Raw genomic sequence first — 144,179 nt, 5'->3', positions numbered from 1 at the left:
CCCTTCGATAAGCAGTTCCGGCATAACTCTGCTGCTTCTAGGTAGGAGAGGGAGTATAGGCTTAGGTAGGGGACCCTCTCATCATGAGCCGATCCAAGCACAAACACGCAATTTATATATTTATGTGTACATTTTTTTAATTTTTTTTATAATATTGCTTTTTTCATAATTGCTTTTATACATCATATTAATAAAAATAAAATCTGCGTACAACCAGGTGAGGAGTGCCTGTCTATATTGATATACCACATTTTACCTTGGGTGAATCAAATAGACATTGAGCACCCAACACATGGTAACAATCAGGTGAGCCACCATACAGTGGGGGAAATAATTATTTGACCCCTCACTGATTTTGTAAGTTTGTCCAATGACAAAGAAATGAAAAGTCTCAGAACAGTATCATTTCAATGGTAGGTTTATTGTAACAGTGGCAGATAGCACATCAAAAGGAAAATCGAAAAAATAACTTTAAATAAAAGATAGCAACTGATTTGCATTTCATTGAGTGAAATAAGTATTTGAACCCTCTAACAAAAAAAGACTTAATACTTGGTGGAAAAACCCTGGTTTGCAAGCACAGAGGTCAAACGTTTCTTGTAATTGATGACCAAGTTTGCGCACATTTTAGGAGGAATGTTGGTCCACTCCTCTTTGCAGATCATCTCTAAATCCCTAAGGTTTCGAGGCTGTCTCTGTGCAACTCTGAGCTTGAGCTCCCTCCATAGGTTTTCGATTGGATTAAGGTCCGGAGACTGACTAGGCCACTCCATGACCTTAATGTGCTTCTTCTTGAGCCACTCCTTTGTTGCCTTTGCTGTATGTTTTGGGTCATTGTCGTGCTGGAACACCCATCCACGACCCATTTTCAGTTTCCTGGCAGAGGGAAGGAGGTTGTCGCTCAGGATTTCACGATACATGGCTCCGTCCATTTTCCCGTTTATGCGAATAAGTTGTCCTGTGCCCTTAGCAGAAAAACACCCCCAAAGCAAAATGTTTCCACCCCCATGCTTGACGGTGGGGACGGTGTTTTGGGGGTCATAGGCAGCATTTTTCTTCCTCCAAACACAGCGAGTTGAGTTAATGCCAAAGAGCTCTATTTTGGTCTCATCAGACCACAGCACCTTCTCCCAGTCACTCTCTGAATCATTCAGGTGTTCATTGGCAAACTTCAGACGGGCCTGCACATGTGCCTTCCTGAGCAGGGGGACCTTGCGAGCCCTGCAGGATTTTAATCCATTGCGGTGTAATGTGTTTCCAATGGTTTTCTTGGTGACTGTGGTCCCTGCTAATTTGAGGTCATTAACTAACTCCTCCCGTGTAGTTCTAGGATGCTTTTTCACCTTTCTCAGAACCATTGACACCCCACGAGGTGAGATCTTGCGTGGAGCCCCAGAGCGAGGTCGATTGATGGTCTTTTTGTGCTCCTTCCATTTTCGAACAATCGCACCAACAGTTGTCACCTTCTCTCCCAGCTTCTTGCTAATGGTTTTGTAGCCCATTCCAGCCTTGTGCAGGTCTACAATTTTGTCTCTGACATCCTTGGACAGCTCTTTGGTCTTTCCCATGTTGGAGAGTTTGGAGTCTGCTTGATTGATTGATTCTGTGGACAGGTGTCTTTTATACAGGTGACTAGTTAAGACAGGTGTCCTTAATGAGGGTGACTAATTGAGTAGAAGTGTCTAACCACTCTGTGGGAGCCAGAACTCTTAATGGTTGGTAGGGGTTCAAATACTTATTTCACTCAATGAAATGCAAATCAGTTGCTATCTTTTATTTAAAGTTATTTTTTCGATTTTCCTTTTGATGTGCTATCTGCCACTGTTACAATAAACCTACCATTGAAATGATACTGTTCTGAGACTTTTCATTTCTTTGTCATTGGACAAACTTACAAAATCAGTGAGGGGTCAAATAATTATTTCCCCCACTGTAACAAGTTTTTGTATAAAATGAAACACCCTAATGTATGTATTCTTTATTTCAAAAATAAAAATAAAAACTCAATGTCTTTAAATCCTTTTAAAAATTGGGCTTCCCTCCAAATACCTCTTTCAGAATAGTAGTTGAATGCACAGTGGTGTTTTCTTGATTTTTGTGCTCTTGACCCGGCTGTGTCTGCTGGTTAACGGGTTAATGTGTCGCTGCAAATCTGTTATTTGACTTCATTGGAAGCTGATTGGTCGACATCAGTACGGCAAAATTTGTGCTATTGTAGATTACATTCTGAGAGAAGCCGCTCTTGGAGGACGACTTTCATTTCATTGATGCTTATTACTAAATGATCCCATGTAAAATCTAGAGCTGGACATACGTCAGTGGGGGTGAGTAGTCATCTCAATATCTGGCCATCAAAAGTTGTCGGTATAACACAATGAAAGTTGTCAATGTGTTGGAAAATCTTTTCCCCGATTCTTTTTGGGCTCCAAAAAGCCAGGTTCAGAAAATATCGAGAGCTGGCCATACACTTCAGATAGCTGTCGGCCAAACCCACAATCAGCCGACAGCTATTATTCCCTACCATCCCCCAAAACACATGCATGCTTGGTGGAGAGGCAAATAAGTGGATGACAGATACCTCTGGTGATGGCTTATTTCCTTTCAGAACAACTGGATTCAACATGCCTGACCCTTGTTTGTATTCAACATCTACCATCGGGCTACAGTTGGGACACCATCTTACATGTTAGAAGGTCATCCGGTCCCATCAAACTCAATGGGTTGGAGCTGGGTGTGCATGTGTATGGTCAGAAAGAACAGAACATTTGACCAACAACTATTGTAAATAGTGTGGGTGGCTTCATTATAAGGTCCTATGTCAAGAAGATCTCTAAGGTTCTGTTGGTGAATGCTCATTCAGCTGAAAGAAATGCCTCCCAAATCACCAAAAATATGCACACTCATCTCATCAAAACATATGTTTTTTCAACAGGCAGATTGGAATAATCTCATGAGGGAACAAGAGATTGGGCATGTTGAAATCCAAGAGATGGGAGACCCCATACACATTAGATAGGTGATCCTGCTGAAATGGGCAGGTTTGAAAGACAATTATCTAATATTTACTTCTCCCAAAGAAAGAATGTGACGGTAACGTACACTACACACAGGGGGAGGATAGTGACCACTGCGCTCCACCCTCACCCCTGGCCCTGCTTACTTGCCTCGCAAGTCCTAATGACAGGGGACAACTAGACGGCAGTCCCTAACTTAGGATACGTGCTGGGAAGACAGACAAGATAAATAACGGAACGTGAACGGACCGGATCAATACGTAGAGAGCTACGTAATACTAAGGAATGAGCAGAGAATAGTCAGGAAAAGCCGAGGTCAAATACCAGGGGAGAAACGAAGTACAACAGGAGTCCGCAAAGAATCGTCAGGTGGAAGCCGGGGTCAGGATACCAGGAGAGATGCGCAGTACAGGAGGAGCAGGCAGAGAATCGTCAGGGAACACAGGATCAGGTAAGTATGCAGGAACAAAACAATCACCAGATACCTAAAATTAACAGGCAACCTGTGGCCAGCAGGCTGTCTGTATTTATAGTGGGGAGTGAGGGTCAAGTGACGTGGCCAGCATCACATGACCGACAGACCGACCAGTCGAGCACCGAGTGATCAGCTCGGCGCTCAAGGCAGACCTAGGAGCAGGGAGCCTCCCAGCTAGCAAAGCTGCCCTGGGAACAAGGTCAAACACAGATCCTCGCTCCCGAAGCTAAGCAGCAGGTCTGCGGCTGATGGAAGACCGAGTGCGCCTTCGGCACCCCGTTACAAAGAAATTGTGATGTCTTCACACCTTATCATCTGAAGATGCCTTCATAGTAATGATGATGGTAAGAGGCAACCCAACGTATCAGTTGAGGAAATGAATAGTAATGCAACCAGAAGTCCCACTTAGTTTTCTGAATTTGGCCCCTTGGTCAATTCCATCCTGGGCATTGACGGTGGACCCCTCCGGGACTATGAAAGTAGCCATAAGCACAGGTGCTATCAACCTCTGTAGTCACTTAGCCTTCAGAATGTGAGATATTCAGCGAGATCAATGGCCGACGGACAGAGGTCAAGCATCACATTGCTCACGTGCCTCTTAGGACAATGCCCGATATGAGGGGACAGTACACAGCACGGATGTGCGTGATACATTCCCTAGCCTGAGCCAAATGTCATGGCGGGTCATCAATCACATGTATGTGCCTGTTTACTGTCTAAATACTGTTCCTGTTCCCCTCCAGAATAGATGAACTTTACACACTCGCCAATCATCCAGGGACATGGCTGTCTTTAAAGGGACCTCCGCAGGGACTCACCCTTTGACCTATATGGACACATAGCTGTGGTGTAAATTGAAACTTCTGGTAAAATGTAGCACAGGACCCCCCCTTCCCCCATTTACCCTCCATCCATACTCACCTTCTCCCCACCACTTGGTACTGGGATCTCCTCACAGGTCTTCCGATCTCTGTATATCAACTTTCACATCATGTCTGGCTTCAGCGGTGGCGTGTCCGCAAGTGGCATGTGGCATAGCAATGACATGCTGCCTGCAGACATGTCACTGCTGAGGCCATTCATTGGCTGCAGCAGCTCACATGACCCTGTCCATGTGGAAGTTGATGGATGGGTCACAGAGCAGGAATGGAGCAGCAGGGAGCAGGTGAGTGTATGGATTTTTCCACAGGTACTGCTGGCTGGGGGACAAATTGAAAACAAAAACCCCAAAACCTGGGCAACACCTTTAAGGGTACGTCCACTGGGGATGTATTTGCTCTGCATTTCTGCTGTCAAAAACTGCGTCAAGAATATGTTCAGCCGTTTTTGAGATACAAGGGTTAAAAAAAATCAGTCTATTTGAAGAATATCTCTTCTCAGTCCCGTCAACTGACAGCTCATGTGAACCATATCTCATCTCCTGACCTCATAAAAACTCATTTAAAGCCATATTCTTATCAGCTTGTTTATGAGGTTAGGAGATAAGGCTTCACACGAGCAAACAGACTGATTTTTTAACACTTGTAACTCATAAATGGCTGAATATTTTTTATGAAGATCAAATGAAAAAAAATATTTTTAACCCAAAATGAGTCAATATATCCCATCTCAATATTTACAGCATATCGCTAGGGCCCAGAAAGTGAAGGCGAGTATACCGTGCACGCGTGACGTCCTCCCATTCACTGCTTTGGTCCTTCCAGAATTCCCATAGCAGTGAATTGAGGTTGGCTATGCATTTGGGACTGCTCTTGTTTAACTTCAGGGGGCCGTTCTGGAGATAGGAGCGGGTACTAGAGGTGGCATATCCTAGCCATATGACGACAGCCCCTTTTAAATAATGGTGATCTATACTCATGATAGGTCATCAATATCTGATCACGAGGGATCCAACTCCTGCCACCATGGCCAATCTTCTGACTCGACCAATGACGTTACGTCTATTGGTCACATGGCGTTTGTCCCGATGGCTTTCCAGGACGTCTGCCAGAGATTTCAAAGTGACTGTATGTAGATTAGATTGGACTCAAATAAACTCTCTTAAAGGGATTGTTCAGGATTTCCAAAAAAATTAATTAAAAAAAATCTAACTGATTAAAGGGGGTCTTCCAAGATTTGAAAAAACATGTCTGCTTTTTACTTTCCTTACCTGAAACAGCACCACTCCTGTCCACTGGTTGTGTGTGGTATTGCAGCTCAGCCCCAATCAGTTCAATGGAGTTAAAGGGGTTGTCTATAGCTGCTTTCTGCCCAAAACGGCACCACAACTGTCCATTGGTTGTGTGTGTTATTGCAGCTCTGCCCTATTAACTCCAATGGGGCTGAGCTGCGATACCAGACACTACCCACGGACAGGGGTAGTGCTGTTTTTGGAAGAAAACTGACATGTTTTTCTAATGCTGGACAACCCCCTTAATCCCCCACTACTCCAGCCCCACCGTTCCTGTGGTCCGCACCAGTCTATGTTCATTTGTCCTGTAGTGATGACGTCATGTGACTGCTGCAGCCAATTGCTTAGGCAGGCACAGCCACTGAGGGCAGTGATTGGCTGCAGTTGTTACATGCACGTACGACACAGCAAAGCCTACACAGACCAACAGGGATGACTGGAGCTGTGGTGCTGGACACTGGACAACCCCTTTAACATCTGACAGCCAGTTGTCACTTTTCAGATGTTGGTCTGGAGGTGTGAGACCCGATGACCTGAGCAATTGGTGCCATTAGTTTTGTTTCCCGATACACTAATGAGGGCATGCTCTGCCGAGGGGCGTTCGCCAACGCTCATTTCTCATATGGGCGTGAACCTTAGTTATGAGTGGTTCTTGCAACGTGCGGGCTGGGGTACATCTTTACATTTATTATACGGGGTGAACACGAACAGAAGGTACCGCAGAGGACACCACCCCACTGTTGGCCTGGAGGGTTGATGCTGCCCCCCCCCCCCCTGTGGACAAGAACATGGGCCTGAATGGGCGGAAATATCATAACCGCCCAATGTGGCTTCCAGAAAGTGGCGCACGTGTGTGTGAATGTGTGTAACATGATCCTGTCCTCCCCATGGAACAAGAGGTGCTCTTCTTGTTACTCGGCGGACATCTTATCTCTTCTATTTGTGGTAATTAACTTTACTTAGCAAATGAAAGTGTCACTCTACAAGGCGCACACTGACGGCAGCCTGGCGTACTGCCGAGCACACACTTAGCGGCTGGCAGTCATGGCACCTGACCCCCTCATAGACACGTATGCCTGGATCCCATATCCACTATGTAGGGGTCTCTGGGACCTGCATCTATCTCCCTAAAGTGAAGGAGAGTGCAGTGCGCATGCGCAGTATTGTCTCCATTCACTTCTATGGAAGTTCGGAAAAGAGCTCTCCCTTTTTAAGGCACTCCCATAGAAGTGAATAGAGGGAGGCCGTGCTTGTTCACTTTGGGGGCCCCAATCTAGAGACAGATGCAGGTCGCTGGATCCAGGATATGCCGGACAGTGCTGGTGGCTGACGGATCCCACTGACTATGAAAGGATTCATCGGGTCCCTGGCATGGATACTGACGTTCTGCCAGCAAAATAGCACTGCATGCACTGGTACTGTGTCCTTTTTTTTGGGGGGGGGGGGGGGGAGGGGATAGAATCTGCGGCAGCGACTCCTGCTGGATCCTCCGCTGCAAACGTGACCCTTGACGGACAGTAGATTACAGTCACAGTGTATAGTGCATGTATGTTATTACACATACACATTATCCCTGTACTGTGACATCACTGTGTTTATTACCCCTGTACTGTGACATCACTGTGTTTATTACCCCTGTACTGTGACATCACTGTGTTTATTATCCCTGTACTGTGACATCACAGTGTTTATTATCCCTGTACTGTGACATCACTGTGTTTATTATCCCTGTACTGTGACATCACAGTGTTTATTATCCCTGTACTGTGACATCACAGTGTGTATTATCCCTGTACTGTGACATCACTGTGTTTATTACCCCTGTACTGTGACATCACAGTATTTATTATCCCTGTACTGTGACATCACTGTGTTTATTACCCCTGTACTGTGACATCACTGTGTTTATTACCCCTGTACTGTGACATCACTGTGTTTATTACCCCTGTACTGTGACATCACTGTGTTTATTATCCCTGTACTGTGACATCACTGTGTTTATTACCCCTGTACTGTGACATCACAGTGTTTATTATCCCTGTACTGTGACATCACTGTGTTTATTACCCCTGTACTGTGACATCACTGTGTTTATTACCCCTGTACTGTGACATCACTGTGTTTATTACCCCTGTACTGTGACATCACTGTGTTTATTACCCCTGTACTGTGACATCACTGTGTTTATTACCCCTGCACTGTGACATCACTGTGTTTATTATACCTGTACTGTGACATCACTGTGTTTATTACCCCTGCACTGTGACATCACTGTGTTTATTATACCTGTACTGTGACATCACAGTGTTTATTACCCCTGCACTGTGACATCACTGTGTTTATTACCCCTGTACTGTGACATCACTGTGTTTATTATCCCTGTACTGTGACATCACAGTGTTTATTATCCCTGTACTGTGACATCACTGTGTTTATTATCCCTGTACTGTGACATCACAGTGTTTATTATCCCTGTACTGTGACATCACAGTGTGTATTATCCCTGTACTGTGACATCACTGTGTTTATTACCCCTGTACTGTGACATCACAGTGTTTATTATCCCTGTACTGTGACATCACTGTGTTTATTACCCCTGTACTGTGACATCACTGTGTTTATTATCTCTGTACTGTGACATCACTGTGTTTATTATCTCTGTACTGTGACATCACTGTGTTTATTATCCCTGTACTGTGACATCACAGTGTTTATTATCCCTGTACTGTGACATCACAGTGTGTATTATCCCTGTACTGTGACATCACTGTGTTATTACCCCTGTACTGTGACATCACAGTATTTATTATCCCTGTACTGTGACATCACTGTGTTTATTACCCCTGTACTGTGACATCACTGTGTTTATTACCCCTGTACTGTGACATCACTGTGTTTATTACCCCTGTACTGTGACATCACTGTGTTTATTACCCCTGCACTGTGACATCACTGTGTTTATTATACCTGTACTGTGACATCACTGTGTTTATTACCCCTGCACTGTGACATCACTGTGTTTATTATACCTGTACTGTGACATCACTGTGTTTATTATCCCTGTACTGTGACATCACAGTGTTTATTATCCCTGTACTGTGACATCACTGTGTTTATTACCCCTGCACTGTGACATCACTGTGTTTATTATCCCTGTACTGTGACATCACTGTGTTTATTATACCTGTACTGTGACATCACAGTGTTTATTATCCCTGTACTGTGACATCACTGTGTTTATTATCCCTGTACTGTGACATCACAGTGTGTATTATCCCTGTACTGTGACATCACTGTGTTTATTACCCCTGTACTGTGACATCACAGTGTTTATTATCCCTGTACTGTGACATCACTGTGTTTATTACCCCTGTACTGTGACATCACTGTGTTTATTATCTCTGTACTGTGACATCACTGTGTTTATTGTCCCTGTACTGTGACATCACTGTGTTTATTATCCCTGTACTGTGACATCACTGTGTTTATTATCTCTGTACTGTGACATCACTGTGTGTATTATCCCTGTACTGTGACATCACTGTATTTATTATCCCTGTACTGTGACATCACTGTGTTTATTATCCCTGTACTGTGACATCACTGTGTGTATTATCCCTGTACTGTGACATCACTGTGTTTATTACCCCTGTACTGTGACATCACTGTGTTTATTATCTCTGTACTGTGACATCACTGTGTTTATTATCCCTGTACTGTGACATCACTGTGTTTATTATCCCTGTACTGTGACATCACTGTGTTTATTATCCCTGTACTGTGACATCACTGTGTTTATTATCCCTGTACTGTGACATCACTGTGCACATTATCTCTGTGCTGTGACATCACTGTGTTTATTATCTCTGTACTGTGACATCACTGTGTACATTATCTCTGTGCTGTGACATCGCTGTGTGCATTATCCCTGTACTGTGACATCACTGTGTTTATTATCCCTGTACTGTGACATCACTGTGTGCATTATCTCTGTAGAAGAGTAGAAGCCGGGCAGCCTTCTCTTAGCTTGCACATTGGGCGGTCTAAGGCTGGTGTCCACGTGTGATCATATCTGCACAATTAGATATTCTAAGGGCATCAGCATGGAAATAGAGGCCAATGAATGCCAACTTGGGCTCTAATGAGCCTGTATGTATTAGGACACAGATAAAGCAAAATGAAGGACCTCCATAGTAAACCAGCTATTCCATACAACCATATGCAGTAAATCCACACTAATGTGATTTTGGTAGATGTTGGGAAATCCTGCAAAGTAAGAATTATTTCAAATATAGAAATGTTAATAGTTTATTTTTATCAAGCAACAAAATGCAAAGAGAATGAAGAAAAGAGAAATCTAAATCCAATCAATATATATTGTGACCACCCTTTGCCATCAGAACAGCATCTGTTCTAAGTACACACACATAGTGTTTGAAGGAACTCTGTACGGAGGAGAACTAACCACAGATCTTCTGTAGATGTAGGCTTACCCAAATCCTTCTGCCTCTTCATATTATCCTGGATAGACTTGCTGACAGTGGTGGGCCAAGAGGTTGGGGGGGAAGGGTTTGCCCTGGGTGTCAGCTTAGGTGGGGGTGTCTGGTGGGCCACCAGACTGTGGAGGTGGCAAGAGTTCACAGCGTGGCACGGGAGCCTGTGGCTCCTGTGCCCGCAGTTCAGTCTCGTACAGAGGGGGGTTATTGTATATTATAATAATACAGCGGGCCATTATATATTATAATAATACAGAGGGGGGGCTATTGTATATTATAATAATACAGGGGGGCATTATATATAATAATTATACAGAGGGGGCCATTATATATTATAATTAGAGATGAGCAAAGTTTTCAAAAATTTGATTCGGACACTTTGCCAAATTTTCAACAAAATTTGCTTTGTTCCAAATTAATTTGTCGCAAAGTGCGTTACATCCGCAATATACCGGCCTGCAGGGAGAGGTGTACATCACTGTGTATTGCAGTAACATACATATCTAGTCCTTTTTGGTAGTGAAACAGTTACCGTGCGTCAGTCTGACAGGCAGGTGACAGGAGTAAAAATTAGGCTCAGTTCACACTTCACTTATTTGGTCATTTAAGGGTCAAAAACACAGAACAGGTGCAAATCTTTTCATGATACCTTATCTGAGAGTAGGATCACCATACAGTAACTGCTGGAATAAACTGACCAAATAACTGAAATGTGAACTCAGCTTTACAGGTCAGTATTAGCCTCATGTGTAATGTACTTAACCGTGCAGTGGCCCAAGATTCTACTGTAGAGTGAAAGAGCCGTCTCATTTTACACCCATCTGATTCCACGTAGATTGCTAGAGAACAGTCCTGTTACATGCTGAAAAAATACTGGCCCCATGAGAGAGTGGAGAGGGGGTCAGCAGTAAGTTTGTGTTGATGTCACGGTTTATTTTTCAGTTTTTCTGATCCGTCAGAACAATAACCTCCAAAAAAACAGATCCTGTCTTTTGAGCAACCGCCTTCACATGTGCAACGCGCCTCCCCCCCAGGGCCCTATCGCGTCCTAAGTTTAGTGGAATGCCGAGGGGTGTGGTGCGGCATATATGTCTCTTTATGTGTCACGGAGCTCCTATTTGGATACAGTGGGACCCCAGGCTTTAGCTCCGTAGCATTAAAAAAGGGGAATAATTGAGAGATGAAGGGACAATAACTTGAGGACCACTCAGAAATGTGCCTACAGTGGAGGCTGAGCCCATGGTGGAGGACGAGGAGGCAGAGGAGGACATTGGTACCGGAATCACAGCATGAGAATGCGGAGGCAGCATTGCCAAGTTGCTGGTGCACATATTTACCCAGTGGGTAATAAAGGACATACAGTACAGACCAAAAGTTTGGACACACCTTCTCATTCAAAGAGTTTTCTTTATTTTCATGACTAGAAACAACTGAAAAATATGTCATATTCTAGGTTCTTCAAAGTAGCCACCTTTTGCTTTGATTACTGCTTTGCACACTCTTGGCATTCTCTTGATGAGCTTCAAGAGGTAGTCCCCTGAAATGGTTTTCACTTCACAGGTGTGCCCTGTCAGGTTTAAGAAGTGGGATTTCTTGCCTTATAAATGGGGTTGGGACCATCAGTTGCGTTGAGGAGAAGTCAGGTGGATACACAGCTGATAGTCCTACTAAATAGACTGTTAGAATTTGTATTATGGCAAGAAAAAAGCAGCTAAGTAAAGAAAAACGAGTGGCCATCATTACTTTAAGAAATGGAGGTCAGTCAGTCAGCCGAAAAATTGGGAAAACTTTGAAAGTAAGGGCTATTTGACCATGAAGGAGAGTGATGGGGTGCTGCGCCAGATGACCTGGCCTCCACAGTCACCGGACCTGAACCCAATCGAGATGGTTTGGGGTGAGCTGGACCGCAGAGTGAAGGCAAAAGGGCCAACAAGTGCTAAGCATCTCTGGGAACTCCTTCAAGACTGTTGGAAGACCATTTCAGGGGACTACCTCTTGAAGCTCATCAAGAGAATGCCAAGAGTGTGCAAAGCAGTAATCAAAGCAAAAGGTGGCTACTTTGAAGAACCTAGAATATGACATATTTTCAGTTGTTTCACACTTGTTTGTTATGTATATAATTCCACATGTGTTAATTCATAGTTTTGATGCCTTCATAGTCATTAAAATAAAGAAAACTCTTTGAATGAGAAGGTGTGTCTAAACTTTTGGTCTGTACTGTATATTGTCCTTGACCATAGTTATAGCTCCACATGTCAGCGCTGTCATGAACTGTACCAGACACCGACAGGCTCAAGGACTGGCCCACCTTCTGCTGTACGCATGTATGCAGGGCTGGTACAGCTTTTGTAGAGAAGCTTATTCACCCCAATTTGAGAATCAAGGCCTAATAGAATTGCTTATCTATTAACCACTTCACATCCGGGCCATTTACCCCCTTCCTGACCAGGCTTAATTTTGCAAATCTGACATGTGTCACTTTATGTGGTGATAACTTTGGAGCGCTTTTACTTATCCAAGCCATTCTGAGAATGTTTTCTCGTGACAAATTGTACTTCATGACAGCGGTAAATTTGATGAAGTAAAAAGACCAGCACTCACAGAAGTAGATGCGATGCATGTTTTTTATTGCCGAATAGAGGAAGCAAATGTGACGCGTTTCAACTCAACAATCGAGTCTTTGTCAAACAAGTAAGTGTACAACTAACGGGATCTAAATAGCCCGCCGGACCTGACATCACCAGCCGTGACGTCAGGTTGTCAAGGAAACATATAAACAAAGGAAGTAACTATACGGGCTACGATTACATGCGGGAATACACAAGGTTACATGCAGCTAACAACAAATATAAACCAAACAGGGTATAATGTACATAAGAATTACAAACGTCTAATATAAAGGCACAAGACGTAATTAACTGTTAGTAATATAGTATATAATCATAAAGACCTGAGGAAAAACGTAAGGGATTTCAATGTCCATCACATATTCTGTGAAAATGAAAGCAAAAATATTATAGACTAAAATAAATTATAATAAGTGAACAATTCGCAAAAAACAATTAAGCTCATATTCACAATTCAAGCCCTTTGGATCCAGAGTCTGCAGTCTGTGGATAGAGAAGGCTTCACGTTTTTTAACATCTGAATCGTGTCGCCCTCCGTGGTGGTAACACTTGTTCAGATATCTGAAAACGCAATTGGGAGACATTGTGGCGACATTGATCGAAATAAAAGGGAACTGGCAATTATTTTTCCGTATCGTTGACTTATGTTTACAAAATCTGTCTTTCATCTGAGTTGATGTTTCTCCAACATATAGTAGGCCACACGGACACTTCAAAATATAGATGACAAAATTGCTGTTGCAAGTAAAAAAAAAAACATTAATAGGAAATTTCACTCCTGTATGTGGATGGAAAAAATATTCTCCCTTTATGATGCTGGAACAATGAATACACTGCAAACAGGGGAATGTGCCCCTTTTGGGTGTAGACATTGTCATTTGTTGTGGTAGGATTTTGTTACTACCTATATCAGCCCTAACTATAGTATCTCTGATATTTCTGAATCTCTTATAGCATACCATTGGTAAATTCTGGAATTCTTGTATTGTTGGGTATTTCTTCTTCATAATGCCCCAATGTTTGTTAATGACACTTCTGAATATATTAATCCAAGGGTGATACTTCACCACAAAAGGGATTTGCTTCATTTTCAGTTGTGCTGACATGGGAGTTACACTGTCTAACCAGTAAAGGACCACGGCGTACATGTACGGCGCAGATGTCCATGACTTAAGGACCAGCGCAGTACATGTACGGCGCTGTGATCGGGCGGGTGCAGGAGCTGTGCCCGCCCGATCCGCGGCAGGAGTCCGTCAGTCAGTGATAGCCGGACCCCTGCTGCATGTGCCGGAATTGGTGAAATCACTGATGCCGGCGCATTAACCCTTTATGTGCCGCGGTCAGTGCTGACCGCGGCACATGCAATGTCCTCATGGGAATCGGCGCTGCCATTGGGTCCCCGTGCTGCTGTGACAGGGACCCAATGGCATGGAAGGCAGCCCGATGCCTTCCTTAGGCATCGGGGCTGTCTTTTGGTGGAGAGCCTGTGAGATCCAGCCCCCTGGATGTCACAGGCAGGAAGCTGTATGAGTAATACACACTGTATTACTCATACAGCCAATGCATTCTAATACAGAAGTATTGGAATGCATTGTAAAGGGGATCAGACCCACAAAAGTTGAAGTCCCAAAGTGGGACAAAAAATAAAGTGAAAAATAGTTGAAAAAATTAAGTTTTCCCCCCCAAAAATTACAAGTGTCAAATAAAAAAAAGACGTCATTTTCCCCAAATCAAGTAAAAAAAATTAGACCTATTAGGTATCGCCGCGTCCGTATCGACCGGCTCTATAAACATATCACATGACCTAACCCCTCAGATGAACACCATCATGCCTCCGCTACAGAGGGTAGTACCCATGGAAGTTTAATTTCATCTGTTCAGCGTCGGTGGGCAGAAAAGGATGAGGAGATTGAGAGTGATCCTCCTGATGACGACAGCGACGTCTTGCCTGTTGGTACTCTGGCACACATGGCTGACTTCATGTTAGGCTGCCTTTCTCGCGACCCGCGCGTTATACGCATTTTAGACAACACGGATTACTGGTTGTTCAACCTTCTAGACCCCCGCTACAAAGAGAACTTCTCATCTCTCATTCCTTTGGTGGAGAGGATGAGCAAAACGGTGCAATATCAGAAGATACTTGTTGAAAAATTGCTCCAAAAATTTCCATCTGACAACGCTGGCGGCAGAGTTCGTAGTTCCTTGGCCAACCGAGGAGGGGAGACAAGGGGAACACACAGAAGTTCCAACAGAGGCAGGGCAACACTCTCCAAAGCCTGAGACAGTTTCATGACACCCCACCAGCACCCTCACCCTGATGCGCGGCCTAGTGTCACAAGGAGGGAAACATTTTGGAAGATAGTAAAGGAGTACATAGCAGACCGTGTCAGCGTCCTCAATGATCCCTCAGTGCCTTACAAGTACTGGGTGTCCAAGCTGGACACATGGCACGAACTGGCGCACTACACCTTGGAGGTGCTGGCCTGCCCTGCCGCCAGCGTTTTGTCAGAGCGGGTATTTAGTGCTGCTGGTGGCATTATAACAGATAAGCGTATCCGCCTGTCAACTGAAAATGCTGAGAGGTTGACTCTTATAAAAATGAACAAGGCCTGGATTGACCATGACTTGTCGACTCCACCAGAGGAAAACTGATGAACATAAAGGCACTTTAAATGTGTTGTTTATAATGTACTGAATACACTGTATTCCCATGCACCCCTTCCACCACAAACAAGGGTATATGGTTAAATCTTCCTTTTCTCATCTTCCTTCTCCTCTTCCATCATATCAACTGATGCTTATTCGTCGCATATATGCCCTTTGCATATAATGTTTTACATGGTCAGCTCACCTGCAGGCCCTCGCATATAATTTTTTAGAGGGTCAGCTCACCAGCAGGCCCTCGCATATAATGTTTTACAGGGTCAACTCACAGGCAGGCCCTCGCATATAATGTTTTACAAGGTCAGCTCACCAGCAGGCCTTCACCTACAATATTTTACAGGGTCAGCTCATCTGCAGGCCCTCACCTACAAACTTTTAGAGGGTCAGCTCACCAGCAGGCCCGCACCTAAAATCTTTTACAGGGTCAGCTCACCAGCAGGCCCACACCTCAAATCTTTTACAGGGTCAGCTCCCCTGAAGGCCCTCGCATATAATGTTTTAGATGGTCAGCTCATCTGCAGGCCCTCACCAACAACCTTTTAGAGGGTCAGCTCACTAGCAGGCCAGCACCTAAAATCTTTTACAGGGTCAGCTCACCAGCAGGCCCGCACCTAAAAATTTTTGCAGGGTCAGCTCACCAGCCGGCCCTCACATATAAATCTTTTACAGAGTGAGCTCACCAGCAGGCCTGCACCTAAAATCTTTTACAGGGTCAGATCACCTGCAGACCCTCACCTAATTATACCTACCTAATAGGTAATTTGCGTGCATGCTGCCTTGCTTGGATGTGGTAGCCGTAGCTGTTTCTCAGGCTCCCTCTCCGGAATCGAGCCCTGATTCCCCGTTACCCATAGTCACCATGGTTTGCGCTGACAATAACATCAAAAGTTGATAGGCCAGACATCCGAATGGATCGTCACCGTCACGGGGATGTGCAATCGACCCTAGGCTATCTAGAGTCACCAAAGCGGCAGCAGGCCCTCGCCCCTAATGTTTGAGATGGTCAGATCAGCAGGCCCCTATCTACAATAGTTTTTGATGGTCACCAGCAGGCCATCAATCATAATTTTTCAAGGGTGTGTAGGATGCCCTCCTTTATGTGTAATTAAGGGTGTATTGTAGTGCTGGCTCCTTGCCATTTTTGGCAGCCCTTTCATATAGTGCATAGGCTTTATGAGTGTAGGAGTCCCACTACCTAAACAATTGTACCACAATGTGAATGAGGCCCTCCTTTATGTGATATACAGGTTGTATCGGAGTGCCTCTTCCTTGTAATTTTTGGCAGCACTTGCACTTTATATACAAGTAAATATACAGGAAAGAATGTTTCCTAACAATTTTTCCTCTAAAATCTATTTTATCTTCGGTTTTGTGCGTATTATTGTCAGTCTGTAAAAGTGGAGTACTACTCGGACAACATCATTCCCAGCATCGACCTGGGAGTCCAAGATGCATCCAGACATCCTCCCCATGCTGTTCCCGAACCATTTCGGTGGTGTTTCCATCAATTTCTGACCTTTTCCTGTGAACCAGACACCCCTCTTCAGAGCAGGGGGTGCCTGGTTTAATGCTCGGGTTCTCCCATTGACTTCCATTGTGCTTGGGGGCTCGGTAGAGCACCCGAGTATCCCGAGGTGTTCTACTCAAGCACCAGAGCACTTTGGTGCTCGATCGACACTAATGATGAGTACTTTGGGTGTGCTTCTGCCATCCAGCATGAAATCCCCACCTAAAATGTACCAGGAGGTGAAGGACATGGTGGCCAGCATGTTGGAAAACAGGGTGATCCAGGAGAGTCAAAGTCCTTGGGCTGCTCCAGTAGTCTTGGTGCGGAAGAAAGATGGGATTCTCCGGTTCTGCGTGGATTATCGGAAGCTGAATGCCCGGACCGTCATGCAAAGGTCGACTCTTGACCTAGCCAGTGGGTATTGGTAGGTACCGGTGGCCAAGAAGGACAAATCGAAGACAGCATTCATCCTACCTATGGGACTCTACGAGTTCAACCGGATGCCGGAAACATTCCAGCGGTTGATGGAGCACTGTCTGGGGGATCTCAGCTTTGAGTCAGTATTGATATACCTGGACGACATAGTAGTGTTTGGGGCCTCCTTTGAGGATCACCTCCAGAAGCTGCAACAGGTCCTAGGATGGCTGCAAGACCATGGGCTCAAGATCAAGCCCAATAAGTGCCAACTGCTTAGACAGCAGATAGAGTATTTGGGACATTTACAGTAGTTACCCAGGAGGGAGTAAAGCTGGCCCCCAGCAAGGTGGAGGCCGTCCAGAAGTGGCCCCAGCCGAATACACTACAAGAGGTGTATTCGTGAGACTGGTTGGCTACTACAGGAGGTTTATACCCAAATTTGCTCATTCGGTAAGCTCGTTAAACCAGTTATCAAGGGGCACTGCAGGGGGGCCCGAAGAATCGTCCCATTGAGTGGGGACCCCAGCAACAAGAGGCCTTTGAAGCAGTGAAGGAGGCGCTGACCAGTGCCCCGATTCTGGCTTATGCGCGGTTCGACACCCCATTCCTGCTGTACACTGACGGAAGTCTACATGGTCTGGGGGCCGTGTTATCCCAAGTCCTGGATGCCTATGGCAGCTGGTCTCTGTGGGAGTCAGAGCACAACACTGACAACTATAGCTCCTTTAAATTGGAACTACTGGCACTGGTGTGGGCCATGACTGAAAGGTTCACGGAGTACCTGACAGGTGCAAAGGTGACCATGATGACAGACAACAACCCGCCTTTAAAAGTACCAATACCGCATCAAGTTCCGGTCAGGTAGGGAGATCGGCAACACCGATGCACTCTCCCGAGTCCTTGTAGGGTTTTCGACTTAGTGCCAATGAGGAGCTAGGAGATACTGAAACTCCTGACCTTGGTCAATTACCCATGTTCCAGGACGTGGCACATTCAAGTGGGGTGGTGTCCGGGATGCCCATAGTGCTGGAAAAGATGTTGGCTGATTGGGAGAGAGTCCAGAATGGTCGCCCGGACCTGTGGAAAGTAAAAGAATGGGTCCAGGCCAAGATATGGCCTCGGCCAGAAGAGCGGGCCGGTCTTACTCCAGAGGGCCAAAAGTTGTTGATGCAGTGGGATAAGCTGACTGTTACCCAGGGCCTCCTGTGTCGGACCATATAGTCAGAGCTGCAGTACCGGCAGCAGATTGTCAACCCCATGTAATTGGGACCAGAGGCAGCCCAGGAAGCCCATGAGAGGGGTGCCAATTTCAGGAGCGACAAAACGCTCAAGTGGCTCCAACGGCTGGTATACTGTCCAGATCTGGCAGACATGGTGGCTGAGGCATGTCTTAAAGGGGTATTCCCATCACAATGATCACTGTTAAATCTGTTAATGATCTAAATACATTTTATTACCCAATTCCCACCCTTTTTGAGAAAATAAGTCCCCTCTTACCTGATTGTTTTCTTTCATCTCCCCTGGTTACGGCCACCTCTCCTGTCGAATCCCGTCGGGCCACGCTTGCGCAGAAGCTTGAAGATTCTCTCCTGGCCGGGCCGCGCAATGTCCTGAACGTGCACCCCGCCGAGCATGCGCCATGATGACTTCTTCCTGGCCAGTATAATACAGAGCCGCGAACTCGCACGCCGACTCTGTACTATACAGGCCAGGAATAAGTCACCATGGCGCATGCGCAGCGGCGTGCTCATTCAGGACATTGCACGGCCCGGCTGGGAGAGAATGTTAAAGCTTCTGCGCAAGCGCGGCCCGGCCGGGAGAAGACGTCAATCAAGCCCAGCCGAATCCAGGAAATGAACGTCGCGCTGGATGAAGGTAAGTATTAAAACTGAAGATGGGAATACCCCTTTAAGTGTTGATCCTGCGGGCTGAGTAAGACTACTGAACAGCAGGCTCCTGTCCAGGCCATCCAGACCTAAGCCCCCCTAGAGCTTCTTATGATCGATTATGTATAGATTGGGTACTTTACCTCAGGACACTCCTACTGTCTAGTCATGACAGATAATTTTACAAAGTATGCGGTGGCTGTACCCACCAGAGACCAAACAGCAGAGTCGGCCGCTGAAGCGGTCTGCAAAAACTTTATACAGGTGTTCGGATGTCCACGGAGGATACATTCAGACAAGGGGGCATGTTTTCAGGGTACTCTAATGAATGAGCTGTACCAACTGTATGGGATCGAACATTCACGCACCACCCCTTATCACCCCCAGGGAAATGGGGCGTGCGAGAGGTTCAACCGCACGTTGCTCCAGATGCTGCAGACTCTGGAGGAAAGCCAAAAGGCTCGGTGGCTCGAGTACCTACTTGAACTGATGTGGGCCTATAACAGCAGGGTACCTAGTACCACCCGATACTCCCCACATATGCTCATGTTTGGGAGAGCCACCCCTGAGAAGTACCACCACATGGGTGCAACAGCACCGCCACCGGCTGAGAGAGATCCACAAGGTTGTGGGGGAGCGCCTGGGACAAGTTGTACACCATAACCCAAGACCAATGCAGAGGGATGGGTATGCCCCGGGTGAATAAGTGATGGTCAAAGCCAAGTGACCGTCTGGGAAGTTGGATGGGCAGTGGGAGGCTGTCCCATACACTGTGAAGAGGAGGGTAGACCCTGCCATTCCGGTATATGAGGTAGAGCCAATAGGGACTGGGGGGCCCTCACGAAACTTGCACCGTAACATGTTGAGGTGTTGTAATTTTGATGAGCCAGTGTGCGTGGGGGAAATGCCTCTGTAACGGGGCGCCGAAGACCTGCTGCTTAGCTTCGGGAGCGAGGATCTGTGTTTGGCCTCGTTCTCAGCTGGGAGGCTCCCTGCTCCTAGGTCTGCCTTGAGCACCAAGCTGATCACTCAGTGCTCGACTTGTCTGTCTGTCGGTCATGTGATGCTGGCCACGTCCCATGACCCTCACTCCCCACTATAAAATTCTGTTGACCTCTTTTTCCAAGCCCTAGGGGTCCTTTACGATGAGCCTGACCGAGCGTCTGTGGCTGAGTCTAATTAAAAGGCCCTTACCCAGGGGGATCGTCTGGGGAGGAGGATTATTGTACCCAGTTCCGCAAGTGGTGGTTCCTTCACGTTGGAACGAACCAGCCCTTAAATGCCAGTTTAGGGCTGGGTTGACAGAGAGGTTAAAGGATATGCTGGTCTGTTACCCTAGTCCTGACTCCTTAGAGGAAACCATGACATTAGCCATCAGACTAGACAGACGGATTAGAGAGAGACAGCGGGAGCATTTGTTTTCTCCTCATAGCCTTCAGAGGTCTGAGGTTTCTCCTATCGACCCCAAGGTGGAGACTCAGATGGATGAACCAATGCAGCTCGGGATGACACGAAGAGAACTACGCTGTCGCCGGGGCTCTTGTTTTTATTGTGGCGATTCCGACCACTGGGTCCATCAGTGTCCCATCTTCCAAGTCAGAGGGATTCAAGGACAAGGTACTCCCGGATGTGGTAAGAAGCAAACTATTGCTGCCTGTCTCAATTGCCTTTGGGGTCTTAAAGGGGTCAGGAAATGCTTTTGTGGATTCAGGGTCAGCATTTAGTTTTATTGATCTCAAATTTGTTGAACGGGTAGGGATCCCAATACTAAAATTGTCCACCCCGATTCAGGTGGTCGCCATCGACTCTACCCCCCTGCTCGGGGGCACGGTAAAGCTCCGTACTCCCGAGATAATCCTGTCTGTTGGGGTCTGCCACTCAGAGAAATGTTCCTTTTTTGTTCTAGAGAATCTTTCTGTTCAGGTAGTACTAGGCATGCCCTGGCTTCAGCAACATAACCCGGTCATCAACTGTAGTTCGGGCGAGTTAGAGAAATGGGGTTCCAACTGTAGTTCTTGCTTAACTGTAATTCAAGCTGGGGTTTCTTTAGATGTCATTCCTCACTTTATTGCTGACTTTCATGATGTTTTTTCCACTGCTGAGACAGATATTCTCCCTCCCCATAGGTCTTATGACTGCGCCATTGAGTTGGTTCCTGAGTCCAAATTTCCTAAGGGGCGGATTTACAATCTTTCTGGCCCTGAACACAGTGCCATGAGAGATTATATCCAGGAAAGTCTTAAAAAGGGGCATATTAGGCCCTCCACCTCTCCTCTGGGAGCAGGGTTCTTTTTCGTTAAGAAGAAGGATGGTGGTCTCAGACCCTGCATTGATTATAGAAACTTGAATAAAATCACTATTAGGAATCAATATTCCATCCCGTTGATTCCTGATTCATTCAACCAGGCCTTGGGTGCTTCTTGGTTTTCTAAACTCGATCTGAGGGGGGCTTATAACCTGATTCGTATTAAGGAGGGTGATGAATTGAAGACTGCCTTTAACACTCCAGAGGGACAATTTGAGTATCTTGTTATGCCATTTGGTCTCTGCAATGCCCCAGCTGTGTTTCAGAACTTTATGAACAACATTTTCAGAGAGCTTATCAGCAAGGTTTTGATTGTTTATCTTGATGATATTCTTGTCTTTTCATCGGATTGGAAGACCCATGTTTCGCATGTCAGATTGGTTCTTAAAATCCTCAGAGAGAATCATCTACCATATTTTTCGCCTTATAAGACGCACCGGCCCATAAGACGCACCTAGGTTTTTGAGGAGGAAAATAAGAAAAAAAATATTTTGAACCAAAAGGTGTGCTTTTGGTGGGTTTTGAACTAATTGTGGTCTGTGGATGGCGCACTGTTATGGGGGATCTGTGGGTGACGCACTGTTATGGGGGATCTGTGGGTGACGCACTGTTATGGGGGATCTATGGGTGACGCACTGTTATGGGGGATCTGTGGGTGACGCACTGTTATGGGGGATCTGTGGGTGACGCACTGTTATGGGGGATCTGTGGGTGACGCACTGTTATGGGGGATCTGTGGGTGACGCACTGTTATGGGGGATCTGTGGGTGACGCACTGTTATGGGGGATCTGTGGGTGACACTGTTATGGGGGATCTCTGGATGGCTCTTATTGGGGTCTCTGGATGGCACTGTTATAGGGATCTGTGGATGACACTGTTATGGGGGGGATCTGTGGATGGCACATATATAGCATCTTATGCTATGTGTCATCCACAGAGCCCCTCCATAACAGTGTCCCTGTAGTGTGAATGACCCTCAATACAGGGGGTGGGGGTCGCATTTGCTTTTATAAAGACAGCGGGTCCCGTGCAGTGACTGTATTCTACTACACGGGCCCCGCTCACTGTATATAATCGTATCTGTAATAGTTAATTGTTATGTATATAATAGGGTAATCAGCGCCTGTATACTTACAACTACAAGCGCTCGTCATGCGCCCACGCCGCCTGCTTTATTCATAAAGTGGGTGGCGCAGGCGCGTGACGTAGTGACTCACGCTGCCAGCGCCTGCCCTCCCGACCTGCCTCTTCCCTCCTCTCTGCTACCGAGCGCTTGTAGTTGTAAGTATACAGGCGCTGATTACCCGATTATATACATAACAATTAACTATTACAGATACGATTATACAGTGAGAGGGGCCCGTGTAGTAGAATACAGTCACTGCACGGGCCCCGCTGTCATTATGAAAGCAGATGCCGGCCCCCAGCCCCTCCTCCCTCTCAGCTGATACACCCACCGCACGGCATCGCGGCGGGTGTATCATTGAAAATTCGGCAAAATGCAGCATTCGCCCTATAAGACGCACTGCTATTTTTGCCCCACTTTTGGGAGGGAAAAAGTGCGTCTTATAGGGCGAAAAATACGGTATCTGTTAAATTGGAAAAATGTGTATTTGGAGTTCCAGAGATTCCCTATCTCGGGTATATTCTTACTCCTCATTCATTTAAAATGGATCCCAGTAAAGTTCAGGCTATCCAAGACTGGGTAAGACCATCCTCCTTAAAGGCACTTCAATGCTTTTTAGGATTCTCCAACTTTTATCGTAAATTCAGAAAAAAAAATTTGGTCATTGCCAAACCCCTTACTGATTTGACTAAGAAAGGGTCTGACCTTGTCAACTGGTCGTTGGAGGCCTGCCAGGCCTTTGAGACTCCAAAAATTTGTTTTCAAAAGGCCCCAGTCTTGGTTCAGCCTAATCCAGAGGAACCTTTTGTGGTGGAGGTGGATGCCTCGGAGGATGGCGTGGGGGCCATCCTCTCCCAGTGGTCTTCCAACTTCACAAATTTAAGACTGTGTGCCTTCTTTTCTTGCAAGTTCTCTCCCTCGGAGAGAAATTACGATATTGGAAACCGTGAGTTACTGGCCATTAAGTGGGCATTCGAGTAATGGAGACATTTTTTAGAAGGGGCTAAACACTGTGTTACTGTTCTCACAGATCATAAGAATTTAGTGTTTCTTGAGGCGGCCAAACGCCTTAATCCTAGACAAGCTAGGTGGGCCCTGTTTTTTACTCGTTTTAACTTTTCTGTTACTTTCAGACCAGGAAGTAAAAATATTAAAGCAGATGCCTTGTCCCGAAGTTTTAATGCTGTCCAACCTCCTGACACACCTCCTGAACCCATCTTGCCGGCAAGCATCTTTGTGGTATCGATTTCTTCGGATCTTTCCTCGGAGATTCAACGGGCTCAGCAACTTGCTCCTCCACAAACACCTTCAGATAAGTTGTTCGTTCCCGAGCATTTTCGTTTTCGACTATTGGGTGAGCGTCATGACTCCGTTCTGTGTGGTCATCCAGGCATCGCTGCCACTAAAGAATTACTGTTGAGGTCTTTCTGGTGGCCCACTTTATCTAAGGATGTGCGATCTTATGTTTTGGCTTGTGAGGTATGTGCCAGATCTAAAACCCCGAGGTCACATCCCGCTGGTGAACTACAACCACTACCCAATCCCTGCAGGCCATGGTCACACATTTCCATGGATTTTATCTCTGACCTGCCCCCCTCTGAGGTGAGGTCAGTGGTTTGGGTGGTGGTTGACCGTTTTAGCAAGATGGTGCACTTTGTTCCCTTAAGTAAGCTCCCTGATGCGAAAACCTTAGCATCCTTGTTTATTGAAAACGTGGTACGCCTGCATGGTGTTCCTGAAAATATCGCCTCTGATAGGGGCTTTCAGTTTGTCTCTGGATTTTTGAGAGCCTTTTGCCAAAGATGCGACATCACTTTATCCTTTTCGTTCGCCTTCCATCCAGAGACTAATGGGCAGACGGAATGGTTAAACCAGGCAGTGGAGCTTTTTCTAAGGTGTTATGTATCGCACAATCAGCTCTTGTGGGTGAGATACCTCCCGTTGGCAGAATTTGCCATCAACAATCAGGTTAATTTATCCACGGGGGTATCTCCTTTTTTTTGTAATGGTGGTTTTCATCCTCGTTTTTGCTCAAATTCTTCTGTGTTCTCACTCAACCTGCAGGCAGATTCTTTTACCTCTAGACTGTGCACATTCTGGGCACAGGTTCAAGCGAACCTGGAAAAGGCCCAGGAGATTCAGCGTACACAGGCCAATAAGAAACGCTCTAAGAGAGTATATTTTGTACTCGGCGATGTCGGGGGGTAATAATACAATTAAGAATTATTAATTATGGTCATAAAAATAATTAACCATAAAAAAATTAAATTTATTAAATTTGTCATAAATTTTTAAAATCATGACCTGGTGAATTGTAGACAACCTAATTGATACAATTCACATCTGAGTCCGACTATTTCCTCAGATAAATAAGTTCTTTTTGACGTGAGATGATGTTAATGATAAACATGTAGTTCTGCATTATACAATAATACGCATGTATTATAAAAATATGCAGATTTATTGGTTACAAGGTTATAAACATATATAGGTAAATAAATACAATGATACATGCAAATGAATATATATAGTGTTAATATAAAGCATTACAAGCTTAACAATACATGTGAGTGGAAATAACTTGTCACATTATAACCAAGCTATTATTAGGTTAGGATATCAAAGTAGGAACATAAGTTATATACATCACTTCTGTTCAGAGAAAACCTCATGATATGAAGATGGGCATGTCTAATCCTAGACATCAATATAGAATGCTAAATACATTCTGCCCCCCCCCCCCTAACCAACTACACATCACATGACTTCAAGATGGGCACTTCCATCCAAGGATATAACTTAGAAGAGATATCTGTATCCTTCCGCCCCATCCTGGACTATTTTCACATACAGTACAGACCAAAAGTTTGGACACACCTTCTCATTCAAAGAGTTTTCTTTATTTTCATGACTATGAAGGCATCAAAACTATGAATTAACACATGTGGAATTATATACATAACAAACAAGTGTGAAACAACTGAAAATATGTCATATTCTAGGTTCTTCAAAGTAGCCACCTTTTGCTTTGATTACTGCTTTGTACACTCTTGGCATTCTCTTGATGAGCTTCAAGAGGTAGTCCCCTGAAATGGTCTTCCAACAGTCTTGAAGGAGTTCCCAGAGATGCTTAGCACTTGTTGGCCCTTTTGCCTTCACTCTGCGGTCCAGCTCACCCCAAACCATCTCAATTGGGTTCAGGTCCGGTGACTGTGGAGCCCAGGTCATCTGGCGCAGCACCCCATCACTCTCCTTCATGGTCAAATAGCCCTTACTTTCAACGTTTTCCCAATTTTTCGGCTGACTAACTGACCTTCATTTCTTAAAGTAATGATGGCCACTCTTCTTTCTTTACTTAGCTGCTTTTTTCTTGCCATAATACAAATTCTAACAGTCTATTTAGTAGGACTATCAGCTGTGTATCCACCTGACTTCTCCTCAACGCAACTGATGGTCCCAACCCCATTTATAAGGCAAGAAATCCCACTTATTAAACCTGACAGGGCACACCTGTGAAGTGAAAACCAGCCAAGAGTGTGTAAAGCAGTAATCAAAGCAAAAGGTGGCTACTTTGAAGAACCTAGAATATGACATATTTTAAGTTGTTTCACACTTGTTTGTTATGCATATAATTCCACATGTGTTAATTCATAGTTTTGATGCCTTCAGTGTGAATCTACAATTTTCATAGTCATGAAAATAAAGAAAACTCTTTGGATGCGAAGGTGTGTCTAAACTTTTGGTCTGTACTGTATAGGACTTTGGTAAGGCTATTAAGATAAATAACAGGGATCTAGGATCTTAAATGGGAAGGACTTGAAATAAGTCTTTCCTGTGGGAATCCATCACTTAGCTTGGCGAAGAATGTTCTATCAATATATATATACACTGCTCAAAAAAATAAAGGGAACACTTAAACAACACAATGTAACTCCAAGTCAATCACACTTCTGTGAAATCAAACTGTCCACTTAGGAAGCAACACTGAGTGACAATCAATTTCACATGCTGTTGTGCAAATGGGATAGACAACAGGTGGAAATTATAGGCAATTAGCAAGACACCCCCAATAAAGGAGTGGTTCTGCAGGTGGTGACAACAGACCACTTCTCAGTTCCTATGCTTCCTGGCTGATGTTTTGGTCACTTTTGAATGCTGGCGGTGCTTTCACTCTAGTGGTAGCATGAGACGGAGTCTACAACCCACACAAGTGGCTCAGGTAGTGCAGCTTATCCAGGATTGCACATCAATGCGAGCTGTGGCAAGAAGGTTTGCTGTGTCTGACAGCGTAGTGTCCAGAGCATGGAGGCGCTACCAGGAGACAGGCCAGTACATCAGGAGACGTGGGGGAGGCCGTAGGAGGGCAAAAACCCAGCAGCAGGACCGCTACCTCCGCCTTTGTGCAAGGAGGAACAGGAGGAGCACTGCCAGAGCCCTGCAAAATGACCTCCAGCAGGCCACAAATGTGCAAGTGTCTGCTCAGATGGTCAGAAACAGACTCCATGAGGGTGATATGAGGGCCTGACATCCACAGGTGGGGGTTGAGCTTACAGCCCAACACCGTGCAGGACGTTTGGCATTTGCCAGAGAACACCAAGATTGGCAAATTCACCACTGGCGCCCTGTGCTCTTCACAGATGAAAGCAGGTTCACACTGAGCACATGTGACAGACGTGACAGAGTCTGGAGACGCCATGGAGAACGTTCTGCTGCCTGCAACATCCTCCAGCATGACCGGTTTGGCATTGGGTCAGTAATGGTGTGGGGTGGCATTTCTTTGGAGGGCCGCAGAGCCCTCCATGTGCTCGCCAGAGGTAGCCTGACTGCCATTAGGTACCGAGATGAGATCCTCAGACCCCTTGTGAGACCATATGCTGGTGCGGTTGGCCCTGGGTTCCTCCTAATTCAAGACAATGGTAGACCTCATGTGGCTGGAGTGTGTCAGCAGTTCCTGCAAGACGAAGGCATTGATGCTATGGACTGGCCCGCCCGTTCCCCAGACCTGAATCCAATTGAGCACATCTGGGACATCATGTCTCGCTCTATCCACCAACGTCACGTTGCACCACAGACTGTCCAGGAGTTGGCACATGCTTTAGTCCAGGTCTGGGATGAGATCCCTCAGGAGACCGTCTGCCACCTCATCAGGAGCATGCACAGGCGTTGTAGGGAGGTCATACAGGCACGTGGAGGACACACACACTACTGAGCCTCATTTTGACTTGTTTTAGGGACATTACATCAAAGTTGGATCAGCCTGTAGTGTGTTTTTCCACTTTAATTTTGAGTGTGACTCCAAATCCAGACCTCCATGGGTTGAAAAATTTGATTTCCATTTTTTTATTTTTGTGTGATTTTGTTGTCAGCACATTCAACTATGTAAAGAACAAAGTATTTCAGAAGAATATTTAATTAACTCAGATCTAGGATGTGTTATTTTTGTGTTCCCTTTATTTTTTTGAGCAGTGTATATAAGCAATCATTTAATGCTTTGCTAGATTATGAGTCTAGATTCTTCTGCAGGTAGAATGAAGCCTCACAATATCCTAAGACTACATCTCAATATGGAGATGATCAATTAATTTAATTATTTATTTATTCGCCAATCTAGATGGTATAATTTCACCCACACTATCAAATTAGTCTTAATAAAATGAAATATCATTTTCTGTGTCTCTTACCAAGTCCTAGTAGGAATCTCACTTCTGCTCCTAGGAAAGCTGGGTGGTCCATCATAGCGCATCTCACCATGGCTTTCATCTTGATAGACCCCTCTAGAGAGCTCAACTTCTCTTCTTCTCTCTCCTCCTTTTTTCTCCTCCTTTTATGGCTTATGATCACAAACTTATCAGTTAGACACACCTTCCTAGTTTGGAACTTTCCAATCATTGTCGGATGGGCGTGACCATTGATAAAAAATGTGACATCATAACCTTACCCAGAATGCACTTTTGCTACTGTTGTAATGTCACCTACTGATACCTAGGTGGCACTGCTATGTAAGCTATTTGCATCATAGTATAAAGGGTTAACGTATGTAAGTCTGAATAAAACGTATTCTATACATTTTGACCTTAAAAGCTTTAATTTTAAAGCTATAGGGATTAATTCTGACACTTGTAGCAATTAGAGACAGACCTCTAGGCGTCTCTCTGAATGTTTCTCACACTGTTGATTTATTGATATGAATGGCCTTGTTTTCTCACAGAGATATCAGTACCTCCTGTCATACCAAAGATGTGAATAATTGTTACAAAACAAACATCTTCACAGACACTCTTTTAGAGACGAATATTCTCCTAATGAGAAATATATATAATATACTGGATACATGTTTTCTTCGTAACATATAACAATATAATATAAACAAATATATATATGTTCTACTGATTGTCTTATGCTAAGGCTCATTAAATGAATACATACATATTATATATTTAGCTTCATTGATAATTATCTAATTGTATAGGTAATTATCACCAGCTGCATAGAGCTTATCTTTATCTCCCGTCATAAATTTAAAAGTAGACAAGGAGGCCTCTTCTCAGACTGGTACATTCATGAGAAGAATAACACTAAAAAAGTAGAAATCTTTGTACGACCTTACTTTGGCCTACTCAAGACATACAAAATTATAAATATAATCGAGCATGGCTCTTAAAGGCAATGAACATCCATCTTGACAATAATGAATTGGATATGAATGTATTTACCTATGAAAAGGCACAACAGCGATAAAGTGTGGTTGTCGACTAAAAATCTTTCTTTGAAACATTGTTCTAGGAAATTCTCTCCGCGTTTCATAGGACCGTATAATATTATTGAGATTATTAATCCGGTGTCTTTTAGAGTGAAACTACCCGACTCCCTTCGTATGCATAATGTGTTCCATAAATCTTTACTCAAGAAATATGCTTCACCAGTGGCTCCTTCCAAAAAACCTCCCCCACCTGTGGAGGTTGAAGGTCAGGAGGAATTCATCATCTCTAGAATTATTGATGTTAGTAAGGTTAGGAACTCCTTTCAATACCTGGTCCACTGGAAAGGTTTTGGACCTGAAGAGAGGTCCTGGGTTCCTGTGTCTAGGATGCATGCCTCCAAGTTAATTGCTAAATTTCACCGGGAACACCCTGAGAAGCCCTCTCCGAGATTGTTGGGTCCAGAGGCCCCTCATGGAAGGGGGGGTACTGTAACAGGGTGCCGAAGGTGCACTCGGTCTCCCATCAGCCGCAGACCTGCTGCTTAGCTTCAGGAGTGAGGATCTGTGTTTGGCCTTGTTCCCAGGGCGGCTTTGCTAGCTGGGAGGCTCCCTGCTTCTAGGTCTGCCTTGAGCGCTGAGCTGATCACTCGGTGCTCGACTTGTCTGTCTGGCGGTCATGTGACGCTGGCCACGTCACATGACCCTCACTCCCCACTATAAATACAGGCGGCCTGCTGGCTACAGGTTGCCTGTGATTTTAGTCTCTTAAGCTGTGTGTATTGTTAGCTACTCTATTGATTGACCTCTGGAATTTGACCTTGACCCTTTCCTGACCTCCCTTTGCCTGCTCCCTTGGTTTTGACGCTACATCTCGGATTCTGACCTTGGCTCGTTCTCAGATTTGCCACCTGCCTCTTCCCTTTGCATTGACGTGACCTCCCAGACTGACCTCGGCTAGCTGACCCGCCTTTGCCTTCTCCTTCAGAGGGTACCTCTCTCTTGTCCACTTCCTTGTCCATTTGTCTGCCTGCATCTCGCGTACCGTTCTCTGCCTACCTGTCCGGTACCCTCTCTGTTCCTTCCTCCCCTACCCGGCACTTACGGAGGTTAGGGACCATCGCCCAGTTGCGCCCCGTCTCCTAGGGCGGGTGGTGCAAGTAGGCAGGGACAGGGTTGAGGGTGGCATTATAGGGGGTGCACTTCCTTCTACCTTCCCTTCCCGTGACAGCTTTCTCCTACTCAGAGTACAGAGGAAATCCCCTTAGAAGAGGAGGAGGAGGAATGGTGGGTTGTCCTTGCCCCAGTGCCCACAGAGGCTCTGTCCGTGGCAAGTTTGCCACCCAGGAAAAGTGTTTCGCAGTGAGCAGCTCCTCTCCCATTAGATGTGCAAGACGTCCCTGGTGCTTCTGAGCCTATCACTCTGTGAAGGTCAACCAGGCCCAATGCTGGTGTGCTCCCACAGCACTATGCCCAGGATGAGTTTGTATGGGGAAGGTTGCTGAGGATTTCAACCTCTAGTGGGGTGGCATGTAAGATGGGTAAACAGCTCTCCTTGTCTGAACACTGTGTAGTTAAAATTAAATGATCTGGACTGACATTCTGCTGTTTGGCAGAAGATGCCGCTGTTTTTATAAACACAGCTTCAGACGCCTATATTTCCATATTCATGAGAGGTGGAGTTACACAGAGCCTGGAGAGGAAGACAAAGGAAGCAGCCATCTTAGAGGGAGCTGAGACTGAGGAACTGTGTGAGCAGAGGATCTGACGGCATCCAGGTGTGGGAGCATACCTCAGTGACCAAAGTTGCAGCTAAGTGAAGCTGATCGTGTCCAAGACCCTGATCCTGTCCAGAGGAACCAGGATTGCTTTCAGGAAAGCTGAGGAGAGCTGAGGAGCAAAGCAACATACATTGTGGTACTGCATGCTTGTTGGAGAGGCATTTGTTCAGTTCAGAGTCACCAGCGGATACAGAGAAGACCTGGGTCAGTAAGATTGTGCACGCACCTCATTACAATGTTGGCGCCTAGAGACTGAGACAAGGCCTGTAGTTAGTTATTTAGGGTCTCTGTTTGTGTCAGGCCACAAGTGTTACTACTGTTCATTACAAGGACTCCATAACTTAAAGTGACATTTCACATTGGAGAGCTGATAAGCCTCCGCACAAACTCAAGCCAGGCTGGAATTTTGTCTCAGAAGGAATACTTAGGCACGTTCTACAATACCAGTTATGGGAGGGGGAATTCTGTAGAGCACTGTAAGATTGTAAGCTGCACCACACCCCATACAGTTATTCTTGTTTTTTTAGGGTAATAACAGGTAAGGTTTGGCTGTTTAGTTGGGCCTGACAGTAGGTAAATTAGCACGCTTTCCTCCTGCATCCATCGGAGGGAGCCACACTGTGCAGCACAAGGATCTCAGCCTTCGGGCTGAGTGTATGTAAATTTATTGTATGTTCCCAGCATTTGTGGTTGTGTTCATTACCACTGTGGTGATGTGTACAGTAAAAATCCTTGAAGGGGTGTATATCTCAATCAGGTTCCTCAACTGGATGAGATAAGTAAAGTCCAGGAAGATGGCTCTGGCTTCAGCAAACATAGTTGCTGGAGCTATTTGTTTATTAAAGTACAAGGGCTGGATTTTATTTGGACTGGGAGGTAGGTTTGGTAATGGGACTTCCCCAGTCCATCCACATTCCAGGGCATGTTTTCCCCTATCCTGAGGTCATCGTAGGTGAGGCCTGCTGTAATCAAGGAGGGATAAAACCAACCCTCTGTGTGTCAGTCGGTGAAGAGAGAGGACTTGGAATCAGAGGCCTACAGAGGCTCTGGTTGGTCTCAGCCAGGAGGGCTGAGGGTCCATGAGGCTGTGTAAAGCCGGATCTCTTCCCTGTGCTTAGAAGCGAGTCAGGGAAAAGGACTGTGTATTAGTTAGAGCCCAGACGGGCAGGAATTTATTCCATTCTGTTTTTGTTTTTGCTGGTGCAAAAATAAAGCTTCATATAGACTTTAACTCCATTGTCTGACGAGACGTCTGTGATTGCACCCCCTGAGAGAGAGAGCGATCCCTTACACCACGTTTAAGTAAAATTTTGTTTTGGCAAAAGCTAGTGGAGTTGTTTTCCTCGTTTGTGACTTCGCTGTATCCTGGGGAGCCCACCCCAGTACACAGCTTACAAGTGAGTTCCTCACATATAGTCTTTTGAGTAGCAGACGGTGTACCCCTCCCGCTTTTGGCTACAGATATCCCGCTGTTTCCACCCTGCTGTCTCAGAGGCACGCTTCATCCTGTTGTCTTATAGGAACACTGCCACCCTGCTGTCTCATGGGCATGCTTCAACCCTGCTGTCTCATTGGTACAATGCCACCTCTTCCCCTGATGATGATGCCTCCTCTTCACCTTATTCATCTACATTGATTTGTTCCTCACTAATGTCACCATCACCTGTCTCTTGCACATGTCCCTTAACTCCTACCCGACTTTCATCATCAGTGACCCCCTGACAAAGGCACGCCGAAACACACGTTGGGGTAGCGCCATCCTGGGTCGCTTCACACATGGTCTCTTTGGGTGAGTTTTGGTTGCAGTTTTAGGCTACTTTCACACTAGCGTTCGGGGCTCCGCTTGTGAGTTCCGTTTGAAGGCTCTCACAAGCAGCCCCGAACGGATCCGTACTGCCCCAATGCATTCTGAGTGGATGCGGATCCGCTCAGAATGCATCAGTTTGGCACCGTTTGGCCTCCGCTCCGCTCAGCAGGCGGACACCCGAACGCAGCTTGCAGCGTTTTCCTGTCCGCCTGGCCGTGCGGAGCCAAACGGATCCGTCCAGACTTACAATGCAAGTCAATGGGGACGGATCCGTTTGACATTGACACAATATGGTGCAATTTCAAACGGATCCGTCCCCCATTGACTTTCAATGTAAAGTCAGGATTATACCATCAGATCGGAGTTTTCTCCAATCCGATGGTATATTTTAACTTGAAGCGTCCCCATCACCATGGGAACGCCTCTATGTTAGAATATACCATCGGATTTGAGTTACATCGTGAAACTCAAATCCGACAGTATATTCTAACACAGAGGCGTTCCCATGGTGATGGGGACGCTTCAAGTTAGAATATACTGAGAACTGTGTACATGACTGCCCCCTGCTGCCTGGCAGGTGCTGCCAGGCAGCGGGGGCAGACCCCCCCCCCCTCCTGTATTTATCTTATTGGTGGCCAGTGGGGCCCCCCCTCCCTCCCCAGTATTAATTGTAAGCAGTGCGGCCCCCCTCCCTCTATATTCATCGGTGGCCAGTGCGGATATTAAATATGAGCAGTGCGGTCTCCCCCTCCCTCCCCAGTATGAAATATGAGCAGTGCGGTCTCCCCCTCCCTCCCTCCCCAGTATTAAATATGAGCAGTGCGGCCTCCCCCTCCCTCTATTCATTGGTGGCCAGTGCGGATTCAAAGTATTGTGATCAGTGCGGCCTCTCCTCTCCCCCCCCCCCCCATCATTGGTGGCAGCGGAGAGTACCGATCGGAGTCCCAGTTTAAATCGCTGGGGCTCCGATCGGTTACCATGGCAGCCAAGACGCTATTGCAGTCTTGGCTGCCATGGTTACTTAGCAACAAATAGCAGCATTATACTTACCTGAAGAGCTGCGATCTATGTGACCGGCCGGGAGCTCCTCCTACTGGTAAGTGACAGGTCTATAGGCAATGCGCCGCACAGACCTGTCACTTTACCAGTAGGAGGAGCTCCCGGCCGGTCACATAGATCGCAGCTCTTCAGGTAAGTATAATGCTGCTATTTGTTGCTAAGTAACCATGGCAGCCAAGACTGCAATAGCGTCTTGGCTGCCATGGTAACCGATCGGAGCCCCAGCGATTTAAACTGGGACTCCGATCGGTACTCTCCGCTGCCACCAATGATGGGGGGGGGGGGGAGAGGAGAGGCCGCACTGATCACAATACTTTGAATCCGCACTGGCCACCAATGAATAGAGGGAGGGGGAGGCCGCACTGCTCATATTTAATACTGGGGAGGGAGGGAGGGGGAGACCGCACTGCTCATATTTAATACTGGGGAGGGAGGGAGGGGGAGACCGCACTGCTCATATTTAATATCCGCACTGGCCACCGATGAATATAGAGGGAGGGGGGCCGCACTGCTTACAATTAATACTGGGGAGGGAGGGGGGGCCCGCACTGGCCACCAATAAGTTAAATACAGGAGGGGGGGGGGGGTCTGCCCCCTGCTGCCTGGCAGCACCTGCCAGGCAGCAGGGGGCAGTCATGTACACAGTTCTCAGTATATTCTAACTTGAAGCGTCCCCATCACCATGGGAACGCTTCTGTGTTTAGAATATACTGTCGGATCTGAGTTTTCCGAAGTGAAAAATCAGATCTGAAATAAACTGTTATGCAAACGGATCCGTTCTGAACGGATGCAAGCGTTTGCATTATAGGAGCGGATCCGTCTGATGAAACATCAGACGGATCCGCTCCGAACGCTAGTGTGAAAGTAGCCTTACTTCCACGATTCTTGGATTTTGGTGTTTTACTTTACACTTGTCTGTCATTGATCCTGGCATGTTGTTTATTTTTTATTTCTTATGTTCTTAGCTTTTTGCTCAACACGCCACGCTTTACTACCAAGGTTGTTCTTCGGCTGACCATTTACTCACCCTGTACTATTGTATGCAATAGGTTTATAAGTTGGCCATTGTGCCGATACTCTCCTATGACCCCCGTATTCATATATTTTTGACCGGTGTGTCCTCCCAGGGTGGCGCCCTTTTCCATTACTCTGTTCCTGTTCACCTTGTTTTTGGCATCACATATATGTAATTTTTAATCATGCTTTGACATCATGTAATACAATAAATTATTTTTTGGTACTTTGAGCTCCATTTCTCTTGTCTTTTCACTATTGTACTCTGGAGCTTGTACCGAGTTATTCCCTACGGGTGTCTCTTGTGATTACACTGGGTGGGCACTGTCCTTCCCCTTCTCTCGGACACCCGGGGTCCCCCCCCCCTTTTCTTCCGACTTTCATCATCAGTAGTTGAAAGTGTAATGCCCCACAGCGGCATTACCACCTTTATTTGGCTCCACTATTTTCAATGGTGCATCCTGCGTCATCTCATATATATTTATTACCATGTCCTGCATAATGTGTATGTGTGGCGAAACCAACCTCGCCACTGGGTTTTGGAGGGGCCTGGGTACTAGCCTCTTGCCCCAGGATTATGGGCCCTCTCATCAGCCAGGCCTCATTTGTTCACAAAGGACTTGGACTAACTTGAACCCTGGTCTAATTCGTACCATTTTGGGATGTTAAATGTCTATGTGTATTGAAAAGGGTGGGACATTGTATACGTTGAGTAGGGAGGTCTGTTCAATTGTCTCTCTGTGTGTATTGGCGATGTCCTTTGTCCTGAGAGATAATTGAATTACTTCTTGGTTGTCTCCAGGACAGAGGATATTGTGTATTCGTCTGCCTGTGATGATTGCATCAACCCAGTGTGAGGTAATTCTATCACGGACAGAGGGGATTTTGTGTGGGAGTGTCTGAGTGTATTGTACGTGGTGGTTATTGGCTGTTTTTACAAAACCCTGGGGTGGTAACTTTGTTGGAAGATGTGTATAAAATGCTTGTGTGTTAAAATAAAGAGAGTTCCTGTTTTTATACCTTCATGAAGTCTTGGCTCATGTTTGGCTCATGGGATAACTACACTCTTGGGGATTGCTATATCACAATACTCCCCTGAGTATAAGCTCTTGTAAGAGCTTGTTCCTGGTTCCTGTCTCTGGATTTAGGAGAGGTTCACCCACTGGAGCCTGGAGCCTTGTCGTAGGTCCAGGGTGGGTAGGAGACGGCGAGACCTCCACCAAGCTTCGGCGGTTCGTGGGGTCTGCAGTGCTGACGGTGTCAAGTGGAGTGCTTGGAGTCCTCTGGAAGCACTAGGAGCACCTATCGACGGAGGTACCCGGTCGGGGTGCTAGGCGTTCCGTTACATTGGTGGCAAGCAGTGGGATGGCGTCCTAGTGTGAGGAGAAGCAGCTCGGAGACACCGTTCGTGGAGTATATTGAGGGCAACGCTAGTATCCGTACAGCGCCCCTGGCTACAGCAATATGGATGCCATTGGTTCCTGCACAGCATTCCATGAGGAAGATCACCCGGATTACAGGGATGCAGAGCGGAAAGGCGTATGGCACCAGGCCCTGGAGGACGTGCAGCGTCGGAGGGGTGAGAGTCTTCCCAGCAAGGAGCAGAGATTGCAAATGCGATTGGAGCTGCGACTACCTCTACTGGGAGAGCAACCATTGACGGAGTGGGTGTCAGAGCTTGAGACACTGGTATGGCAGGAAACCTGGCTGGATGACGCTTACCAAGCACTATGGTGGGACACAGTACGACAGTCTCCATGGATGGAGGAGTACGCCAAGCCCGAAGGTGAGGAATATAATTGCCCTGGGTTATTGTGGGAGTCTTTTGAAGACATTAACTTTGGGAGCACAGAAGAGTCTAGATTTTGGGACATTACTGATTACAGGTGGGACTTGCACAATTGGCCTACAACTAGTGGGGTGAGGGCAGATCTGACCTTTCTGGTCCAAAGGGAGTGGGAGCTGGAGCAAGATTATCAACAGTTGTTTCGCTCCATTCAAGCCCAGTGAAAGATACAAGACAGTTGGATACCAGACCCAGACCTGCAGCCCTACCCCTGGCAAGTCACAGCTGAGGTATCCCCTACTTCCTCACCAACTGTTGAAGTAGGGGACTTCATAGACTGGTACTGGGAGGAACCCCAGTCGGCAGGTGGAGATGGGACCGTAGTCACTCCACCGTCCCAACAGGGTGGCTGGGCAGGCGGCCCAGATCCCCAACAGTCACTGGGAGTACAGGGAGAGGAGATTATCGGTCCCTCATCTCTGCAACAACCAGAATCACTGGTAGTGGAGACAGCCGGTCTCACTACCCAGCGGCAGTATACTCTACAGGGAGAGAAGACAGTTGGTCTCTCTCCCCAGTGGCAGATGGGGTATCCAGAGGAGGGGGTAAGTGATAGCCCCCCTCCACAGCTCTCTCCCAGCCCAATACTGAGTGTAGTGGGTAAGGCTTTAAACCCCACTGACCCCTCTCCAGCAGAAGAGCTGGCATCAGAGCAGAGCGCCGCTGGCCTCTGCCCTAACCATTCATTTACTACCCAGCAGGAGTTGGCACCATGCACCCCAGCTGAAGCGCTGGCATCAGGGCAGAGCGCCGCTGGCCTCTGCCCTCCCCTATCCTCTTCTCCAGAGCCGGACTTCCCACAGTCTACCCCAGCGGAAGAGCTGGCATCTGGGCACAGCGCAGTCGGCCTCTGCCCTCCCCTATCCTCTTCTCCAGAGCCGGACTTCACACAGGCTACCCCAGCAGAAGAGCTGGCATCTGGGCAGAGCGCAGTCGGCCTCTGCCCACCAAGTACCTACAGCTCCAAGCTAGAGAACCACAAGGGAGCAAGGAGTCGCAGATGCCCACTCAACAGCTGGGGACATACAAAATTCAACAGGTCCAGTATTGGGTTGTGGTTGGACTGCCAGACTAACTCAGGTACTGACCGTGAGGTCAGGTATCTGGTTAGTCTTCCCTGGGAGGGGGAGATGTGTGGCGAAACCAACCTCACCACTGGGTTTTTGAGTGGCCTAGGTACTAGCCTCTTGCCCCAGGATTATGGGCCCTCTCATCAGCCAGGCCTCATTTGTTCACAAAGGACTTGGACTAACTTGAACCCTGGTCTAATTCGTGCCATTTTGGGATGTTAAATGTCTATGTGTATTGAAAAGGGTGGGACATTGTATACGTTGAGTAGGGAGGTCTGTTCCATTGTCTCTCTGTGTGTATTGGCGATGTCCTTTGTCCTGAGAGATAATTGAATTACTTCTCGGTTGTCTCCAGGACAGAGGATATTGTGTATTCGTCTGCCTGTGATGATTGCATCAACCCAGTGTGAGGTAATTCTATCACGGACAGAGGGGAGGATTTTGTGTGGGAGTGTCTGAGTGTATTGTACGTGGTTATTGGCTGTTTTTACAAAACCCTGGGGTGGTAACTTTGGAAGATGTGTATAAAATGCTTGTGTGTTAAAATAAAGAGAGTTCCTGTTTTTATACCTTCATGAAGTCTTGGCTCATGTTTGGCTCATGGGATAACTACACTCTTGGGGATTGCTATTTCACAATACTCCCCTGAGTATAAGCTCTTGTAAGAGCTTGTTCCTGGTTCCTGTCTCTGGATTTAGGAGAGGTTCACCCACTGGAGCCTGGAGCCTTGTCGTAGGTCCAGGGTGGGTAGGAGACGGCGAGACCTCCACCAAGCTTCGGCGGTTCGTGGGGTCTGCAGTGCTGACGGTGGAGTGCTTGGAGTCCTCTGGAAGCACTAGGAGCATCTATCGACGGAGGTACCCGGTCGGGGTGCTAGGCGTTCCGTTACAGTATGCATTTCCTGATTTTGTAACTGTTAACATGTAATGTGCCTGGTTCACCAGCAGATGGCGGCAACATTGGCAGAGTTAGTTTCCTTGGAGAGGAACCTCCTAGTTCCATTCCAGCCCTCTCTAGAGAGGGAGGAGTTAGTTCAGTCCAGATAGTGAGAGTCAGTTCCAGCCTACCCCATGTCCTGCATAATTTGTATGCATTTCCTGATTTTGTAACTGTTAACATGTAATGTGCCTGGTTCACCAGCAGATGGCAGCATTGGCAGAGTTAGTTTTCTTGGAGAGGAACCTCCTAGTTCCATTCCAGCCCTCTCTAGAGAGGGAGGAGTTAGTTCAGTCTAGCTAGTGAGAGTCAGTTCCAGCCTACCCCCCGTGGGGAGAGGTTGAGGTCCAGCTTGTTCCCTGCTGGGGAAGGAAGCAGACCTTGTCCTGTCCTGTAAGTTCTAGAGGTTGCATGTCCCCTACTGGGCTTGCATTGCCTAAAGCCAAGCTAAGGGTACTTTCACACTTGCGGCAGAGGATTCCGACAGGCAGTTCCGTCGCAATCTGGACGCAAACGGATGGCATTTGTCAGATGGATCCGATGCGGATCCGTCTGACAAATGCATTGAAATACCGGATCCGTCTCTCCAGTGTCATCCGGAAAAACGGATCCGGTATTTATTTTTTTCAAAGATTTAAAGGTCTGAGCATGCGCAGACCGGAAGAACGGATAATTCAATGCGGCAATTTTAATGCCGGATCTGCCACTAATACATTTCAATGGAAATTAATGACGGCAAATGTTCAGGATTTTTGGCCGGAGAGAAAAATACAGCATGCTGCGGTATTTTCTCCATCCAAAAAATGTAGGGACTGAACTGATGCAGCAAGATGCATACTGAACGGAATGCCTTCCATTCAGAATGCATTAGGATAAAACTGATCCGTTTTTTTCCGGTATTGAGTTCCGTCACAGGGAAAAAGGCTAGTGTGAAAGTACCCTAAGTGAGCTTGAAATCAGGAAGAAAGATTCCCTGAAACAGAAATAAAGACAGATGAAGAGAAAGATGCAGATCAAGATAATGACAGAGTCAGACTACATAAAGCTAAGTTACAGTCTACAGCAGAAAAGGAAAAGTTTTTATTTAATCCAGCCAACCTAGCAGAGCTGAGAGAGTACAGACATAGCAGAGATGATTGCGTTTGCCAGCCAAAAGCTAAAGCCAAAGTCTGCTGATGACCAAGATAAAGTTTGGAAGATTGTTTCCTGATGCAAGTTTATTCAAGTGAAGCTGCCTTGAACCTTATACAAAGTCTGGACTCAATTATTCCTTCATCATCCAAGTTAATCACCCCTTTTGCACTGCAATGGACGACCACGTCTGGGATCCAGGATATTCAGGTAGGAGCACCGTGACACTTGCTTAAAAAATCTACAGGAACATTGTAGGCCCACCTACACCACTCTGGCATTCCTACCCTGGGTATCAACACCTCTATACTTAATGGGGACTCTATGTCCTCATTGCTTCAATGCAACTGGCGTCACAAAAACTTGCTCTATCAGAGGGACACATATCATAAAAACCTCTTAAAGGGTAAGGGATACCCCAGAAGCGGCAACCAACCCGCTGCACAAGCCTAGAGAAGTCCGCTGCAGACCTCTCCTCCAAGTTTGCGCTGGCCGGGAACTGCTGACTATCTTCAAAAAGCTCATCTTTGTTGAAAAGTGGAGCAGACCTGGCGGCATAGCTTACTTAGTGGGCAAAAGGAGCAGCAAAAGCAAGAGGCAGGTTCAGGACAGGTGAAGGCACAGAGGCAGTACCTGGGCCATGCCAACTAACAGTGGTGTCAGAGGAACCTATTGATTCCTGGCTGTGTGTATCTGTTGTCAATAAAGACGTTAAAGAGCTAGTCCACCATTCCAGTAGAGTTGTATTGTTGGTCAAAACACGAACAGCTCTGGCCTGTTGCTTTGGCTGCAGGTACCTCGCTTCCTCTGCTGGTACCTGTGTCGACTACAGCAACATTGTTGCCACCACCTGTTCCTTTGAAGGGCCCAGGCAACTGTCTGTTGGCCATAGTGTACAGTAACTATATTAGTAATGTAAAAGATTAACTGCGATTGTGCCAGCAGTTCAACAAGATGCAGATGACGACATATTACACCGCACTTTAATACTGAGGCACAGTAATTCTATGTATAAATTAAAAGATTAACTGGGCTTGTGGCAACAAGATGCACACTGCGATTACACTCGACCTGCACTGTCCCTGCTGTCTCCCTACAGTGTCTAAAAAATCTCCCTGCACTCTCCCTATCCAATATTCTTCTAGTAAAAGCTTTCTGAAACACTGTCCCTAGTGCATAAGCGCTTGCCATGTCTCTCCCTATGGTCAGCTCACAGTGAAATGGTGGAGACTGAGCAGGATGAGGCTTTTTGTAGGGCTGTGACATCACAGGCGATGGCTATCTGCTCATTGGTTGGCTGCACAGCATTATGGGTGATCTCGTGTTCCCAGGCTTCTTACTTCATCGTTGTAACATGTGCAGCAGCAATTTTAAGAATAAATCTGATTTGTTACCACGAAGCGCAAGGAAATTAGGATTAATTGCGAATCAGATTTTTCCTAAACTTCGGATCGAATTCTGCTTTGGATGCTCAACACTTGATTCGCTCAAGCTGATAAGCTTAGAATACCTAATTGTACAAATATAATCACACATCGTCTCTCACCTTAGACTGCCTAAAGACCTTTCAATGTGCAAACTAAGAGAACACTGCCTGGCTGCTACTCTACCTGATTTACAATGGCTCTTTATTAGACCAAAGACAAGGCACAATGAATCTATGAGATCCTTTGAAAAAGTCCTATGCTTAGGATCCTTCGAGAAAGATGTGACCCTGGAGAATTACACTGTTATTCCCCCTCCCCCTTCTCCTAAGGTCAACACTTACGATTGCCCTAGTGCAATTGCCCTAGTGCAATTGCCCAATCAACCCCTCCCCCCTTAGACTAACCCCTAAGATTCCCAGAGTAGGAAGTGATCCTGGAAAACTGCCCAATTAATCCCCCCAAGACTAACTGTTAGGATCCATTGAGGATGAAGTGGCCATGAAAAATTGCCACCTTTAGTCCAACCCTTAGAATACACCTAGGAATAAGATGCCCTGGACAATTGCCCAATTAAACCGGCCCCCTACTGCCTTCCCAACAGACCACCAGAACAACCGATAGGATCTCCCTAGCAAGAACTTACCCAGGACAATTGCCGATTTAAAATAAAACCTACTTGCATGGAAACTGAAAGCACCATTAATGTTTAAGAGAACATGTTTATTGAAATATACATTTTTTTTTTTTTAATTGAGCTTGCTGTAGTTTTTGGCTGTGATGTTTCGATGCTCAGCTGTGTGTCTCTATGTAGATAAGTTGGTGTATCAGATGTTGTCCTTCCTTCCATTCATCATCCCAGGTAGGATCTTATATAAAACTCTGTTAGCTGTCAACTGTGATCTAGAAAATAATGGACATTAATGTTTAGTGGACAAAAATTCCTGTATATAGTAATAAATAAAAAAACAATGAGAAATGCCTGCACCTTATTTTGGGGTTCACTGTTTGTGGGCGCTGACGTCTGTCATGATGCAATCACCATCCTTATCATATTGGTAGTCGTCATCAAGATCAGCCATTTCGATATCATGGGGGTACTGCCGCTCCCCGACCTCCATTGCTTCTTCTGTTTCCTCATTCACGTCCGTCATCTCGATGTCATCCGCATATTGTCTTCCCTCTACCTCCATATCCTCTACTGTATCCATTTCCACTCGTCGTCGCTTGCGTTGGACGACCTCTTCTACTTTGATTCGCTTGATTAGAACCGCCTCCACTTGTCCTATCTCAAATCGGCATCGCTTTCGTGAGCACATCGTGAGCCAGACGAAGACTGACACAGGTGCCAGGGAGTGAGCCGCTATTACCCGCATTCTACATTATGACATCACAAGAGGTTGACCTCATCCATATTCTACTTATTATGATGTCACAAGAAATTGGCCAGATTACAGATTGATTATGACATCATAAAGAGTATGGGAGCTTCACCAGACCTGGAGATTCTACATGATGACATCACAGAATTTTCCTTTTTCGCCCCAGACAATGATCATTAATCCATTGCTAATTCCACTATGGGGCCTCATGATGAGGAGTGATGAGATTTAGGCTTCTATCATCTGTGTGTCTTGCATTGTCCGCTCCGGAGTGTACGCAGCTCCGCGCTGGGGAATGGATTACGTGCAGCGACTTGTAGAATACGATTATATTACAAGCCATCATTCAGAGCTTGATGTCAATGAAAAACTAATAACTGACCAGTGATGGTGACATGAAACCAGCGAGTAATGGAGGGACGTTTCTTTATCACCAATCCAAGCTGCTGTGACAGTGGAATTATTGTATTCTCCACACTATTATATTACACAGAGCATCCATATTATAATTTAACCCTTTCGCTACCAGCACCATACATGTACAGCGCTGGAGAGATATGTAAACATGGTGCCCGCTCACACGGGCAGCGGGCCTCATGGCTGGCAGGTCTCTGCTGTTTCAAATAGCAAAGACCTGTGGCTAATTACCATGACCAGCAATAATGCCTATCGCGGTAATTAAAGGCTTTAGATGCCGTGATCAAGTGAGATCACGGCATCTAAAGTGTCAAACACCTACCGACACCCCCTGCGTCCAATGGGGCTGTCGGTAGTTGCTTTGAATGCGCTGAGCCTCGCTGACGAGGCTCACAGCATTCATGCTGCAATTCTTATTTTGGCCACCAGATGGCAGGACAACATAAGAAATGAGCAATATACAGTAAACTCATTTAAAAATTCCCTGATTGTTCAAAATTAAAAATTTTAAAACAAATTTTAAAATATATAAAAAAATATCAAAGTTTAAATCACTCCCTCTCCGTATGATAAAAAAAACACAAAATAACTAAAAACATCATGAGTATCACCGTGACCAAAAACGCCCGTATTATTAAAAAAAAAAAAATTTTTTAGAAAACGCCAAGTGGCGTAACGGAAAAAAGGGTAAAAATGGCCGATTAGCCATTTTTTCATTGCTTCTCTTAACCCAAAAAATTTAATAAAGTGTGATCAAAAAGTCACACACAATCCAAAATGGTATCAATAAAAACTACAGATTGTCTTTAAAAAAAAAGAGCCCCTATATATTTCAGTAGATATAACTATACAAAAGTTATGGGGGTCAGAATATGGTGATGTAAAAAAAAAATATTTTCAAAGTTAAAATTTATTTTTACACTATTTAGACATTAAAAAAACAGTACTTATGTTGTATTATTGTAATCATACGGAGCCAGAGAATGAAGGGCATGGGTCAGTTTTGCCGCAAACGAAATGCCATGGGAACAAAACCTGTAAAACTGTGGAGGAATTGCGTTTTTTTTTCCAATTCCACCCCATTTGGATTTTTTTTACTGCTTCCCACTACATTTTAGTTAGTGGAGGCATTAGAAAGTACAACTTTTCCCTCAAAAAATAAGCCCTTATACAGCTAAGTGAATGGAAATATAAAAAAATTATGGCTCAAGGAAGATAGGGAAGAAAAATGAAACCACAAATCTACTTTCTATAATACATAGTAAAACAAAAATCCAAAAATAGTTATTAATTTACATTCCCCATATGTCTACTTCATGTTTGGATCATTTTGGGAATGATATTTTATTTTTTGGGGTCGTTACAAGTCTTAGAAGTTTAGAAGCAAATCTCGAAATTTTTCTGAAAATTTCCAAAACCCACTTTTTAAGGACCAGTTCAGGTCTGAAGTTACTTTGTGAGGCTTACATAATAGAAACCACTTAAAAATGACCCCATTTTAGAAACTACACCCTTTAAGGTATTAAAAACTGATTTTTACAAACGTTGTTAACCCTTTAGGTGTTCCACAAGAATTAATAGAAAATGGAGATGAAATTTCAGATTTTCACTTTTTTGGCAGATTTTCCATTTTAATAATTTTTTTCCACTAACAAATCAAGGATTAACAGCCAAACTAAGCTCAATATTTATGGCCCTGATTCTGTAGTTTACAGAAACACCCCATATGTGGTCATAAACTGCTGTACGGGCACACGGCAGGGCGCAAAAGGAAAGGAACACCATATGGTTTTTGGAAGGCAGATTTCACTGGGATAATTTTAACTTGCGTTGTCACATTTGAAGACCCCCAGATGCATCCCTAGAGTAGAAACTCCCAAAAAGTTACCCTATCTTGGAAACTATGGGATAAGGTGGCAGTTTTGTTGGTACTATTTTAGGGTACAGATGATTTTTGGTTGCTCTATATTACACTTTTTGTGAGGCAAGATAGCAAAAAAATAGCTGTTTTGTCACTGTTTTGATTTTTTGTTATTTACAACGTTCATCTGACAGGTTAGATCACGAGCTATTTTTATAGAGCGGGTTGTTACGGACGCGACAATACCAAATATGACTACTTTTTTTGTTGTTTGTTTCAGTTTTAGATAATAAAGCATTTTTGAAAAAAAATCTTTTTTAGTGTCTCCATATTCTGAGAGCCATAGTTTTTTATTTTTTGGGCGATTGTCTTATGTAGGATCTAATTTTTTGCAGGATGAGGTGACGGTTAGATTGGTACTATTTTGGGGAGCATAGGCCTTTTTGATCGCTTAGTGTTGCACTTTTGGTGATGTAAGGTCACAAAAATGGCTTTTTTTGAAACTGTTTTTATTTTTTTATGGTGTCTATCGGACGGGGTGGATCATGTGATATATTTATAGAGCCGGCTGTTACGACGCGGCAATATCTAATATGTGTGTTTTTTCCTTTTTTTTTTTTTCTTTTTTTTTATTATAAAATTTGGTTATTTTTTTTATTTTTTTAACTTGAAACTTTATTTTTTTTATTGAAAACACTTTTTTAATTTTTTTTTTAAACTTTATTTCCGTCCTACTCTGGGACTTCAACTTTTGGGGGTCTGATCCCCTCTGCAATGCATTACAATACATCTGTATTGTAATGCATTGCCTGTTAGTGTAGGACACTGAGTCATACACTAACAGGTTGCCTAGGAGACGGGCCTGAGGCTGGATCTCCTCCGCACCGATAGAAGGCAGTTCCTGATGCCAAGCAAGGCATTGGGCTGCCTTGTCACGCATCAAGTCCCCGCCACAGCAGCGCGGGGATTCGATGCGCTCCCTCAACCACAAACAACTTCTATGTCGCAGTCAGCGCAGACCACGGCATAGAAGGGGTTAATCCACAGCGATCGCCGATACGGAGGGGTCACAGGACCCCCCTCGGCATTGTCACAGGGTGCCTGTTGAATGATTTCAGCAGGCACCCCGTTCCGATCACCGCCAGCCGCGCAGCGGTGATCGGAAATACACAGGGCGTACCTGTACGCCCTGTGTCCTTAAGGACTCGGACATCAGGGCGTACAGGTACGCCCTGTGTTCATAAGAGGTTAAAGAGTAATGAAAAGTTTTCAGAAGTTTAGTTCGGACGCTTCGCCGAATTTTCCCCAAAAAATTTGATTGCATCTGAATTAATTTGTCTTAAATCACCTTAAATTCCCGGCTGCAGAGAGCCTGTACATCATTGTACATTGCTGTGCATTGTAGAAACACGCATAGGGAGTCTGCTGTTGTAGTGAAACATAACTGTGAGTCGGTATGACACGCAGATGACAGGCGTCACTCATAGAATCATTTCACACTTCACTTATTTTGTCAGTTACAGGGCCAAAACTGACCAAATAACCCAAATGTGAGCTCAGCCTTACAGGTCAATGTTAGCGTCAGGTATGAAGAACCGTGCAGAGGCCCAAGACCATACTACAGGGAGTGCAGAATTATTAGGCAAGTTGTATTTTTGAGGATTAATTTTATTATTGAACAACAACCATGTTCTCAATGAACCCAAAAAACTCATTAATATCAAAGCTGAATATTTTTGGAAGTAGTTTTTAGTTTGTTTTTAGTTTTAGCTATTTTAGGGGGATATCTGTGTGTGTAGGTGACTATTACTGTGCATAATTATTAGGCAACTTAACAAAAAACAAATATATACCCATTTCAATTATTTATTTTTACCAGTGAAACCAATATAGGTTCTCAATGGGGTTCAGATCAGGTGAACAAGGAGGCCATGTCATTAGATTTTCTTCTTTTATACCCTTTCTTGCCAGCCACGCTGTGGAATACTTGGACGCGTGTGATGGAGCATTGTCCTGCATGAAAATCATGTTTTTCTTGAAGGATGCAGACTTCTTCCTGTACCACTGCTTGAAGAAGGTGTCTTCCAGAAACTGGCAGTAGGACTGGGAGTTGAGCTTGACTCCATCCTCAACCCGAAAAGGCCCCACAAGCTCATCTTTGATGATACCAGCCCAAACCAGTACTCCACCTCCACCTTGCTGGCGTCTGAGTCGGACTGGAGCTCTCTGCCCTTTACCAATCCAGCCACGGGCCCATCCATCTGGCCCATCAAGACTCACTCTCATTTCAACAGTCCATAAAACCTTAGAAAAATCAGTCTTGAGATATTTCTTGGCCCAGTCTTGACGTTTCAGCTTGTGTGTCTTGTTCAGTGGTGGTCGTCAGCCTTTCTTACCTTGGCCATGTCTCTGAGTATTGCACACCTTGTGCTTTTGGGCACTCCAGTGATGTTGCAGCTCTGAAATATGGCCAAACTGGTGGCAAGTGGCATCTTGGCAGCTGCACGCTTGACTTTTCTCAGTTCATGGGCAGTTATTTTGCGCCTTGGTTTTTCCACACGCTTCTTGTGACCCTGTTGACTATTTTGAATGAAACGCTTGATTGTTCGATGATCACGCTTCAGAAGCTTTGCAATTTTAAAAGTGCTGCATCCCTCTGCAAGATATCTCACTATTTTTGACTTTTCTGAGCCTGTCAAGTCCTTCTTTTGACCCATTTTGCCAAAGGAAAGGAAGTTGCCTAATAATTATGCACACCTAATATAGGGTGTTGATGTCATTAGACCACACCCCTTCTCATTACAGAGATGCACATCACCTAATATGCTTAATTGGTAGTAGGCTTTCGAGCCTATACAGCTTGGAGTAAGACAACATGCATAAAGAGGATGATGTGGTCAAAATACTCATTTGCCTAATAATTCTGCACGCAGTGTATAGCGTGAAAGAGCGCACTCCTTGTACACCGTCGTCAGCTGATTCCACATAGATGTCTACAGAACCTGTTCTGTTACACACTGAGACTAGAGATGGCCTTGCGGTTCGCCCAGCGGTCGTTTCGCGGCGAACTTTGCGGGTTCGTGATTCGCCAAACATGCGAACATATGGAAGAACTTCGACCCATGACACATCCATCAGGTGGTACAGGACAGCCAATTGAGACGTTTTAGCACATGGACACACCCCCTACCTTATAAATAAACCTGATCTGGCCGCCATTTTACATTCAGTGTTTTGCCAATGTAGGGAGAGGTTGCTGTGTGGAGCAGGGACAGGCTGTCAGGGACACCAAACGCTAGCTAATAGGGCCACAAAAGTCATTTTAAGCACTAGTATAGGTGTGCTATCTATATGTGTGATACACAGAGGGGTGCGATATACTTATAATATACTTTTATAATGAGTCAAAAACACATAGATCTATATAGTGATCACCTGGAAGTGAGGGGCCTAGGGGCTTACTAGGGCCATTTTTATATAGGGTAAGGTTCCGGATGGGGTCACTCTTATCAGGGCGGGTGGTCTATGGTTAGGCTATCAGGGCCAGAATAGCACCCCCCTGTAGGGCAATATCAGGGACAGTTCTTTGCCCACCCTGTCCTTCAATACCACATCATCATCTAGCCCAGGGATAGATGTTTTTTGCTTTCCCTCCGGGATTTCTTGGATGTGCACTGGAACCCCCCGGATTGTGGTAGGACATAGGGTTTCTGATTTAGTGCCGCCGAGCACTTGTTATTGCCGACCACATCTATGCTTTTTGCTTAACTTTAATAATAACATTTATTTTCATTTTGAGGGATATCTTTTCCATTCACACGTCCGCAAAATGGGTCCGCATCTGTTCCGCATCTATTCCGCAATTTTCAATGGGGCCGGAATGTGCTGTCCGCATCCGCATTTGCGGATCCGCACTTCCGCATCCGTGCTTCCATTTTTCCCAAAAAAAGAACATGTCCTATTCTTGTCCGCAATTGCAGACAAGATTAGGCATTTTCTATTATAGTGCCGGCTATGTGCGGTCCGCAAATTGCGGAATGCACATTGCCGGTGTGTGTGTTTTGCGCGTGCGCGTACGCAAAAATTATATTGCCGATATTTCTCATTGAAAAAAATCACGAATGGAGATCGCAAATTCGAATAGTACATCTGGTATGTCACTGTCCATGTTGTAGGACTATTTCTGCACTTCTAGTAATTATTTATTATCTGCAAATATGAGCTGAAGGTTTTTCAGGTTCGCCTGCTATTAAAATGAATGGGACCCGCCGCGAACTTGCGGTTCGCGAACATTTGATCGCGTTAGCGTTCGCGAACCGTCCCGAAAGATGTTCGTCCATCACTAGCTGAGACAAGTAGTGTCCCCCTGACAGAGTGGAGAGGGTGTCAGGAGTAAGTTTGTGTTGACGTCGCTGCTTATTTTTCCTTTCTTCTGATCCGTCACAAGAACAACCCCACAAAAAATGATCCTGTCTCTTGAGCATCCGCCTTCACACGGTCAGTATTTGCTCAGTAATCCATCAGTATTGCTAAGGCCAAAAAAAAAAAGGAGTCTATCCATAACAGAGATGAGATGGGAACGGAATATTTGCACGTCTTCTGTGATAGAGGCCTTAGGGATGCTCCAAAGACAGGATCCGTTGTGTTATTCATTTTGTCCTTTTGACAGATCAGAAGGGTAAAATAAATGGTGATGTCAATAAGGCCAAACCGGGACACTAGTGAGGGGTGCAACTGCATAGTGGCCCAGTCATAGAGTGGGGAGGTATGGGGCAACAGCAGTGACAGTAACAGCACAAGATGATGGCAGTAGGAGAAGGTGGAAGCAGAGGTAGCAGGTGTGTGTATCAGAATAGTGGCTGCGGCAGGTGGCCCGAAGAAACGGACCTTTTTTCACAATGTTTTGGGGTGGCACCCAGAATGATCTAGTCTGATGCATCAGGCACTGGCGTGTGGAAATCCGGACTGATCCACGCCTGATTCAGGTCAGTATCTCCACATTTTGGGTGGAAAGGCAAGTTCTCTTTGGGGGTAATTATGCCCCCCGCCGCACTAAACACTCGCTCTGATGCCACAATACTGGCTGGGCAGAAAAGCTTGTCCAGGGTAAACCTGGCCAGTTGCAGCCATAAATCAAATTTGGCTGCCCACTAGTCCAGGGGATCTTGGATGTGGGGTGGCAGGATACAGTTCAAGTGTGTCACCGCCTGTTGGTTCATGGTCTTCTCCATGTCTTCCTGCTGCTGCTGCTGGTGGGTAGTTTCTTCAGGAGGCAGGTGAAGAGAAGTGCTCATTAGAAACTCCAAACTTAAGTTGCTGCTGATGGAGCTGGTGCTGCTCCTGTCCCCTTATCCCCCTCCAGCAGTCATGGCAGTGGAACGTGACCGCAGAGGGCCCCCCGCATCCCCCCCCCCCCCCCCCCCGGTCAGACCTTTGTGAGGATGGGTGATGGCGCACATAGGCAGCAGCGAGAGGTGTAGCTAAAGGCTCATGGGCCCTGGTGCAAGAGTTCAGCTTGCCCCCCCCCCCCCCTTCCATCAGTGCTTTGTGGCAAAGGGCAGGGGTACACCTAGCCTTTCTGCTGCCAGATGTAAAAATTAAAACATCCCCCCATGCCAAATTCTCAACCTAAATCATTCCCTCCAGTCCCACTGTTAAAGGGGTTGTCATCAATATCAGATCGGCGGGGGTCTCCCGGCACCCCCACCGATCAGCTGTTTGAAGAGAGGGCAGCGCTCATATGAGAGCTGCTTGCTCTGTTCTGTTTACCTGCTCGCCACAGCAATTGCAGTGATGAGCAGGTAAAAAGAACAGAGAAGGCAGCATTCGTAACGAACAAAAAGCAGACAACCCCTTTAAAGACATAATTGGAAAACATTACATACAGCGCTACAGAACATACAGGAGAATACAGCGCCACATATGTACCTCTTACATCTGTTGACTTCTCCTCTGATGTAGACGTTCTCTTTCATCATCTTCTCCATTCAGACCAGACCGCCATGGTGACTTCTTCCAGCCGTGTCTCGTCTGTGCAGAATTAGTTTCCTACTTTTTCATCATCCTCCCACCTTCTCAACACACCAATACTGTGCCCCCCAATACTATCCTGCAGAAACAGTCCCCCTGAAAATACTGGTACCACACAGTGCGCCAGTACAAAAATACCCCTTTATATTGTGCACCAGTACAAAAACAAACCCCTGTGCCTTTCAGATCAGACCCCCATAAAAAAAAACTGATGAGACCCCCCATCTCAGACCAGACCCCCTTTAGACCTTTATGTCAGATCCCGTTTTAGACCTCAGATCAGACTCCGCCCCAATATCAGACCTCAGATAAGACCCACATTAGACCTCTCAGACCCCCACCCCCATTAGACCTCCAGACAGACCCCATATCAAACCTCAGACCAGACCTCCAGACCCCCATATTAGACCTCAGACCAGAACTCGCGACCCCCATTAGACCTCAGACCAGACCCCATTAGACCTCCAGACCCCCATTAGACTTCTAAACCCTCCATTAGACCTCCAAATCCCCATATATGACCTCTAATTCCCCATATCAGACCCCCATTAGACCTCCACACCCCCATCAGACCTCCAGACCCCCAATCAGACCTCCAGACCCCTCATATCAGACCTCCAGACCCCTCATATCAGACCTCCAGACCCCCAAATAGACCTCCAACCCCCCATATCAGACCTCAGATCATACTAAAAAATAAATGAACTTACCTCTCCACCCTCCCTGTCCTGTCTGTCTTCTCGTCTCAGGGCTCGCGCTGCAGTCACCTGACTTCCTGCAGTCCCAGGTCACAGTGCGCTCTGTACGTCCTGAAGCCACAGTCTGCCAGGACACAGCAGGAGGGGTAAGTATTGTGCAGCCTCCCCCGCCTCCTGCATACTAGTGAGTGTTTCCATAATGGAAGTGCTCAGTAGTATTCCCTTTATAAGAAGCACTGCATCTTATAAAGGGAAATATACAGCACCACTGGCAATGGGGGCCCTCTGGGGCCCCCCTCCTTAGGGGCCCAATCGCAACTGCGACCCCTATAGCTACGCCAGTGGCAGCGGCCAACTGACTACATAGGATGTTTTGATATTAGTTACGTTTATCCTACCCAAAATCTGTAGTATTATCCAGCAATTTCACCCCAATAACAGAATCAAGGGTTACTGGAATTTGTTATGTATAAAAGAATGCGAACAACCTAAAATCTGTAGTAATAGAGCACTTTTTGTAACCCCAATTAGAGCAGCAAGGTGTAATAGAATGGCTCCTATCACCCAGGCTTTACTCTCACTTATTGTTCCCTGCTCTCTCCCTACAGTGTGGATGATGCCTCCCTATGCTTTCGCTACACTATGAATAATCTTTCCCTGAACTTCTCAATAGTTATTTTTCCACAATAAAGTCTTTCCTAAACACTGTCCCTAGTGCCTGTCACGTCTCTCCCTGAAATTTGGATCGAATTCCACTTCGTCAACTTCGATTCGCTCAATACTAGTAGTGACCAAAGAGATGCAGCCGTCACCACCACAACCAGCTGTAACTAATAGATTGTGCTTAAGTAACCACCAAGACTGCCTGCACTGCAACCATTAAGCATCTGAGCCTCTCTGTGAGTAGTTTGTGTTCCTGTATATTTGCTGGCTGACATTTTCTTATTCCACAACAAGCTGGTTTTTCTTTGTTCAATGATGGGATTTTTTCTTTGATTTATATAGTCTTTTTTTGTCTATTTATTTATATATCTCAGTGCATCCAGATGGTTCTGAACCTTGTTGCAAACTACAATGGTTTAGGTTACCTGTGGATTCCTTTTTGTTTTCATCTTGACTTGCTTGTCTATAAATATGATAATATAACAAAAACAAAAACAGGTGCACTCTGCGGTCTTACTAAGCCCTCAAACTGGTGTTAAAATTGAGAGATTAGCAAACATGTCCAACGTGAGGACATGTCTGAGCCAGAGCACCGCGCCAAGGTTTCCTCAAGTAGCTCGGGACCTAACGATAAACCTACCTGGGCCGTATGGGCAATACCAGGAGCCAGTGGGCGAATTACAGGAGCGCAAGGTCCGACTCAAAGCAATCTGCCAGTAACCTCCAGCATGTAACCATGCATACAATGGGAGGAGGCAGAGAGCTCTGAGCCCCACCCAAGACTGGCCCCGAGCTACTTGAGAAACCTTGGCGCGGTGCTTGGGTTCAGACATGTCCTCACGTAGGACATGTTTGTTAATCTCTCAATTTTAACACCAGTTTGAGGGCTTAGTAAGACCGCAGAGTGCACCTGTCTTTGTTTTTGTTATATTATTTATACTGTTTATCACATCCACACATTTGCTATCCTGTGTAGGATGTCCATTGTGGTCCGCTGCAGGCATCCTCCATTGTATGCATTTTTGCTGGGGATTGCCATTAGCAGCGGACCACAAGTGCAGGATCTGCCCCCCCGGTATAGATGCACCACTGCATATGGGGTTGAGCACTTCCTGCTGTTTAATTCAACGCCAATTTGTAGTTTGTATTATAAATATGATACGTGTCAGTCGAAGGAGGCAGCACACCTCCGAAACAACATGTGATTTTATATATTTTATTGTTTTAATAACTTTTCATCAGTATCCTGTGCTGGTGGAAGCCTGCTTTTTCTGTTTATGCTGTGGAACTAAATGCCCCTGGTCTCTGAAGTAAACTCCAGTATAAAGTAATGTGAGAACAGGTAGAAATTTGCTGTATACAAGGAGAAAAAGATTGTTCCACCACCAGGAGCAAAACAGAAGCAATGCAATTACATGACAAGAATCTGCATAACTCCTCATATGCTAAAGAGTTGCAAGTCCACTTTATGTATGAGATAGCCAAGATGACTGTTTATAAAATGATGGTAGTCTCACGTTCAAAGCTGTAGTGGGTGGTGAGATATGGAGCCTGAAAGTCAAACGTTCAAAACATTGTTACCCTTTTGCTCGTCAGTGTATATTTAGCTTACAGAGCATTGTCTAGACTGGATACACTTCTCTGCTGACAGCAGGACTAGCTACTTACAGTATGAGAATGTAGCCCCTAAATATAAACAGTAATTTTTATTCACTGACGGCAAACAGAGATCTTGTTAAAAGGGGGAGGAATCGAAACACAAAGTGTTAAAAATGAAATGCAGTGTAAGCACTTCAGTCAATCAACGCCAGGATGAAGCAGACATGCATAGTAGTGCTAACTGTAACTGCTGAGGCATGGCTTCTCAACCTGCCTCTCATCTACAAAACGATATTTACTGGTGAAGATTTATCAAAACTGGCTAAAAAAAAGCCTACAAGCTGTGTCGCTACCAACTCACTTCTTCTCTGTTTGACTACAGCAGTCACATGGTATAACCACTTCAACAATTAATGGTAGGTTGAAACAGAGATATCTAGTAGTGCTAACTGTAACTGCTGAGGCATGGCTTCTCAGCCTGCCTCTCATCTCTAAAACTATATTTACTGGTGCAGATTTATCTAAACTGTCTAAAAACAAAAGGCTGACAAGCTGTGTCGCTACCTACTCACTTCTTCTCTGATTGACTACAGCAGTCACATGGTATAGCCACTTCAGAGAATTAATGGTAGGTTGAAACAGAGATATCTAGTAGTGCTGACTGTAACTGCCGAGGCATGGCTTCTCAGCCTGCCTCTAATCTATAAAACTATATTTACTGACGCAGATTTATCTAAACTGTCTAAAAAAAAAAAAGCCTGCAAGCTGTGTCGCTACCTAATCACTTCTCTGATTGGCTGAGTCTGGTCACAGGAACATTTTATTCTTCACTGGCATTTCCCTTAATACAATAATGCAGCTTTCACTGTTTAATCACTTAGCAGAAAACCGAGAGCATTCAGTGTGAGCTCTGGGCTATGAAATCCCTTGCAGATGTCACTGCTTCATGACATAATAAATGCTGGGAGTAGACTGTATGTGAAGTTATGTTTTCTACATCATGGAACCAATTAGGAGGCTCCTGTGTCTCATCCATGTAGTCAGGTCCTGAGCTAGTAAGAAACTGAGCATGGAAACAGTGAGTCACCCTCCAGACATGAAGAAATTAGGAGGTTCAGTTCATCTGGTTGGAGGCTACAGGGTTTTATGAGGTTTTTATTTTACTTAAAACCAAGAGTTTGATCCAGGTTTAATCGTCAAATGTAAACTGAAGGCATCACAGTCCCCACATTAACTTGATATAATGGCGATATACCAGCTGGCATATAGATGGGCAATACTGGCCTCTTTCCATTGTTTACTATAATGGTTAATAGAAAATGATTCTACATAAGTCCAGAGAGCTAACAGTTCATTGAATATGATACAACATCATAGGTGTGGGGGCCTTGCTGTAAAACTCCTCTATTAGCCATAGGAGAGCTGCTGCAGAAAGCCCTTTTTGAAGGTCAAATCATGACCATGTATTACATGATGGCCCACTCATCTTAATGTGCACAATCAATGTAATACCACATTTTTTCTGCAGTGGCCACTACAGGAGAAATGTGCAGCTGCAATCATTAGAGTTACAATTTGCAGGAATCAGAAGTCAAAATCAACATGAACTGTTGAGCAAGTGTGTATAACCTTTTCTTTACTGATTGTGTACTATGTTTCAGCTGATATCGTGCACTCCATTCAGAAAACAGTGCAATGTGGGAGCTTAAATAAGAGTGACCCAGGCTAAGGTTACATGGCACTAGGGTTGCCACATGAGCAGTAAATTAGCCAGTATTATGAGCAGGAGGCCGATGCCAACATGTATTTTTAGCACCATATAACACCACAAAGTGACAGTGATTTTCAGTGACCAAGGAGGTATGAGATACTTCCTTAAAACTAATGGCTGAATCTCAGGCTGTATAGGACCGAGAAATATGAGCCAGGTCTGTTTTTTAAAGCTAAGAGATATCTGCAGATCTTATCCTCAACCCAATTTCTAAAAAGTTATATATCAGGTTCTGGTCTTGTTTTCAAGCTTAGATTTCTTAGCTTTAAAACAAGACCTGGCTCATATTTCTAAGTGCTACTAAGCTTGAAATATTCCAGGTTGAAGGGACTAGAAAGGAGAGTGCTGACAGGCTGCAGGGAGAGTAGGAAAGGTCCCTCTTGTTCCGGTGTAACTGTATATCCTCATGGGGTAAGGGTAGTTTCACATTGACAGGTTACAGTTAAGAGCTTACTGCCAAACGGTTAAAAAAAAAAAAGCTGGCACAAAACTCCATATGTGCTAAAACTATTGGTGTCAAATCAAACCCAGTGTTAAGCCATGTCTGGTATTTTTTTTGGGGGGGGAAGGCAACTGAAAATCCTTAAGATGTATTGCACTGCCAAAGCGCCATATAGTTCTGGACCTGTTAGATTTCTAGATTTCTCTCTTACATTCCATCCAGCCTGCAGTCCTATCGTGTTACCTAATGTGTTTACTATGTCCTTACCCCTGTATAAAATTAGGAAGACATCAGACATGATTGAAGAAAAAATGTAAAAGTTGTTTTTTCCATCTAATATTTGCCTTTGCTTGTTAAATTTTCAGCGTTAAGGCTTTACTAGTGTGAATCTAAGGGTGTGGACCAGAGCGAATAAAATGAGGGCTAATTCATCAAAACCGTTTAACAGAAGAACAATCTTTGTTTCCCACAGCCACCAATCTCAGTGCCGAATACAGAACTTTTGAAAACTTTATTAGAAACATATTAGGAGGGATTTATCATACCCTTTGCAACAAAATTCTGGCAGAAAAAGTTACAAAAATATGAAATTTTTGCACAAGAATTTTGTACCTTTTTGTTCTTTCATGCAACCTTCAGCACTTTAGAAAAGTGGGTGAGAAAATGGGTGAGTGTGCCGTCCAAACTATAGCTCTAATTTACAATCCATCATAATTGTATTATGTCTTCTAATCACTTAGTGTTGCCATCTCATGGCCATAGTTATATTTGGTTTTATGTAAGTTACCTATGACTGTTATTCATCCTGTAACTACTCTCCTGTGAGCTCCTATCCTGTGTCCTTCATTTTGCTCCTGTTTGTCAGACATGCATCACAGAGCTGCAGAGACGATTTTCTTTTGACCTCTATCATTATTTCTCAAGGTACTTTCAATAAATTACCTAAAGGCATATCCATTGTATCTCACGCACTGGAATGCTACACAACTAATGTTGTTAGGGGGATTATTATAGCAAGTTCACTATCTTCCATTGTTTGCACAAGAGATTGCCAATCATCATAGACTTCTTTCACGTACATCTTTGGCAGAATAGAGGAACACCAGATTTATCTCTGCGACTTAGTCACAAAAAAGGTGCTATTATATTCCAGTACAGGGGTGGCATACAAATGTGTCCTGTTTAAAGGGCATCTGTCAGCAGATTTGTACCTATGAAACTGGCTGACCAGTTGCGTGTGCACTTGGTACCTGAAGGCATCTGTGTTGGTTCCATGTTCATATATGCCCTCATTGCTGAGAAAAATTATGTTTTCATTTATGCAAATGAGTCTCTAGGAGCAACGGGGGCGTTGTCATTACACTTAGAGGCTCAGTTTTCTCTGCAACTACCACGCCCTCTGCACTTTGATTGATAGGGACAGGCAGTGTAAACATGGTCAGGCATGGACCTAACTTCTCCTAAATTATCACATGGAGCCATGTGCTTCAGTTTCCAGCACAGGCACAGTACAGGATAGAGGTTTAGTCCACCTGGGAATGCAGAAGAAGGTGTACCAGAACAGGGGGTGCTACCAGAGATGAAAATGTAATGTACAGACTATGGGACACATTTATTAAGACTAACATTTTAGACGCTGGTCTTAATAAGCCCTATACCTGGCGATGGATGATGAGGCACCGGCCTCTACATAACTTCAGCGTATCCAGCGCCGCTGCCAAATGTAAGACAGCTTCCTAGATGTCTTACATTAAGACCATTTACTACGCCTAAAACAGGCATAGAAAATGGTAAATGAGATAGGCCTGCCAGCCCATCCTCTTCCCCAGCCACGCCACGCTCACATTTTTAGACCTGGCCTGAGCGGGGAAATGACAGTGCAAATTTTTTTTTTGTATATACCATATATTGCAGTAAAATTTTATTTGAAATGTCTTACTCGCTGCATAGTAATACTTTTTGTGGGATAACTCATGTAAAGGGAGTCTATAACCTGTTCTGACCATGCTAAATTTCTGATAGGGCAGATTGGGTATATTGGGCAGACTAGATGGGCCAAATGGTTCTTATCTGCCGACACATTCTATGTTTCTATCTATGATAGCACTAGGCAGTGGTTGGGGACAGCAGGACAAACTTACCTTTTGTGGGGCTTTTATTATCAGGGGTTGTGTGAATATCATGTTTTAACATGCCAAGTTCTGCTTCTGCAAGTGTCAAGGAGGTGGAGCGTCATCGTTAAGTGCTCTCTGCATTAAGTTCCTTCACACACCCCTCGCCAGGGAGCTGGTGTAAATTTCCGCCATAATTTACTCTAGTTTTCGGACGTAGATTATAATAAATATGCTGGACTGGATGTAACTGCCCCTTTATTACCCATTCCTTGCCTGTTCTGCCCACCTTTTGTAAAAGCGGTGAGCGGGTCTCTAAATCCCCAAAAAGTTGAAAAACTTTGCTCAACCATTGTGTGGGTCAACCCTGGCGACTTTTTGAGGCCAATTTTTGGACGTACAGAGCATGATACATGTCCCCCTTTGTTTCTGAAGTTTGTCGTAAGTTACATAATCATTTTCATTAGGGCAGAAGAACAAAAACAAAAAACTAAAATCAACATTTTCCATCAGTTCTTCTAAATGTGTGCACGACTGGTTCTATTGGCTCAGGTATGTGTCCAGTGCAATGTACTGAAAGGCTTCCAAATGGGAATGACATCTGTGTATGTGTAGTTTAATTTCATCTTAAAGTTTCATGTGATGAAAGTTCTTATCCAAAAAAAAATAAAAGCCATGACTGCCCCCTGGAGACCAAAAAATGTAATTGCAATACAGTAAAATAGGTGTATGCACGATGTCTTACTTTTCTACTGATCGAATCCAGTTTTCTTCCCAGATCACATACAGAGGTGGATTCTTGTTTCTGCCTTGTCCAAACTCTCGGGTGCAGAACTTCTGACTGTAGCCCCTGCTTGTTCAGTGTCTGTACTGTGCATGCCCAAGATGTGTGTGTGGGACATTTATCAAGGTCAGAGTATTGTACACTGGTCTTGATTTCCCCTGAGGATACGTAAAATTAATGTATAAAATTTATATGAGAGGGGAACGCCTCTCATATATTTGGTGCATCTTCCAGGCGTGCCTCCTAGCGGCCGTAGATTTAAAGGGAACCTGTCACCGGGATTTTGTGTATAGAGCTGAGGACATGGGTTGCTAGATGGCCGCTAGCATTTCCGCAATACCGAGTCCCCATAGCTCTGTGTGCTTTTATTGTGTAAAAAAACTATTTGATACATATACAAATTAACCTGAGATGAGTCCTGTCCCTGACTCATCTCACGTACAGGACTCATCTCAGGGTAATTTGCATATGGATCAAATCTGTTTTTTTTACACAATAAAAGCACACAGAGCTATGGGGACTGGGTATTGCGGATGTGCTAGCGGCCATCTAGCAGCCCATGTCCTCAGCTCTATACCCAAAATCCCGGTGACAGGTTCCCTTTAAGTCTTTATTCATGCCAGAAAAATGGCGTAAAGAAAGCTAGATGTGGCGGGCCTGCTGCGCCACCCACTCTCTATTCCCATGGCACTCCCTCTTTTTTCGCCACTTCTGAAAAGTGCTGTCAAAGGGAAAATGTCACAACTTTTACCGCATGAATGGCTTGTTAGAAAATTGGCGGCCGATTTACACCGCAAAAGTGACGTAAATAGATTAGTAAATGTCCCCCATCATGTTTAAACCGGAGACTGTAATGTAGCCTGATGCAGTACATACTACAACTACCATCATGGGCAGACTGTGCAGGGGCCCTACAGGTAGGGGGCCAGAACCAAATGAAAATAACAAAATATAATAGCACCCCCTACTGTTTATTTGTTTGAATGCACAGGACTGCCTAATGAGTTATATTTTTGCCTAGCATCCGATCAAGAAATTAAAGGGGTTGTCCAGAATTAGAAAAGAACATGGCTGCTTTCTTCCAAAAACATCACCATGGGTTGTGTCTGGTATTGCAGCTCAGCTGCATTGGAGTCAATGGGTCAGAACTGCAATACTGCACAGATCCCCCCCCCCCCCCCCTTTGTTATGTCAGAATTCCTTAATAGGGAATAATATTGGAATTTTTTTTTTGAACAGACATCCCCATAGAGCAGGGGGCTGGCCAACCTGTGGCTCTCCAGCTGTTGCAAAACTACAACTCCCAGCATGCCCAGACAGCCTACATCTATCAGCCCACGGCAGGGCATGGTGGGAGTTGTAGTTTTACAACAGCTGGAGAGCCGCAGGTTGCCCAGCCCTGCCATAGAGCATCAAACAAATGCAAATCTTCTATTCAGATGTTTCAGGAGGGTGACACCTAGAATAGCTGCCATTGCATCTCTAAGAAAGGGTTGTCACCCAGCTTTCCCAGACTCCTGAATGGTGGAATATGCGGTGTTATAAGAGAGGTGGATTCATCGCAGCAGGTTCTTCAGGTTGGTCCAATGTGACCCTACACAATCAAAACGGTCGCACCAATTGGCGTCAGTACTGGAAAGTATTTATGTTCTTTTGCAGAATTTACAATAGTAAATGATAAAACTAAATATTTCATGATAAAATCCCTGCCCCCCCCCCCCCCCCCCCTCCCCATTCAGTAAATGGGAGTCGGCGCCTGGTTTTGCTGCCCAGAAGAGAGGTTTATCCTTCGTACATTAAGTTCTGTGGCAAAGGTCCGGGCTTTTTGATAAAAGTAAAGTGACTTCTCTCGGTCGACTAGAAAATTATGGTAAATGACGGCGAGTCGGGTGTAAATCTTCAGCTGGGACTTCTTGTTGCCTAAGTCCATAGCCGCGGCCAGGGCGAGGTGATAGTATCCGGCCGCATCATAGGGATCCTACAATACACAGAAGCGTTACCATAGAGCACAGCCCATCTCTATACATATATATATAAAGAATATTAATATTATGGTTATTATTATTTCTGCCATAACCAGCTCATAATAAAAGTATATTTTACACATCTGTAATAACAGTTCTGGAGCATCTATTCTTATGACTCCCTGATGTGCCGTTCCTCCATTATTCCTACTAGAAGTGGTGAATGACTTTACAATGAAGGGCCGTCCCGGTCTGTGATGGCGAACCACCGGCACTCCAGCTGTAGTAAAGCTACGACTCCCAACATACACACTTGCTTGGCTGTTCTCAGAACTCCATACAAATGAACGGAGCATGCTGGGAGTTGGAGTTCCACCACAGCTGGAGTGCCGGAGGCCAGCCATCACTGATCTAGGTGTGCTCCTGCACAGTCTGGCACTATCCGATCAGTGCTGCCAGTGTCAGATTGTGCAGGGACACCACTCCAGTTGGTAACACTCATCTGGGCCTTCATTGCAAACTGCTAGCAACTCATTCATAAACCTCTGGCGGGAACGGCACAATATAGAGTCAGAACAATAGATGTTCCAGATAAAATAGAAATGTCAGGATAGGTGGCTGGTCCTCTTTAAAGATCAATTGTAGGTAGGTATTGTATAGGAATTCTACTACTGACCCAAGGGGGGCAGTATTACATCAGTGCTTGTGTAAAAATATGTATTATTTTTCTCTTTTGTTTACTCCTTAAAGGGGTTGTTCTCACTTCAGCAATTGGCATTTATCATGTAGAGGAAGTTAATACAAGGCACTTACTAATGTATTGTGATTGTCCATGTTGCATCCTTTGCTGGCTGGATTTATTTTTCCATCACATTATACACCGCTTGTTTCCAGGGATACGACCGCCCTGCAATCCATCAGTGGTGGCCGTGATTGCACATTGATTCTCAAGGGAGATGAGCAATCACTAGGTGTCTGACAGCGTCTTGTGCTGAACCTGATCGTGCGTGTGGATGGGTGTTAGGAGGAATGGCAGCTATCTAATGTGTCTGGTCACATTAGTCAATATCCACTTGTTTAAAATATGATATATTTCTGTTAACCTGGACAGCCCTTTTAAAGTCTAATAATATACCTTAGTAGGGATTAGTGATGAGCGGCAAAGGCAATATTCGTTTTCGCGACATCTTTCCCGCATAGTATTTGCAATAAATTTGAGAATTCTAGAATTCGTGATCTCCAGTCAATATTTTCACGATTGCGCAAATCAGCACTAATGATGCGCATATTTTTTGCGCAAAACATGCAACTTCACATTTTATCAGGTCTGAGTAGATATTACTGATTGGTGCACTAAGTATTGTTGTGACATCACAGCACTATGTCTAACAGAGACACTAATCCCTATCACAGCACAGTAATTCCTATCACACTACCTAACACCCTGCACTGGAACCTATCAGCTACACTATATCATGATCTAACCTACATTGACTATCTGTATTATATATAAATGAGCTAACTAACTAACTATCTAATGTCATTGGATAAGGCTACTTTCACACTTGCGGCAGAGTGATCCGGCAAAACTGATGGCATTTGTAAGACTGATCAGGATCCCGATCAGTCTTAAAAATGCCTTGAAATGCCGGATCCGTCTTTCCGGTGTCATCTGGCAAAACGGATCCAGCATTTTTTTTTTCACCTTTTTTTCGGTCTGTGCTAATATATTCCTATGGAAAAAAAAATCATTCAGGCAAGTCTTCGGAGACTGAACTGAAGACATCCTGATGCATACTGAACGGAATGCTCTCCGTTCAGCCCTTTTGACGGAACTCAGTGCCGGAAAAGAAAGACGCAAGTGTGAAATTACCCTAAGGATCGAGATGAAAGCACAGAGCACAGCAATGTCACTGCAGACAATGGCTGCTGGGGAGGTTCTTATATAGTAAGGGGTAGGCAACTTTCCTATTGGTTGCTAGGGATGTTGCTAAGCTCTGACAAAAATATTGCTGCCTTCTCATTGGCCCAGAAGCAACAAGGGAGGTTACTGATAAAAAAAAAAATCTAGAATATTCGCGATTACGAATATATAGCACTATATTCTACATCTTCGCAAACTTTCGAAGTGGCGATATTCGCAATAAAAATTTGCGATTAGAATATTCGCGATCAACACTAGTAGGGATGGGAGCTTCCTATTTTCTGATATACAGTTGTTCCCTGCAGAGATGGCCGGGCATGGTACTAGCAGTGCTGTACATGCATTACTGTCACTCTATTCACTCATCCAAGCTATAACAGTATGCCGTGAGCTCCTAAGCTCCCCCTAGTGGTGAGCATAGGCAGTCAGAATATTATTGTGCAAAAAAAGCTCTCCCACAAAAACTGTGTACCAGTCAACACAAAAGCCATAAGATGCAGAAAATCGGAGTGCCAGTCACATGGACCAGAGTGCAGCACCTATCACTTGGATAAATCCATCCATAAGCAGATTACAGTATTACCTGTCCTACTATTTGCATTGAGTACATGTTGTAAACTTTTTTGTGGGAGTACTCCTTTAAAAGCTATGGACACATTTGACATGGAAAATGATTTTTAAATATATTACTGGTTATTTTGAGTAAAAAAAAAAATTTGCACTAAATTATTGTCTGCAATCTTAACTCCTTCATTCTTCTTCAGAATGCAACCTGCTCCTAGTTTCAGACTTCTCATATGGACATGTCCTTGCCAGTAAAACATGCTGGATCTGTGTGTCCAGGATGCTGCTGTCTTTTCCTTGCTTTTCTACCTGCGTGAGTTGCCCTTCTTGTATTATTTCCTCTGCTCCACATCTGCTGCTATCTCTAAGGCCCCTTTCACACAGGCGAGTATTCCGCGCGGATGCGATGCGGGAGGTGAACGAATTGCACCCGCACTGAATCTTGACCCATTCATTTCTATGGGGCTGTTCACACGAGCAGTGATTTTCACACATCACTTGTGCGTTGCGTGAAAATCGCAGCATGCTCCTCTTTGTCCGTTTTTCACGTAACGCAGGCCCCATAGAAATTAAATTGGGGTTGCGTGAAAATCGCAAGCATCCGCAAGCAAGTGCGGATGCGGTGCGATTTTCACGCACAGGTTGCTAGGAGACTATCGGGATGGAGATCCAATCATTATTATTTTCCCTTATAACATGGTTACAAGGGAAAATAATAGCATTCTGAATACAGAATACAGAGTAAAACAGCGCTGGAGGGGTTAAAAAAAATAATAATAATTTAACTCACCTTAATCCACTTGATCGCGCAGCCGGCATCTCTTCTGTCTTCTTAGCTGTGTGCAGGAAAAGGACCTGTGGTGACGTCACTCCGGTCATCACATGGTCCGTTACATGATCTTTTACCATGGTGATGTCATCACAGGTCCTTTTCCTGCACACAGCAAAAAAGAAGACAGAAGAGATGCCGGCTGCGCGAGCAAGTGGATTAAGTTGAGTTTAATTATTATTCTTTTTTTTTTAACCCCTCCAGCCCTATTCTACTATGCATTCTGTATTCAGAATGCTATTATTTTCCCTTATAACCATGTTATAAGGGAAAATAATACAATCTACCCAGCACCTAACCCAAACCCGAACTTCTGTGAAGATGTTCGGGTTTGGGTACCAAACATGCCGATTTTTCTCACGCGAGTGCAAAACGCATTACAATGTTTTGCACTCGCGCGGAAAAATCGTGCATGTTCCCGCAACGCACCCGCACGTTTTCCCGCAACGCCCGTGTGAAAGAGGCCTAAGGGCTCATGAACACGACTGTTTGCGGTCCGCAATGCACGGGCACCGACCGCGGGGGCCATTCACTTAAATGGGGTCTGCGATCTGCATCCGAAGGTCCGCAACTTTGTGGTGACAGAAACCCTTTAAGATATATTTTAAAAAATGAAAGATTGTAGAATTTCGGACCTATAGTTTTCAAGGGCAGACACTCCCTACACAAGTAAAAACACTTTTCCGAAGGTTGATGAATATGATGTCATTCATCTCAGTCCACCATCTGAGGAGTACATTGGTGGTGGTGACTACGACTACAAGGGTTTTTCGGAAATTGTCACTTATCCTATTGAAGATTATTACATTTAGCCTCTCCGCAGGCTGATATGGTTGATAAAAGAGAACATTAGATTGCATTAACCCCTTAGTGACCACACACATTTTTTAAAAAAAAAATTGCATTCCAAGAGCTATAACTTTTTGTTTTTTTCATCAATGTACTTGTATAAGGTCTTATTTTTTTGCCGGACAAGTTATAGTTTTTTAATGCACCATTTTAAGTACATGTAAGCTGTTTAGCTAAGACCTCCTTTGTTTATGTCAGTAAAAAGGCATATTAGTGGTCACTAAGGGGTTAATGTACACAGAAAATGGACGTGACTTGATGTCCTCTACATGTTTGGGTCTTCACCTTCAGGTCATAGAATATGATGTCCCCTAGGACCAGGTAAACTTTCATGTAGTAAACAGACTCCTCTTCTAGTTCCAGGGGAGACGAGCAGAGGGAAAGTGCTTTCAGGTAGAAATGCTCTGCGAGTTCTGACTGATTCAGGTGGCTGTAAATCCCGGCTAATCTGTGATACGAGACCCGCTCATTCAGCTGATTCCCTGGAAGGACATAGAAGCTTACAGTTATAATGTTATTATTCAGGAATTGCAGCTGGAGAAGAATACTATGTGGAAATGATAATATGAGCACCATGATTAGTGACCCCCCTATAGACCAGCACTATATATCACATAGGAGGGGAGAGCATTCTGCCGTATTTAGGCTGACAACACAAACTACATTGTGTCCCCATATCTATGGCGGGGGTATTTGAGGGGATTGAGCAGGATTTGAAAAACAAGGCAACTTTTTTTTTTTTCAGAAACAGCGCCCCACCTTCCTACAGATCGTCTCTGGTATTGCATCATCCAGTTGTTAGAAGTTAATATAACTATTAGATTGGCGGGGGTCCTACTGCTGGGACTCCAACCGATCCCCTGCAGCCCCCTGAAATGAACGGAGCGGGGGGTCGAAGATGCGCATGGCCGCTTAAAGGCACTTAATTCTTTTCTATGGGAGTCTCCGGAATTCCCATAGAAATGAATAGAGCAATCACATGCATGCCTGACCGGCCACTCCATTCATTTCAGAGGGGCTGCAGGGGGTACTGGGCTCTCGTTCTTTTGATTGGTGGGAGTCCCAGTGGTAGGAAGCCCCACCGATCTAGTAGTTATCTGCTATCCTATAGATAGGGATAACTTAATCTAACCATAATACCGGAATACCCCTTTAAGTGAATGAGGTTGACCAGCAATACCAGACACAACCTGTAAACCAGTGTGGCACTATTTTTGGATGAAAAGAGCCAATCCTGTGCAAAGTATATAATGAAGTTGTGCCGTTTTCTAATCTGCTTTGTGTTCTAGTTTCTTATCATTTTCAAGATCTCCGCTTTGTGTCAGTGAATTGAAACATTCATGTCTAAAAGGCTGAAAACCTGTACAGATGTTATGTGACTCACAGCTTTTTTTTTTACAAATGTATCCAATTATTTATAAACTAAACCAGAGGCTTAATCCTGGGCCCAGTGCAAAATCGGTAACAGGGCCCCCCATCTACCGTGTGATTTCTATAACACCAGTGTCTTCTTATACGGCAGAAGGTCTTTGGGTGCCCTCAGCCTCCCGGGCCCGGTAGCGCCTGCTACCTCTTAGGGGCCATTCACATGTCTGTGAATGTGTCCGCACCCGTTACGCAATTCTGCAGAACGGGTGCGGACCCATTCATTCTCTATGGGGCAGGAATGGATGCGGACAGCAGACAGTGTGCTATCGGAATTTCCGGAGCGCGCCCCCGATCTTCCGGTCTGCAGCGCCGGAAAAAAATAGAACATGTCCTATTCTTGTCCGGACAAGATTAGGCAGTTCTATGGGGGTGCCGGCCGGGTGTATTGCGGATTCGCAATACACTACGGACGTGTGAATGGACCCTTAGTTACGCCCCTGAGCTAAACAGCCAGGCCAGGCTTTAGACACACAGCCAGACTGATGTGTCGGTAGTGTCCTCCGCATCCGAGGACCGCGGGGCATAACTGCATGGTTTTTGGCGGCACAGCTTAGACAGGTGAAACATCCTTTGCATTGCAAAACATCATGCCCATGGTGAATGCCTGGGTACGCTGTGATTTCAGCCTCGGCAGCATGTCCTAACATCTGGAAGGATTTTTTTCGTATATCTTTGAAGAGCTGCTATAAAACATATTTGATTGTTACCTAAATTGACACTCAGGGCCAGCGCCATCTTGGCATGTTCCAGTGCTTCCTGGTAGTTCTTCGTGCTCATCAGTAGCTCTGTGAGTTTATTGCACAGTCGCAGCTCCGCTGTCACATTCTCCGTCTTCACGGCAAGCGGCAGGGCGCAGTCCTGAAGGGTAAATTGCATAACAGTAAGGGTTTGTGTCACAAAACATATTCTACAGTTTTCAAACCAGCACCCGGCGGAGCTGAATACTTCTGTAATTGCATGTAATTAAAAATGTTGTATAGCCAGTGGGTTATTCAATAAAATGTATCTGTATAGCGCCACCTGCTGTCTGTTCTTTTTCCTTATTTTTGTGCCCGTCTCACTGAGCCGGTCAAAACGTGCTCAGTTTAACTGCCACTAGTTGCATGATTTTCAATTTTTACATCATTAATAGCAAAACCCCTTTAAGCCAATTTTTCCCCAAATTAGCTTTTTAACCCCTTCCTGACTGCCATATGACTATTTACGTCGGCAGTCGGGACTTTAAGGCTACGTCTACACGACGACATTTGTCGCGCAACATTTTGTCGCACCAACGTTGCGCAACAATTTTTATAATGGCAGTCTATGGTGTCGCACTGCAACATGCATTCGAGATGGATTTTTCTGCGACTGTTGCGTCGCAGTCGCAGCATGTTGCATGTTGCAGCAGTGCGACACCATAGACTGCCATTATAAAAATTGTTGCGCGACAAATGTTGCAGTGTAGTTTTGCCCTATCTGTCGCGCGACTTATTGTCGTCGTGTAGACGTAGCCTAAAGATGGCACCCACTCCTGAGCGGAGCTGTTTCATACAGCTAATGTCCGTGACCTGTGGTAATGCCGATCGGTGGCATTTAATACTTCAGATGCCATGGTCAATCTCAGCAAGCAATCTAAGCGCGTGAAAAACAGGGTGTGCCCCGGCTCCCCCTGGCCGGGGATCGGGAGAGCCGAAGCTTGTTAGCAGCAGCCCCGGCCCTCCTGTGTGACAGGAGGCTGCTGCATAGTCATTTCTATGGAGCCCCTACTCTAGGAAGGGCTCCATAGAAACACAGTAAAGTCCTAATGCATTGGAGTCTATGAGAAAAGCAATCCAATGAGTGCTTGTTATAGTTCCCTATGGAAACTATTAAAAAAAAAAAAAGTGTAAAAAAAATGTTTTTCTAAATAAAAAAAATTTTAAAGCTATAAAAAATTTAATTTCCCCACAATGAAAAACAAAAAAACTAAAACACATCATAGGTATCCCGGTGCGCAAAAATGCCTGTACTATTACTATAAATAATTGAATCCCATACGGAAAATGGTAAAACGGAAAAAAAAATGTCAAAATGGCCGATTCGTCATTTTTCAATCACTACTCCTCCCACAATAAAAATTGTAAAAAAAAGTGATCCAAAATGGTATCACTGAAAAGTACAGATCGCCCTGCAAAAAAAGTAGTCTTCACACAGCTCCGTACATATAAATACCAAAAAGTTATAGGGGTCAGAATATGGAGACTAAGGTTTTTATTTTTTTCAGCTTAAAAACACAATAAAAAGCCATTATACACCTAGGTGAACATAAAAAAAAAAAAAAAAAAAAAGCTATGGCTTTGGGAGGGCTGGAAGTGAAAACCAAAAACGGAGCTCATTCCTGATGTGCAAGGATTACTATTGTACTGTAGTAAAGAGGGATTGTATAGTGGAGGCTTTAGCTCCCCCTCCTGGCCAGAGAGTTTAATACCTAGCAAATATGCACACCTAAGATAATAATCATATTGTAGGCACTAGGAAAGAAAAAGATGTGAATTTTCTCCATCATGACATCTATCTATATCTATGTTTCATAAAGTATATGAAGAAAAGTACTGGGGCACCTACATATTACACTTACAGGAGCTTTTATGACATCTAATGCTAAATCCATAGGCATTAATATGGAATTGGTCCCCACTTTCTACAAGATTTTTTAAGAGTGTTTGTGGGAACTTGTGCCTTTTATCCAGAAGAGAATTTGTGAGGTCAGACACTGGAGGAGAGGGCCTGGCCCACGATCTCCATTCTAGTTCATCCTAAAGGTGTTGGATGGGGTTGAGGTCAGGGCTCTGTGCGGCCGGTCAAGTTCTTCCACATCAAACTCACCAACCATGCCTTTATGGACCTTGCTTTGCTCACTGTGGTTGATAATGCTATGGAGTTGTTTTCAGGGGTTGGCCAAGGTACCTTAGGACCAGGAGGTGAAATCTTAATTCTTTAGCATACCAAGACATTTGGAACAATTGTATACATTCAACTTTGTGGGAACAGTTTGGGGAAGGCCCTCTTCTGTTCGAGCATGACTGTGCCCCAGTGCACAAAGGAAGGTCCATAAAGGCATGGCTGGGTGAGTTTAATGTGGAAGAACTAGACTGGCCACACAGAGCCCTGACCGCAGCCCCATCCAACACCATTAGGGATGAACTGGAACGGCGGTTGTGAGTCAGAACCTCTCATCCAATATCAGTGTCTGACCTCACAAATGTTCTTCTGGATGAATAGGCAAAAATTCCCACAGACACTCTCCAAGATCTTGTAGAAATGTAGTGTACGGGGACTGTAATGCCCGTCACTACAAAAGTGTCACTTGGTGTGCTGTCGTCCCTCCTTAATTATGGGGAAGTTGGTATATGTCATCTTTATAAATTGTCATATAATGTAATGCTATGTATTTCCCTGTTACTGTGAAACTTGCATGTACAGGCCTGCTAGGGGTGTCATTCCAGCTCTTAGTCACTAGAGGGAGCTAGGGAGCCCTAGTTTATATAAGGCCCAGACAGGGAAAGGAAGGGCAGTTGAGTCTGGAGTTGAGTCTGGAGTTGAGTCTAAAGTTGAGTCTAGAGTTGTGGTTGGAGACTAGACCATGTCAGAGACAAGTCCAGGCCTGAAGCCTGCGGTCCAGGAGAGGGTTTTGCAGTCCCTGTAACCGGGTTCCAGATTCTAGGAGAAGGTTCCCCTCCTGAATTCCCATATGCCGAAACAGGAATACCTCAGTTAAAGAGCCTGAGGAAGCTGAGAGGGAGACAGAGGCAAAGCGCAGGAAAGCAAGAGGTACTCAAGATAACAGAGGAGGTACTTTATAAAGAGAGAACCAAGGATATACGCCAGAGTTAAGGTATTGGGCCTTGGAGAAGATTTTCTATGTCCCAGGATCAGTCAGGAATAGAGTGCAAGCTCCTGTACTGCAAGTCCTGTGTTTCACACTCTGAAGTCACCTTGCTTAATCTGTATTGCCTGCATCGACCGTATTGAAAAATCAACTCTATGCAAAGGAACTGTGCTTCCGTTAATGTCTCTATATGGAAACTACTAAAGTTGGAGTTTTGTTTTAACATCACGTGGTTCCTCAGTTATTCCTGCTATCAGCAAACGGCGTGCCACCGTTTAATTGGCACCGGCGTCACGAACATTTTCCTACCATCACCTGCTTATGCAGAGAGTCAGCCGTCTCAGGTTAGTGTCTATTGCACTACTACACCCAGGAACACATTTCTACACACAACTTGAGTACGCTGCACCTCTCTTTTGGCGTCACGAACAGGATACGCACGCTTTCTAGTGCAAGAAGCGTGAACTTTGTGCCTTATATAGTTGCCCTGTGACCAAAGTGACATATTGCCTGTTTATTTAAAGTGGACTTTGTGAACTGAGAATCCTACCCAAGGTGTGCCTAAAACCTCCAAGGAGCGCTGTGTAGTGTTGCGCTACCAAGAGGAAGGAAATCGCCACATCGGAGTGTGGTTTTGTGGACTTTTCATCATCCTGCTTGCTGTCAGTGAATAGACAGCGTTTCTTGCTAAAGATGGCCGCTGAGCTTGCTGAATTTACTGCTGCGTCATCTTCGTCCCGAAAAGGCGGGAAAAATTGGCGCCTTTCTGAGGAAATAGCGGGAAGGAGTTCAAGGTCAGGCGCCACTGCTTATCTGGACATTTGCATGTCTGCCAGCATGGACACCGCCTTCCATATACTGGAATACCTGGGGGGCGGCCTCCCAGTGCAATGGGAGGAGCTGGCTGATCTAATTGAAGCGACCCTATCGCTCTCCAGAGAAGGATCGAGCATGTTGGAAAGTGAACAGAGCGTTGCTGCAGCGTCCGCGCCTGAGATCCCAAAAATGTATGATATTGGTGTAGAGCCAGAGGAGGCTCCACCGGCCTACTCTCCGGGACCGGAGAAACCCGCCTGCCGCCCACGGGAGAAAGAACCAGAGCCCTGCTATGGCTCATGGAAAGACTTCTTTCAACCCTCTTTCAAGTGGTCGTCACTTATGGCAGAGATCCGGGAGGCCGCTATAAAGCGGAATACAAAGACCAAGATCTATTATGAAGAGTTGACCAAGACAATCCATGAAAGACACACCAACACCCAACCCCGCCTGGAAAGGAGAAAGGGAGTGGTGGTGTCCTTTGACAAAACCCGTGGCTACGGGTTCATACAAGATTACCTGACTGGCAGAGACTTATATGTTAATAGAAGGTCTGTCAAGAGAGACTACCTCCCTTCCTATCAGCACAGCCTCCGCGAGGGAGAGGAAGTGGAGTTCACCCCTGCCGAGAGCCTGAGAGGCCCTTATGCCACTGCCGTGACCCGTCCCAAGCGAGAACCTGAGGACTGGGAGGCAGAAGAAGAAGACTACTCTGGCTGCGAGCGGGAACCGGAACGCTCTCCAGAGCCGGCCCATCACGCCTTCCAGGAGCGGAGCTCCTTCATTGGGCCTAACGTCTTCTGGCAGCCAACCGTGTTGGAAAAATGGGTGAGCCCTTACCCTTCCCCCGAGCTGCCTCGTCGGGAGAAGACCATGCAAGAGATGGAAAATCTAAAGGGACTTCGAAATACCTTTGAGAACATCCGGAGGGGTCGGAGACCCGATGCATCACCAGAACCTGCAGAGGCCGAGTCCGTGCCATCGGTGACAGTACCTGCGCCGGCGGCGCCAGCAGAGGACCGCGACTCTGACACGGAGAGCATCGGTGAGCAGATTGTCCGGCTGGAAGAGAAGTTGCGGGAGCTGCGCAAGATCGCGACCGCCAGGATCCAGACGCCGCCGAAGAAGGACGAGGTAAGGGTGCCTGTCACCACCCGTAGACTACCTTCTGCTGCCACCGCTCCGCCAGTGCCCCAAAGAAGACCCCCTGTTGCTGTGAGTTGCTGCACAGAGCCCACCGGACCGCTTGCGGCGGCGGTATCCACTCCACTTCATCCCACAATTATCATGCCGGGACCGGTACGGTCCACCCAAAGGTTTACCCCTAGGCCCATGGGGCCAATACCTATTAGGGGTCCCTTCACGTTGCAGCTTCCCCCTAACACTGTTATGTGGGCACATCCTCCTGTAGAGGACTACTACAGGCCGTACTTGCTAGCAGAGCCGGGTAATGATGACATACCCCTGTGAATCAGCCTGCTAGGCCTTTGATTTATTGCACCAACGAAAAATGCTGTTAACCCTTCCAGGACAGGAGTCCTATGTTCCCTGGTTGTTTGCTGCTGCTGCCAGTTTATCCACGGCTCAGTGGTGGGTGTTGACCACTGAAGTATTAAAGTCAACAAAGCCAAGTTTGTTTCCAGGACCTCCTGCCTGCTTTTGCTATCCCACGCCAAGTTGTGCCTGTTCCTGAGTTGCACCTTTTACCCTTATCCCCCTTTTCAGGTTGATCAGGGGTATTACAGCACTTGTCTTTGCTGTCATTTTATTGTGCAACTTGATACTAAGGAACCGTGCCCGGAGACAGACTCAAAAGAACCTGAGCCTCTGAGATTTTTGCTCTTTTAAAAGGAAATGTGCCCAGAGATGGACTCCACCGCACGAGAGCCTCTGTGATTTATTAGGAAAATAACCTGGGTACGGACTCATGTTTGTTCTTTGAGCCTCCAAGAACTTTTATACTGTTTTATCTATTTTGCTGTTCTATTATGGACTTATTCATTGTCATGGACTATCCTGGTTATAATGTTACGCTGTGCCAGGTCAGCGCCCCAGTTCCATTCACTATCCTGAAGAGAAGAGAACGACGCCCCTTGTCATCACCTTTCACCTTTGCCAATTGGACCTGATATGAATGTAAATGCAGATGAATTACATGTATGTATGCCTGCATGTCTCTTTTTTCTGTTTCAGGTAGAGGTTCCAGTTGGGCGAGCCCTGATGGAGTACGAGGTCGTACTCAGCTTAAAGCAGTGGGGTATGTAGTGTACGGGGACTGTAATGCCCGTCACTACAAAAGTGTCACTTGGTGTGCTGTCGTCCCTCCTTAATTATGGGGAAGTTGGTATATGTCATCTTTATAAATTGTCATATAATGTAATGCTATGTATTTCCCTGTTACTGTGAAACTTGCATGTACAGGCCTGCTAGGGGTGTCATTCCAGCTCTTAGTCACTAGAGGGAGCTAGGGAGCCCTAGTTTATATAAGGCCCAGACAGGGAAAGGAAGGGCAGTTGAGTCTGGAGTTGAGTCTGGAGTTGAGTCTAAAGTTGAGTCTAGAGTTGTGGTTGGAGACTAGACCATGTCAGAGACAAGTCCAGGCCTGAAGCCTGCGGTCCAGGAGAGGGTTTTGCAGTCCCTGTAACCGGGTTCCAGATTCTAGGAGAAGGTTCCCCTCCTGAATTCCCATATGCCGAAACAGGAATACCTCAGTTAAAGAGCCTGAGGAAGCTGAGAGGGAGACAAAGCGCAGGAAAGCAAGAGGTACTCAAGATAACAGAGGAGGTACTTTATAAAGAGAGAACCAAGGATATACGCCAGAGTTAAGGTATTGGGCCTTGGAGAAGATTTTCTATGTCCCAGGATCAGTCAGGAATAGAGTGCAAGCTCCTGTACTGCAAGTCCTGTGTTTCACACTCTGAAGTCACCTTGCTTAATCTGTATTGCCTGCATCGACCGTATTGAAAAATCAACTGTATGCAAAGGAACTGTGCTTCCGTTAATGTCTCTATATGGAAACTACTAAAGTTGGAGTTTTGTTTTAACATCACGTGGTTCCTCAGTTATTCCTGCTATCAGCAAACGGCGTGCCACCGTTTAATTGGCACTGGCGTCACGAACATTTTCCTACCATCACCTGCCTATGCAGAGAGTCAGCCGTCTCAGGTTAGTGTCTATTGCACTACTACACCCAGGAACACCTTTCTACACACAACTTGAGTACGCTGCAGAAAGCCTTCCCAGAAGAAACCTCCATGACATAAACACCAAAAATTGCTTTGAATTACATTGGTCTTTTAGAAGACCGCTCAAGGAAGATGGAAAATATATCTATTATGTGATAGACCCAAACATTTGTCACAGAAAATCTGGTCTAGAGTTAGGGCCAGATTTATCATTACTCTGACAGCTCACTCCACTTTCACATATGGCTAAAGTCAGTTTTAGCCAAGTCAGATTTATGATCTGCCCTTTAAGACTGTAATAAATGTGGTTTGAAGGTAGCAGTTTATCCGTCAGTAAGCAGCTTTACAAAAGTCGCACATCTTTACGAAAAAGTCGCACGTTTTTATGAAAAAGTCGCATGTTCTATTAAAAAGTCTCATAAGATAAGCATGGTCCTCACTGGAGTGAAATTGCGACTTTTTTGCGACTTTTTAAATAATCCCAATAGTAAATCTGTCTAGAGATTCATTTACATAAGAAAACACGCCCACTTTCAGAAAACTGGCGAGCATAGTGCAGAGCAGAATAAAGTCGCAAATTTGTGCGCAGTTTTAGCGTTTGGGACTTTTTTTGGGACTTTTTCACTCCATTATTCTGACCTGAGCTAATGATAAATCTGGCCCTTAGTCTTCTTAGGCTGCGTTCACACGGGCGAGATTTCCGCGCGGGTGCAATGCGGTAGGTGAACCTATTGCACCCGCACTGAATCTGGACCCATTCATTTCTATGGGGCTGTTCACATGAGCGGTGATTTTCACACATCACTTGTGCGTTGCGTGAAAATCGCAGCATGCTCTATATTCTGTGTTTTTCACGCAACGCAGGCCCCATAGAAGTGAATGGGGTTGCGTGAAAATCGCAAGCATCCGCAAGCAAGTGCGGATGCGGTGCGATTTTCACGCACGGTTGCTAGGAGACGATCGGGATGGAGACCCGATCATTATTATTTCCCCTTATAACATGGTTATAAGGGAAAATAATAGCATTCTGAATACAGAATGCATAGTAAAATAGCACTGGAGGGGTTAAAAAAATAATAATAATAATTTAACTCACCTTAGTCCACTTGATCACGCTGCCCGGCTTCTCGTCTGTCTCCTTTGTTGAACAGGACCTGTGGTGAGCATTAATTACAGGAACAGGACCTGTGGTGATGTCACTCTGGTCATCACATGATCTTTTACCATGGTGATGGATCATGTGATGGATCATGTGATGGATCACCGGAGTGACGTCACCACAGGTCCTGTTCCTGTAATGAATGCTCACCACAGGTCCTGTTCAACAAAGAAGACAGACGAGAAGCCGGGCTGCGCGATCAAGTGGACTAAGGTGAGTTAAATATTTTATGTATTCGGAATGCTATTATAAGGGAAAATAATACAATCTACAGAACACCGATCCCAAGCCCGAACTTTTGTAAAGAAGTTCGGGTTTGGGTACCAAACATGCGCGATTTTTCTCACGCGAGTGCAAAACGCATTACAATGTTTTGCACTCGCGCGGAAAAATCGTGAGTGTTCCCGCAACGCACCCGCACATTTTCCCGCAACGCCCGTCTGAACTCAGCCTTATAGAGGTGGTCTTTTGTTGGAGAGGTTTTACTCTATTAAACTCAATTAACTTGAAAATAAAACTTATCAATAGTGACACTAACTGAGGAAAACCAACGCTATAATCCCTCAATAAAAAGCCTTACAAACATAGGAATACACAAATCAATGATTGAGGGACCTGTGCTGAGGAAGGAAGGTCTGTAATACCCATGGTGTCGCTATTTACCATATATTCTCACTGATCACCTCTGAGAGTCCCCCCTCCTAGATAAATAGAAGTTCCTGAAGACCATCCTGCAATCGCATCCAGCCAAAAAGAGGTGTTATTTTAGGACTTAAGGAGTGACTTTCTCTATAACCCCCATGGACTTCAGAGGAGAAAACCACTTCTTTAATATATGGTTGCTATTCTCTGGCCAGGTCGTGCTTTAATACATAGCAGAAGATATTTCTAGGAATCAGCATGACAAATAATCCATAACTAGCAATACTCCCAGATATGCAGCACTTCATACAATCATTATTTTATACTTGCCCTGTAAAAGGTTGTCGCCTTATTTCTGTCATTGGTTCCATTGAAGAATATATCTCCGCTAGCTTCATACAGTTGCATGCCTAGCTGTGGATCCCCCGTGCACAGAGCTACATTCTGAGCGACCTGGGAAGAAGATTATTCTCCATTCATTTCCAGCATCATATATGCATAATATAAATGATCTACATGATACATACACTATATACGGTACATAAAATGCATAATATATAATACATACTGTGTATACGTAATAGACAGAAATGGATTATGTTCTACTGAAATCTACAGGGGGTCACAATTGTCCACCGTCCTCAGTACACAGGTCCATACCGAAATAATGGAAAAAGCTAAATCCATGGTCAACAGAGGAGTATGAGGGCTTGTTTTCTGTTGGAAAAGTTATAATTTTCATTGGTGACATTTTGGGGTAGTTTCTACTTTTTAATCTCTTTTTATTGTGTCTTTCAGCAGCTGGTATGAACAAAAAACAGCAATTTGGACATTTTTTATTTCTACTTTTTTAATATTCACCAAATGGAAAAAAAAATAATGTGATTATTTTATTGTATTGCATGAGTCGCGGACAAAGAGATACGGACTAATTTTTTGCTTACACATATAAAGGCGTTTACACAAAAAGGGATTTCTTTTTTATTTTTCCAAACACTTTTTTAACTTTCTTTTTCCTTTTTCCAAAGACCCTAAAGGGGACGAACAAGCATTCATCCGATATAAGTTATATTTCTGTATAGCAATGTATTATGTCAGTTACAGCAAAGGCAGGACCTCATAGGCATCCATACACAGCAGGCCTGGGGGCCATTGTTAGACCCCTGGCTGCCATGGAAACCCTTTGGCATTGAGGGGCTGGGGCCAATGGATTGGGAGAGGGACTCTCCCTCTGTCTCAGGGTCCATTCACACGTCCGTTTTTTCTTTCCTGATTTGTTCCGTTTTTTGCGGAACAGATCTGGACCAGATCTGGACCCATTCATTTTCAATGGGTCCTGGAAAAAATCGGACAGCACAATGTGTGCTGTCCGTTTCCGTTGTTCCGTTCCGCATGTCCGTTTAAATATAAAACATGTCCTATTCTTTTCCGCAAAATTCGGATCCTGGTACAATACAAAGTCAATGGATCCGCAAAAAACGGAAGACATTCGGATGTCATTACGTATGTCATCCCTTTTATGCGGATTCCGTTCCTGGAAATTACATTTTAATTTTTTTTAATTTTTTTTTTTAAAAGAAATCCAAACAACTTTATTTGCTTATAGAAATTTATACATGTTTCCGTTTTTTGCGGATCCGCAAAAAACGGATGACATACGGAAACATTTTCAGGAACGGATCCGCAAAAAACAGACCGAAAATCGGGATATAGAAAAATACTGATGTGTGAATGTAGCCTCAGACCACTTAGGCTGCTTTCACATCTGTGCTTTTACATTTCTGTTCTTCTGCTCTGTTATAGGAGCAGAAGAACGAAAATACCGGAAGTGCTGGATTTGGCACTTGACTAAAGCGAACGTAGCCTACAGACCCCATTGACTATAATGGGATCCATTAGGTTTCCATTCAGGAGAAGGTTTTTGTAGCAGACTTTTGTCTCCGCTACAAAAACCTTCTCCTGAATGGAAACCTAACGGATCCCATTGTAATCAATGGGGTCCGTAGGTTCCGTTCGCTTCAGTTCAGCCGAATACAGAACTTTCGTTATTTTCGTTCTTCTGTTCCTGTAACGGAGCATAAGAATGGAAATGAAAAGTGCAGATGTGAAAGCGGCCTTAGATGAAATGGTCAACATTGATTGCAGCATTTAAAGGGGTTACACAAATCCAAAAATGCCCCCCCCCCCCCCCCACACACATATTGTACTTATTCCCTGGCACCGGCATTGCTTCTGATGCCCGCATGGCCTCCGCTCGTCCCCATCGAGGCTTGCTATTGGCTGCCCGCTCTGTCGCTCGGATCAAAACATGCTGCGAGATGCAGCGGCAGCCGTGTAGGCATCAGAAGCGACGAGTGGGGGAAGGGGTAGCGAGTAAGTACAATCTGTGTGAGGAGCCTGGGCATTGGGGGGGGGCATTTTTGTGGTTGGATAATCCCTTTAATGGATCAGAGTTATCACTGTTCCCAGCAGAGAGAGAAGGGTGCCAGCTGGATAATACAGCTGGCACCTGCAAGTGATGGTGTGGGTACAGCTCCTGAGCCTGCACCATCACTGGACCATAATACTATAATAATACAGAAGTTCTTGCTAACTAGCTCCTTGCTTCCGCAGTACTGCACAGGTCGGGAAGGGGCTAAACTACCGTACTACACTGCCGGATATTGAGCCGCTAAATGACTAAACACAATGGATATCAGAGACAGGGACACAGTAACAAGTGGACATTAAAGGGGTTCTCGAGGATTTTCATAGTGATGGCCTATCCTCAGGACAGGTCATCAGCATGAGATCGTTGGAGGTCTGAGTTCCAGCACCCCCACTGATCCCCCGCTGAGTGCACTTATGCCTCTTCCTAGGCCAGTGACGTCACGTTCATTGGTTAATGGCCTAGGCCAGTGTTCGGCAAGCCGCGGCTCTTTTGATCCTTCACTGCGGCTCTTTGGTTCGGGCTGGCGGGTGGGCGGCCGCGCAGCCATATCGCGCCGCTCAAGCCGCTTGTAAATTGTCCGTCATGCGTCTGCTGCCCCGTCTGTCTGCTCCTTCCACTTTATGAATGAAGCAGGCAGGCGGGGCAGTTCGGCTGCCCACTGTGAGGAGGGGTGGAATGGTGAAGAGGCCGCCGCTCAGGAGGAACGAAATGTCGCGCAGCATAAAGGTAGGAGCTGCCCCCGGTGTGTGCACTGCACCGGCCCCGCCGCAAGTGTCCCTGCCCCCTTCCTTCCCCCCACTAATACATTACTTACTGGAAGGCACTTATGGGGGATATCTGTGGAGGGCACTTATGGGGGATATCTGTGGAGGGCACTTATGGGGGATATCTGTGGATGACGCACTTATGGGGGATATCTGTGGATGACGCACTTATGGGGGATATCTGTGGATGACGCACTTATGGGGGATATCTGTGGAGGGCACTTATGGGGGATATCTGTGGAGGGCACTTATGGGGGATATCTGTGGAGGGCACTTATGGGGGATATCTGTGGAGGGCACTTATGGGGGATATCTGTGGATGACAAATATATAGCATCTTATGCTATATATGTGTCATCCACAGATATCCCCCATAAGTGCGTCATCCACAGATATCCCCCATAAGTGCGTCATCCACAGATATCCCCCATAAGTGCGTCATCCACAGATATCCCCCATAAGTGCGTCATCCACAGATATCCCCCATAAGTGCGTCATCCACAGATATCCCCCATAAGTGCGTCATCCACAGATATCCCCCATAAGTGCGTCATCCACAGATATCCCCCATAAGTGCGTCATCCACAGATATCCCCCATAAGTGCGTCATCCACAGATATCCCCCATAAGTGCGTCATCCACAGATATCCCCCATAAGTGCGTCATCCACATTACATCCACGTCTGCAGACAAGTTTAAGAAAAGTAAAAAATGATAAAGATAAAATGAAATAATAATCAAGATCCAAATAAAAGAAAGTACATATAAAAGTATTCAAAAACACACTCTGGGCTCATGCCCACGAATGTAAGGGCGCCGTGCCTGTGCTGCGGACCGCAAATAGCGGTCCGCAATGCACGGACACAGACCATGGGGCAGCTGCATGAGGATCGCGGACCCATTCACTTGAATGGGGTTCGCGATCCCCCTCCGACTGCCCGCACCGCAAAAAAGTAGCGCATGCTGAAGTGAATGGGTCCATGATGCGGGCTGCACACGGCCATGTGCAGCCCACATCATGGACCCATTCACTTCAATGGGTCCAGGATCCGGGATATGAGTGCTACAGTGTGCTTCCGTGGTGTTTCTGGCTGTGCCTCCGCACCGCAAAAAAAACCGCAATTAGACTTACCGGTAATTCCGTTTCCTTGAATCCACCATGACGGCCCACCTTGAGATTGACCCTTGACCTCTGTAGGGGCAGGAACACATAGAGAGTTTAAGAACCCCCCACCCCTCCACCTCCTCAGTGCTTTACAATTACCCGAAAAGGTGGAACAAAAGTAAAAGGATATTAATCCATACCCTTAAACTCCTATCTATCCTAAAGTACGTAAGTATGAAAAGATATATTCGTAAGCATATATCTCCCCTTTTTTTTTTTTTTTTTTTTTGGGAAGGGGAATAGTATGGGCCGTCATGGTGGATTCAAGGAAACGGAATTACCGGTAAGTCTAATTGCGGTTTTTCCATTTCATCCACCATGACGGCCCACCTTGAGACATAACAGATAACTAAAAGGGTGGGGATAACGCCTGTAAAACCCTCCGGCCGAAAAGAGTTTCATTCGAATCCGGAAGATTAAGACGGTAATGTTTTACAAAGGTATTGGTGCTTGACCAGGTTGCAGCCTTGCAAATCTGGTCAAGCGAGACTCCTCCTTTCTCAGCCCAAGAGGAGGCAGTGGCCCTAGTAGAGTGGGCCTTAACATTATCAGGACTGGGTATATTCTGGAACCTGTAACAATATTCAATGGTGGATCTGATCCATCTGGCTATGGAAGACCTAGCTAATTTCTTTCCCTTATTTTTCCCTGAAAACTGAACAAGGAGATTGCCATCAACCCTAAAGTCCCTGGTATAATCCAGGTACTGGATCACTGTATCCCTGACATCTAAGAGATGTAAATTAACACTAGACCCTGAAGATTCAGATCTGGGGATGGAAGGTAGAAAGATCTCCTGTTCCCGATGGAAGGGGGAGACTACTTTTGGGAGAAAACCTGGATCGAGAGTTAAACGGATGTGATCTTGGGTGATCTGGAGGTAGGGTTCCCTACAAGAAAGGGCCTGGATCTCTCCAATACGTCTTGCTGAGGTGATAGCAATTAAAAAGGCAGTTTTTAGGGAAAGGTGTTTTAAAGAGATTTCTGATAACGGTACGAAGGGAGGTTTCGTTAGGCCTTCTAGGACTATGTTAAGGTCCCAAGTAGGAGCCCTCGATTTCAGAGAGGGTCTCAATCTTGAAACCGCTCTAAAGAACCTCCTGATCCATCTGTGGCTAGCTAGGCTGCAGTCATAAAAGGAGCTGAGAGCAGAAACCTGGACTTTCAGGGTACTAGGTCTTAGGCCCAATTCCAAGCCGCACTGTAGAAAATCCAAGATCCTATTGATGGGAGGGGAGGAGGTGTCTGGGCGCTCCACTCCTAACCAGGAACAGTATCTCTTCCAGATCTTTAGGTAGATGGCAGACGTCACATTTTTCCTACTGGCCCTTAGGGTAGATATCACTTTTTCTGAAAGACCCCTGTTTCTTAATGTCTCGCTCTCAGGATCCAGACTGACAGTTTGAATATCCCGGGGTCTGGATGAAGTAGAGGGCCCTGGACTAGAACATCTTTCTGGAAAGGGATCTCCCATGGATCCTCCAGCGATAGCTGTTTTAGGGTGGAGAACCAACTCCTCTTTGGCCACAAAGGGGCTATTAAGATCAGAGTAGTTGGTTCCCCTAGGAGTTTCTGGATGACCCTGGGAAGAAGAGGTATTGGGGGGAAGGCGTAGGCCAGGTTCCAATTCCAGTGTATCGATAGGGCATCGATTGCCCAGGGTCTGTCTTCCCGGTTTAGGGAGCAGAAGCATTCCACCTGCGCATTTTTTCTGGAGGCGAACAAGTCTACCTCCGGACGGCCCCATCTTTCCGAGATCTTCCGGAAGATGTCCCTGTTCAGAGACCATTCTCCTGGATCTATCGTCCTCCTGCTCAGGAAATCTGCTATCGTATTTTCGCAGCCCTTTAGGTCGATGGAGGAGAGAGATAAGACGTTCTCTTCTGCCCAGGAGAAGATTCTTCTTGCTAACGCACCCAAAGGCCGTGACCTTGTCCCTCCTTGATGTCGCAGATAGGCCACCGTTGTGGTGTTGTAGGACATTACTCTTAGGTGTTGCCCTTTTAAAAAACTCTCTCCCCTTAATAACGCCTCCAGGACTGCATACAGCTCTCTGTAGTTTGAGGATTTGACGCGTATCTCGGCTGGCCAGGAGCCCTGTAGAAGATGATCTCCAATCTTTGCACCCCAGCCTCCGAGGCTTGCGTCCGTGATAACCTGAACTGCCGGATGGTTCTGCCACTGTAGGCCTCCAAGCAGTCTTCCTCTTTCTTTCCACCAGTCTAGGTCTGTTTTTACGGCCTGCGGGATCCGGAAAGTCTTGTCCAGACTTACCTGCTTCCCGTCCCAGATGCCTAGGATCCAACTCTGGATCACCCTTGTGTGGCCTTGGCACCAGGCAACCGAAGGGATGCAGGCTGTTAGGCTTCCCAGGAGACTCATGGCCTTGCGGATGGAGCAATTGCGAGACCTCTGAAATGCTCGGATCTTTTCCACTAGAGTCGTGGCCTTGTCCTGAGGGAGGAAGGTTCTTAACAGGGATGAGTCCAGCTCCACACCCAGGAACCTTATTCTCCTGGATGGGATTAGGGTGGATTTCTTTAGATTTATGATCCAGCCGAGATTGCTTAGGAATTCCGAGAATCTTTGCGTTGCTCGGAGGTTCTCGGACTCTGTTTTGCCCAGAATCAGGAAGTCGTCGAGATATGGGATGATTGTAATTCCCTCTTGACGAAGATAGGCCACCATCTCTACTACTACTTTTGTGAAGACCCTGGGGGCCGAGGAGATACCGAAGGGAAGGGCCACATATTGAAAGTGATGGATTGATCCGTCTTGACCCTTTATAGCAAATCTTAGATACCTCTGAGAGAGATGATGAATGGGGACGTGGTAGTAGGCGTCCTTTAAATCGATCGATGCCATGAACGCCCCCTTCAGGATCAGGGGAATTATGGATGGGATTGTTTCCATCCTGAACCTCCTGTATAAAATGGACTTGTTTAGGGGTTTTAAGTTTATAATGGTGCGAAAGGATTGGTCTGGCTTTTTTATTAAAAAAAGGCTGGAATAAAACCCTCTCCTTTCCTCTGGGATAGGGACCCTTTGAATCACCCCTAGGTCCAAGAGGTCTTGGACGCCCTGCCAAATTTTTGGAAGTTCTGATCTGCGCTGGTGTGAGATGCAGAATCTTCCTGGGGGGACTGATGCGAATTCTATCTTGTAGCCCTGAGAGATTACATTTAGAACCCAGGGATTTGAAGTTACCTGTTTCCAGGAAGATAGAAAACCCATCAGTCGCCCCCCTACTCTGGCGTCACTGCTGTTTGTTTGGTCTATTTTGGGGGTTGAGTATGAAGCCTCTTCCTCTCCCTCCTTTGGGAAAGCTCCATCGGCCAGTTTTCCCTTTCCCCCTGTAGGATCTCTGCTGAGGCTGGAATTGACGAAAGGGCTTCTTTTTAGAATCTTTCTCCTCTGGGAACCCCTTTTTCTTGTCTGCTGCCCCCTCTAGGATTTTATCCAAAGTGGGACCGAAGACAAATTCCCCTGAGAAGGGGATGGAGCAGAGTTTAGCCTTGGAAGCCTTGTCCCCGGACCAGGCCTTCATCCATAACGCCCGCCGGGCTGCATTAGAAAGAGCCGCATCCTTGGCTGAGAAGCGGATCGACTCTGCAGAAGCATCGGCCAGAAATGCAGTGGCGGAGCGTAGAAGAGGGAGCGAGTCTCTGATCTCTTCTCTTGGGGTTTTATTTTTCAGGTATACGTCCAACTCCCCTAGCCATATATACATTGCTCTAGCAACAGAAGTAGCAGCGATATTAGTCTTGACCCCAAACATGGCTGATTCCCAGGATCTTTTTAGGAGCCCGTCTGCCTTCCTATCCATAGGATCATTCAACTGTGAGGAGTCTTCAAAGGGTAGAGCGGTCCTCTTTACTACCTTAGCCACTTGTAGATCCACTTTAGGGGTCTGATTGTAAAGTTTGCATTCAGTCGGATCAAAGCAGAGCCTGTTTCTGAACTCCTTAGGAACACCTAACCTCTTCTCCGGGTCTGACCATTCTTCCATTATCATCTCCTTTATATTTTCATTAATGGGAAAACTATAGAGGATTTAGATCTAAGGCCCCCAAACATTTCGTCTTGTACCGTACGAGGTTTAGGGGTATCCTCGATACCCATTGTGGATCTAACTGCTCTCAGTAGCTCCTCCATTTCATCAGCGGAGAAGAAATATTTTTTATCCTCGTCCGGAATTTCCCCGTCAGACAAGGGTTCCTCATTAGGAAATTGTCTGGATGAGGTGGAAGCCACTTCCACCTCCTCGCCCTCAGAGGAGGAAATAGCGGACAACTTGCGTTTCTTGGAGGGGATAGGAGTACTAGCGGGGGCTGTCAGGGTGGCTAAAGAGGACTTAATTTCGTCTGCAATAAAAGATTTCATTTCAGACAGAATATCTGGTTTTTCTTCTTTCCAAATTTCCGATGTGCAAGATTTGCACAATCTTTTTTTGTAGTTCTCAGGGAGACGCTTAGAACAAGCGCAGCATTTTAGGAGTTTGGACTTTGGCTTTGACTCCTTGCTGCCCTGGAGTGAGGAAACAACCAGATATGCCAATTAGAATTTCAATGACAAAAGGCTGAAATATATACCCCCCAGAAGGGGACTCACGGTACTGGCAGTAGTGGGATCAGGGCCTTCCTGGCGGGGAGCAGGTGTCTCAGACATCGCGGTGCAGCAGGCAAGAGCTGGAGGGACCGCGGTCTACTTTCCTTTTCAAATTTCCCGGCGTCTGACGTCATCAAGCTGCGCCTGTAGTGACGGCAAGAGCCGGCGCCACACGAGCCTATGAGAGGATGCGTGCGGCGTCCGGCCCGCCCCTCGCCGTACCTGCTCCCCCAGCCGGTCACGAGCGCACAGCATGCAGAGGAAGAACGCCGCATACCGCACACCGCGCGCCCGCGAATCCGGCACCCCCGACTGCTTCCCTAAGGAGGGAAGGAAGTACGAGAGGTATGGGGGAGGACCACAGGCCTCAGCATAGGCCGAGACGAGGGTCCTCGATGTTCCAAGCTGGCCAGCCTTAGCCCATGCCGTGGGAGGCCAGCTGGAGAACCTGCAAAGTAAAAACTAACGATGTAATCCTCCCTGAGGAGGATCCTCTCCACGTGTTGGCCCCTGTAGGGGCAGGAAAGCACTGAGGAGGTGGAGGGGTGGGGGGGTTCTTAAACTCTCTATGTGTTCCTGCCCCTACAGAGGTCAAGGGTCAATCTCAAGGTGGGCCGTCATGGTGGATGAAATGGAAAGTAGTGCATGCGCCCGGATCCTGGACCCATTGAAGTGAATGGGTCCTTGATGCGGGCTGCACACAGCCGTGTGCAGCACGCATCATGGACCCATTCACTTCAGCATGCGCTACTTTTTTGCGAGCACACGGTCGTGTGCATGAGCCTAATAGTCCTCACTGGTACTGTTGATGCAATATTTTAGGTTTTAAAAATGTGGCTCTCGAAAGAAATTCCAATCGTGGTTTTGGCGATATTTGGCTCAGTTGACAAAAAAGGTTGCCCACCACTGGCCTAGGCGCAGCTCAGAGTCAGTCCCATTCAAATGAATGGGACTGAGCTGTGAAACCAAGCACAGTCACTATCAAATGGGCAGCGCTGTGCTCAAACAGCGGATCAGTGAGGGTGCCAGGAGTCGGATCCCTGCCATCTCATATTGATGACCTATCCTGAGGACAGGCCATCAATATGTAAATATTAGAGAATCCCTTTCAAGAAAGAGGATGGGGTGGGGGGTGTAGTGAAGCTCACCAGTCCAATTGTTCCATCTTCTTATGGATTGCCGGAACATAAGTCTCAAACACCATAGCCGAGAAAAACAGGATCCAACACTGATTGTACCACAAACTGATGGTGCTCTTCCGGAATTTGCAACTTCTGGATCACGGTTTGATTGTTTGACCCCATTAAAAGTAGTCGATCAGCCTTACTACTGTGGTGACTACTGTGGCGTTTATACGTACGATATGTGGTGTCACCGCTACAGGGGAAGACCATAGTCTAAGTTTCATCTTTCATCTCTGGAGACCTCAATACATGTTATACCTACTAATGTTATATATAGATAAAGGGGTGTAGCTAAAGGCTCATGGGCCCTGGTGCAAGAGTTCAGCTTGGGCCCCCCTTCCATCAGTGCTTTCTGGCCAGCATGCACTTTCTATAATACAGGTTACTTAGACGACACAAGGGTCTTTGGGCCCCCTCAGTCTCCTGGGCCCAGTAGCGACCGCTACCTCTGCACCCCCTATAGCTACGCCCCTGTAATAGATACCTGTACATACAGATCCACCAGTTCGTTCTGGCCCAGAATATAATAAATCTTCCCAGCCATTAACCAAGCGCAGGCTTCTTTCTCTTTAGACTGAAGATCAATAAAAATGCCCAGACTTCTTTTCGTATATTCCAGTGCCGATCTGCAGGCTCTAGACCAACGACAAAAGGCAGTGTTCAGATATGACAGAAAAATTAATTCTAGATCGCCAAAAATTGACTGAGGCCAGGTTCACATCACCATTTAGCTTTCCGTTCTTTTGATCAGTCAGAAGAACAAATAGTTTTTAGCAGAAACGGATCCTTTATTTTGAGCATAATCTATTCTCAAGTAGCATCAGTTTACACTTAAAATAACTGTCAGTTTGTATCTGTTCTGTCAGAGTTCAGTTATTTTTGATGGGAGAAAAAGTCCTTCATGCAGTACTTTTCCTCCTATTAAAAATAACTGATCTTTGATGGAAGTGACACAAACTAATGCAAACTGTTCATAAGGGTACTTTCACACTAGCGTTTTTATTTTCCGGTATTGAGTTTCGTCATAGGGGCTCAATACCGGAAAAAAACTCAGTTTTATCCTAATGCATTCTGAATGGAGAGCATTCCGTTCAGGATGCATCAGGGTATTTTTCTTGTTCTTCTGATGGATGTGAAGAACAGAAAGCTACCTGGTGATGTGAACTCAGCCTAAAATGTCACCACAATCCATGGACAGACAGTATGGCACCTTTTTTTTTTTTCCCCTCAGGATCAATATGGGGAAACAAAGATCTAAAATCTTCCTGTCCCTTTTATTTTATCCATATCCTCACCACTGGTAGAACTTGATGGACAAATGTAACGTTAGGTCCAGAAATTTCTGAACCGTGACACAATCTTCATGATTTGGTCTCTGCATGCTACCACATTGGATTTAAAATGAAACAATTGAGATGCAATTGAAGTATAGACTTCCAGGTTTTATTCAAGGGGTTGAACAGAAATATCCTGTGAAACGTTTAGGAATTGCAGCCATTTTTCTACAAAGCCTCCTCATTTCAGGGGCTAAAAAGTAATAGGACAAATTAACATTACCATAAATAAAATGTTTATTTTTAATACTTTGTAGAGAATCCTTTGTAGGCAATTACTGCCTGAAGTCTGAAACCCATGGATAACACCAAACGTTGGGTTTCTTCCTTTATAATGCTTTGCCAGGCCTTTACTACAGCTGTCTTCAGACTCAGAGTGGGTCTTTCTGCCTTAAGTTTTGTCATAAGCGAGTGAAATTAATGCATGTCTTCGGTCACATCATCTATAAACACTAGTGACCCAGTGCCATTGGAAGCCATGCATGCCCATGCCATCACATTGCCTCCACCATGTATTATAGAGTATGTGGTGTGCTTTGGATCATGAGCCGCTCCAAGCCATTCCATACTTTCTTTTTCCCATCATTCTGGTAGTTTCATCTGTCCAAAGAATGCTATCCAGAACTGGACTGGCTTCTTTTGATGTTTTTTGGCAAAGATTAATCTGGCCTTTCTATTTTTGAGGCTGATTAATGGTTTGCACCTTGTGGTGAACCCTCAGTATTTGATCTCATGAAGTTTTCTCTTTATGGTAGACTTAGATACTGATACACCTACTTGCCGATGAGTGTTCTTCACTTGGGTGGATGCTTTGAAGAGGTTTGTCTTAACCATGGAAAGGATTCTGCGATCATCCACCACTGTTATCTTCCATGGACATCCAAGCCTTTTTGAGTTCCCAAGCTCACCGGTGTGCTTATTTTTACCAGAATTTACCAAACTATTCATTTGGCCATTTCTCCTCTGACCACATGTTGTGGATTCACAGCAACAACTTTAAAAAGCAAATGCCACACCAGGAATCAACTCCAGACCTTTTACCTGCTTAATTGATGATGGATTAATAGGGGGAATAGCCATACAGTCCCTTAAATAGCTTTTGAGATAAATGTCCAATTACCTTTGGTGTCTTAAAAAAGAGGCAGCTAAATAGTAAAGAGCTGTAATTCCTAAACCCTTCCTCCAATTAGGATGTGAATACCCTCAAATTAAAGCTGAGAGTCTGCACTTATTTTGGTAAACAGCTAAAATGCCAAAACTTGTGTCACTGTCCAAATATTTCTGGACCTAACTGTAAGTGAGAAGTGCATACTTTTAACCTGCAAGTGACTACTTCTCGTGTTAACAGTAGAACATGTCATATTGAGCTCATTATTCATACACAACTAATATGCATTGGGTCATAACTGGTGCGTTTTTGGTGTGTATTGTAAGTTTTGGTGCAATTGCACATACGGTACTGTAAGTAAATAGCTCTAGTCTTATTGGAGGATATTATATCCTCTTACAGTATTGACTGGAGCATGGGTTCCATAGCTGACAGATTATTGTGGAGATCCAGCTATTAGGAAGGCAATGCTCCATGGGAAAATATGTCTCTAGTGTCACCCATAGATACCCTATACATCAATGTCCAACTTTTTAAAGGGGTTGTCTGGTTTACAAAACCCATTTCATATCCTATTATTGAATTCTGAGTTAATAGAGCAGAGGGAGTCCTCAGGATCCTCATGTCTTGGTCAGAGTGGAAAACAGCTACAAAGAACATCTCTCAATCTGGAGGACCTCTCTTATCCTGTCCTATATTTCACAGACAGCTCCGTGATATAAATGGATGTGCAATGCTTTGTCACCTGTGGTGGTACTGCGTGAAAATGAAACACTTACAGTACCGTCAGGTTTGCTAACAGATTGCAGCTGATCACTGGGGATCCCAGGAGGACGATGCTTTGTGATCGGCTTATTGTCAATGAAACTCTTCCATTAAGTAGGAAATGTCCAAAACAGAGAACCCATTTAAAGGGTCTTGAAACATGGAATCCTTCCTATTTCCAACAGAACTCCCATGGAACCGAAGTCTCAAGATTGGAAGTCTGAGATCAAAGATTTTTTACCAAACATTTCTCACCAAACAGATTTACAACGGCATCACCACTATTGATCATCACAATCACATAGATAATAAATTACACCGAAATACTATACATTTATTTTTACCCTTACTGCCCCACTTACCTTTCAGTACCTAAAGATAGATACAGCTGGCTAATTGTTTCAAGCACTTGACCCTCCAACACTTTGTCAGACATTTTCTTGGCTAAGGACAGCTGGTATTCATTATAAATGATGCACTGGGCCTCATTAACTACAAGTGTGTTGTAAAAATGACACAGGAGCTGGACGGCACGAAGCTGACCTGTCAGAAGAAGACATAATACGACATAGACATCAGTAAAAGCCTGAACAAACATAGGAATATGACTCTGCACTTTAAGTGTAGCCACAGAAGCCAGCCACCTTGAGGATACAGCTACACAGGGATTTTGATGATTCCATTATGTATGTCCTCAAAGGGAATGTTGTGAATGCCTAAATAGGACCAACTGAACAGAATTTAAAGGGGTACTCCCATATGAATCATTTCTCCTGCTCTCTAGATAGTTAAAGATCCCAGTGGTAGGATCCACAACTATCAGACATTAAACCTGTGGATTTGCTATAAAATTGCACATTTTGTGGCTTTTTTTAATTCAGCTTTTAGAATCAACCATACGAATGGATTAGTGATGAGCGAATTGACTCGTTAATTTTAATATTTTTTTTTATTCTCATTTGGTAGAATCAAAGATTCGTTTGGATGTTTTTTTTTATTTTTTTTTTTTTAAAGAGAGTGAGAGAGAAAGAAAAAGAAATGTATGCAAATTAGCTTTCCCTCCTTAAGAAAGCTAATTTGCATATCCTTTTTTCCAGCAACCCAGAGGAGCGTTGCCTGGTCTGTAAGACTCCTCACGCCTACTAGGCACTCTCCATAAATAGAAATAGAACCCCCCGAATCCTGACCAAGCCTTTCTTCTAGCTAAGTCGTATCTCTCTGCTCTGCACTGATGAGGGGCAATCACCCTGAAACAGCTGTCTGCAGAGGATATCGTAATTATGCTTCAAGACCTGTTTGAGCATTGACTTTTGCTTTTTAACGGAAATCTAATTTGCATATATTTTTCCCACAATCCCAGAGGAGCATCACCTGGACTATAAGACTCCTCACACCTACTAGGCACTACTCATAAGGAGTAGGCTGTTCCAGCAGAGAATGCTGGGAATCGGCCAGACAAAAAACACTGCATACAGTGGTTTTTGGCCTGCCAAATCCCGACATATTTGCAGAGGAGCTGCCAGATCTCCTCTGGATCCCATTGAAGTCAATGGGGTCAGGCGGGCAGGTTCACTATCTTCTTCTCTGCCGGAACAGCCTGCCGAAAAGCTGTGCCACAGAAGGGAAACTAGCCTTAGGGTGCCTTCACATTTGGCAGAAAACTCCGCCAGAAAATCCTGAAATTTATCAATCACTGCTCTGTGTTCCACTGCGGAACTAACATTCTCTTTCACTCTCTCTCTTACTTCTTTGCCAAGTTGGATGAATTGAAAAGAATTTAAAGAAATTTGCTTATTCTTAGCATGGATACAAACAAGATTAGAATTGTCGGTCTAATTTTTGTATTTTTTGGATCCACATCTGACTTTAGCTCCAAAAACTGCATGTGTGATTCCAGTCTAAATCAATCAATTTCAGGTTCTATTGCATATCTTGCCCTAAAACTATAAAACAATCAATCTGGTCAGCTTTTCTTGCTCTAGAATACACTGCCCGCATATACAGCAAATTGTACACGTAGATTGGTCAAGTGTTATTAATAAGTTGAAATTTCTGCACTGAGGACTGCTAGGCTACTAACGTAGATAAGAAATTGCAACATCTCAATCTTTTCTTAGCTGTCATCTCATGAAAAGCGGTGGCATTGTTCTAAATGGGCTTGAGTGGTTTCTAAATGTAAAATATTGAAACTTACTTATATGCTTTATGAGACATGTTATCTAAACTAAATGCAACTAAATGCAATTGCTTTTCAAGGGTTTTTGTTTCAAGATAACGCGATGAGTTAAGAAATTTGAGTTAAGAGTGTGTGTGTTACCCCTGCTACATCTGTACTTTAATTTCTAAAACGTAACAGATGGCCCAATGTCAGTCTCCATCATGTTTTCCTAGAAGTGGAGCTTCTTCTGTAAGCTGTGATGCTCCAACACAGGCAGAGAGCTTCCTCCGGTTCTCTTTGTTGGTGATGTGATGAAGGGGGCTGACTGTCCGGATCAGTTCATTACCTAAGCCAGACCCATTGTCATAGCCGATGCACAGATGGAAAATGGGTCTGGATTAGCTAATGAACTGATCAGGAGAGCCAGCCCCCTTCATAGCCAGATAGCTAGTCCCCTTCATGACATTATCAACAGAACCTCTGTTAGGAAACATCCCAGCTTACAGAAGAAGTTCCACTTTTGAGAACAAATGATTGCTGCTGAAATCGGGATATCTGTAAAGTTTTCAGAATCAAAGTATATTAGTAAGTTTAATTATATTTGAAAATCACTCAAGAAATCTGTGTGCCATTGGACAATCCCTTAAATCTATTCAGTTATTCTTGATGTCATTGTTAAAAGTACATTTATTATAGCTCACCTTCCAAATGGTTTGTTTCCATTGCAACAAGTAGTGCCCATTCATAATATGATCTTCCCTTTTCCTTATGGTCTCCTGTGATGTAGTGGCTTCCAAGCATTAATAAAACATATATAAAATTGGCCCCATTTTCCATAATTGGAAGTCCAGAATAAAGGATGACTGATTTAACCAAGAATACTTCTGCCAGAATCCGAGCATTCATGTGCAAGAATAACATGCCAAAGTTAGCCAGCACAGCTGCCTGGTTCTGCAGATTTACCACCTCTCGTGAGATCTGCAAAGCTATACAGTAGTGTCTAGCCGCGTCTTCAATTTTACCTCCTCGTCTTAGAGCAATACCAACAAGGTTGTGGGCAATTCCAAGCTGGTGTTGTGTACAGTCAGGAAATGACACCATTCTGTTCAATATATCAAGAGAAACACTGCTCTCTCCTTCAAGCATGTAGAGCCATGCAAGTGATACAAAAATGTCCACCCTGTACTTTATATCCATGGGAAAAGTGTCCATTGCCTTCATGATATATGTTCGAGCTTCTCTGTACAGCCTGTGACTTGAGCATATGTCCGATAAGCTCAGATATATGAAGCAACATAGTTCCTGGTCTTGACTGGTGACCACTGATTTAAGGGCATGTCTTAGATGATATGCAATTTGAGATGGAAATATCGTCCTTGGTCTTTTAAGTCTCTTAGAAGTGTTTTCTGTGATGAAACTAATCCTTCTTAAAGTGTCCATGATGCTACCAGAAACCTTAGAAGCTACTTTAACGCAGCTCAAGGTCAAGTGTGGTAAACACTTCTTAGTATAAATATCAGCCATCTGAAAGTAGTACCCTGACGAAAAACTCTTACTGGAGTCCATTGAGTTGTTCAAGGCTTGGAGCCTCTCGATAAATGGCAAAGCTTCATTGTGTTGTCTCAAGTCGATGAAAGTCTTGACTAGAAGCTGACAAACCTTTATCTCACTCTTCTGGTCTTGACTCAGTATCACCTTTTTCAAGGCATATTTCAGAATTGCAGGCTCCATATCGGTGCTGCTTATATAGTTTTGCAGTCCAAGGAATAATGAAGAAGACTTGTCGATCATTAGCCAGCTTTTGTCCTTTGATTTTTGTTTTAAGTAGATAGCATTCAGGTTCATGTGGACAGCAGCAAATAGAAAAATATCAGAAAAGTCCCCATTAATGACTACCATGGCTTCTTCAAAGTAAACACGAGCTTGGGAGAACTTGTTTCTCTTAGTACAAAGCCTGCCCAGAAGAAAGCAAATTCTTGCCTGGGCCCATTTCAAACAGGACTTCTTAGCTTCTCCTCGGACCATACTAAGGTACCGAACCAACTCTTCTTCTTCATCATATCCATGAAATAAGGTTTGTAAGAAGGTATATGAGACATCATAAAGCTTTTTGAAGCTTGGCTGATACTTTTCACTGTTTAGAAATGAGAGTAAAGGTTCATGATTCTCCTCTTCTACACAGATACAGAAGATGGGGTCCTCATATTCATTGAGAGCAGTCTGGATTTGGGAATGAACAGAGTTTGTATCTTGTAAATCACTGGAGGTGTCCTTGCATGGTAGACAAGAGGCAGAGGCAGTCCGACTCAGAAATGTCTCCAACTTTTCTTTTAAGTTGTTGCTATCGATACTTGATGATACATGCAAATTCTCTAAAATTTAAGCAACATGTTCTAAATTAGTATAAACTGTGTCTCATATTTACTCCTTTCCTCTAAAAGATTTTTTACTTAAAATAGGTAGAATATGGGTTAGTCATCAAACAAATCTAAAATTTTCAATTTATATGTCTAAAATGCTGCACTAATTAATGTCTTATCATATAGGAGGATAGCTCATCAGTTAAGAAGTCCAGACAACCCCTTGTTTGGGCATTTAATAAGTCATCTTATTATGCGCTGCCAGGGGCATAGCTAAATGCTCATGGGCCCCGGTGCAAGAGTTCAGCTTGGACCCCCCCTTCCCCCAGTGCTTTGTGGCCAGGGGCAGCCTTCATGCTGCCTAAAGCAAAAATTGAATCAAATTCTTGACCTAACCCCTTCGCTCCAGACAGAGGTGTAACTTGACCAGCATCATGCACTTTCTCTAACACTGGTCTCTTCTTATGCGGCACAAGGATCTTTGGGCCCCCTCAGGCTCCGGGGCCCGGTAGCGTCTGCTACCTCTGCACCCCCTATAGCTACGCCCCTGCCCGCTGCTCAGGTTGCACTGCTTCACAGTTCTCCGCCAGTCTCTACTTCCTGGCCCCTCAGCCACTCATTAGTCGAGCAGTTATTTCCTACATGTCAAGAGTGACCAGGAATTAGAGATCAGAGAGGAATGGGAACGGGAGTGGCGGGGGATTGATATGTCCAGTTTGACTTGCATTATTATTTTAAAGGTGCGATATGCACATCATTTTTGTAACCTTACCTTTATTTTGGCAAATTTCTGTTTCCTCAAATTGATCTGTTATAAAACATAATTACAAGAGAAGACAGGATGGAGTTATATCATCATATATTGTCCACAGCTTCCTATACAATTCTACTCTTTTTTCTTGTAATTTTTTTTTATATTTCTTCAGCACCACCATTGTAGTTTATGGGAGTTGTGATATTCTCAAGTGTTTCCATAACACCCATGCACAACAATGGAGAGAACTGCACATGTCATGGTCTCCTCCCTCCTGCCTGGACTGTCAAATGGGGGAGAAGGAACCTCATTGTTCTCATAAATTGGAGCCCCAAACGTGGTACCCAACCTGTCAGACATTTCTGACTAAATATGCCATCCATGTCTCAGATGGAAATACCCCAGCAATGCGCCCTTTTTACGGTGCAGCCCTTTCATGTTGTGCACTCTGACATGTGGCCCTCAGACCTGAAAGGTTTCAGACTTCTGGTGTAGACTGTAACCAGGGATAGGCAAAAACATACAGACATTTACTGAGGGCGCACATGGAAGAGAATAATGGATGACTGCATTATGAGACTACGCACAGGGTTTGTTTGGAACCACGATGACATATAGGTCTTTATAGGCTGTAGATACAAAACTGTTGGAGATTTTTTATAAAGTTTTTTTTTTGCAAAGGGTTTGCAAAATGTCTGAATTGGTCTCCTTCTCCCATTCCACCATGGATGCATTAAATGAGTGGTATATGGACCCAAGAAGATCACAGTTGCTGAGGAGAATTATAACATCTTTCCCAAGGTGACAACCAATTTTCACCAATAAGGTAGAAGATGGAGGTTTATGGACATGATATGCATTACTGGGCCCCTGGCAATTTGTCCATGTGGGTTCATATATCATGGTAGCCCTGCCTCTAGAAACCAGACCTTGCTTTTTCCTTTTTTTTCAAAGTGCCAAAAAGTTGGTCATTCTTGGCTTCTATCATCTCCCTCCTTGTGACCATAGCTCTACACTATCTCTGGCAAAATGAACATGCGCAACACTGTCCCATTCTCATAAAAGTCACTGGGACTTCTGTTTTTGCGATTGCTGGAGGTCCCCATGGTCAGACAAATATCCCTTTTCCATAGGACTGTGTTGTTAGTGGGAAAATCTTTTTCACAAAACTTGGCCATGAATATTAACATTGAATGGATTGATACCTTTTGCTGATCCCGTATTTCTAATTGATAATTGGAGCTGGATGTATTAAAAAATCAAATTAAGCAGTCAAGAGGGATAAATAATAATTAGGGTGCATTCACATCACCGTTTACTGTAGCTTTCCGTTCTTCTGATCAGTCAGAAGAAGAGAGAAAAAAAACAGATCTTGTTACATCAGTTGTCATCCGTTTGAGCCATTTCCGTCTGAGATCCATTTTTTAGATGGGCTTCCATTACTGATAATACAACCGTCTGCATCCGTTACGAACAGATCCAGTTGTATTATCTTTAACATACCCAAGATGGACCCGTCATGAACTCCATTGAAAGTCAATGGGGACGGATCCGTTTTCTATTGTGTCACAGTGTCAGAGTTAAACAGATCCGTCCCCATTGACTTGCAGATTCGTTTTGCTCCACATTCCATGACGGAAAGAAAAGGTTTGCTCTCCAGTATGGTCACACAACCCAACGGAACCGAAAGTATTTTGGAGCCTTCCGTTCTTCTCTGTTACGTTTTGTCCCCATTGACAGTGAATGGGGACAAAACAGAAGCGTTTTTTTTTTCCGGTATTGAGACCCTATGACGGATCTCAATACCGGCAAATAGAAATGCCAGTGTGGAAGTAGCCTGAGAAAACGGATCTCAGATGGAAATGGCTCAAATGGATGACAACTGATGGAGAATGGAAAGCTAAATGGTGATGTGAATGCACCCTAATAGGTACAGGCCATGTGACAACTACAGAGGGACACTGCGGCAGGGTACTCTGGCAGGCTGTTCCGGCGGGTGAACGGCCTGTCGGATCCGTCTTGCCGCTAGTTCACGTGTGACCCCTGGACTGCCGCTCCGTCCCCATTGACTATAATATATGCATGCAGTACTTTTAGTCCGGCTGCCTCTCGCCGTGTGCTGCCGTGCCGCCCCCTCCCCATTATAATTTATTGTCAATGGGGACGGAGCGGCAGTCCGGAGGCACACGTGAACTAGCGGTAGGACGGATCCGACAGGCTGTTCACCTGCCGGAGTCCCCTGCCGCTAATGTGAAAGTACCCTAAGGTTCCTACAGCACCGTATCATACTTGTATCATTTATAAGCAGTGCAGTTGGATTGACCGACCCTCTCTTCGGGGATTACCAAGGCTTACCGAGCTTGTACAAGTGGCAGACGTCAGATTGTGATATCTTTTGCAGTAAAGCCTTTGCTGCCTCAAAATCAAAGTCTTCTTCTGAGCTTTTTAGGCTCAGTTCAGTGTCATCTATGGGAAGGTGTGTGCTCTTCTGTCTGGATAATGGGACATGAGAAAACTCATGAAAGTAATTTAGGAATAGATCCATCATACTTACACATGTATCTTTTGTATATGGTCCACTTATTCTTATAAAATATGTGGACCTTATGATGTTTATAAAAAAATGTGAAGGACACATTTGACAAAGTAAATTATTTTCACATATGCTAATGATTTCCTCATGTGAATATGTCCCTCCCAGTAATACATTCTAGACGTGAGGACTGTGTATTGAAAATGCTGCTGCCTTGTATGGGCTTTCCTCCCTATCTATAGCTTGTGAGAGTTGCTGTCCAAAGATGCTTTCCCCCCTCACCACACTCTAATCTGCTATGCAGAATCTCCTCCTCTTTCCTGCTGATATCTCTAACAATGAGAGAAGGGAGGGAGAGAGCAGAAAGAGCCACTAGAAAAAGGAGCAGAGCTAAGATGGATTTATGTCAGATTTAACAGCATGAGTGGCTAGGTGAAGGACTTGCACACTGCAGAAGCAGCCTATTTATAATTATATATTATTATATATTTATAATTATAATTTTACATTTAGGAAGCAAGTGAACATTACAAAGAAAGTCTTTCAAACTTTAGGAGAGCTATAAAGTAGAAGGTACCTATCAAAAATTTAGAGGAATTGGCACTTTGCAAAATTTTAGGACACATAAAATGTAAATACAATTCATGCATTTCATGTGCATTGTGCACGCAAAACGTGTAGGAGATTGTATTTTAATTTTGTTATCTGTGTCCTAAGATATAGTAATAAGCTTAGAATTTTAGCGAAGTGCCAATTCCCCGGAATTTCGGATGTATATCTACCTGAGAACGAGCCTGCAGTTTTGAGCACCACAATATAACGTTCGTGGTATCGGGTGAGCTGATCGTTCAGCTTTTTATATCTTGAAGGCACCTATACAAAAATGAACAGTCTACCACCTCACCACCCGGTATGGGCCTGATTATCATTTGCTTCCGGCTATACCTCCAGTATAACCCTGGTACCTGTTCCTCCCTCATCGGGCAATACTATGTCCCTTGTCAGGCTGAATGGTTGCTGAATCAGGCTTGTGGTGGCAAATGCCAATTCTCTCAAGGCACTTGTGCGTACTGGTGAAGCCCATAGTAGCTAACAGGTCACATATAAAATAATAAGCCTTACAGGTCTTTTCTGAAAGGGTACAATACGTTTTTACCAAGTTTCTTACCCCTCTGACATATGAGGTTTCATATTGCATGTTTTCACAAATCCAGTGCTTCCAGTGGTTATATTTCTTCCCACAAACCAATCCATGCATTCAATATAGGTGGTGATTATCTCTATCATGTCTCCCCTCTCATAGCTGATCTCATCCGGGGCATCACTTTCATGATTTACTACGGCTTTCACCCAACCTGTAGGTACTAAGAGACATACTTATAAAGATAATGTCAATTTGCTGAAAAAAATGGCAAAATATACAGTCCATACTTCTCATCTAGGAAAGGTACAGAACATAGTTATAATTTGGGGAATACAATATCGCCTAATGGAGAGCACTTTAAATGGTGTCTTATAGGCCAGGCAACACTCCTCTGTCATGTTTCAAAGCCTTTTGAAAGGTCGACCATTGACTTTTATAGGATAGATTGTTTGTAGCTACCTTCCATCCGGTAGCAATAGAGGCAAAGCTTGTTATTAGCTAATTGGCATAACTTCTTCCTAGAACATATTCATATAAACTGATTTATGGAGAAATTATAATTAGCTACGTCTAAGTCCCATGCCCTAGGCTTGTACCCTTGAGAAGTTGCATTCTGGTCATTGAGTTGTTTGTGAGAAAATGACTGCCCAGTAATACCAATTGATCAGATCCGGTCTTCCAACTATGTACACTGACGAGCAAAAGGGTAACAATGTTTTGAACTTTTGACTTTCAGGCTCCATATCTCACCATCCACCACAGCTCCGATCGTGAGACTACCATCATTTTATAGACAATCATCTTGGCTATCTCATACATAAATTGGACTTGACACTATTTAGCATATGATTAGTTTGGCAGATTCTTGTGATTTATCTGCATTGTTACTGTGTTGCTCCTAAAATTCTAAATTTAAATTTTTATTATTTTGTTAGTATTTTGTAAATCCACCTTTGGCTTTCAACACTGCCTGAATCCTTCCGGGCATGCTCTCAAACAGATTCAAGCTTGTCTCAACCAAAATCTGTTCCTAGGTCTCTTCTACACATTCCCAAAATTGGTGCAGATCGACTCACTTTGGTACAAATACAGTTTTTTCTTCAACTCTATCCAGAAGTGTTCGATAGGGTTGAGGTCTGGGGACTGTTGGGGCTAATCCAGCACCTCTACTTCATTGTCATTGAACCATTTCTTCACCAATCTCAACGTATGCTTCGGGTCGTTGTCCTGCTGGAACAGTATATCGTCCTTTTCATACTCATAGTAACTAATCTTGTAGGATACTCAAATATAGCTCAACATTGAGACCACCATCGATCCTGGTCAAGTGTCCAACATATTTGGCTGTGAAACAACCCCATATCATCAGGCTTCTTCCACCAAACTTGACAGTTCTTTCTATTTCTCGATCCGTTAGCCCCCTTTTCCCTTGTTTCTTCCAGACCCATTTGCACCCATCAGAGCCCAGTCTAATGACTTTCGTCTCATTGCTCCAAATCAAACGTTTCCAATCTTCTACTGTCCACTTTTTTGCAAACTAGAGCCGACGCTTCTTATGACGATACTGAAGTCAAGGCTTTTTCACCTTTTTTTGGGCCACCATTACAGATTTGTGTAATGTGCGTTGCACGGTGCTCGCATGGACGTCTCACTTTTACGAAAGTTGACATCTCACTTTTACATAGCATACAAGCCACCTCCACTGCTGCGTTTGTTGCACCAGAACTGATAGACCTTGAGATGAGCCGATTTGTTGACTGTGATATTTTGGCTGGACATCCACCTCTTGGCTTTGGAATGGATGGACAGACTTTATTTAGTATTCTTCCAACTGTTATGGCGCTCACACGATGCAGTTTGGCAATTTTTGTGGCCCAAGATACCGCTATCGATGAGCTGGATGGTGTTGTTTCTCTTTTCTTGGGAAATCTTCTTCATGGCTGCTCCTGGATTCAAACCAGTGACCTTTCGCTTGGGATTAAACGTAATAACACACTGAGCAATTAGGGAATGTGAGAACAGGTTGTAATTTGTAGTAGGATCAAAGCAAGACAAGAATCTGTATAAATAATCATATGCTGAATAGTTGCAAGTCCAATTCATGTAAGAGATAGCCAAGATGATCGTCTTTAAAATGATGGTAGTCTCACGTTCGAAGCTGTAGTGGATGGTGAGATATGGAGCCTGAAAGTCAAAAGTTCAAAACATTGTTAGCCTTTTGCTCGTCAGTGAATACCCTGCAAAGAATAGAATAGACCAAAGACCCAAGTACAATGGCCAAGGAGTTTAGTCCAATGCCCCCAATTATCTACTAGTGCTTTAGAAAACCTTAGAATTTATGCAGCCATAATTGCACCATATTAGTACTAATTAAGGTTTTCATAGATTTGGAAGACCTGGAAAAAGAATCCACACCCCCTAAATAAGCCTCAAAACAGGGGGTTATAACCTGATACGTTTTGATAATATGCAATCATTATTGTGCACCTTGAGCCCACCGGAAGTAGTGATTCTGAGGCTTACATCCCATCTATTGAGAACATGTACACATCCACTTATTATACTGTAATCTTTGTAATAGTAATGGTAATTCTACACACTAGACATATCAATAACATCCAATGGGTTACATATGAATCATCATAGGCCCAAGTGCCAAGTGATTGCTCCAAAGCCATCTCCAAAGTGGGTTGTCTTCTGCTGGACCATTGGGACCCATAAATGTGTGGCGCTGAACCACAGAATAGTAGGAAATTGTAATGCAAATTTGCTTCATCTTTCATTTTAGATGCATTGGGATAATTCAACAAAAAATATCATACATAGTGTTTACATGCATCACAATGAGGAGCTTACAAGAAAAACTCACCAATCTGATTTCGCTGTCTAGAATCAGATATGTCCTTGATATCAGAACCTAAATTTGTTTTCAGGAACCACCTAAAAAATTATTTAAAAAAATCAAACTGCATCATATAACATACTAGACATAAAGACATTATGCAGAGTCATAGCTGCAGCACTAGATCTATATGTAAATGCCCTGACCAAGGAAAAACTTGGCCATCCCCCCAGTAGAAAATCCCCTTTCCTGCCCAGCTATGCTCCTGCGAAAGGTTCTGTATAGAAGTACAGCTACAGTGTAGATGCACTGACTTAAAATGGAAATTAATGAATGAATAAAAAATCAGCTACCTACTGATGGAATGGACATAGTGGCTCAGTGATAGTCCTAGGGTTCTGTGCCTTGTAATCGCTTGTGGAAGAATCTATCTCTGTCCATGCAGCACTTGGACTATCAGCAGCAGAGCTGGACTGAACTATCTGCACAGTACCGTCGACAACCACAGCCTGCTGTATGGAGTTGTCAGAGCACAGGACAAAGTACATCCCTACAGGGGGAAAAAAAAAGCATAATATGCAATGTCAGATAAATTACTGTACACATGCAGGTTCCAATTCTTGCCTATAGGGGGCAGTTTTACAATATTTGCTGCTTGGGTGGTAATGCTACTCATTTTGCATACACTCAAGAAGACACAGGCTAGTTTCCACTACCTTTACCTTCTTTTGGCAGCTTATAAAAAGTGCATTACTCAGTAGGGGGCAAAAGTGAGCACAAGAGAAAACTTGTATCAGGAGTAATCTAGCTTAGAAAACCATTTAAAAGACCACCTTGGTAAACAGGAACAGCTGTTAATAGAGTTAATGCCTGTAAAAGGAGCGAAGAATCATGAATGCAATACTTTACATTGGTAATCTTACCCATAGCAAGCCTTGGCAGCAGGAAAACAACTGAACTGCACAGCGCTGGGCAAGATACTTAAAATGGAAAATACCTACTTCTGAGAACGGAGAATTAAAAGAGTTGCCAGAAGTACAATATTCATGATTTATCCTCAGGGTAGATCATCAATATCCGATCAGTGGGCGCCCCTGCTGATAAGCTGTTTGAAGAGACCACGGTGCTCCAGTGAGCACTGCACCTTTTTTAAGGCCAGTAAAATCATGTTTGTAGATCATATAGATTGTGTTCGGCTCAGTCCTATTCCAGTGAATTGTCCTGGTCTGCAATACCAAGCACAGCTACTATACAATGTACAGAGCTGTGCTTGGTTGCCTATTAGGAGGTCGCAGTACTCAAAAGGGCGCAGCAGCCTCTTCAAACAGCTGATTAGTGGCAATGCAGGGAGATGGACCCCACCGATCAGATATTGATGACCTATCCCGAGGACACATCATCAAAATTGTACTCCTGGAAAACCCCTTTAAGACTTCCCACTGAGATATGTCTGCTTATATGTCCAGGTTGGAGCAGACCATCACTTTATCCAGATCTCTACCTTTGGCTTAAAGCGGTTGGTTTCCCCTAAAAAAAGGTTTTCAGAACATCGATGCATTCCAGTCCCTTTTTTAGATGCACTACATCCCACATGAAGGGGCAGTACATTAAATTCTAGTCTTCATAAACATAGCGTAAGTGGTTTGACCTATTATAGTATCTCATCATGTTATGTTAGAGAAAGTCTTACCAACCTTCCTCCATTAAAAGACTCTTGTAAATGAGACTTAGTAAGCCTTCATTTAACAGGACTTGAATCCCAGCATCTTGTTCCTCTGGAGAAGTCAGCCAAAAAGTCTGGTCTAAAAATATGTCCTCCATGCAGTGATTCAGGAATCCTGTGTGTAAAGAAAAAAAGAACAATGTGCAGCTTTTCTGTACTTGTAATAATACATAATTAGAACTATTGCCCTGCAGGTTTGGAGACTGGGCGGGGGAGCATGGTTTGGGTAGGACCCTCAGCCCCAGCACATTCGCTATCATTCATCACAGTTTCCTGGGGTGGTAACTGACGATTGAAATCTACTCCAGCTAGGTGTATGGACTGGAGCAGGATGCATAGGCCTCGTCATATATTAAGCACATCCTTCGGCGGCACAGGGGATATCAAAGACCTGCATAAAACACAGATCTTTGTTAAATGGTCTTACAATAAAGGTCATTTATTAGGACCCAGTTGACTAGTTCTGGTTTAAAAAAGAGCCGCACGACCCAGTTTTGCGACTTTTTAAATGTTGTGTGCCTAAATTTAGGTGCATGCTGTGTTTTTACTCCATCATCACCCCTGGGGAATAGCAGGGTTGGGGTAGGGATGTGGCAAAGGTTGATCCATCTGCCCCCATCCTCACCATGGATAAGTGACAGGGGCGGGTAAGGGGGTGGCAGAGGCAGGGCATCTGCCCTGGAAAATTGACTAACATTTACACCAGTTTCCTGGTGTAAATGATGATCGAAATGTACTCCACCTAGGGGCTGGAGTAGATTTCAATCTAGTTGCATGGGCTGCCAGAGGATGTGCCTAATTTATGACAAGTCCCGCGACTCATTATAAATTATGAGCATCCTGTGTCGGCGCAGGTGATATCAAAGACTGGCGTAAAACACCAGTCTTTGATAGATGATCCCTAATTTGTATGGTTTCTATGGCATTGGAGTCTATCATAATAGAGGAAAAGTTCTGTAAGGCCTTATAGACTCAACCCAAATAGTAAAAATACAATACAATTATGACATCATATATAATTTTAAAAAAATCCTAAAATTTTTGACTTACCAAGGGAATAGTAAGTAGAAAATTTCCATATCTCTTCAAGTGTTCTGAAGGTCACGGTTATTAAATCCTTATCACTCTCAATAGACAGCAGCCGAGCTGACAGCTCCTACACAAATAGCCAAAGTCAATATTATGGACTTTTAAAAAAACTGTGTGAGATATTTATAAACAAACTATTTATTAAGGGTATTTTACAAACTTAGAAAAATGTAGAATAGTGGCAAAATGTGTATGAAAACTGATCCAGTTAAGTCATAATAATTCAGAAGTAGGTAATTTCCAGTATCTTGTCTAGCTCTGCACAGTACAGTTGTTTTCATGCTGCCAAGGCTTGCTATAAGTGAGATTACCAATGTAAAGCACTGCACTTTTAACAGACATTAACTCTATTAACAGTGTTCCCTGCTTTACAAGGTGGTCTTTTAAATGGTCTTCAAAGCTAGATTAGTTCTTTGAGAATGTGAAAATAAACACAGTAATTACACAATATGGGGTGCTTTATACTGCCCAAAGAATCTTTAATATGCACACCGTTTGCTAATCATTGCCCAAATATCATAAGCACCTAATATAGGATGGTGACTTTTCTCCAGTGCATTCACATCCATTAGTCTATACTATTAACGGGTTGCCCCGATGGAGTTTTCCTGATATTGGTGAAGAAAAGGCATAGCTCAAAAATAGATTCTAAGTTGTCACCATACCACTCAGTTTTAGACACTAATATCTGCTTCAAGTGCTGTCTTAGTCATGGCAGCTGCATTTATGTCCTTCTCTCCATGATTCTTAAAGGGGTTGTCCCATAAAAATAGTATACACTTTCTAAATCGGCACCTGCATCTGAATACTTTTGTACATACATACAATTAAAAATGTAGTATTGCCACTATTCAATAAAATGTAATTGTACAATGCCACATTCTGTTTATTATTTTCCTTATGCCTCTGTTAAGGTGGACACACATGCTCAGTTCCATCCAACGCCCCTCGAGCTGTGATATAGAAAGAGCTGAGGCAGAAAAGACACACTCCATTAGCAGAGATAGGGAGAGAGCTGCAACAGAAATGACACACCACCTGGCATGTCAAAGGGGGAGAGAGCTATGATAAAAAAAGACACTCCCCCCCCCCCCCCAGAGCTGTGATAGGAAGAGAGCTGCAGCAGAAGTGATACACCCCCCTGGGCTGGTACAGGGAGAGAGCTGCAGTAGAAAGGACACACCACCTGGCATGTCAAAGGGGGAGAGAGCTATTATAAAAAAAAAGACACCTCCCCCCAGAGCTGTGATAGGAAGAGAGCTGCAGCAGAAGTGATACACCCCCCTGGGCTGGTACAGGGAGAGAGTTGCAGCAGAAAGGACACACCACCTGGCATGTCAAAGGGAGAGAGAGCTACAACAAAAAAGGCAACCCCCATAGCTGTTATAGGAAGAGAGCTGCAGCAGAAAGAACACAGATCCTGAGCTGGGATAGGGAAAGACCTGTAGCAGAAATGACACGCCCCCTGAGCTGGGACAGAGAAAGAGCTGCAGCAGAAATGACACGCCCCCTGAGCTGGGACAGGGAAAGAGCTGCAGCAGAAATGACACGCCCCCAGAGCTGTGATAGGAAGAGAGCTGCAGCAGAAATGAACACGCCCCCTGAGCTGGGACAGGGAACGAGCTGCAGCAGAAAGTACATGTTCCCTTAGCTATGAATGAGTAAGAGCTGCAGCAGAAAGGACATATCCCATGAGAAAGGATATCGCTCCCCTAAGCTGCAGCAGAAAGAACCTGCCCCCTGAGCTTCCAGCCTGAAGACAATCTAGTAGAACAATTGGAGAAATGACTGGGGAGATCTCTGGATCCATGTGAGGTACAGGGCTGGTTCTGGCTTTGTTAGAAAGAGATTGTCATGTACTATATGATGTCTGATCTTCATTTTTTTACATTAACAATGAGATCACCCCTGTAAGTCAGAGAATAAGAGAAGCTCTGTCGTAGATATACCATAACTCACACAGAAGACTGCAGCCACGTCCTTGTTGTCATTCTCCAGTAGACGGAGTCTATTCCTGAGTTCTGCTTGGAGTTGGGGATCAGGGACGCCTCCTCGGACCATAACAAGATGGATGTTGAGATCTGTGGGACAAGAGCATTGACTGGGGCTATTTTTCAAACAATTTGATAAATAGCATAGGTTAAGATAGAGAATGGGACTCCCCTCTCCCTGCACTATTTATATTGTTCCATTTATCTCTGTCTTTTTTTATGTGTTTTATTTTTTTGTTTAATATGTTTTTTGGTGCGCCATTTATTTCTATCGCTTAAAGATGTCCCAACTGGTGAGAAGGTGGACCCTGCTCAATTAGGAATACGTGTCACAACAACAAAAAATGTCCACCAAAGTACTGGTAGGCCTGCATGCTCGATAGATTCAATGTTAAAGGGGTTGTCACACTTCAGTAAATGTCATTTATTATGTAGAGAAAGTTAATATAAGGCACTTACTAATGTATTGTGATTGTCCATATTGCCTCCTTTACTGGCTGGATTCATTTTTCCATCACATTATACACTGCTTGTATCCAGGGATACGACCACAGCTGCAACGCAGTTGCACATACGAGGTGGTCCCGGCTAGCAGAGAGACTGGCGCTTTTTCCAATAGTGTGCAAACACGACCACCTCTGCTAGATTGCAGGGTGGTCGTAACCATGGAAACAAGCAGTTTATAATGTGATGGAAAAATGAATCCAGCCAGCAAAGGAAGCAATATGGATAATAAAAGTACATTAGTAACTTTCTCTACATGATAAATGCCATTTGCTGAAATGAGACGACCCATAATCTTTACTGATAGGACAAGGTGTTTATTTCACTCCTGGCTGACCCCCATTTTTGTGTCAGTGTCCTTACTTTATTTCGGCCACAATAATTTGCACTGTCCACATAGTCTGGTCTGGTGTGACTTTTATTATGAGGAGGGCCAAACATATTCGTCCCTCTACATCACACTCCTATAAAATGGTCTAACAGTTCTGAGCATGAAGAAGATATGGGGGGGCAGCTAAGGCAAATCCTATCCAGATTTCCCTCCACAAGGCTCCCCCTATCCACAACCACAGCACTGTGAATGGTCAGCGTGTAGTGGAGGCATCAGGTCCTCCTGTTGTTGAGATAAGGCCTCATGCACACTACCGTTGTGTGCATCCGTTGCCGTTGTACCGTTTTCCTTTTTTTTCCACGGACCCATTGACTTTCAATAGGTCCGTGGAAAAATCGGAAAATGCACCGTTTTGCAGCCGCATACATTATCCGTGTTTCCTGTCCGTCAAAAAAATATGACCTGTCCTATTTTTTTGACGGACAACGGTTCACGGACCCATTCAAGTCAATGGGTCCGTGAAAGAACACGGATGCACACAAGATTGGCATCCGCGTCCGTGATCCGTGGCCGTAGGTTACTTTCATACAGACGGATCCGAAGATCCGTCTGCATAAAAGCTTTTTCAGAGATGAGTTTTCACTTCGTGAAAACTCATATCCGACAGTATATTCTAACACAGAGGCGTTCCCATAGTGATGGGGACGCTTCTAGTTAGAATATACTACGAACTGTGTACATGACTGCCCCCTGCTGCCTGGCAGCACCCGATCTCTTACAGGGGGCTGTGATCCGCACAATTAACCCCTCAGGTGCTGCACCTGAGGGGTTAATTGTGCATATCATAGCCCCCTATAAGAGATCAGGGGCTGCCAGGCAGCAGGGGGCAGACCCCCCCTCCCTCTATTGTAATATCATTGGTGGCCAGTGTGCGGCCTCCCCCGGCCCCCCCTCCCTCCCTCTGTTGTAATATCATTGGTGGCCAGTGTGCGGCCTCCGTCGCCCCCCCCTCCCTCCCTTTATTGTAATATCATTGGTGGCCAGCGTGCGGCCCCCCCCTCCCTCTATTGTAATATCATTGGTGGCCACCCTCCCCAGTTTGAATATCATTGGTGGCCAGTGTGCGGCCCCCCCGGCCCCCCCTCTATTGTATTAATATCATTGGTGGCCAGTGTGCGGCCTCCCCTCCCCCCCCCCCGATCATTGGTGGCAGCGTAGAGTTCCGATCGGAGTCCCAGTTTAATCGCTGGGGCTCCGATCGGTAACCATGGCAACCAGGACGCTACTGCAGGCCTGGTTGCCATGGTTACTTAGCAATATTAGAAGCATAATACTTACCTGCTGCCCTGTCTGTGACCGGCCGGGAGCTCCTCCTACTGGTAAGTGACAGATCATTAAGCAATGCGCCGCACAGACCTGTCACTTACCAGTAGGAGGAGCTCCGGCCGGTCACACACAGCGCAGCAGGTAAGTATGATGCTTCTAATATTGTAATATTGCTAAGTAACCATGGCAACCAGGCCTGCAGTAGCGTCCTGGTTGCCATGGTTACCGATCGGAGCCCCAGCTAAACTGGGACTCCGATCGGAACTCTCCGCTGCCACCAATGATCGGGGGGGGGGAGAGGGGAGGCCGCACACTGGCCACCAATGATATTACAATAGAGGGGGGGCGGGGGGGCCGCACACTGGCCACCAATGATATTAATACAATAGAGGGGGGCCGGGGGGGGGCGCACACTGGCCACCAATGATATTACAATAGAGGGAGGGGGGGGGGCGCACGCTGGCCACCAATGATATTACAATAAAGGGAGGGAGGGGGGGCCGACGGAGGCCGCACACTGGCCACCAATGATATTACAATAAAGGGAGGGAGGGGGGGCCGGGGGGGGGGGCGCACTGGCCACCAATGATATTCAAACTGGGGAGGGTGGGGGGTCTGCCCCCTGCTGCCTGGCAGCCCCTGATCTCTTACAGGGGGCTATGATACGCACAATTAACCCCTTCAAGTGCTGCACCTGAAGGGTTAATTGTGCTGATCAAAGCCCCCTGTAAAAGATCGGGTGCTGCCAGGCAGCAGGGGGCAGTCATGTACACAGTTCGTAGTATTATTCTAACTAGAAGCGTCCCCATCACTATGGGAACGCCTCTGTGTTAGAATATACTGTCGGATCTGAGTTTCACGATGTAACTCAAATCCGATGGTATATTCTAACATAGAGGCGTTCCTATGGTGATGGGGACGCTTCAAGTTAAAATATACCATCGGATTGGAGAAAACTCCGATCCTATGGTATATTAACTCCTGACTTTACATTGAAAGTCAATGGGGGACGGATCCGTTTGCAATTGCACCATATTGTGTCAGTGAAAAACGGATCCGTCCACATTGACTTGCATTGTAAGTCAGGACGGATCTGTTTGGCTCCGCACGGCCAGGCGGACACCAAAACGACTTTTTTTTCATGTCCGTGGATCCTCCAAAAATCAAGGAAGACCCACGGACGAAAAAACGGTCACGGATCACGGACCAACGGAACCCCGTTTTGCGGACCGTGAAAAAATACGGTTGTGTGCATGAGGCCTAAATCAGGAAGTTTCTAAATTTTGGGTTCTCTACATTGCTCCCTTTTGGTTCCAAGTCTGTATAATCCTTAGAAGTCCCCCCTGTAACCCTTTCCTAACTGATGGTTGTAGAGTTTCCTTTCCATACTATTACATTCTGCTTACAACTGTCGTTACGTGGACATTTTGTAGCACAACTTTCCAATTTTGTCAAGTGACAGCTACAGGTGAAACTCGAACAATTAGAAGATCGTGCAAAGTTTATTTATTTCAGTAATGCAACTTAGGCTACTTTCACACTAGCGTTCAGAACGGATCCGTCTGCATTAAAACTTAGAAAATTTTCTAAGTGTGAAAGTTGTCTGAGCGGATCCGTTCAGACTTTACATTGTAAGTCAATGGGGAACGGATCCGCTTGAAGATTGAGCCATATGGTGTCATCTTCAAGCGGATCCGCCCCCATTGACTTACATTGTAAGTCTGGACGGATCCGCTCGCCTCCGCACGGCCAGGCGGACACCCGAACGCTGCAAGCAGCGTTCAGGTGTCCGCTCACTGAGCGGAGCGGAGGCTGAACGCTGGCAGGCGGATGCATTCTCAGTGGATCCGCCTCCACTGAGAATGCATTGGGGCCAGACGGATGCGTTCGGGGCCGCTCGTGAGCCCCTTCAAACGGTGCGCACGAGCGGACACCCGAACGCTAGTGTGAAAGTAGCCTAAAAAGGTGATATTTCAAGCCTTTATTTGTTATAATTTGGATGATGATGGCTTACAGCTTATGACACCCAAAAGTCACAATTTTGAGGTACCCTTTGTTCAGGGGGTATGGGTTAATTAGCTGACTAGAGTGTGACACTTTGAGGCTAGAATTTTAAACCTTTTCACAAAATTCAAATTTTAAGCTGCATTAATGCAATTCCTTTTCATTTGCATTAGGCCTCATGCACACGGATGTTTTTTTTTTGCGGTCCGCAAAAACGGTTTCCGTTGTTCCGTGATCCATGTCCGTTTTTTCTTCCGTGGGTCTTCCTTGATTTTTGGAGGATCCACGGACATGAAAAATGAAAAAAAAATCTAAGTCAAGTTTGCCTTTGAAATGATAGGAAAAAACGGACACGGATCACGGACGCGGATGACAATCTTGTGTGCATCCGTGATTTTTCACAGACCCATTGACTTGAATGGGTCCGTGAACCGTTGTCCGTGAAAAAAATAGGACAGGTCCTATTTTTTTCACGGACTGGAAACATGGATCACGGACGCGGATGCCAAACGGTGCATTTTTCGATTTTTCCACGGACCCATTGAAAGTCAATGGGTCCGCTGAAAAAAACGGAAAACAGCACAACGGCCGCGGATGCACACAACGGTCGTGTGCATGAGGCCTTACTGAAAGAAACGGACTTTTGCACAATATTCAAATTTTTTGAGTCTCACCTGTATAGTGCTGCAGTGTTATCCCGGACAATACTTAAAATTTTTAAAATTCAGAGTGACAACTTAGAACATCCCGAAGGGGAAATACTTTCTAAAATCATTGTAACAGATGAGTATATATTTTATTTAGGTTTTTTGCATTGCTTGCTTTGTTATTTCTTTAGCCATTATCCTATGTTATGCCATGAAGACACTATGTTTGTCAGCGAGTTACATTGTGTACCAGACTGACTGTTGTGTCATATCAGAACCTGTGAAATACGGCCATATCCTGACCAGTTTCCTTCCTTTTCTGTCCAAATGAGTTCCCCTAACCTTATGGGATGTAGCTGTGCAGATTTGTTATCTCAGGCGAGCTGAGGATGCATTTTCATTAGCTCCCAACAGGGATGTAGGGGGTGCAGAGGCAGCAGTCACCTCGGCGCCCGAGAGGGTCCAAAATCCCCTCTCTTCTACACTGCGTGCAGAATTATTAGGCAAATTAGTATTTTGACCACATCATCCTCTTTATGCATGTTGTCTTACTCCAAGCTGTATAGGCTCGAAAGCCTACTACCAATTAAGCATATTAGGTGATGTGCATCTCTGTAATGAGAAGGGGTGTGGTCTAATGACATCAACACCCTATATCAGGTGTGCATAATTATTAGGCAACTTCCTTTCCTTTGGCAAAATGGGTCAAAAAGGAGACTTTTGTATAACTTACCAGTAAAGTCTCTTTCTCGCTCTTCCTTGGGGGACACAGGAAACCATGGGTATAGCTCTGCTCCCTAGGAGGCGTGACACTAAGTGAAAGCTGTAAGCCCCTCCTCCATCAGCTATACCCTCAGCCTGGAGAGAGAGACTGCCAGTTGCGTGTCCAAGTAGTGAAAGATAACCACCAACCGGAAAAAAAGAACTGTCAAGCCCCAACGGGGGCAACCAAGCCGGAACCACAACTGTAAACCCAAATGAAGGGCGGGTGCTGTGTCCCCCAAGGAAGAGCGAGAAAGAGACTTTACTGGTAAGTTATACAAAAGTCTCCTTTTCTCGCCCATTTTCCTTGGGGGACACAGGAAACCATGGGACGTTCCAGAGCAGTCCCAGAAGGGAGGGACCAGAACAACCAGACCAACACCCAGAGGCATCAATCAACTGCCGCCTGCAACACCAGACGGCCTAAAGCAGCGTCAGCCGACGCATGAGTATGCACCCTGTAGAATTTGGTGAAGGTGTGCAAGGAGGACCAAGTGGCCGCCTTGCAAATCAGCTCCTTAGAAGCCCGATTCCTCTGAGCCCAGGAAGCCCCGACCGCTCTAGTGGAGTGAGCGGTAACACCAAGGGGCGGAACCTTGCCCTTGGCGAGATAAGCCTCAGTAACAGCCATCTTGACAAAACGGGCGATAGCAACTTTGGACGCCGCCATCCCTCTGCGCGACCCCTCCGGAACCACAAAGAGCGAGTCAGTACGCCTGAAAGAGCTAGTTACCTCCAGATAAACCTTCAGCGCCCTGACAACGTCCAGGCGATGAAGCTTCCTCTCCCGGGGGTGGGAAGGGGAAGGACACAAGGAGGGGAGAACGATGTCCTCGTTCAGATGAAAGGTGGAGACCACCTTAGGAAGGAAGGAAGGGACCGGACGAAGAACCACCTTGTCCTGGTGGAACACTAGGAAAGGTTCCAGACAGGAGAGTGCAGCCAATTCGGACACCCTCCGAAGAGAGGTGACGGCTACAAGGAAAATAACCTTGCAGGACAGAAGCCGCAAGGAAACAGTCCGCAGAGGCTCGAAAGGAGAAGCCTGGAGCGCAGAGAGAACCAGGTTCAGGTCCCAGGGCAGTACCGGAGGGCGGTACGGAGGAACCGCGTGAGCCACGCCCTGAAGGAAAGTCTTGACAGGACCAAGGGGGGCCAGTGGGCGCTGAAACAAAATGGACAGCGCAGACACCTGACCCTTCAAAGAACTAAGACCCAGACCTTGGGCAAGGCCACTCTGAAGGAAAGACAAAACGGTGGGGAGAGAAAAGCGGAGCGGAGGAATCCCCAGATCGGCACAGAACCCCAAATAGGTCCTCCAGGTCCTATAATAGATCCTAGAAGAGGACGGCTTACGAGCGCGGATCATGGTGCGGACGACGTCCGCAGAAAAACCCCTACGCGTCAGGACGGTGGTCTCAACAGCCACGCCGTCAAACGTAGGGACCTTAAATGCGGGTGGAAGATCGGTCCCTGAGAGAGAAGATCTTCCCTGGCGGGCAGCGGCCAGGGCGCGTCCGCCAGGAGCAGCATGAGGTCGGCGTACCAAGACCGGCGGGGCCAGTCCGGAGCGACCAGAATCACCGAGACGCCTTCCGCCGCGATCTTCCGAAGGACCTTGGGCAGGAGTGGGATGGGGGGGAATATGTATGGACGCGCGAAGCCTCGCCAAGGAAGAACGAGGGCGTCGGCTCCGCAAGCTCCCGGATCCCTGGCCCTGGACAGATAGGCGGGGACCTTGTGATTGAACTTGGAGGCCATGAGGTCCACGTCCGGCATGCCCCAACGAAGGCAAATGGCCTCGAACACCTCCGGGTGAAGAGACCACTCGCCGGGGTCGACGGTGGTGCGACTGAGGAAGTCCGCCGCCCAATTGTCCACCCCTGGAATAAAAATTGCAGATAGAGCCGGGACGTGGGCTTCCGCCCAAAGGAGAATGCTGGTGACCTCCCGCATCGCTGCTGCGCTGCGAGTGCCCCCCTAGTGGTTTATGTACGCCACGGCCGTGGCGTTGTCCGATTGCACACGAACTGGATGACCCCGCAGCAGATGAGTCCAGTGTCGCAGAGACAGAAGGGCCGCTCTCAGCTCCAGGACATTGATCGAGAGTTTGGACTCCGATGGAGACCAAATGCCCTGGACGGATCGGGGAGGAAACACGCCTCCCCAGCCTAAGAGACTGGCATCGGTTGTAACCACCAGCCAGTTGAGCGGCAGAAAGGACTTGCCCAGAAGAGGGGCCTGTAACCACCAGCGGAGAGATGACCGCACCGGAGGCGATAGACGGAAGGGATGGTCCAGAGACTCCGGCGATTTGTCCCAGGAGGAGAGGATCGCCCGTTGGAGAGGGCGGGAGTGAAACTGCGCAAATGGGATCGCCTCGAAGCAGGCAACCATCTGCCCCAAGACCCGCATGCAGAAGCGGAAGGACGGTCGACGGTGGAGAAGGAGACCCCGAATCGCCCGACGGAGGGTCAGACGTTTTTCCGAGGGAAGACGTACCTCCGCCGCTCCCGTGTCTAAAAGCATTCCCAGGAAGACCAGATGTCTGGAGGGGGGAAGGGAGGACTTGGGGAAGTTGATGACCCAACCGAACCTCGCCAGGGTCTCTAGAGTGAGATCCACGCTGGCAGCCGCTTGAGAAAGGGAAGGAGCCTTGATGAGGATATCGTCCAAGTACGGCAGCAGAAAAACACCCCTGGAGCGGAGTAAGGCCAAAACCGGGGCCAGGACCTTGGTGAACACCCGGGGGGCTGTCGCCAGCCCAAAGGGAAGGGCGACAAATTGGAAGTGAAGGTCCCCCACGGCGAATCGGAGGAAGTGATGGTGACACCGGGCTACCGGAACATGGAGGTAGGCATCCTGTATATCGATGGAAGACATGAAATCTCCCCGCTCCAGGGAAGCCACCGCGGAACGGAGGGACTCCATCCGAAACCGTCGAAGGAGGAGAAAACGGTTGAGCCTTTTGAGGTCCAAAATGGGCCGCACCGAACCTCCCTTCTTGGGAACTACAAAGAGGTTCGAATAGAACCCTTTGAACCTTTCCTCTAGAGGAACGGGGGTAATCACCCCCCTGTCCAGTAAGGCTTGAACAGCCGCGGAGAACGCGGCCGCGCTTTTCGGGTCCCGCGGAGGGCGGGAGCGAAAGAACCGATCTGGAGGGAAGGACGCAAATTCGATTTTGTATCCGGAAGACACAATTTCGAGAGCCCAGGCGTCGGAGACGTGAGCCATCCAGACGTCCCTGAAAAGGAGGAGCCGGCCCCCCACCCGGGTGGGTGGGGGCGCACCTTCAGGCAGAGGACTGCTTTGCTGCGGGTGGGCGGGCAGCCTGCGGCCTGCGCCAGGAGGGCTGCGCCCGAATAAACGGCTTCCTACGCTTATCCTGGGGAGGGGCCGAAGCGGCAGCTGCGGGGCGAGCCCCAGAGGTCCTGCGGGAGGACCGAAAACGAGACGCACCAGGGCGTCCGCGGAGGGCGCCCCTGGCTTGGGGTTGAGGAAGATGGGTGCTTTTACCACCCGTGGCTTCCGAAATAAGCTCGTCTAGGCGGGCCCCGAAAAGGCGGGAACCCGCAAAAGGTAGCCCCGCCAAGGAACGTTTGGAGGCAGCGTCCGCTTTCCAAACCTTCAGCCAGTGTTCCCTCCTGACGGAAACGGCCAGGGCGGAGGAGCGTGCTATAAGGGCTCCCGCATCAAGGGAGGCCTCACAAACAAAATTTCCAGCCCGAACAATAAGCTGGGCCAAGGAACGTAGGTCCTGGATGGGGACGTCCGAGTCCAACTCCTGCTCCAGCTGCAGCTGCATACCCCAAGCAGAGATTGCTTTACCCGCCCAGGCAGAGGCAAAAACCGGTCTGAGGGCAGAACCGGAGGCAGCAAAAATGCCCTTGGAAAGGGACTCCATACGACGGTCCTCCGCTGACTGAAGAGAGGACCCGTCGGGAACAGGAATGGCCGTGGTCTTTGACAGACGGGCCACAGGGGGGTCCACCTTGGGTGGGAACGACCAGGTGGCCACGACATCGGCTGGAAAAGGATAGCAAATATCCAGCTTCTTGGGATTGACAAAACGGGCGTCCGGGCGAGCCCAAGCCTTAGACACCACGGAAGAGAAATCAGAGTGGATTGGAAAGACTTTGGAGGCCTGCTTGGGTCTGATAAAGGAGACGCTAGCTGCGTCAGAGCTAGGGGGGTCATCTTGCACTTTAAAGGTGTCACGAATATCAGAGATGAGTTGACCCATCGCTGAGGCTAGCTTGGACGGCAGGGCCGAGTCCATTTCCAAATCCGAAGCCGCCAATTCACCTTCAGAGGGCGAATCCTTTGGAGAGGAGAGGCCCGTCTGAGTGCGCACGCGTGGCGGAGAGAGAGAGGCATCCGAGGAGGAGGCGCGCTCTACTCTAAAACGCTTCTGAGAGTGCCTAGCTCGGGAAGGGTCACTAAGAGAGGGTGAACCCGCCGCAGCGGCAGAAGCGGTGGACCCGGAGGGTGCGACAGTAAGAGTGGCATCCTGCGGGGTAGGCGGCCTGTCTATTAGGCGGCCCACGACATGGGTGAGGCTTTCCACGGCCTGGGACAGGGATCTAGCCCAGTCAGGCGGGTCAGAGGAAGCAGGGAGCGACACAGCAGGCGACTGAGGCTGCGGTGGAGCCCGGCATGCAGGACAGTGCGGATCAGACTGCCCCCGGGGAAAGGGTTCCCTACAAGCGGTACAGGCATGGTACCAAGGCTTGGCGGCTGCAGAAGGGTCTGACATGGTGAAAAAAATGTTGCACTTAAAGGGGGAGACCCCAGAGAAAAAACGGAACACGGATTACACCCAGGCAGCAGCACTGGTGGCACGGAGGGGGTTAACAGTCCTACCAGACCCGCGGACAGCGCAAGCGGCAGTAGTGAGGGCAGCAGACTGAAGGAGGCTGTGGAGGAGTGGCAGCAGGCACGGAGGGTGACTCCTGAGGAAAGATGAAGAGCTTCAGGATCGGACGGCAGCAGAGGATTCCACGCAGCACTAGAGATGTGCTGCCCGACGAAGCAGGAAGCAGCGGAGCGCATGTGGGGAAGCTCCGCCCCCCCGCCGCGCTGAAGGAGAAGGCAGAGCCGCGCGCGTGCGGCAAAATGATTTAACCCCCAAAAAAGATGAAGTGCCGGCCAAGCTAAAATGGCGCCGTTCGCGCCAAGTACGCGGCCCCCGCCGCGCCTGGATGAGGCAGACGGCCTCCTGCCCACAGCCGTCCCCCTGATGCCCTGCCGCTGGAGAAGACCGAAGTCCCCCCAAAGGATGCCCGGTAAGTTGCCGGCCCTGTTATGCCCATAAGAGCCCCCAAGAGAAAATGTGTCCCTGAAAAGGGGCACCGAACCTCCCAGCTGGGATGGTAGGGAATGCGGGGAGGCGGTCTAACTGAAGATCCCCCTCACCATTAAGGTGCCCCCAATGAAAATGTGCCCCTGAAAGGGAGAGGGGGGGAGGGGGGGGGGGGGTTGGGGGGAGGATGATGGATGGAAAACGCTCGTGGGTCGTAGCAGCGGTGGGAGGGAGGGAAAGGGGGAGGCTGGAGCAGCCACTCTCACCATCCGCTGTCTTCACCCTCAATCCATCCAGCAGGGTCGCCCCTTCAGCTACTGGCACCGCAGTGGCAGGAAGCCGGGGGAGGGACTTGGCGTGCGGGGCGACCCTTGAGCTGGCGGGACGCAGGGGAGCGAGGCTGCCCTGGTCCACCTTGTCTTCTGTGGGGGAGGCGGCAGTGCGGAATTACCGGCACTGGCGCAACTCAACCCCGGGAGAAACAGAGGGGTCTAGTGCGCCTCTGTTGTCCCTGCAAGTAGAAAAAAAAACGAATTAAAAACAACAAATAACGCAAAAAATAAAAAATTATAGGAAAGCGACCCTGCCTAAGCAGGGAGTCTTGCCTCCTTGGACACTAAGCAAAAAACTGGCAGTCTCTCTCTCCAGGCTGAGGGTATAGCTGATGGAGGAGGGGCTTACAGCTTTCACTTAGTGTCACGCCTCCTAGGGAGCAAAGCTATACCCATGGTTTCCTGTGTCCCCCAAGGAAAATGGGCGAGAAAGAAGGACTTGACAGGCTCAGAAAAGTCAAAAATAGTGAGATATCTTGCAGAGGGATACAGCACTCTTAAAATTGCAAAGCTTCTGAAGCGTGATCATCGAACAATCAAGCGTTTCATTCAAAATAGTCAACAGGGTCGCAAGAAGCGTGTGGAAAAACCAAGGCGCAAAATAACTGCCCATGAACTGAGAAAAGTCAAGCGTGCAGCTGCCAAGATGCCACTTGCCACCAGTTTGGCCATATTTCAGAGCTGCAACATCACTGGAGTGCCCAAAAGCACAAGGTGTGCAATACTCAGAGACATGGCCAAGGTAAAAGGCTGAAAGACGACCACCACTGAACAAGACACACAAGCTGAAACGTCAAGACTGGGCCAAGAAATATCTCAAGACTGATTTTTCTAAGGTTTTATGGACTGATGAAATGAGAGTGAGTCTTGATGGGCCAGATGGATGGGCCCGTGGCTGCATTGGTAAAGGGCAGAGAGCTCCAGTCCGACTCAGACGCCAGCAAGGTGGAGGTGGAGTACTGGTATCATCAAAGATGAGCTTGTGGGGCCTTTTCGGGTTGAGGATGGAGTTAAGCTCAACTCCCAGTCCTACTGCCAGTTTCTAGAAGACACCTTCTTCAAGCAGTGGTACAGGAAGAAGTCTGCATCCTTCAAGAAAAACATGATTTTCATGCAGGACAATGCTCCATCACACGCGTCCAAGTACTCCACAGCGTGGCTGGCAAGAAAGGGTATAAAAGAAGAAAATCTAATGACATGGCCTCCTTGTTCACCTGATCTGAACCCCATTGAGAACCTGTGGTCCATCATCAAATGTGAGATTTACAAGGAGGGAAAACAGTACACCTCTCTGCACAGTGTCTGGGAGGCTGTGGTTGCTGCAGCACGCAATGTTGATGGTGAACAGATCAAAACACTGACAGAATCCATGGATGGCAGGCTTTTGAGTGTCCTTGCAAAGAAAGGTGGCTATATTGGTCACTGATTTGTTTTTGTTTTGTTTTTGAATGTCAGAAATGTATATTTGTGAATGTTGAGATGTTATATTGGTTTCACTGGTAAAAATAAATAATTGAAATGGGTATATATTTGTTTTTTGTTAAGTTGCCTAATAATTATGCACAGTAATAGTCACCTGCACACACAGATATCCCCCTAAAAAAGCTAAAACTAAAAACAAACTAAAAACTACTTCCAAAAATATTCAGCTTTGATATTAATGAGTTTTTTGGGTTCATTGAGAACATGGTTGTTGTTCAATAATAAAATTAATCCTCAAAAATACAACTTGCCTAATAATTCTGCACTCCCTGTATAAGAAGGTGACACCATAGTAGGATGGGGCCCTCCTCAAGATTTTATATTGATTTCCAGGAGCTTCAAGTTACTTCTCCAAATGTTTGGTGGTGTCTTAGCTGCTAAGACCTGACCAGAATGCTTCTCATTTCCCGTTCTTAATGTGGAGAAGGTTGTGCATGCACAGAAATGTCCGCTCGAGGGACCCCTTCACAGGATGAAACTGGAGAAGCAGGTCCTGGAAAAATGGAAGTACCGTTTTTGAGGTTTTAAAAAAAAAAAAAAAAGTACGGGTGAAATGATTATACCTCTATATTAATATTAGAAGACACCACATCCCCATATTAATTAACAGAGCCCGGAAGAGAACCCCTAAATTAATTTATGACCCCAGAAGAGACATCCTTAATACATTCAGACCTCCAAGATCACACCCCGGACCTCCTATATTCATTTTAGACCACCATAGCATCAGGGTTGCCAACCGTCTAGAAATTTCTGGACAGTCCGTAAAAATAGGTAACTTTTTTCCTGTGTTCGTGAAGAAAAAAGACGTGTCCGTGATTTTTTTTGAGGCTGGTGTTACTTGACTGGATTATTTTGGTGGTGATTATCATCATTTTACAACGCTCAGTAAATGCTGATAATGAGTTCTTATCAGTATAATGAGCTATGGACCTGTATTACTTATAATCTATACCATTTATTATGGTTTTCCAATTTGTCCATAAAAAATGTTAGCTGTCCGCGATTCTGGGATAAGTTGTCTAGAAAAAAGAAAAATTCTGGTTGGCAGCACTGCATAGCATGGCATTAGGTTATTAAACAATATGGATACACTGCGTGCCTGGATACAATTCTCCGTGTTGTGTACGGGCTACTCACATAAGGCTACTTTCACACTTACGGCAGAGGATCTCAATACTGGAAAAAACTTTTCCGTTTAGTCCTCATGCATAGGGACGAGCGAACAGGTGGAAGTTCGGGTTCGCCGGGTTCGGCCGAACTTCGGCTCAAAGTTCGGGTTCGGGACCCGAACTTTGGGACACTAAAATGCCTGTAAAATAGTCATAGTAAGGGCTAGAGGGCTGTAAAAGGAAGCAAAATGGGGGTAAGAGCAAGACAGTTGTGGATAGGGAAATGACATAAAATAACATAGAATAGAGAAAAATAAAAAAATAATAATCTTGAACTAGGAGGCCGAGATGAAAGTGGAGTAGGAGGTTGAGGAGGCGGTGGACGTGGTGTAGGTAGAAGCGGTGGTAGAGGAGAAGGAGATAACCAACACTGTTTTTGTTGTTTTTCAATTTTAATTTTTTTTAATTTTTTTTAATTTTTTTCCCTTTCTTTTAATTTTAATTTTCTTAGAGATTTGGGAAGACCACAAAACATTGGGAAATAGAAAAGAGAAAGTGTACTGGAGTATAAGAATGGCTGGGTGCGGCCGGTATACTTGGCTACTCAGCACAAGGTACGGACAAATCCTGAGGGATCCAAGCCTGGGTTCATTTTAATGAACGTGAGCTTGTCCACGTCGGCTGTGGACAGGCGGCTGCGCTTTTCTATGATGACGCCCCCTGCCCTGCTAGACACACGTTCAGACAATACACTGGCTGCAGGGCAGGCCAGCACCTCCAAGGGGTAAAGGGCAAGCTCAGGCCATGTGCCCAATTTGGAGACCCAGAAGTTGAATGGGGCAGACCAATCAGTCAGTATGTGTAGCTGTGTGCACACATACTGCTCCACCATGTTGGTGAAATGCTGCTTCCTGCTAAGACGTTCCATATCAGCTGGTGGTGCTGGTTGTTGTGGAGTGCTGACAAAGATTTTCCACATTTCGGCCATGCTAACCCTGCCTTCTGAGGTGCTGGTGGTGCCCCAGCTGCGTTGGTGACCTCTTCCTCGTCCTCTGCCTTCGCCTTGTGCTTCCACTGTGCCCCCGCTGACAGGTGGGAATGCAATCAGCAGCGGATATACCAGCATGCACTTGTACTCGCGCATTTTCCGATTACGCTCCAGTGACGGAATTAAGGACGGTACGTTGTCCTTGTAAAGGGGATCCAGCAGGGTGGCCACCCAGAAATCAGCACAAGTTAGAATGTGGGCAACTTGGTGGTCATTACACAGACACTGCAGCATGTAGTCGCTCATGTGTGCCAGGCTGCCCAGAGGCAACGACAAGCTGTCCTCTGTGGGAGGTGTATCGTCTGTGTCCTCTGTATCCCCCCATCCACGCACCAGTGATGCCCTTGAGCTGTTTTGGGTGCCACCCTGCTGTGTACATGGTTCCTCCTCATCCTCCACCTCGTCATCCTCCAGAACTGTGCCCTGGCTGGACAGTTGTGTACCTGTGTACCTGTTGATGCAGGAACCCACCCTCCAAGCCACTTGTGAATGACTGGCCTGATAACCATGGAGATGACCCCTCTTCCTCCTCCTCTTCCTCCTGTGCCACATCCTCTTCCATCATCACCCGAAGTGTTTTCTCAAGGAGGCATAGAAGTGGGATAGTAACGCTGAGGACTGCGTCATCGGCACTGACCATGTTGGTGGAGTACTCGAAAAAGCGCAACATGGCACATACGTCCCACATGGAGGCCCACTCGTTGGTGGTGAAGTGGTGCTGATCCGCAGTGCCACTGACCCGTGCGTGCTGCAGCTGAAACTCCACTATCGCCTGCTGCTGCTCGCACAGTCTGTCCAGCATGTGCAAGGTGGAGTTTCACCTTGTGGGTACGTCGCATATGAGGCGGTGAGCGGGAAGGCCGAAGTTACGCTGCAGCGCAGACAGGCGAGCAGTAGCAGGGTGAGAACGCCGAAAGCGTGCACAGATGGCCCACACTTTCTGCAGCAGCTCTGACATGTCGGGGTAATTTTGCACCACCAAATTCAGCACATGCGCCAGGCAAGGGATGTGCGTCAAACCGGCTAGGCCCAGAGCTGCTATGAGATTTCGCCCATTATTGCACACCACCAGGCCGGGCTTGAGGCTCACCGGCAGCAACCACTCATCGGTCTGTTGTTCAAGGCCCGTCCACAGCTCCTGCGCGGTGTGGGTTTTTTCCCCCAAACAGATGAGTTTCATAACTGCCTGCTGTCGTTTACCCCTGGCTGTGCTGAAGTTAGTGGTGAAGGTGGGAAACAAGAGGGAAACAGAAAAGTCCTTCAATCCTCAGTGGCGGAAAGACATGCGTCAAACTGCTATCCGCCTCAGGCCCAGCCGCCACTGCATTTACCCAGTGTGCTGTTATGGAGATATAACGTCCCTGCCTGTGCTTACTGGTCCACGTATCCGTAGTCAGGTGCACCTTGCCACAGATGGCGTTGCGCAGTGCACACCTGATTTTGTCCCCTACTTGGTTGTTCAGGGCGGGGATGGCTCGCCTGTAAAAGTAGTGGCGGCTGCAAACCGCGTACTGTGGGACAGCCACCGCCATAAGTTTTTTAATAGTCTCCATCTCCACCAGACTGAATGACAGCATTTCAAAGGCCAGGAATTTTGAAATGCTGGCATTCAGGGCCAGGGATCGCGGGTGGGTAGGGGGGTCCTTCCTCTTCCTCTCCAGTGTTTTGGGGATGGACAGCTGAACGCTTCCATGGGACAGTGTGGAGATGCTTGGTGACGGAGTTGGCGTTCCTGCCACATCCTCTGTTTGCGGGGTGGCAGGTACCACTGTCACTCCAGAGGGGGAGGAAGAGGCCGAGACTGCAGCAGAAGAGGAAGCAGGGGGAGCCTGAGACCTTTCTTGGTTTTTGAGGTGTTTACTCCACTGCAGCTCGTGCTTTGCACTTAAATGCCTGGTCATGCAGGTTGTGCTCAGGTTGAGAACGTTTATGCCTCGCTTCAGTCTCTGATTGCACAGCGTGAAAACCACTCGGGTCTTGTCGTCAGCACATTGTCTGAAGGACTGCCACGCCAGGAAACTTGAAGCTGGCTTTGGTGTGCTCAGTCCCTGGGTGCAGTGGGCAGTAGCAGGCATACTGGCTAGGGGACAACCACTCTGCGTTCGCACCCTGCTCCCGCTCCCCTGCTGGCGCTGTGTGACCACCACCTCTTCCTCCGAACTGCACATGTCACTCGCATGACCTTGATTCCATGTGGGGTCTAGGCAGGGATGTAACGATCGCGGTCGCAGAGGGTGTGACCACGACCGGGCCCGCAGCCCCGCAACTTGCCGCAAGTGATTTTATGGCCAGTCCGGGCACCTGTGCCTAGCCGGTAGCGCCCCACCCCCACCGATACCCTCTTCGGTGCTGCGTCTCTTGCTCAGATGATCCTGCGAGACCCGTGACGTCACACAAGTCACAGCAGCCAAAATCCTTGTACTGGACGGAGAAGGTGAGCGCGTGCGGCAGGCGGAAAGTCCAGACATTGCGGGTGAGAGAGGGCCCGGTGCAGCAGAGCCGGGAGCAGCAGCCAAGCAGCCCATGCAAGCCCCATCCCGACAGCCCAAGCAGCCAGACTCGATCCGGCTCATTCAGTCCCTCCCTCCCCAGTGATCTGCAGCAGCTGCACATTATCCTGATATGCTGTAAGACCTGCCCCTGGGCTGAGCTCAGCCTGCACCCGCCGCACCCCCTGCACCCCGAGCCCCTGTGTTGTTCACCCCCAGACCCCTGTGAAGTGCACCCCCTACACCCCCAGCCCCTGAGCTGTGCACCCCCTGCAGCCCCTGTCCTGTGCACCCCCAGCCCCTGTGCGTCCCATGCACCCCAGACCCTGTGCGTTCCCCTCAGGGGCAAAAAATGAAATATATACAGAGGGGGCAGAAAATGGAATATATACAGTGTGCAAAATGATATTTATACACAGAGGGGGAAAAAATTAAATGTATACAGGGGCAAAATTGAATATATACAGAGGAGGCAAAATAAAATATGTACGGTGAGAGAGAGTTTTCCACTTTTTAACTTTACCTTTACATGTGGAGTACCCTCCGCTGATGCTGCCAGAATTTTCTTTTCTTGAAAGATCCCTCGTCTGCCCCGCTGTGATCCCCCAAAGTTTTGGCAACCAATATGTTAATACCGAGCATCGGTACAGGGAGGAATTCAAACCTATAGTGGTCGGGGGTTAGGGGGCGGGCCCAATTCAAAGTTTGCCCTGAGGCCCATAGAACTCTAGTTATGCCACTGGGTCTAGGACCTAATCATCCTCCACATCATCTTCCACCCACTCTTTACCCTTGCCCTCCTTGTCGGTCTGTACACTGCGGAAAGCCGCAGCAGTTGGCACCTGTGTTTCGTCATCATCCGAGACGTGCTGTGGTGGTCTTCCCATGTACTCATCCTGAAACATAAGTGGTTGGACACCGGTGCACTCAATCTCTTCCACTTCTGGGGCAGGGCTAGGTGGATGGCCCACGGAAACCCCGCCAGCAGAGTCATCCAAAAGCAGAAGAGACTGCTCCATGACTTGGGGCTCAGACTGCTTGCCTGATTTGCAAGGGGGTGAGGTGAAAGACAGATGCCCATGGGCTGCAGGTGCCAACTCTGATCTTTCAGCAGGAGACTGGGTGGGAGACAATGTAAAGGAACTGGAGGCACTGTCAGCAACCCAATCTACTATCGCCTGTACTTGTTCTGGTCTCACCATTCGTACATTGGTATTTGGGTCTACAAAATAATGCTAAACGTCCTGTCGCCTACTGGCACCTGAGGAAAGTGTTTCATTTGGGCGTGTAGCTGGCACAGATCAACCACGTCCTCTCCCTGCAACAGGAGCTCCATTAACCCCAGCAGCACCACGACCGGGGCCTTATTTGATGCTCTCCTCATTCTTTGAGGTCACCCACTTAACTAACAGACGGATTAACTATATTAATTTCCCTGTCATGGATGCAGTGCAGGTGTACCTCACACCAAAAATTGGGTATATGTCACCCACCGAACTAACAGACAGATTAACTATTATATTTCTGTGTCAGGGGTACAAAGTTGGTGTATTGCACCCACAAAAAAAATCGCTATAGGTCACCCACAGAACAAATAGCCAGATGAGATTCCTAACTCTCTCCCTCACTTCAGCTGCCTGCTTCCTGTCCCTGCACTACTCAGAGCTGATCGGTGGTGCTACACGTGATCCAGCTTTTATAGAGGCTGGGTCACATGATGCTCCGGCCAATCACAGCCATGCCATTACTAGGCATGGCTGTGATGGCTTCTAAGTGCCCACAGCTTAAAAGCTTGTTGATTGGCTGCCCTGCAGCCTTTCATTTCAACAAGCTTTATTAAATGCCCGAACCCGAACTTTTCCGGCAAAGTTCCGGTCCGGGTACCCAAAACTGTAAAGTTCGTTACGGACCCGAACTTTACAGTTCAGGTTCGCGCAACACTACTCATGCATTCTGAATGGAAAGAGATCTGTTCAGGAAGGATCAGGATCTTAATTCTGGAATTAACAACGCAAGTGTGAAAGTAGCCTAAGTGTATTACCCGTCCATATTACCTGTGTGTGCCATGGCCTAAAACCAAGTTTAACTGACCCAAACTCACAGGATCCAAGATCTTCATGACGCTGTGCGTTCAGGTAAGTTAAACCCACATGAATGATATGTACGCTTGGGTGAATAGCTCCCTAGGTAGTTACATTTGGAGCAGCGGCTCAGTCAGTGGTAGCTCTCTGGTAACTACTACTCTCACCATTACCTGTCATATCAAGTTGTAGTTTTCCAGAAACCGTGCAATCACAGTATAGAATTCTACATTTTTAGAAGGGCTTTACCTGACAAAAAGGTTTCCGTTTGATCAGGGGTTTTTTCAGACCTTTCTTTCAAGCAGTCATTAACGTGAATAAAATCTGGAAGTGAAGAGGAAGCTGTAAAGAAACATGTTAGACTTGGTAAGACGTCTTTATATACAGTATGTGAATATTCTATGCACGGAATTTTTGTATCGGGATATCATTTTTTAAAGTCACTCCGTGTATTCCACTTCCGATCCTGGCTTTTTAACTTCTAAGAGAACAACACAGCTGTCAAACTGTCATCCCAATTCTACATCTACTATTATCACAGTTACCATTCAGATAACATCTTCCCCTCACAGCGGCAATACACTGACAATGGATTACCCATCTATATAAAAGGTCTTATCGTTTGTGCTAACTGCTACTGGAGGGGAATATTTTAGTATTTTATTTTTCACAGGGGGGGGGGGGACAGGCAAAATTTCTAAAATAAAATTTCCTTTCTACAGTTTTAAAAAATTGCCTTTTTCTGTTGGAAGTGTCACAACATGTACCTGCTGAGCAGTGGAAGTAAATGAAGGATTTGTCCTACACACTTATCAGGAGTGCCCATAAGTGCTACTGCTGTGACTGTATACATTTAAAAGGGTTTTCTGAGACTTCTATCCTCAGGTCATCAGTATATGATCGGTGGGGGTCCAATACCCGGGAACCCACCAATCAGCTTTTTGAGAAGACACCAGTGCTCCTGTGAGCGCCGCAGCCTTCACCGCGCTCACCAAGCACAGCGCCGTACATTGTATAGTGGCTGTGCTTGGTATTACGCTCAGCCCCATTTACTTGAATGGGGCTGAGCTGCGCCTAGGCCATGTGACCGATGACCGTGACATCACTGGCCTAGGCAAAACTGCGAGAAGGACGCAACACTACTGTGAGCACCTGTGTCTTCCCAAACAGCTGATCATGGGTGTCCCGGGTGTCGGACCCCCACCAATCACATACTGATGACCTCTCCAGAGGATAGCTTATCAGTATGAAAATCTCGGAAAACCCCTTTAGGCCTCGTTCACATTTCCGTTTTTCACTGATGTGTGCTGTCCTCATTTTCCACGGACAGCACACGTACCCATTGATTTAAATGTGTCTGTTCACATTTCAGTTTGACGGGGATGTGCACTACTTTGATCTGTGATGCGGACCAAGCACGCTCAGAAACTCCCTGACACACATCCGTGTTGTGTCCATTTTTCATTGAAGACTAATAGGAGATTCTTTGGAAATCAATTTTCAGCTGAGCAACGTCAGTGAGTTATGGATGACACACGGATGGTAAAAACGGACAAGCAGACCCACAACGGATCTATCACGGACATCTTCACGGATGAAACACGTACGTTTTTTTTAACGGATGTTACACTGACACGGAAATGTGAACGAGGCCTTAGGACTCATGCACACGACCTTATGTATTTTGCAGTCTGCAAAACACGGATCCGCAAAAAAAACGGACGACATCTGTGTGACAGCCGAGTTGCATCAGTTTTTAGGCCGGATCCATTGTAACAATCCCTGTCCTTGTTCGCAAAACGGACAAGAATAGGATATGTTAAAAAACTTTCCGTAACGGACATGCGGACATACAGAAACCGAATGCACATGGAGTTATTTTCTTATTATTTTTTTGTGGACCCATTGAAATGAATGGTTCCGCATACGGACCTGTAAAAAAACGGAACGGAAACGGATAAGAATACGTTCATGTGCACGAGCCCTTAAGCAGAGTTCTCACCAACATTGTGTGATATAAGACCACACCACTGCTCAACATCTTACCCTATCAACAAGTTTGCAACAGTTCCAATACTAGGAGATTTCAGCTGTAAAGCCGGTAGAATTGTGAATGCAGCTCTGGAGCATAATACAGGCTTCAACTCAGGAGCAGTACAAGCAATACAATTTATTTGCACAATTTATTTACAAAGTTGCTCAACTCTTTATACAGTTGCATTTGTCAGGTTCAAAGGTGAACATCTGCTTTAAACACATTAATAATGAAGCTCAAGAGGATACACACAAAGACTGTCCCTTTAAGCCCCAGAGTGAGCATTTCTATGAGAAGTAGAAAAGTTCTGTATGATACAGTGAACCTGAGCAGATGTCCTATAGTCTGGCAGCCATGAAAAGTCTGCTGTTCTTCAATCTGCCCTACCTGCACAGCCTATACAGATGTTTACATCCCCCGGCCACCTAACCATGAGCAGACGGGCTCCGTTATTCACTTTAAAGAATGTAAAAAAAAAATGCATTCCAACAATTTACCCGAAATCACGGGTGGATTTCTGGACTGAAAGATCCTAGTATATGTACTATTACAGAAGCTTAAAGGGGTATTCTGGTAGTTACAAGTTATCGCCTATCCAAAGGATAGGGGATAACTATTAGGTCGGTGGGGGTCCTATTGCCGATCACGAGAACATACCCTATAAAGGCCCCCTGAAATGAACGGAGTGGCCGGTCGCACATGCTCCATTCATTTCTATAGGAGTTCCGGATATAGCCGAGTACAGCGCTCACCCATCTCCGGAATGACCATGGAAATGAAAGGATCGGCTGCACACATGCCTGAACGGCCGCTCCTCCATTCTTTTCATGGGGGCTGCAGGGTGTACGGGGCCCCGGTTCTTGTGAACAGTATGGGTCCTAGTCGTAGGACCCCCACCAATCTAATAGTTAGGATAGGGGATAACTTGTAACAACCAGAATACCCCTTTAATCGAGTGGCTTTTAGTTAACTGCCCAGGTATCTAACAGGTGAATAGTAGTGTACTGAGGAGTATATACAGTATACACAGTATTATTACTGTACCTGCAGCAGTATCTGATCGTGTCTGTCAGTGTCTATATAGAAACAGATCGGTGTATGTATTGTGTTTGTTTTTTTACATTAAACTTTAACAACATGACAACAAAACCACGAGACAGGCAGCCATTTTACAACATCACCTACAAACAAGTGTCCATTTTTCAAATCGCCTACAGACAGGCAGTCATGAAAATACACACAATAATGTAGATACTGCAATAACCACAATAAAAATGATGTATCACATTTATTAAGACCAGCATTTTAGACACCGCTCTTAATAAAGCCCTAAACTTGTGGTGCATCTGCTGAAGTTATGAAGAGGAGCATCCAGCTCCAGTTCTAAATCTAAGAACACTGTAACAGCAGCTGCTTACCACCGCGGTCCCGGGCGCCGTGCTCAGCGGTGATCTGTGGCCAGAGCTTCCCATTCACCGCTGCAGCTCTGGGCTCTGTTTGTGTAGGTGCTGTGGTTCTGCTCCACAGTTTCATCTCAGCCCTGGCCACAGCAGGCTTGCTGCTGTTTTTTTGCAGCACTTCCATAAGGGCCAGCACGCATCACTTCCTGGGTTTTATGGGTTAGGTCATGTGACCTCACTGACCAATCCTAGCCCTCATGTGCATATCTAAGTGGCTCAGCATCCTTCCCAGATGCCTCAGTGTCAAGGTTCTTGTGCTCTGCTTAGGTGCCTGATAACCACTTGTGTTCCTGACTTGTACCTGGATTCTATAACTTGTCTGATCCCTGCCAGCTTGACTTGACTCTTCTGTTGCTGACCCAGATTGCTTGACCTGTGCCGCCTGCCCTGACCTTTTGCCTGTCTGACTACGCCTCTGCCTCATCCTTTGGTCCTGCACTGTTGCTCCTGGTAACGACTATGCCTGTACGTCTGGGGTACCTCCTGGACCAGCTGCCTCGTGTACCTATCCTCCTCAAGAGGTAGCGACCTAGTGTTTCCCTTGGGAAAGTCTATCCCCACCATCAGGGGTACTGTGAAGAATCGAGGGATTCACTTAGACAATGCCCTTAGAGGAGGTAGGACACGTGGCACAGTTGGTTCCCACCTGCTGCTTCGTGACCACTTCCGAGCTGTCTTACATTTAGACCTTTTTTCTACGCCTAAAACAGGAGTAGAAAATGGTGAATGAGACGGGCCTGCCGACCCCTCTCCTTCCCCACCACGCCCACTTATTAATATCTGGTGTGAGCGGGGTGAAGTCGCAGATAGCGGCACAATGGTTTAATTTAGGTGTATTTCACCATCATAAATGACCTGCCATGATTCCAACACTAGTCTTATTGCCCTGACCCAGCACATACTTTATATGTCATCTAAGGCTAGTTTCACACTAGCGGCAGTCTTCTCTGGCAGGCTGTTCCGGTGGGTGAACAGCCTGCCGGATCCGTGCTGCTGCTAGTGCACGAGTGCCGCCGGAGGTCCGCTCCGGCCCCTTTGACTATATTGGGGGCGGGCCGGAGTTCCGGCGGCAGCACGGCAAACATGCCGAGAGGTGGCCAGAATAAAACTACGACATGTTTACCATGCTGCCGCCGGAACTCCGGCCAGCCCCCAATGTAGTCAATGGGGCCGGAGTGGACTTCCGGCGGCACACGTGCACTAGCGGCAGCACGGATCCGGCAGGCTGTTCACCTGCTGGAACGGCCTGCCATAGAAGACTGCCGCTAGTGTGAAACTAGCCTTATACTGCTGCTTGCTGAATGTCAGGGGTTATATGATGTGAAGTGTCACATGACTGATGCCATGTTTCAGTTAGGCTATGGGCACATTATACAGGACTGTTACACGGATTATACCATTCTACTACATATAGGGAGGGTCAACCTCCTGATATAAAAGGTAGGCATGCAGAATTTTAAATACATGTATAATAGAAAATTGTACGATTTCCTATTATATGAACAAATAAGAAAAAATTGAAAAAGGAGTACCCCTTTAAGTATAAAGCCCCTTCTCTTACCATTGGGTCCTAGGGAAGATATGACCTTTTTCATAGAAGCAACAATGGATCTCGAGCTGTGGGCCGCCTCTGTGAGTCCAGACACCTGATTCTCTCCATTGTCGTGTTCTTCTAAATGCTCTGGGCTCTTATCTTCTGATGATGATTGGTTTGCAGGTTCCACCATTGGTTCTACGTCCTCTGAATCATCTTCTTCAATTGGGTGAAGTTGATGAACCTTGTTACAGGTGGAAACGACTTCTACACCAATGGGCTCCATCCTCTAGTCTGTCCTTATGATATTTGCATTGTAATAACACTCCAGTCTGGCCTGTAAAGTTAAAATCATGAAATATTTCTCAAAATAATGAACTTTATAGGAAAACAGCATATGATATAGATCATTAGACTACAATCGATACCAAGTCAATGACTACGAGTAACATGCACTACAGAAAAGGTCACTAACTGCTTATTATGTCAATAGTTCTCTTTTCTCCCACAATCACTGAAACATGTCACACGCTATGGAACCCGCAGGTCCAGAAATTGCACAGATGATGTCATCATAAGCTATGAGCACATACAATTTCAGACCTATGGGATATTTGTAGGTCTTTGCCCCAATCTCAACGTTCCCCAACAGCCGGAAACATCCCTATCAGAGCAGATTTTGAAGACCCTCACTTCCGTTACGGTACATTTCTTGGCAAGTTTACAATACACTTTAGTCACTTTTTGTTCCTTGCATGCAGGATACTTTACACGTACTGTACATGCTGCCATGTCCTAAGGTCCTGTAACACAGGCAGATGGGTGGTACGATGCCAAACGAAGACAGAAGTCACTTGTGTTCTTTTCTACTATACCTGACCAGCTATCAGCTATTATGACTGACCGACTCGGCTCTGCTAAACCTGCTCTTCTATACATGACATACTCAGTGCGGCTACACCTGGCACTCTCTTTTGATGCAATTTTATCTCACTGATATCAATAGTACTAATAACATTCCGATAGAGACAATTCAATACTAGTAAGATTCCTATACAGACAGTAGTAGTAAGATTCCTATAGAGAAAGTACTAGTAACATTCAAATAGAGACAGTAACATTCATATAGAGACAGTAATAGCAACATTCATATAGACAGTACTAGTAATATTCCTATAGAGACAGTACTAGTAACATTCCTATAGAGACAGTAATAGTAAAAAATTTCTAGAGACAATATTAGTACCATTCCTATACAGACAGTACTAGTAACATTCCTATAGAGAAAGTACTAGTAACATTCTTATAGAGCCAGTACTAGTAATATTCCTATAGCAACAGCACTAGTAATATTCCTATAGAGACAGCACTAGTTCGTAACATTCCTATAGAGACTGTACTATAAACATTCCTATGGAGACAGTCCTAAAATACTAACATTCCTATAGAGACAGTACTAGTAACATTCCTATAGAGACAGGAATGTTACTAGTACTGTCTCTATAGGAATATTACTAGTTCTGTCTCTATAGGAATATTACTGTAGTTCTGTCTCTATAGGAATGTTACTAGTACTGTCTCTATAGGAATGTTACTAGTACTGTCGCTATAGGAATATTACTAGTTCTGTCTCTATAGGAATGTTACTAGTACTTTATAGGAATGTTACTAGTACTGTCGCTATAGGAATATTACTAGTTCTGTCTCTATAGGAATGTTGTGGAGTGCCGGAGGTTGCTGACCCCTGTCCTACGGTACGTCCACACAGTCAGTGTTCCCGGTGCAGTTTTAGAAGCCAAAATCAGGAGTGGATCATAAAAGGAGGGAGAAAGTATAAATGATGGGTACGACTTTTTTTGGCTTCCAAAACTGCATCAGGAAACCTGACGGTGTGAACGTACTTTTATAATTTATCCCTTTACTTCTAGTGATATTACATGATGTTTTTGTGGTTTTTACATACATGCAGTCACCATAGTTTCGGGATCCATTGACTGGCCGCCCCCTCCTACGTACCCCCGATCATGTCGGCAGCTTATTTTCGGGGCACCTTCTGGCATTAGGTACAAAGTAAAAGAAATAGAAAGTACGGACACGTCGCCACATATTAATCTCCCCCAGCGCCGCGCTGCTAATGTTTTCTTCTCGGGGTTACTCTTTAACTCGTGTGTTTGCTTTTCAGTAACAGGCGGCAGGACAATTAATAAGTCAGATATATTGCGTTAGATCATTTATTGGGAACGGAAATGTGTTGTTTTTTTTTGGAAATAAACCCAATTACTGGATTCCAGATAATCTGATTGTAGTAAAGAGAAGTTACAGCACTACAGGCGGTCATTGAGATAATGGGAGCCGGAGTTTATACTGCCCACACCCCGCTTCTGGTTCCCCGCCTACCATGGTTACCATGGCGACACATGTATATTATACCGACGGAAGGGGCGAGGTTGACCATGTAGTTGGTTGTCAGATTGTACTCAATGGGGGAGATTTATCCAAACCGGTGTATAGGAAAACTGGTCTGGTTGCCCATAGCAACCAATCAGATTCCACCTTTCATTTTCTAAAGCAGTCATCTCATGATCTGTAATTGGTAGGATTACAAGTAAACCTGCTGGATTATCTTAATTCGGTGCATTATCCCAGTGCCCAGGAGCAACAGTCCAATGACAAAGTCAGCTCTCCTACATCTGCATCTATAATACTTAAAAGGAATGTTTTAAAGTGAAGCCTCCTTTATCAGACAGACGTCAGTAGAGGTCCTAATTCAGTGACATAGAACAAAGACATATTCAGCTCTGCTACATCTCCATCTAAAACAATTTAAGAGGAAAGTTTTAAGGTACGTCTCATTTATCATAGAGAGACTGTCAGTAGATGTCCAAATTCAGTGATTTATCACCGTGCACAATGGCAAAGTCAGTCTGCAATAGAACAATGACATATTCAGCACTGCTACATCGATCAATACTATTTAAAAGGAGTTTTTTAAAGTGTGTCTTATTTGTCATACGGGGACGTCAGGATTTATCTCAATTCAGTTATTTATCACAGTGCAAAAGAGAAACAGAGCAATGACAAAGTCAGCTCTGCTACATCTGTACCAATAATGTCTCATCACGTCACAGAGCAGGGATCAGCAACCTCGGACACTCCAGCTGTTCTGAAACTACAACTCCCAGAATCCTTACTTCTATGGGAATTGCAAGAACAGCCAACTACATGTGCATGCTGGGAGTTGTAGTTTCACAGCCGCTGGAGTGCCAAAGGTTGCTGATCCCTGTCATAGAGAGATGTCAGGAGTTTTGATCAGCGGTGTTGAGACCCTCTCACTGGGCATGACAGTCGCGGCTCATGCACACGACCGTATGTATTTTGCGGTCCGCAAAAAACGGATCCACCAAAAATACGGATGACGTCCATGTGCATTCCATATTTTGCGTAACGGAACAGCTGGCCCCTAATAGAACAGTATTATCCTTGTGCATAAGGCCTCCTGCACACAAACGTGTGCTTTCCGTTGCCGTATTGCGGACCGCATTTGCAGATCCGCAGTACACGGGCACCGTCCCGTGTGCATTCCGCATCACGGATGCGAACCCATTCACTTCAATGGATCTGCAAATCCGGAGATGTGGAATGGTGAGGAACGGAAGCACGGAACGGAACCCTACGGGAGCACTACGGAGTGCTTCCGTGGGGTTTCGTCCCGTACTTCCGTTCCGCAAAAAGATAGGACATGGTCTATCTTTTTGTGGAATAGCCGGATCGCGGACCCATTTAAGTGAATGGGTCCGCGATCCGATGTGGATGCCCAACGGACAGTGTTCGTGCATTGCGGCCCGCAGGAGGCCTAAGGCGGACAATAAGGGTCCATTCACACGTCCGCAATTCTGTTCCGCATTTTGCGGAACGGAATTGCGGACCCATTCATTTCTATGGGGCCGCACGATCCGCACTTCCGGGTCCGCAATTCCGTTCCCGAAAAAAATAGAACATGTCCTATTCCTGTCCGCAATTGCAGACAAGATTAGGCATTTTCTATGAAGTTTTGGCGATGTGTGCTCCGCAAAATGCGGAACGCACATCGTTGATGTCTGTGTTTTGCGGATCCATGGATCCGCAAAACACACACTGACGTGTGAATGGACCCTAATAGGACATTTCCTATTTTTTTGCGCAACGGAAATACGGACATACGGAAACGGAATGCACACGGAGTAACTTCCTTTTGTTTTGCGGACCCATTGAAGTGAATTATTCCGCATACGGTCCGCAAAAAAACCTGAAGAAAATCCGTTTGTGTGCATGAGCCCTCAGTCTGGTGGTGTTCTCAGAAACCGAAATCTGCCGAACGCAACTTCTTAAAGTGACAGTTACACTTTAAAACCCAAAACAGAACAATACCCTATTATACTGTGCACATAGGTTACATTGTTGCCAGTCATGATAGCGCAGAGTAAAGAGGATATAATATGCTTACCTTACCTGCAGTCCTGTGTAAAATCGAAACATACAATGGCACGACACACCCAAGTCTGTTACATCTGACCAACTCAGCTCTGCTTCATCCCTATTTACAAATGTCCATTTTATATATATATATAATCTCTTACCTCTGCTGCTCTGCGCCGGCTCTCAGGAACAGACTGCCAAGCATGAGAGCAGCTCCCGGCTCAGCGCTGCGCACAGGACTGCAGGAACTGCCCTGATACATCCCTTCCTGTGTGACCTCTCTACCTTTCCTGTTGACTGAACTACCCAGAGCTCGGCTCGGACTCTCTGAACTAACAAACAGTTGACCATTAACAGTTTATCCAGATGACCATGGCTTTCGTACAAGAATTATTCTGTATATTGTGAAATGGCAGACTGACCCCAGCGCTGGGCAGGATCCCAGTGTACAGCTTGTACTGGAATGTAGTCGTACCCAGTGCGCTGTGGAACCAGTACTAGAGCTGTCTCCTCTACTGGCATGTCTGTTGTAGTAACTACTTGCCTTCCCCTTGTAATAACTGTTCTGCAGCATCTATTCTTATGATTCCTCTATTATTCCTACTAGAAGTTATTAATGAATTGCTAGCAGTTTGCAGTGAAGGTCCAGCTAGGTGTTTACAGCTGCACAGTCTGATACTATCCCATCAGGACTGTCAGACTGTGCAGGGAACCCCCCCCCCCCCCCCACTGGTAACACCCAGCTGGACCTTTATTGCAAACTGCAGGCAATTCATTCAGAACTTCTAGCAGGAATAATAAAGAAATGGCACAATATAGAGTCATAAGAATAGATGCTCCAGAATTCTTATTACATGGGGGATGCAAGTAGTTACTAAAACAGACAGGTCAGGTGAGGCGACAGGTCCTGTTTAAAGGGGATGTCTCTTCAAGACAACTACTGGACACCGCAGATGGGGGTCCCTCCAATCGGTGCCCTCTCTATGAGCCAGAGTGTAAGGGCAGCTCCTGTGCTGACGGACCCTGTGTCGCCAGTTCATTAGAATGACGGATTCAATTTCAGGAGACTAAACAACCCCTTAGGAGTTCTATGCTTTGCACAATCCCTACTTGTTAGGGGGAGGTAGTCTTGGGCTCTGGAGGACAGGTGGTCTTGGGCTCTGGGGGAGGGGTGGCTTTGGGCTCTGAGGGAGAAGCAGTCTTGGGCTCTGGAGGAGAGGTGGTCTTGGGATTTCGGGGTGAGGTGGTCTTGGGCTCTGGGGGAGAGGCGCTCTTGGGCTCTGGAGGAGAGGGGGTCTTGGGCTCTGGAGGAGAGGCGGTCTGGGGGAGAGGCGGTCTTGGGCTCTGGGGGAGAGGCGGTCTTGGGCTCTGGAGGAGAGGCGGTCTTGGGCTCTGGGGGAGAGGCGGTCTTGGGCTCTGGAGGAGAGGCGGTCTTGGGCTCTGGGGGAGAGGCGGTCTTGGGCTCTGGAGGAGAGGCGCTCTGGAGGAGAGGCGGTCTTGGGCTCTGGAGGAGAGGCGCTCTGGGGGAGAGGCGCTCTTGGGCTCTGGAGGAGAGGTGGTCTTGGGCTCTGGAGGAGAGGCGCTCTGGGGGAGAGGCGCTCTTGGGCTCTGGAGGAGAGGTGGTCTTGGGCTCTGGAGGAGACGCGCTCTTGGGCTCTGGGGGAGAGGCGAGCTTCGGCTCCTTGAACCATTGGTGATGCCCATCTGGGCACTTTGATCCAATTTGCATAACAACCAAAGTTCATTTTCCGGCGTTTTAAAGGATCCCTATCCCAGACAGTGGTATAGTTTTATTCATGTTGTCCGGCACTTCACAGCATTGCCATCAATCACATACAGTAAAAGTAGGTGACAGATTTCCTTTAAATGAAGGTGCTTGTGTACATAGAATAGTGATCAATATACCCCTGTGAAGATGGGACTAGAAATCCGCAGGATTGATTTGCACACACAGGTATGAGTCAGCTCCGGTTACACAGACGCATTTGTCACAGGTACAGGGCTGACAGTCAGTTTATGAACCCTTTAGAATGTTCTGCATTTTGCAAGAAAACCCAATAAATCCCCACAGTACCTTATTATTGTGCTATGTTCTCTTTTCTCTCAGCTTTCTCTTCCTCGGTTTTAGTACTGTTCTTACAGTTTAGTGCACCCTTTGAATGCCATGACAAACCTATATGCAATAAGCTCCTATACTGCCCCTAGTGGTGGCCTTAGGCAACAATACTTGTATCACTTCTTGTGTGAATAGAAGCAGGGGATTGGGAGCTTTGTAACAGAAAGCTATCTCTGTAATGATATCTTATGAAAATCATTACAAACTTTCTGCACGCAAATGCATTAGTTATTTTCCAACTGCAGTAATAAGTTCCAATTTTTCAGAGGAGCCAAAACTTTCAGATTTCATAAACATTTTTCAATTTCCACTACCTCAACGTTTCCCTTTGGGGAAAAGAAAGTAATAGTACATATAGTAAAGGGCAAAATCCTCTCTTCCTCCATGATGCTGCCAGGTTTTGCCACCCAAGACAGAAGTTCTAGGTGTCTGTTTCCCTTCCACACCCTTTAAATGAATCTTGGACCAATACTCGACTCCTTGTAGATCCTCAGGGGAAGGCACAGGTTCTTACCGGCCAATAGGAAAAGGAATGAGAACAACGAGGAAGAAGGAGCAACCCTTTGCTCCAAAGGTCCCATGGCAGGGGGATGGCCTGCCACTATGCTATGTGCACCTCGTTATGGTACCGATGCCATGTTGTGCTCAGCAGTAGAGTTTGTTTGAAGGGATTTCCTGACTCATCAGATGCCAGACTGCAGGAGTTTTATTGAAGATGATTAAACTGTTGACCTATCATTCACACAACAATGATGGCATTTGATAAAATGCTTAAAATACCTATTCCATCTCTTACAATGCACCAAGAAATTCTGCAAGATCATGACTTTTTTTTATCAGTCATCTCGATTCTGCAAATCATGAACATCCAGAAATTGTTCTCAAAGCTTCTAACTCAGCAAATAAACCACGTGGTTCCTGAAAAGGTTTTTTTAATCCTGGAAATGTCTTGGTCCTTCCATAAACAGGAAAGGAAGTCATCCCTGTCACATTCCTCTGGTGATCAGCAGGTTACAAAACGTAAGCCATAGAACTATCGGGAGAGAAAACTGAAGACTTTTATCCAATTAATGTGGACATTGATGTGGATGGAGATCTTACATCTATACAATGATAACAGTGCATCTTATCATGGGACTCCAAGAGTCTTCATATAGTGGATGGAGGCCCTTTGGCAAATAAAATAAATAAATCTGGAGGTAGGGGCAAAATTTCAGTTTTTGTAAAAGGAAACAGTAACAAATGGGAGCCGGCCTGGCCATGATGTCTTCAAAAGTTCTGCACTTTTAGTTGTGGTTTTGCTGTCATTTTGTGTCTAGCACCTTTGCTAAAGTCTCAGCAAAAAATGCTCCATTTTTTCTGTGATCAATTGGAGGCATAAATGCAATGTGCAAAGATACACAGGACTGGGTCCAAAAAAGGGGTTCTGCCTCTGGTGGAGGCACCTAACCCACCTGAGAGGTGCCCTCACTACAATCTGGGCCTGGTTCTCATGAAGATCTAGGTCAGGGATGCTCAACCTGCAGCCCTCCAGCTGTTGCAAAACTACAACTCCCAGCATGCCTGGACAGCCTACAACTATTAGGGCATGCTGGGAGTTGTAGTTTTGCAACAGCTGGAGGGCCGCAGGTTGAGCATCCCTGATCTAGGTTGTATAGCTGCAGCGGCATTTCCGCAGCCCAGGAGTAGAGGATAGGAGTGATTCACATCACAGCGGCAATCCTCACACCGATGCTCTCTAGGGCCATGGCAGTGCTAGGAGGGCAAACCCATTCTTCCCTGGGGGCACACCCTCATGTATGGGCTCCTGCCTGGCCATCGTAGTTGAGTTGCCCTTGGTGGCATGAGTTTGGTGCAGGTGCAAGGCAGGAGTGTGGAAGCAGATAAAGTGGCCAGTGAATGGTGGTGGAGTCAGTAACAGACCAGATGTAGAAAAGTCAAAGAAAACAAGTCTATCTTTACTACAGTGCAGAATAGGAGTTGTTGTACATCAACTATATATACAGTACAGACCAAAAGTTTGGACACACCTTCTCATTCAAAGAGTTTTCTTTATTTTCATGACTATGAAGGCATCAAAACTATGAATTAACACATGTGGAATTATATACATAACAAACAGGTGTGAAACAACAGAAAATATGTCATATTCTAGGTTCTTCAAAGTAGCCACCTTTTGCTTTGATTACTGCTTTGCACACTCTTGGCATTCTCTTGATGAGCTTCAAGAGGTAGTCCCCTGAAATGGTCTTCCAACAGTCTTGAAGGAGTTCCCAGAGATGCTTAGCACTTGTTGGGCCTTTTGCCTTCACTCTGCGGTCCAGCTCACCCCAAACCATCTCGATTGGGTTCAGGTCCGGTGACTGTGGAGGCCAGGTCATCTGGTGCAGCACCCCATCACTCTCCTTCATGGTCAAATAGCCCTTACTTTCAAAGTTTTCCCAATTTTTCGGCTGACTGACTGACCTTCATTTCTTAAAGTAATGATGGCCACTTGTTTTTCTTTACTTAGCTGCTTTTTTCTTGCCATAATACAAATTCTAACAGTCTATTCAGTAGGACTATCAGCTGTGTATCCACCTGACTTCTCCTCAACGCAACTGATGGTCCCAACCCCATTTATAAGGCAAGAAATCCCACTTATTAAACCTGACAGGGCACACCTGTGAAGTGAAAACTATTTCAGGGGACTACCTCTTGAAGCTCATCAAGAGAATGCCAAGAGTGTGCAAAGCAGTAATCAAAGCAAAAGGTAGCTACTTTGAAGAACCTAGAATATGACATATTTTCAGTTGTTTCACACTTTTTTGTTATGTATATAATTCCACATGTGTTAATTCATAGTTTTGATGCCTTCAGTGTGAATCTACAATTTTCATAGTCATGAAAATAAAGAAAACTCTTTGAATGAGAAGGTGTGTCCAAACTTTTGGTCTGTACTGTATATATTTCAAAACAATTCACTGTGCAACTCTTCCCAGATAGCAGTGTATAGCTATAGGCAATTATTGGGATTTTAGTAAACCTTTCCACTATACTTCTTACTCTCTCTGCAGAATCTAAGGCTGGCAATAAGGTTCTTGCAAACTTGTCTGTAATTCCTAGCTGAGTAGCGGGTTGAGATTTGACTGGCCAGGACCGTGTCCAAGCATGAAGGGTGTATAAGCAATTACTGACTGACTCCAGTGCTCAGCCATGCAGATTCTGGACCTTCTGGTTCTTTCTTTTCTATCTGTAAGTCAGAACTGTAGAGTAGAGAGGGTGTTCTTGATGCACAAGCCTCAGAGATGGACCTAGTCTTCTGAGGAGTGAGCACATGTAGCTCCTCTCTCTTCCCCAGATAACTCTAGACTCACACTAACTGAACTAGGGGTGGACCTAGGTCCATCTCCTAGCCTTCTAAAAGGGCAGAGTCAGGATTGTTAACCCTGACTTATCCATAGAGAACTATACAGGTGATACAATACATCAGATAGCATTAAAAAATATTTAATAACAAAAACAACTTTGCAAGTACCCTATTCTGGGGTACTGCACAGGCTTCAGGCTATGTTCAGATGTGGTGGACTGATTGCTGAATGTACATGAACATTCAAAACAAAGTACAGTACAACACTGTACATGTGAATGGAGTTTTCGAAAACCAGTACATAAACAAAGATATTACGTGTCCATCTAATACTGCAACTGGACAACGACAGAGAATGTGAAAGTTCTGCTTTCAGATGGCTTCGACTTACCAAGTGGTTCTGCTAATGACGACAGTCAATCTACTCATCAGGGCTTCTCTAGAAAAAGTACATTACAGAGCTTATTCCTCCATTAATGTAAAAAATGAAAATCAGACATCATATGCAGCAAGCCACAGGAAAGGAGTTGGGCAGAGAGGATGGGAGTGGTGATTGTGGCCCTCATGGTGGTAGTAGTACTCACAGTTCATGGTGGCAGTCCTCACTTTGGGTCTCCTCAGGCCGTGCACAGTGAATGGAGGGAGCACGCTTTCTTCCCTCGGGCACTCCCTGGAGTTTCTGGGGTCCCGCCTAGCGTTAGGTGGGGTGCCCTTGATGGTGGATATTTGGCAGGATGCAAGGCATGGGCTTAGAGGTAGGAGCAACGGATGGTTGATGGAGTCAATAATTAGGCCCATTGGTAAAAAAAAAAAAAAAAAAAGTATTTCTTAACTAAATTGATGATAGGAGTAGAAGTACATATAGCAGCAAAAATGTACAGTTCCAAAGTATATCACAGTATAGTCTTCTCTTATTAGCTGTGTATAGGGAGCAACACTGATGGTAGTAGTAGTCCCTGCCTCTCCTTCTAAGTCTAAATAAGACTCTTTCCACAGTTCCCAGGCTGAGGGGTGCCGAATTTAGATCTGGATGGCCAGGCTGTCTCAAAGTGTGGTAGCTGACGGAGGCAATGAAACATTTCCACAGCAGTAAAGCCTTTAATGCCATAATCGAGTGGTACCTTACTGATGTTATCTTGCATGGCCTTTATGGTTCTATTCACGTGGCCCTCACATCTAAGGAAGGCTTCGCATAAATAGCAATGAAGGAAGGACCGGCACTCACTATATCTTGTGAAGTCTTCTTAGTTTATTCTCATATTTTGCATCATTACATGTGACGCGTTTCGGCTCTAACACAAGCCTGCCCAAGACATGTTGCCATAGTAATGGAGTAAACAAAAATTAACAGATAAGGGGAAAAAAGGAAAGGGAAAAAAAATCACACGTTTTTCATTTCTTTTATTAAAGGATTAGTATCCAGGTGTATTGTAGATCTTCAGATATTCGTCATTTCTGTAAAAAAAAATATGTAGTAAAAACTATGTTCTCATAGAAAACTACTCAACTCATAATCATGATTTAGGACCGTGGGCTCCAAAGTCTAAATCCTGTGGATCCAAAAAGCCTCTCTTTTTTTTCTGATCTACGATCAGACAATGCAGCGTACTCCTCCATGTCCCTTCTCCTTTCTCCAGCATCTAAAACGTCTTAACAGGGTCTTAAAAAAGTGCCCCATAGTTTATTTATACAACTTTTTTTCTTTTTACAAAAATTCTGACTATCTGAAGATCTACAATACACCTGGATACTAATCTTTTGAGATAAGAAATGAAACACGTTATTTCTTTTTGCCTTCCTTTTTCCCTATCGTTAATTTTTGTGCAGTGAACCCATGAGGAGCCAGTGCAGAGGATGGGAGTGGTAGTGGCCCTGGAGAGATGTTGCATCACGGTGTACTCCCTCAGGCTGTTGCTCCCTGGTGTTTGGTACAGTAAAAGGTTATGTGAAGGGATCAGGCAGACATAGAAGAACATCAACGTTCAAGGAATGAATCACAGTATAATCAGCTGTCGTCTGTACAAGGTGCAATGTCTCTATCCCAGGATGATGAGGTGTGGTGGCAGACAAGATGGCAGACAGTAGCATTCTAGAGTAGTCCTTCTCTCTCTCCTGATTTCCCTTCACTAACAGCAAAAGGTTCTCTGGACTTGGGCCTTGTCTGCAGGAGATTGAACACGCATATCTTTTCTGTAGCTCTGCTAAGACTCCAATAACTAAACAGGGGACCTAGTCAATCACCCTGGTAAACTAAACAAATCTGACAGTGTTAACTATATATTGCGCATATGTGAGATTATGGAATTATTATTCCAACCTGGCTTGCGGATGTCCGGCAGTGAATGGACACTCCAAGGAAGGAGAGTAGCTGTTGTCCCCTTACTGGATCCAACCCTTTGAAAGAGAGGTTGTCCCAGGAAGACCAGTTCCAGTGTGGACAGAAAGTCCTATCATCAAGCAAGGCCGCACGGTTGCTGAGAGCTTGGTGGCCATCCTGGGTAAGCGGCATCCTAGGGCCCAGAACGGACGCAGGTCAGTACACCCGTTTACCCCTTGCTCTATACTATTGATGCCTGAAGCAACAGAGACTAAGCCTAGGCCTGAAACTAGATAGATAGTTAGGGTTGTGTGATTGCCAGGTTGTACAGAACTGTTCTGCGGCGCAGTATTGACTTTGCGGGCTCTGCTGTGTCTGCCATCGGCTAGGTTTGTCCTGTTCTGCGGCACAGTATTGACTTTGCAGGCTCTGCTGTGTCCGCCATCGGCTAGGCCTGTCCAGTGGGCAGGGACAGTGACTGTGGGTCAGGGGTATAGCATTTTCTGTGCATGTTTGTATTGTTGCAATTATACTTGTGTTATTACTTTTGCCAAAGTAAAGTTTCTGTTCTTGCATATTAAGCTGGTGTCAGTGTCGCTTTCCTTAACTGTGACTTCGCTGTATCCTGGGGAGCCCACCCCGGTACATGGCTTACAACTTGGCGTAGTCCGCAGGATACAGCGACCGTTATGGACGGGAACGCAGCGGCAGTAGTGCTGGATCAGGACCCAGCCCAGGGTGCACAGGCGCAAGTCCAGCTTGCTCCCAACAATATGGCTACCCCAGTAGGATACATCCCTGTAGGGGCACTGCTGCGTCATCTACCAAAGTATGACGGTAGAAACATGACATTGCAGGACTGGACTGAAAGGGTGCGAAGTGCAGTTAAAATGTGTAACCTGACCCGCGAACTGCGGGCCGAGGTTGTGTTGGGAGCCCTAGAGGGTGACGTCAGACGAACATTGATGGTAAGGCCTGACTCCGAGAGAGATACCCTAGATAAGATATTCTCCCTGCTAGAGAGAGCCCAAGGGGGGCGGGCCAAAGTGGTACAGTTACAGAGTCACCCTGATGCAATATTCCAATGCTCTACAGGAGACGCTGAATGAGATACAA

General features: G+C 45.7%; 2 protein-coding genes across 4 annotated transcripts; both read right to left on the bottom strand.

Annotated features, from left to right (window-relative positions):
* Positions 1–60,805: 60,805 nt before the first annotated feature.
* On the bottom strand, positions 60,806–135,584 carry SH3TC1 (SH3 domain and tetratricopeptide repeats 1). Of its 3 annotated transcripts, none has more exons than XM_040419156.1 (18): positions 135,443–135,584; positions 130,854–131,163; positions 126,047–126,139; positions 106,343–106,464; positions 104,345–104,450; positions 103,266–103,409; positions 101,929–102,121; positions 101,599–101,669; positions 98,754–98,949; positions 97,408–97,544; positions 95,071–95,106; positions 92,640–94,310; positions 90,143–90,323; positions 87,058–87,208; positions 76,752–76,874; positions 67,477–67,627; positions 65,627–65,823; positions 60,806–61,189 (listed from the first exon to the last, which is right to left on the bottom strand). In XM_040419156.1, exons 2-18 carry the CDS (start codon positions 131,110–131,112, stop codon positions 60,947–60,949), a joined length of 4,074 nt encoding a protein of 1,357 aa, XP_040275090.1. In that variant the 5' UTR covers positions 131,113–131,163; positions 135,443–135,584; the 3' UTR covers positions 60,806–60,946. The 3 variants fall into 3 exon arrangements, with proteins under 3 accessions (XP_040275090.1, XP_040275091.1, XP_040275092.1); XM_040419157.1 differs by having other exon boundaries at positions 98,754–98,940; XM_040419158.1 differs by having other exon boundaries at positions 126,047–126,121.
* Positions 81,435–82,627, bottom strand: LOC120990383. The gene is made up of 2 exons (XM_040419159.1): positions 81,730–82,627; positions 81,435–81,698 (listed from the first exon to the last, which is right to left on the bottom strand). Exons 1-2 carry the CDS (start codon positions 82,568–82,570, stop codon positions 81,631–81,633), a joined length of 909 nt encoding a protein of 302 aa, XP_040275093.1. The 5' UTR covers positions 82,571–82,627; the 3' UTR covers positions 81,435–81,630.
* Positions 135,585–144,179: the final 8,595 nt, after the last annotated feature.

The sequence above is a fragment of the Bufo bufo genome, chromosome 2 (assembly GCF_905171765.1).
Source record: "Bufo bufo chromosome 2, aBufBuf1.1, whole genome shotgun sequence".
Classification (NCBI taxonomy): Eukaryota; Metazoa; Chordata; class Amphibia; order Anura; family Bufonidae; genus Bufo; species Bufo bufo.
Note: the sequence above shows the minus strand (reverse complement) of the source record. Positions and strands in the feature narration are given on the sequence as shown.

Coding starts and splice junctions, on each gene's coding strand:
- LOC120990383 (XM_040419159.1), bottom strand. CDS start 82,570: ATGGTCTCTGAACAGGGACATCTTCCGGAAGATCTCGGAAAGATGGGG. Junction 81,699..81,729: donor CCTTTCCCTAAAAACTGCCT/TTTTAATTGCTA, acceptor AGCAAGACGTAT/TGGAGAGATCCAGGCCCTTT.
- SH3TC1 (XM_040419156.1), bottom strand. CDS start 131,112: ATGGAGCCCATTGGTGTAGAAGTCGTTTCCACCTGTAACAAGGTTCAT. Junction 90,324..92,639: donor GGAAACAAACCATTTGGAAG/GTGAGCTATAAT, acceptor TTCTTCTGACAG/GTCAGCTTCGTGCCGTCCAG. Junction 61,190..65,626: donor TCATATTCTATGACCTGAAG/GTGAAGACCCAA, acceptor TGTGTATTGTAG/GATCCCTATGATGCGGCCGG.